A 142793-nucleotide genomic window follows, 5' to 3' on the forward strand; every position below is an offset into this window, starting at 1 on the left:
CTTGCAATTTGCTTGCCCCAGAACAGTACAATTCTAGTGTAAAGCTTCAGTCACACACGGAGGTACGTCAAGGACAGGATTCTCTCCCTTCTGCACCTCTCTGCCCCTATATAATGTTTCTGAGGAGCTGAGGGCTGCCCAAGAGGAGGAGTTGTAGAGGTGGAAATGATCCCAAGGGTAATCCAGTCCAACCCCTGGCAATGCAGGAATCTCAATGCGTGGTCCCCCCTCCAATTTGAAACCCTACCAGACCCTGCTTAGCTTTGCAAACTTGCCGGCAGTTTTATTGCTGCCTCACTAGGTAGTTGTTCCCCCTTAGAGCGGAAGTGGGGCTCATTTTTTCCAGCCAGGGCACCACATTCCATTGTAAGTATACTTCCAAGGTCTGTATGCTGGGAGTCGGAGGCAAACATGGGAGCATGAAGTGAATAAGAAGAGATGTGACTCTTAACATCTGTACAGCGAGCTACCTTTTAGCCGTGCAAAAGTCGAGAGGTGTCTAGTAAGAACACAAGAGCTTTTTGGATCAGGCCGATGATTCATCTGGTCCAGGATCCTGCTGTCAGAGTGGCCAACTAGATACCTATGGAAAGCCTGCAAGCAAGACCCAAGCACACTAACACTCCTCACATGGTTTGTTTCTGAGTACGTTTCCGAGCACAATTCAAAGTGTTGGCACTGACCTTTAAAGCCCTAAATGGCCTCAGTCCAGTATATCTGAAGGAGCGTCTCCACCCCCATTGTTCTACCCGGACACTGAGGTCCAGTGCCAAGGGCCTTCTGGCGGTTCCCTCACTGCAAGAAGCCAAGTTACAGGGAACCAGGCAGAGGGCCTTCTTGGTAGTGGCGCCCGCCCTGTGGAACGCCCTCCCACCAGATGTCCAAGAGAACAACAACAACCAGACTTTTAGAAGACATCTGAAGGTAGCCCTGTTTAGGGAAGCTTTTAATGTTTGATGTATTACTGTATTTTAATATTTTGTTGGAGGCCGCCCAGAGTGGCTGGGGAGGCCCAGCCAGATGGGCGGGGTATAAATAATAAATTATTATTATTATTTGCAGCAACTGAATTTCAGGAAGAGACTGCCTCACATAGGCATCATGGCTAGTGGCCACTGAAAGCCGTATCCTCCATTAGTTTCTCCAATGTGTGTGTGCTGAAACCAGGGCCGGCCCACCCATGAGGTGGTCTGGGGCATTCGCCTCAGGCAGAAGAATCCTCAGGGACAGTGCCCCTGTAAGCACTCCACCAACCTGTCAGAGAAGCAAGGAGAAGCCGAGGGGGTGGCCATTTCCAGCGAGATCTCACTGAGCTCTTGTGAGCTCTTTCTGCTGCTTCTCCTCACATCTCTGGAGTCAATCCAGGTAAATAAGGCTTGGGATGTGGAGAGGCAGCGCCATTTTGCCTGGTGGGGTCTATGGCTTGCAGAAGCCCTTTGTACTTCTGGCCAGAGAGAGAGAAGCTTGAAGGACTATCTGTGGGTCCCAGGCCTGAGCCTTTCCTCCTTTGCCCTGGAGAAACTGCCTTAGGAATCCGTAAGGTCCTTCCTTGGGAATTTCCCCTGGAACCGGTTTCAAAAGTAGTTGCCTTTCTTTGTAAAAGAAAATTTTTGGAGCTCTTGTCAAGCGGTATGATGTCATCTCCACCCAATCATAACCTGCTTTGTGTGAGCAGAAGGTTGACTCTCTAGGGGAAGTACCCCGTGAATGACAGTAGCATCCCATGCTGCAGTTGCTAGGCAACTGAGCCAGCTTTCGGCAAGACCTAATTTTAAAGGGTTTAACTCTAGAAGAGCCAGGATTCATCGTACCTAGAGTGGTTTCTGGGCTGTTTCTGGATATGTTGTTGTTGTTGTTTAAGAAATGGTTTCAGGGAGGGTTAGAACATTTGCTCTGTATTTAAATAACATACACTAGAGAAATATTTACCCTTACATTGGGAGGGCTGGGAAGTCAGGCTGAAATCACTGTTGCACAGATGCCCTGGCAAATTCAGTATGGAGACACATTTCCGCCTTCTACAATGTCCTTGTCAGTGAAAACTTGGAAGAGGCCAGATCTGCTCCCCAAAGGGGAGTGATATACTTTTCTGAATAAGAGATAAAGGCAGCCATTAACAGACCCTCCAAGTGCCTCTATTTTCCAGGGACAGTCCTGGATTCATAGAAACCGTCCTGGAATGTCCGGCTTTTCCTTATGACATCCCTGTTTTCATCGGAGAAATGTTGGAGGGCAATGAATTATCCGACCCCTGAGCCGTCTGAAGGCAGCACTGCATAGGGAAGTTTTTTTAAATGTTTAATGCTTTGTTATGTATTTATATATGCTGGAAGCTGCCCAGGCTGGATGGAGCAAGCCAGTTAGATGGGTGGGGTATAAATAGTACAACAAGAAGAACAACAACAACTATTGTTATTATTGTTATTATTTGTTGTTGTTGTTTGTTGTTGAATAGGACTTCCCTATTTTCACTGGAGAAATGTTGGAGCGTATGCTTTGCTTATATGCAAGCAAGCAAATGGTTGTGCTTGCAGATCCCATTGGAATAGTGGCTACAAAAAGTCCTGCTGGTGGAGACCAGAGTGTGTCAAGCAAGATGCAGCTTTTGCTAGGCCTGATTTTAATATGTGGTACTAGCGAACAGCAACTGGGGCACCAGCACTGGCAGAGCCTATCCCTGATGTCAACTAAGGCGCCCATAAAGTTTTGAGATTATCCAATCAGTGCCAGGCCCAGGTACTGATTGCCACTTTTAAGTGACCCACAATGCCCTGGACTGAACCTACTTCAGGGCATAGTGAGAAATGAAACGTAGACTCCCAGCTACTTGGCCTGTATCAGGAATAAAGGGAGATGCCTTAAACCAAGTTATTACAGGATCTGAAAACCATACACATGTACAATAAACTGGAGTGTTGTCAAATGCCTCTCCCTCTCTATTTTAAAATGATGCAATGTGGTTTATTTGGCCCCAGTATCATATTAGTAAAGTACTTTTTGCAAGTATGGAGGATTAAGCTTAGGATAGAAGTGCAGAACAGAGGGTTATATTTGCCTTACATGGGATCTTGCTGTGGCAACATCAGCAGCCCATAATGCTTCGCTAGCATCACAATATTTTATGGATTTTAAGTGTAACCAAGCACACACCTGTCTGTACATTCTGCTCTCCCCCTCATGCCTGGTTTTCTAAGTACAGTAAAGAATAACTGGGTTTGGAGAGATTTAAAAGGCACTGCCTGTACAAGAGAGATTTGTCAAGACTGTCATGGGAAAGCATGTACATTTTGCTGCTCAGCCTTACTGTTGCTATGATAACAGAAACAAAACAGCCGTTTGGAGCATTGCAGCATCGGTTTCTGTGGGGCTGGGTTCAGCTGGAGCTGCTGGCTTTGGATGACTCACAATGGCCGTTTCCCAACAATTTCTGGTTCTCTCCCCACACCCTCCCCAGTTCACAGAAAACTGTAGTGAAATTCTCAGAACCCGTAAACAAACATGACTGGGCAGAAGGAAGAACTTTACTACATGGTGCATTAACTTGTGATGTTTGCGGTGATAAAATTTGGTGATGGACCCAAGCTAGGATGGGTTAAAGTAAATAAATAAGGATAGGCTATAATAAACCTTGAAACTTCACTTTACACATTCGAGGTAGCACTGAGTACTAGATGCTGGATATACCGTATTTTTCGCCCTATAGGACGCACCGTCCCATAAGGTGCACCTAGTTTTTTGGGGGGAAATAAAGGGGGAAAAAATTATTTCGCCCCCAGGCGCAGGGCTGGGGTGGGGGAGGCCTGAGCTTCCCCTGACCCCAGCCCCCAAACAGGCAGCTCTCTGCAAGCCGTGGGAGCCCAGCGCTGGCTCCCGCTGCTTGCTGAGAGGTCCGCGAAGCCTGGACGCGCTGATCTCAGCGCGCGCAGGCTTCGCATGCTGGCAACTCTCCGCAAGCAGCGGGAGCGCTCCCGCTGCTTGCGGAGAGGTCCGCGAAGCCTGGAGAGCGAGAGGGGTCGGTGCCCACCGACCCCTCTCGCTCTCCAGGCTTCAGCGAAAGCCTGCATTCGCCCCATAGGACGCACACACATTTCCCCTTCATTTTTGGAGGGGAAAAAGTGCGTCCTATAGGGCGAAAAATACGGTAACCTACAGTCATACCTTGGTTTTCGAACAGCCCAGTTCTCGAATGTTTTGGCTCCCGAACGCCGCAAAGCTGGAAGTGACTGTTTCAGTTTGGGAACTATTTTTGGAAGCCGAACATTCCTGCAGCCAATCAGAAGCCACTCTTTGGTTTTCAAACATTTTGGAAGTTGAATGGACTTCCGGAATGGATTCCATTTGACTTCCAAGGTACAACTGTACAGGCTATGACCATAAGCTTCAACCCCTTCTTGTGAGTTTCCAGAGATATTTGGGAATTTTTGTTTTGGTTATTGTTTCATTTATGAACAGCTTCCTGCCAATTTTGGACTATGTATCAATACATCACTCAGCCCTGGGTGATACACAATGTACGGGGAATTGACCCTTGCTCTGATCCAGAAAGAACTCTGTAAGCTGCTCTGTGAACCTTTTTCAGATGACAAGGGGTGCCTGGAAATACTTCAAGTAAATAATAAAAGTTTCCCTCCTTGCAAAGTGGGGCCTGGGTCCAAACTGAGACCACATCGGGGAACCATCTTCCCTTTCCCCACTTGGGGCCCATCCAGACACAGACCACTCATCACACCTGCTATTTACTTTTTAAAAGCCCTTCACACAATTGCTAATTGTATGAGTGGTGACTTGTCTAGTTTCGGCCATAGTCACATAACCAACTTTAGTTGAATTGGGAGCTTCTGTTATATTTCTGAAAGTACTGTATAGAAAAGCGGCGCTTACGTTCCAATCATAGACAAAAAGCTCCCCCTAGTGAACTTCAGGATAAAGAGCAAATTGGGTTATTCACAGGGAATGTGTAAAACGTTAATTGGGTTTTGGTATCCAGAGAAGTGATTTAAATCTTCAAAAAAATTTGTAGGCACAGCTCAAAATTAAACAGGCATCTCTGGAATCTCTGTCAAAGTTTAAGCCTTTAAACTTAAACAGCTGTAACAACAGCTACAAATTCCCATCATGACCTGGACTTAGTTGATGCATGCATTTTCTCATGGTATTTTTCTGTGCTATCTGGGTTTTAAAAACCTTGTATACTTTTTTTGAGGGACGCGGGTGGCGCTGTGGGTAAAACCTCAGCGCCAAGGACTTGCCGATCCCATGGTTGGCCGTTCGAATCCCCGTGGCGGGGTGCGCTCCCGTTGCTCGGTCCCAGCGCCTGCCAACTTAGCAGTTCGAAAGCACCCCCGGGTGCAAGCAGATAAATAGGGACTGCTTACCAGCGGGAAGGTAAACGGGGTTTCCGTGTGCTGCGCTGGCTCGCCAGATGCAGCTTGTCACGCTGGCCATGTGACCCGGAAGTGTCTGCGGACAGCGCTGGCTCCCGGCCTCTAGAGTGAGATGAGCGCACAACCCTAGTCTGTCAAGACTGGCCCACACGGGCAGGGGTACCTTTACCTTTACCTTATACTTTGGTTTACACCACTGTTGCTCCTACAGCATACTCTGTCTCCATACCATTGTTGTACTGTACTTGGCATTCTGCTGGAGTAGTGAGGGTTTTAAGTTAGGCAATAAAATAGTAGTGTAGCGCAGATGTCAGCACTGAAATTATATTCAAATGAAACAACCACCATGAAACAGGATTAAAAGTCCCAAGCAACTGAAAAGATTTTCACCTGGTGCCAAAAAGGCATCAAGTGCAACGCCAGGCAAGCCTTCCTGGGGGAATCATTAGGAACTTGGGGTGCCACATCCAAAAATGACTGTCCCAGGGCACCACCCACCTCACTTCCAATGACAGGTAACTGCACGGCAGGTATTAGCACCTGGTACCCTTGGGCAGGTCATTGGGCCCTGGCAGTCCCCACTAATCCTGGGCCTGTTTGCCACAGCCTTTCGTTGTCTGCCAATCGCAGGGTGGTCAATGGGAGACCACCCATATAAGAAGAGCCCTCCTGGTCCTGGATCCAGCCAAAGGACTACCTGGTCCTGGTTTTCTCACAGTGGCCAAGCGGATAACCACTGTGGGAAGCCTGAAAGCAGAGCCAGTGTGCTGTAATGGTTAGAGCAGTGGTGCACCACACTGTTGTGCAAGAGAGGATGGCCAGTGTGGTAGGAAGATTCAAAGACAATCAAAGAAATATTTAAACATTTAAGTGTAGTGTAGTATTTATTATTATTTGCAGAATATATTTTCTGAAAAAAGGAGAAGTCAAAAAAGGAGAAGGGGACGACAGAGAATGAGATGGTTGGACAGTGTTCTCGAAGCTACCAGCATGAGTTTGACCATACTGCAGGAGGCAGTGGAAGACAGGAGTGCCTGGCGTGCTCTGGTCCATGGGGTCACGAAGAGTCGGACACAACTAAACGACTAAACAACAACAACACTTAAATGAGGCTGCATTTTAAGCCGTATTTTAATTAACTTTTTTTTTCTATTACGTTTTATTGTAATTTATATTTGGTGTTTGCCCTGAGCCCGGCCCTGGCTGGGGAGGGCAGGGTATAAATAAAAAATTATTATTATTATTATTATTATTACCTTAGGCCAGCCACCAACGCTACCTACCTCACAAGGTTGTTGGAAGGGACTCCAAGGGTCATCACCTTGTACACCACCTTGAGCTTTTTTTGGAAGAAATGGTAGTATGTAAATGTTTTAAATAAGAATAGCAGCCCTGCCGTTCTCAGCAACTAGCATTCAGAGGTACGCTGCTGCCTCAAACATAGCAGGGAGAATAGCGGGTAGGTACTGGTGACCTTCACCTCACTGCATTTGCCTCATCTGCCCAAAATGTTGGCCATCACTTTGGCCAGGGCCACCTAAACCACTTTGTCCTCAATAATGCTGTGTTCAGGAGTGAAGACTCCTAAAGTGCCTGGATAGCTCAGTCGGTTAGAGCCTGGTGCTGATAATGACCAAGGATGCAGGTTCAATTCCCATATGGGGCAGCTGCCTATGCCAGCAATGCAGGGGGTTGGGCTAGATGACCCTCAGGGGTCCCTTCCATAGGATTCTATGGTTTGTGTCCTCTCAAGATGCCCACAGTGCAACCCTATGGAGAGGCTACTTGGTGCCACAGGTTTTCCTTCCCAAGTCAGCTCAGTAGTGCGATTCTGACCCTCCCTGCTGGGAAGCAAGGCCCGCCAAATTCAAGGGTCGCTCGCAGCCTAAGCCCGTGGAGAAAAGGGCCTCCCCTCCAGGCACCAACCCAGCCAGCGAAGCCCCAGCTCCGGCCTTTTGTGTTCCCAGCCCTGGGAAAAAGATCTACGGCTGCCATGGCAACGCCGCCCCGCTGCATTCTGGGAGGCGTCGTCCATAGCCGCGGCCCGTGGGGGAGACCCCGTAGCCACTGAGCCGAACCGCCATAGGAGACGCCCCGCGCACGGCGACCAGGGCGCCGGTTACCATGACGACGGTAGCGGCGCGCGCGCGCAGAGGGCGCCCCCAATCACATGTTCCGCCCCGACTTCCGTTGGCCGCCCGCCGTCCACGAGAAAACGGGCAGCGGCCTTTTATGGCTCAAGCCCCGCTCCCCTCACCCAGCAATGCCTACTGCGGCAGTGGCACTTTCACGTCACCTGCTTCCCCCCTCCCGCCCCACTCCCTTTCCCCCCTTTTCAACCGCCGCTGGTCGGGTAGGGGATCCAAGATGGCGGGCCGGCGGTCGCCGGGCCGATGCTGCGCGGTGACGTCAGCGCGCCAGCTCCTCCCGAACCCGGAAGTGCGTCTCCCGCTGTGGGCTGAGCGGCGGCGGGGCGGCTCTCCGGATAGCGGGTCTCCCCGTCCCTCAGCCGCGCCTGCGGTGAGCGGCCATGGCGGCGGCTGCCGAGCTGCAAGGGAAGTACCAGAAGCTGGCTCAGGAGTATTCCAAGGTATTGGGCCGCGCCGCCGCCCCCTCGACGCGGAGGCCTCCTCGCGGGGCTGCCTCGTAGCGACGCCCCCGCCCGAGGTCCCTGCATAGTGAGGGGACCCTCGCAAGGGTACGGGAGCCCCGCAGGGTCATTTTTCGCGGACCCCGCTCGCCTCCGCCGTGGCTCAGCCAGGACTGAGGCAGGGTCCGCCGCTTCCTCCTCCCTGCCCCAGTCCTGTTGCAGCCCGGCAGAGACGGGCGCGGAATGACAGGTCTCTCCTCCCGTGGGAAGTGCTGGGCTACCTCAGGCAAGCAGAGATGACTTGTGTCATTGTTTATTTGGGGGTGAAGGACCAAGGCTCAGTTGCAGCGCACATGCTTGGCGTGCAGAAGGCTTTAACCCTTCGCAGTTCCAGGTGGTTGTTTTAATTAATGGGAGCTGCTGGTATTTGAGAGCTCCTGCACATTGTAGCAGACGGTACTGGGCTAGATGGCTAAATAGTATGGCAGGGTATTATTATTATTACTGAAGTTATATATCGCCCTATACCCGGAGTTATCAGGGCAGTTCACAGAGCAAAATCAAAATATAAAACCACAAAATATATAATCACAATAAAAACAACCCAGTAACCCCCCCAAACCCCCCCCCCCCATTTTAAAAGGGCTGAAGAGGTTCCTGAGTGTGTACCTGCAAATCGACATGGTTCGGGGAGCCAGGGGTCAGCAGTTAAAGGTTCCTGGATCAAATCCAGCCTGTTGGTACTTGCCCATCCCAGTGTCTAACCCAGGGCAGAAGGGAGAGTGTAGGGGGGATGGCAGATACACATACCTCCCCCCCTTTTTTTCAGAGATGAGGATATGGCTGTCAATAGCCACTAGCCAGAAAAGCTTACATTTTGTCTTCACTGTTGGAGGCGAGTATGTTTCTCAAAAGCAGGTGCTGAAAATCGCGACTGAGCAAAGCACTGTTGCACTCAGGTCCTGCCTGTGGATTTTCCATAAGCTTCTGGTAGGCCACTGTGAGAATAGGATGCTGAATTAGATGGGCTCCTAAGATCTTTGCATTCCTTGCAGGGGGACAGCTAGATGCTGAATAAAGAGTATACTTTCTGCACAGCTGCTTTCTTGCATTCACTGTGATGGTGGCTGTTGTTTTCTGTTTTGTGTACTTAGGGAATATTAATGCAGGAGCTGTCCATACCAGCCCTTAGTGCTGATACAGTGCTGGGGCTGTTGCCTTTTACAAAGCAGTTGCTTGTCCTGCAAAAAAACAACAAAGTGATTACTGTATCCTTAGGCACTTTCATATGCATGGGTGTGCTCAGCTAGCCCTTGTATATTAAAAATATCAATAAAAAGCATGTTAAAAGCTTAGTAGCATCTTAAAATCTAACTAGCTTTTATGATGTAAATTTTCATTGACTGAAGTGTTAAAAAGTCTTATTTGTGATACTAACACTTCTTACAGGGTTGATGCTGAAGCTCTTCGATGTGACAATCTCCCTCTTATAATATGACCAATGACTTCTAATTCTGACACCAACATTTGTATGTTAATTCCACAGCAGCAAGTCTACACTATCGGTACACTACATGCTTTCATAGTTCAGTTTCTCAGGAGATGCACACATACACATATGAATATTTGTTTTGAGATACTTCCTGCTACCAGTCTCTCTTGGTAGTGATACAGATTCTCTGTCATGAGGAAGTATATATACCGTATTTTTTGCTCCATAAGACTCACTTTTCTCCTCCTAAAAAGTAAGGGGAAATGTGTGTGCGTCTTATGGAGCGAATGCAGGCTGCGCAGCTATCCCAGAAGCCAGAACAGCAAGAGGGATTGCTGCTTTCACTGCGCAGCGATCCCTCTTGCTGTTCCGGTTTCTGAGATTCAGAATATTTTTTTTCTTGTTTTCCTCCTCCAAAAACTAGGTGCGTCTTGTGGTCTGGTGCGTCTTATAGAGCAAAAAGTACGGTACTTCCTTAGTGCTAGTTTTGAAGTGCCATCTGTTTTTCCTGTCTTTTCAACATCTTCTGCTATTAATATTGAGACAGAGTGTCCCCTGCACACAGGGCTAACTTGAAGTTGCGTCTTTGCACTTAAGAATAATAGTCTCTTATTAGTATAGTGATGCCCTCCTTGGTAGTGAGAGTTACCAGCTATAGATTACGTGGATCTCTTGATTCTCCTGTCCAGATACAACTTTTTCTTTTTTCTTTTTAACATTGCTGCTGATTTATTGCTATCCTTCATATTTTTTGTCTTTAGTGTTGGTGAGATGTTCAGTCAGACTTCCCTTTTTCTCCCTACTTCCCTAGCACATCTGATTCATTCCTTAAGGCAGAGCTCTCCAAACTTTTCATGTTGGTGACACTTTTTAGACATGCATCATTTCACGATGCAGTAATTCAGTTTTGCTAGCAAACCGGAGGTTAAACTAACCCCTTCTTTCCAACCCCAGGAGGAGCGCAAGGAATGTTCACATTACACACCTACATATCGACACAGTTTGGAAAGCTCTGCCTTAAGGCTTCCATCTACAACAGCTGAGAGGAAGAGATAATGGCAGTGATTCTAACAGTGCCTAATGAAAAAAGACAGAGCTCAGGTTTGCCTGAATCAAGACCCCCTATCCTGAGTACTGTACCTAACTACTAGGTACATGAGACTACTATGGCCATTCAGTGATAGATAACGTGGGTTAGAAGAGTTTGCTTTCACCCCCAAAGGCATGGTCTCCCAAGATGGATGCCAACAGAAGAGATGAACCTGTTTGGAGCAAAACATACCTGGTAATCCTATAGATCAGGTTCGTTCAACTTCCAAGAGACTGCGATCTACTCCCAGTATAAAAAAAACTGGCTATGATCTACCCATTGTCATAGTCAGGAATAATTGTTGAGCTTTTAAGGGGAGGACTGACCTAACTTGTTGAGCTTTTTTTTGGGATCAGTAAGGACCGCACAGGCTCAATTGACCAGGGACACGCACGCGGTAGACCAGTAGATTGCGATCGACCTGTTGGACATGCCTGCTATACATAAAGAAGCACCACTATGTGTTGTGGTGTGGAAATATGAAACAAAACAGTTAATGGCTTAAAAATGTGTATTTTGCATGCCACGTCAATTGGGAAAGTAACTTGTCGTTTAAATGCCTTGTTCACCAGTGTCATTAACATTTTATCAAAATAAGCACTAAAATTCATTTTCCTAGTTGTGTAAATATGCACACAAAGGAACACCGCCCAGTCGGCTATTAAATGCACTCCCATTCTGAAAAGCGTGAAGTGGAATTTGGACTCTTTCAGCCACCATCCCCCAAAGAGAAAATGTTAGATTTTTTGGAAGAGCAAGGACAGTCTGTTTTAATGTTTGGTATGATTTTTAAAACTGTAATTTAAATGAAACATTGCAAGTGTCACATACTGCTGCTGTTGAATGTTTCCTACATCAGCTTTGTTAACGAGTAACTCCTGAATGTCTGCTGAGGAACGCTGTGTGTTGATGGGGATTCTAGGGACATTTTCTAGTTTTTGGGTCAGCGCCATGTGTGTCAATGCTCAGGCCTGCTGCGTTTTGTGATAGTTGCATGTGAACTTAGAACACAGCCCACACAACATTCCCCTGCACCTTCATATTGAAGAGAAAGACCAGTTGCAGCAGGCAATATATTTTTCAGGGAGCCATACTTATTACTATCCATCTAATTGGGGATTTGGAACCATAGATAGGCAACTGAAGCGACCGATTCCAAGTCAGATTACCAGTCAGTCCAGCTCAGTTTTGTCTACTGTCACTGCTAAAGGCTCTTCATGGTTTCAGGCAGAGAAACTTGCCCAGCCCCACCTGGGGATGTCAGGGGTTGAATTTAGGACCTTCTGCAGCAGAGGATGTGTTCTGCTACTGAGATGGAGACCTTCCCTGGTAAATAGTTTGCAGATCATTCTGTGGTGGTGTCACTTCTGAGTCCAATAGACCCGCAAAGCTCCTGATTCTTCTACTTCAAAAATCACTGGGCTGCTGAAACACACTGTGAACCAATGCCATCAAATTCTCCATGGAGCCAATATCTCCAGACCTTTTGTAGCTAAAAGTACTTTAGCAACCACAATCAGATTTGCACTGGAAGTTCTCTGTTTTTAGCTTGGCAATGCCCTTCGCATCTTGAAAAAATTAGGTGGCTAAATTGACTTGCCCAAGTCTAAAATTGAATTTAGCTTCTATATTATGAGCTTACAAATGACGTTTATGCTTTTTCTGTGGCCCTCTGAGTGTGCTGCTTATTTTCCTAGAGAAAGGCAAGATTTTGCAGGTGGCTAATGATCAGCTCGATGCAACCTCATTGCTTCATCATTGAGTTAATGATTTCTCATTGTCTCTCTTTTGCAGCTCCGAGCTCAGAACCATGTGCTGAAAAAGGGTGTGGTGGATGAGCAAGCAAATTCAGCATCACTGAAGGTATGCTTTTAAAATAATGAAGTGAAAATGAGCTTGATTCTGACATTTACTGCTTGCTTACATACACAGTTCTGTGCAGATCTGCCTTGTTTTACAGGGTTGGCACTAGCTCCATGTCACGCATACATTCAAGGGCCAGGCTGTTTTTTGTTGACATATAAGGTGTCAAACATCTCTTGGATATTTGAAGAACACACACCACAGCATGTATTGATAGAATCTTACAGAGATCTGTTGCTGCTGCTTCTGCAGAAGACGCCTCTGCTGGCAAGTGAGGGTGAGGCCAATGAAAGCCAGGCTTCTGTTTTCCACCACTGCTGCTGCTGGAGAGAGGACCACTAGCTGTCAGCAGCAGAGGGAGGGGCAGAATCCCACATTCTGCTTTCCAGGACTGTTATCAACATAACTCTTAACTGACAGCACCCAAGGGAGTTGCCAAATTCTGTTCTCCAAGTTTACTTCAAGAATCATCATACAATTTCTTTTGTCTGGGTGGTACTCACTGAAGTAGTTCCATTAGTGCAAGGACTTTTGGCTGTGCAACAGAAATTCCTGTCTCTCCTCTTTATCTGTGCCCTAAATCTGTTCTGGGGGTCTCCCCAACCCTGCACAACAGATTTGGGGAGATCGTGCCAGGAGTGGAAGTTGTGCAAACAGAAGCCCTTGCACTAATGGAATTGCATTGTTGGAGATCGCTCTTTGTTATGATTTTCTACCAAATTACTGTAACTGGCTTATGCAATGGTAATGTTTTTAGCTTCCTTGAAAGTGCCGTTGGAAAGGCCGATATCAATCCAATAAGTATATGAATAAGGAACGAAATGGATTCAATCCTCGTAGTTAGGTATATGATATTTCTTCCTTTCTCTTGCTGCTATAAGGGTGGATAAATAATTCGCCACCTGGTTTTCGTAAAGTGGCTTACGTTCCTCCCTCTCTGAAGCTGTGCAAGAAAGCTGCACAGAGGGGCTGGAAAAAAAATGACATCTGCCTAACTCTCCTGCAGTACTGCCAGCCTGGTTGAATGTGCATATTTTGGTACAGCCAGAATCAACATGCTTATCCAAAAGATTGCTTTTATTCTGAATAGCAGATTAACAGGGTTGGGAAAATCTCAAGAGCAAGCATAGGAACTTAGAAACATAGGAATTTCCTTTATACTTCGTCAGGCCATTAGTTCATCTATCTCAATATTTTCTACACGGACTGGCAGTGGCTTTCCAGAGTTTCAGATGGGAGCTTTCCCCAGCTTTACATGAGAACACTGAGAATTTGAACCTTGGACCTTCTGCAAAGCAGATGCCCTACCTCTGAGTTGCTTAAAATAGCAATAGCAATGAATTTGCTGAGCTAATTGTTAAAAAGGGATACAAAAAAGGGAGGTGTGAGGAAGTCAGGAAAATAAGTTAATCAAAGATGAATAATTAGAAAAGAGTGATTTGTGTTTGCCTTATTTTATTTGTTATGTGTTGATTGTTTTTTCTTTTTTTTTGTGAAAGATTGTATTGTTGTGTCTTATATTTTTTGTGTGTTTTTATTGTATTGTATTGTTTGGTTGTATCTTTTTATTGTTAAACCTAATAAAATATTATTATAAAAAAAAATTAAAATAGCAATAGCAAAATACCTAAGGTTGCTTAAAATAGATGCTACTAGTTAAGAATTCAAATTCCTTTATTTCCCTTTTAAACTAGTCTTATGCTGGGTTTTCATTTCAGAATTTCAGTCTTTTATTCCAGTATTGCTAAGGAAGATAGCATCTGCTATGCCTCTCCCAACCCATAACACAGTGTGTAATCTCTTCCCTGTATACGGTCTACAGATTTATATGGAAAGAGTAAATAAGAATTTGCTTTTACTGTTGTTAGTGCAGTAGGGTAGTTAAAGTGCAGAAAGGAATTGATTAGCATTTAAAGATCTCATAGATCCCCTTCTAGTTTTTCCTGGTGGGTGGAGAAAGTGCACTGTGAGTTGGATGCTCTGTAAAGATGGAAAGTGTCCTTTCTTAAAAAAATTAGGACAGCTTCCTGCTTTGTAAAAAAGAAAGAAAAAGAAAATCTGGTCGGAATCTATTGTGATAAAACTGCTTCTCCCAAATGTAGGAACAACTGAAAATGAAGGACCAGTCGCTCAGAAAGCTGCAGCAGGAAATGGACAGTCTGACCTTTCGAAACCAACAGCTGGCAAAGAGGGTAGAGCTGCTTCAGGATGAACTTGTCCTAAGTGAATCTAAAGGCAAGAAGAACAAGGTGGGTACCTAGCTGAATCAACCTGTGCAAGTATTTTTGTGAAGCAGCATTTTCCCAGCCTTCTGTTGGTTGAGATATAACCTCCTGAAGTATTAGGCTTTGCTCTTGGATCCGAAAATTAAGTTTCTTCATAAGCTGTTGTTTGCGTCAAGGAGCACGGCAGGCTCTGTGACATGGCAGAATTACCCACCTCCAGCAGTTGGAGGGCTAGTTTGAAGGAGGGCAAGGCAGAGAAATGACTCATGCAGAGGGGCAGTGGGGAACCTCTTCTGTGAATGTGTTCCGTTGGCTCATAGAAGTCTGTATTTATTGAGGCTAGAGTAAGCACCATTGCACAAACTGTAAATATGGGTAGGATTGCTTTGTGAATATATCAGTTTCTTTTGGTGCACCAGGCTGAAGTGGCTGGTCCAAGGTCACCTAGGAAGTGTTTCTTGAAAGCAGGCTTTCCCAGGCAAAGAGCTGACAAGTAATCAGGTGGCAACAGCTGATGCTCCTCATTACCACCACCCTTTTCTCCCTTATCCTCTTGAGGCCAGAAGGAGAAGGAGGATAAGCAAGTGAGCTGCCATGGTCAGATTCAAGGGACTCTGAACATTGGGCTCCCTGCTGAAATTTAGGCCTCAGCAGGTGCCTCTGGCGTCTGCCCTGTTTGGCATTCCCGGTTACTGCTTGGTCTTCTCTGCTCTTCCTGTTAGATACTGATAATGCAATCTTAATGCATATTTACTCTGAAGGTAGCCCCACTATGCTCTTTGGGTATTGCTCCAAGGTAATTGTGCATTGGGTTGCTGTCTAAGAGGTTTCTTTCCAGCTGTATTATCTGCCCCCCCCGTCACTATTTTAGTATTTGATGTGTCCTAAAATGGACTTTGTCCATGGAGTTTTCTTGGCAGGGATACTGGAGTGGCCTGCCAGTTCCTGCTCCAAGTGGATCACGTTTAGTCAAAACTCTCCACCGTGACCTGTCCATCTTGGGTGGCCCTGCACGGCACAGCTCATAGCTTCTCTGAGTTATTTAAGCCCCTTCGCCATACAAGGCAGAGATCCATGAAGGAGTGTCTTGTGGAAGACAGGCGTGCCTGGCATGTTCTAGTCCATGGGGTCACAAAGAGTTGGACACAACTCAACGACTAAACAACAACAACAAAAATGCACTGGTTATTTATTACAATTATACCATGCCCTTCCACTGAGGAACCCTGAGTACCACATTATGCTTGATTCCCAGGCACTTATCTGGGCAGTGCCCAAGACTAGACCCCCTTAGCTTGAGCAACTAAACTGCATAATGTGCCTTCTTGCCATTTGATGCAATCTCTGAAAGCAGATGTTGCCAGATTAGTTGAAGCCAGTTCGTCGCTCGTTTCCTGCTTCTCATTAAATCGTTATGACTAGCACATTTTATAGAACCCGTGGTGCAGGATCTTCAATAAAAGCAAGAGGAGGAAGTAAGCCAAGAATTGCCCACATTCTCTCCGTTGTACAATTGAGGAAGTGAGAAATTGCACAAAATTATGGCCTTCTGGCCAGACAGCAAAATAGATAAAGGGAGAGTTAGGCAAGTGGGGTGCCCTCAAAGGTTGATGTGCTGCCATAGAGAACTTGAACTGGGAGCTCTGGGTTCAAGAGTCCATGTTGCTTGCTGCTTCCATGAAACTGTGGCCCTCCAGATGTTGTTGAACTACAACTCCCAATTTTGGCCATGTTTGGTGGGGCTGCTGGGAGCTGTAGTCCAGCAACATCTGGAGGGCCAACAGTTCTCCATACCTGGCCTAACCTATTCAGGGAAGAGCTAGTGTTGTGACTGAGGAGCTGAGCTACAGATCAGGAAGTCCCAAGTTGAAAATTCACTCTCTAGTCCATTCTGTAGTAACTCTAATGAAATCCCATGTATGAAAACCGTAAGCAGTTCTGCTATTTTGCGGTACTAACTATCCACAGGAGCTATGATTATGGAGTAGTCTTTAAGTACATTCAGTAAGCAGGAATGCTTTTGCTTTCTCTTAGAAGACCGGTGAACCCGCATCCCAGTTAAGCCAAGAACAGAAAAACGTATTTGATGAAGACCTTCAGAAGAAAATAGAAGAGAACGAGCGGCTGCATATTCAGGTGTGTAATTTGGTAGTACACAATATATTCGATGGCTATTTAAATTCCATGGCAACTTATACAGGAGGGGGTGCCATTGTGATGCCCATGTGCCCACAGAGGCCTTCTCTGGCACTCACAGGAGTCCTTCCTCTGCCCCCTCCCTAAAATTAGGCATGAAAGAAACGTATTGTAGCAAATAAAAAAGGTTGCATTGTGGACTTGGTTATGGTGTTTGTGTAAGTGTGTGTGTTGCCCACAATAGTTTATTCAGTTTGGAAAAGGTGTTCACCAAAAAAGATTAGCAACCCTGGTGGGTAAGACTTTTAGGAGAAATCATCAAAGGCTGTCTTTTAGGTAAGATTGGCCAATTTGTTCAGTGACTCTGCTGTGTTTTGAAATACTTCGGTTTGTGCCCATGAACTCTGGTAGTCCACAAGCAGAAGTGCTGTCTAGAAATGTATAACTTCTAAGAAACATTAAACAACAGAATGACCCATCTGCCTTGTGCCAGTTCTGCATTTTGGAACTTTGTTTCTCACAGCGTCCTGACTTGACTGTTTCAAGATGCCCGGCTTTCTTTGAATCAAAAAAATTGCCAAATTTGTACTAAGTGAATGCAAGACACTTGGTACATCATAGAATCAGAACAAAGCCAGTATTCTCCAATGTAGGGGTGAGAAATCTGAGGCCCAGGAGCTACGTGTGGATCTCTAAACCTCTCTGTCTGGCCCCCTGGACACCCCAGGCCACCCTCCTCCCTGACTCTGCTTTACACCCACCTCCAGCAGTTTTACATGCTCTTGAACTCTGACAGTGACTCTTGCTTGCCTGGGTGGAGAACAGAGAGAAGCATGTGCAGAAACTAGCCTACTGTTCCAAGGTGAAAATTTACATTCGTTGCTCTGCCCACTTTTGCCTGAGGTCCTGCTCAGAAGAGAATGTGACCCTCTGGCTGAAAAAGATTCCACACTTCTGATCTAGTTCAAGCCCATTGTGCTTCACCTGGGGGGAGACACCTTCCCCGTCATCAACTCTCTCTCTCCTCTGGAGTCATAAAACATTTCTCTGTTGCTTTGGAGGGTAGGGAAGAGATGCAGGAAAGACTGTGGGGCTATTTTGCCGTTTTAATTCACTAACAAAAATTATACACTGCTTTATTGTAAAAACAAAAAGCAAAAATCTCTAAGCATTTTACAAGCATATGTTTTGTCCCCATTTCTCTTTCCCTCTCGCCTTTTCCCAAGTAGTTTCTCGACTCAGAGACCAGAGGGAGCAGAGACAAAAGGTGCACATATGGAATAGTCTCTTCGTCTTTTTGTGTCTTTTTTGAGCAAAAGCAGCTCAAGTGAGGAGAGGGAAGCAGTAGCTGAATCCTCTGTTCCTCCTTCCCAGGGAAAAGCTTGAGATGAGTGCCAGAGTCTGCTGTTTGCTGCTGGCTATTCCTTGTAGAGACGAAATGTTGGCTTGAGGGCAGGGAGGCTCACTGGTAAAACTAGTTGCCAACAAGTGGCATGTATAATATGTGGCTTTCACTGCATTACTGAAGTCGTTTGCCCTAAATGCATCTGTTGGTGTCTCTGCTGTTTGGATAATGCATAGATTGATCTGTGGCTGGCTGGTCTCCTGTCTTCTAGAAAGATGCTTGGGCTACATCATCTTTCAGTTTTTCTTCACTGACCAGCCTTTGCTGTACACATAGCTTAATGGTAGAGCACCTGCTTTGAATGCAAAAGGTCCCGGGTTAAATCCTCGGCGTCTCCAGGTAGGGCTGGGAAAAACTCATGCCTGAAACCCTGGAGAGCCCCTGCCAGTCACAAAACACAATTCTAAGCTAGGTGGATCAATAGTCTGACTCTGTAAGGCAGCTTCCGTTCCTATGTAATCTGCAATGGCCATGACCCCTTCACCTGGCATAGGTCCCTGTCTTCCTGACTAGACACATTTACTAGCCATACTACCTTTCCTTTCTCATAAATGCTCTAGTGATAACCAAAATACCTCCAAATGTAATGCTCAGAAAGCTATACATATTTAAGCTTACTCCATTCACACACCAGCTTCTTTCATTCTTTCTCATTTCCAGACTCTGGTCAAATTGTTTCTGCAGGTTTTTTTTTCTTAGTTGCTCCTTTTTCAGCTTAAAGCTAAATTCTCCCCTGCAGATTAGCACCTGTGGTCTCAGTGGAGCCAGATAACTCTTCTCTTGCTGCTGTGCATAAAGTTATTTTTGTGTAAATGTGTATTTGCACTTAAATGCATTAGGAAGTAAAAAAAAAAAATGGGCATGGCTGTTGCTCCCTCCATCTCAGTACCTCATTGTTTAAGTTTACTGAATGTCCATTTTTGAGGGGTATATCCCCATTTTTTCTTTATAACAACCCTGTGCTGTAAGGCTCTGAGGTAGTGACTGGCCCAGAAAGCTTTATGGTTGAACCAAATTTGAATCTGGCTCTCCCCGTTATATGCCCAATACCATGTGGACACTCGCTTTACATTAAACATTTCTTAATTTTAATTTTTTGCTGAATGTGATTAGTTTCTCCTCTTTAGCACTGGTTCTAATAATTGCTGGTATTTCAAACTTCTTCATTAAAAATATAATTTTTAAAAATCTACTTTACCTGTCTGCAGGAGAGCTAATTCAGAAGCAGAGCTTCCCCATGTTTTCAGTGTATGTGCCTGTCCAGCTTCCAAAGACAGACAAGGCTAGAGATTTTGGTAGTTGTGGAGGAAGTGCTCAAATGTTATACTTGTTGGGGGGTGGGGGGTGGAACGGTAAAATAATAATAATGATAAAGGTTTAAAAAAACAAAAAACCAAGAAGGTGAGAAACCAGATATTAAAGTGTGAATTTTCAGCATCTGTGATTGAAGGATGCAGTATTGGGTCATGTCAGCATTAGATAATCTGTGATTAGGAGCTCCTGTGATTTTTACAAAAGTGGGTATATGCAGCAGGGGTGTAGTGGAATACGTATGTTTATATATCTTCAGAGGGATTATTAATGCCTTGATCCTTATCTGTTTTCTCTCTCCCCACCCCCACCCCCCAGCCAGGGTCACTTATATTAACTTAATAAAAAACAAAACCACAGGAGAATCTGAGCACGAATGCCCTGCATCACATCTACTTTGGCCCTCTCTTGTTTTTTCCCCAGTTCAAGAGCCAAAATACCAGTATAGTAGAAGTGTACCACTTTGGCAAAGTAAGAGTTTTCAGCCTATGACGTTCCTGGAAACAATGGTGCCAGAAATTACTTATGAGCTGCAGCCCTAGGGGCACGTGCTTGTTCCAGTGTAGCCTTGGATCTGAGCTGCCAGCCCTCCCCTGGGTGATGCTCTGTGACGTCAGACTCTCCCTTCTTGTTTCAGTTCTTTGAAGCCAATGAGAAACACAATCTTTTGGAAACTGAGCTGAGGAGCAAGCTGGAGGTCTTGGAGATGGAGGCAGCGCAGCACCAAGCCGTGGTGGATGGCCTCACTCGGAAGTACATGGACACAATAGAGAAATTGCAAAGCGATAAAGCCAAGTTAGAAGTAAGTATCAAAGCTGTGTGTCCCCCTGTCCTAGATCTCAGACCACCAAGGCCTATCCATCTCATATGTTGTTGGCCTCTTTGGGACTGGGAAAATTCTTCCTTTTTCTTTTTCTTTTAATTTTTTTTAAAAATAATTTTTATTCATTTTCCAAACAAATTTTATACAATCAACAAATTATTTTGCACTCATTCTTCAATTTTTGACTTCCCTCAGTTTCTCTGTCAATCTTTCGTAAAATTTCTATTTATTGACACATTTCTAAACATGATATTGCCTTTCCCAACTCCTTTTCCTCTTACTCTCTTTTTTGCAATATTTCTTACTATCTCACAGAGTCTCTTCAAAACCAACAAGCGTTGTCTGTACATCACATATATTTTTCAGATATTCTGTAAATTTCCCCCAGTCCTCGATAAACTTTTGGTCTTTCAAATTCTTCCTTTTTCAATCAATGTTTTATTTGCATGTTGAGTGACTGTTTTAATTATAATTTTGTTTTACCTGGTGCTGAGGTAACTACTCATTTTTTGTTTGATTGTTCTTGTCATTCAGCAGTGATTTCTGTGCTCTTTGGGGCAGAACTGTGGTTCATAAACTGTGGTTCATTAAAGTTATAAGACATACTCAAAATCTCTGTGTGGAGTTGGTTGTGCAGATAGCTACTGACAGCTCTGTTCTCCCTACTTACCTTTAGATCAAATCTCAAACGCTAGAGAGAGAGGCCAAGGACTGCAGGGTTCGAACAGAAGAATGGTAATGCTCTTGACTTTTAAAAAAAATAAAGACGTGATTAGGAGTTCCATTTTATTGAGGCATATAGTGTTGTAAAACAATTATTGCTCCGTTGCCATCTTAGCATAGGCATGGGCATAAAGAGCAACCTTATACGGGAAGCAGGTGGCGCTGTGGTCTAAACCACTGAGCCTCTTGGGATTGCCGATCGGAAGGTCAGCGGTTCGCATCTCCGCGATGGGGTGAGCTCCCGTTGCTGGGTCCCTGCTCCTGCCCACCTAGCAGTTCGAAAGCATGTCAAAGTGCAAGTAGATAAATAGGTACCGTTGTGGCGGGAAGGTAAACAGCGTTTCTGTGCGCTGCTCTGGTTTCGCCAGAAGCGGCTTAGTTATTCTGGCCACATGACCCGGAAAAACTGCAGATAAACGTCGGCTCCCTTGGCCAGTAAAGCGAGATGAGCGCCGCAGCCCCAGAGTCATCTGCGACTGGACTTTACTGTCAGGGGTGTTTTACCTTTTTTTATATATATAGGTCCAAGGTGGGGAAATATTTGCCTACCACGGGGTCCAGTTTGGCCCATCAGGATTTTTCCCATACTCACCTGCCCATCATCAGCTGACATAACTGGTGAAACGTCATGGGAAATGTATGCATTTGGTTTTTTCAGCTTCAATTAAGCACCCCAAAACCCAATAGTTAATGTTGTTGTCTTATTTTTTTATTACCCAGCCAGCAGCAGTTAAAGCACCTTCATGAGGACTTGAGCAGCAGATTGGGGGAGTCCTTGAACATCATCAGTGAAAAAGTTCCTTTCAATGATACCAGTAGGTACTGCATGGATTACCGTTGTTGTGTGCTAAAAAGAAACTATAGAAAACTGAAAAGCTGAGATTTCCCCATCCCAATTCATCAAAAATAATTGAACTTAGTTTTGCCCAGTCAGCAACCAGACTGTGGCTGGAATTATGCTTGATAAGGCACACAGGCTGCCGCTGAAAATGGCAGTGCTGTGTTAAATTTCCATCTCCGTTTCTGTAGTGTGTATTACAACTCAACCAATGTATGGATGCAATTACACAAATTTTCTGCCTATGCCAACAAATCTGGAACAGGGGTAGTGAAACATATGCAGTAATTGCACCAAGACAGGTACAGGTACCTGTTAAGTGATAGGCAGGGCAAGGCGACAGATAAGCTGCCCTTTTTTGGCAGCTGCCCTGTGTTCCTAGTAACAGATTGTCTCTCTCATGCATAGTCTTCTGGGAATGCCATAACATTCTACATACAATCACATGAGGGATGATGCAGTGGAAATTGATGTTAGGGCAGGGTGGCTGGGGGTAATCAAACAATTGCTGGCCACAGAATGAGCCACTGAATGGGGCTTGTCTCTCTTCTTTATTATTCCTTCATTAACATTAAAAGTAAAGGCTTGTTCCTGTCCCCCTCCCATGCCAAGAGATGCAGATCCAGGTGGCACATCAGAGAAAAGTCCTGAGCCACTTGTTTATCCTCTGCGGCTTGCTTGAATAGCTGAAACCATCCATTGCAGGGGCATTTGGAACCTAAGACTCATCCACTTTCTACATGCCCTCTAAAGACACAGGCCGGCAACCCATGGTCTTCCCTGTACTTCCCAGCTTTGTGTTAGCCACTGCTTTGTTGTATTCCTGTTTATGACAGCATATAAATGAATGGGAGAGGCTGGAGACATCCCAGAGAGAGGTAGACTCTCTGCGCGGTTGGTGGGGGTGGGAAGGGATGAAAGAGAGAGGGATGAATGTGTATGAATGAGAGGGGAGAAAAAGGGGTGTTCCTGCCAACATTGGCTTTTGCAGGCCCCAATCACTTTTCTCAAGGGAATGCAGTCTCCGTTCCCATAATAGTTGCCTGCCCTTGCCCTTGTGGTCAGAAATGCTCTTGTAAACTGGCTATTGTGCTCTAAGTTCAGATTGTTAATGGCACCTAGATAGGTATTTACTGTAGATGCTCCTAAGCTTTGGTGGTTGATTTTTTTTAAGGCTAGCTTGTTGGGAATTAAGCCAGGTGTGGGTTTAGGTTTAATTGTCTTTTATTTCCCCAATTATCTTTGACGTGGCTGGGCGTTTTATAAGTTGTCTTGAATTTATTGTTACAACCTGAGCATCCAGAAACTTAAATTAGCTTACGGTGACAAGCTGTGTGGCAAATGTTGCAAGTCTGCCAAGCGGAACTACTGAAATAGATGCTTGTCTTATGGATTAATGCCTACCATTAATTTAGGTGTCTCATTTGCATTGCTTACTAAGAAATCCATGTGCCCAATATAAATGGATTTGTGCACTGTATTTGCTAAAAAAACTGAGCTGTAAATTAGGAAGTTCTCAATTCAAATTTCAGTTCTTTGTAGCCTTAAGGTGGCCTTCCATTTATTTATATGGATATTCCTGACCTACCTGGTATTTGAGACAGAAAGGTGGGATATAGTTTTAACAATATCATGCTACTATATTGTTGAAAAAGAACTTTAGAAATCCTAAGGTGATCGGGATTGAAGTGTGTTATTCCGTAATGACACATGCACCTGCCAATATCCTATTCATTTATTTGAATTTTTAGCCTTTACTAGCTCTAGAAGTCAGGCGTTCACCTTGTAAAAGATGATTCTCTGTTCTTGAATGGCTTAACAGTCTAAGGCAATGCAGGAGGATTGGAGAGAGAAAATAATTGCTGTAATACTTCTTTTCGTAGGGTCTAGCCAGTTTAATGCTTTGAATGTGCCGTTACACAGTAGAAGGCGACAGGTGAGTAATAAATCTAAATTATTAACCTAAAAAGTTTGCACCATCTTTGGCTTAAGGCTTTGGGACGGTGCAGAGCAAATAATAGAACCATAGAACTGTAAAGCTGGGATGCTGGTTCTCTCTTAGCTATGGGTGGAAAAAAGTAAGAAGCAAAGCGGGAGTAGGAACATTTTAATATCCAATGCATTTCAGACTTCTCAGGCACCTCATCAGGGACTGAAGTTTAGTCTTTTGTTATACTGTCTTCAATTTCCTCATACTGTGGAAGATCATACAAGAGATTCAACTTCTGTATTTGAAATTTATACTGTATTTGAAGTTTACACTGTATTTGAACCTGAGAGATCTGAAACATGTTGGATATTAAGCATTTTTTCCCAAAGTCCTTTGCTTCTTGCCCACCCTTTATCACCATTTGCCTGGGATTTCCCATCTTGCCAGATCTTGGTTAATGCCTCCCAAGTATTCATGACTGCAGAAGGGGGTATTTACGTATAAGCTGTTGGTAGCAATTTGACATAAGAGTCAAAAGAGCAGCCACCTGTTTTCAGAGGTAGAACGGGCTCTCCCAGAATTCTGCTCCTTGGAGATGGCAAAAAGTCATTTGTCTCAGCCCCACCCACCAAGAGTGAAAAAGAGCTTGGCATTAGTGCTGTAGATGCGGGACAGAAGTACAGCACTGCTCCAACTCTCTAGGTTGAGATTTTAATACGGTAAAACTTGCTGCTGTCCAAGTCTTTGCACATGGTCTTCTAAACAATTAAGATGATAGAAGGATGCCTAGTATATTGGCTTTCATTCCCACCACAAAATGCATTCTGGTTTTGTTGCTGAAAAATGAATGAGAAGCACCAAGATCTTTTTGGCCGTGGCCCCGGCCTGGTGGAACACTCTCTCACAAGAAACTAGGGCCCTGTGGGATTTGACATCTTTCCTCAGGGCCTGCAAGACAGAGCTGTTCTGCCAGGCCTTTGGTCAGGGTTCAGTCTGATTCTTTTCTTTCTGTATAAGAACAAGCATTAAAGAGGCCTCCTAGCCTGCTCACAGGTCCTTTATAAGACCAGTGGTAACAGTTGGCTCTGAAGAATATTAACCGCTCTCAATTTTACCCGTGGACTGCCATCTGTCCAGATTTAAATTTGCTCTGAACTAATTTTAAGATGTATTTTAACTAATTGATTGCCTGTTCTTATGTTCTTAGTATACTGTCTTAGTTTCATGATGTTAGCCCCCCCCGAGGCTGGCTCCGGCTGGGGAGGGCAGGGTACAAATAAAAATTTATTATTATTATCATCAAGATTTTGCCCTGATACAATCAGATCACTGTGCTCTTAATCTGCTTCTTCAGCCGAAGAACCTTTGCAGCAGGGAGGAGGTCTGTCATATTTGAATCTTCTGTTTGTTCAGTTAGGAGCAGTTCTGGGAAAGGCCTTTTGTAAAAGAGATTGCTCTCCATCAAAATAAGAGTGAGCTGCATCACTGCTCTTTGTACCTTGCAGTTGAAGCTGCGTGACCTTGCTGGCCAAGCGCTGGCCTTTGTTCAAGACCTGGTGACGGCCCTTCTGAATTTCCATACCTACACAGAACAGCGAGTCCAGATTTTCCCTGTTGATTCCGCCACAGATACAATATCGCCATTAAATCAGAAGGTAAGCTGGCTTGGGGTGAGCTTTACGTAAAGAGATTAAAGTGGACATACGATAAGCACGCTATGTGCCAGCTTGCTGCATTTTTCTACAGCGGATGCAATGTAGCTGTTAAAACAATCTCCTTTTTTATTTGTGCAAAATTGTACAGAATGGGGTGAAAGTTTCTCACCACACATTTCTGCCAAGGTAACATTACGGCTGTTTTGTATGCAAAGGATTCCAGGTTCAATCCCTGGCACCTCCAGCTGAAAGAACAGTTATCTCTCTGTCCAAGATGCTGGAAAGCCAGTGGAAAAATAAAAATAAAAATAAAAATTCCCAGATTCTTCTTTTTTTTAAAAAAAAAACTTTGTTATGTGATGTTGGGCAGTAATGTTCTGAGCTTTTGCTGCTGCATTGCTTTTATATGTATTCTGTTTTGAAAATATTTAACAGTAAGGTGCCTTAGGGAACTCTGTAGTGATGAAGCTGTGGGTTATAATTACCGTATTTTTCGCTCTATAGGACACACTTTTTCCTCTCCAAAAATTAAGGGGAAATGTGTGCGCGTCCTGTGGAGCGAATGCAGGCTCCTTGGCTTCGGTGATAGCAACGCGAAGCCTCCAAAGTGCAGAGGGAGTGCTGAAGCCTGGAGAGCGAGAGGGGTCGGTGCGCACTGACCCCTCTCGCTCTCCAGGCTTCAGGGATAGCCGCCTGAAGCCTCTGGAGCGCAGCAGGAGGTCCCACTTCGCTCCGAAGGCTTTGGGTTCCTTTTGCTGAAGCCAGGAGAGCAAGACTCTCCTGGCTTCAGCAGAGCGGGAGAGCTGCGCAGCGCCCCTTCAGCGAAGCGGGAGGAGAAATGGAAGGGGCTCCGTTTCTCCTGCCGCTTCGCTGAAGGGGCGCTGAGCAGAGAGGGGGAGAATATTTTTTTTCTTGTTCTCCCCCTCTAAAACAAGGTGCGTCCTACGGTCGGGTGCGTCCTATAGAGCGAAAAATACGGTAAATAGTCACAGGATATGGTTTTGTAAATAAAATAAAATACATCTTAACTTCCCTTGGCCAAAATGCCTGCACAGAGTTCTGCTTCAGGGTTTCTGGATGTTCCCTTTCTCTAACTTCCTCCCTCTCCCAGCCCCCATAGTCCAAAATAATCTGTCCACCGCACCCCTGGCATACAGCAGTTCAAAAGCAGTGCTGGTAATCTGTTTTAATGCCAAACAGTTCCCTGACTTCGCAAGCAGTGCCTGCTGGAACCACTGACAGGCCTCTCTTGGTTTAGTTTTCGCAGTACCTTCATGAAAATGCATCCTATATTCGCCCCCTGGAAGAAGGAATGCTGCACTTGTTTGAGAGCATCACTGAGGACACTGTCACAGTTCTGGTAATATGGTTGTCTTTATTGTCACATTCCGTGTCTGAGACAGGTTGCTACTAAATACCTGAGAGACATTTTCTTCTTTTCTCTTCAAAGGAGACAACTGTGAAATTGAAATCCTTTTCTGATTACTTAGCATCTTATGTCTGCTTTCTCAGGAAGATTCTTCCTTATCAATTGAAAAGGTACTTTCCTCCTTTTTGATCTGCACAATGGGAACTATAATTCAGTGTGCTGTTCATAAATTATGTTAAGAGTCTGAGAGCAGCATGGTAACATACCTCTGGTTCTTGAGAATGTTCATAATGATGTTTGACAATGAATATTTCAAAGGTGTCGGTGGGAGGTGGGGAGTTACTTTATTTTATCATAGCAACTGTCATTATCTGTCTGAGAGGGCATTGCTTCCAGTGTTAGATTGCTTAATGTGACTCAGGATCTCTTGTGCAGTGTGTTATCGAATGGTCATACATTGATTACAATGGATCTACTAATGTGATTAACAATGAATATCACCCAGAGTTTTAGCAGCTTTCGTATAAATGTCATTCTCGCCCATGCATCTTGTTAGAGAGCCATCTTCATATTTATTTGTGTATATATATTTGGGCATTTTTACCTCACTCTTTAACCCAAAAAAGTTGCAAGACTGACGTACAGAGATCAATAAGAAGACAGCCCCTATCCTCAGACTTACTATCAAAAATACATAGCACAAGAGGAAAATATTTTGGAAGGGAGAAGGAAAAAACCCTCAAGCACTAGTTCTTAGTTGCAGAGTTCTTAAAATAATCAACTGCAGCAGAAAGTTTTTCAAGGAGAGACAGAAACAGAAGTTGTTGGTCTCTCAGCTGAGCCAGCGGAATGGCCTGGTTTCTTCTCTTCCTCCCTGACCTATAGCCTGCTGTAATGGATGCCGCCAGGTGAAAGTGATGAAGGCGCCTGACAAAGTTAAAAGCAGAACTGTTTGCGAGTTTAGTAATTTTAACTGATTCTTTGTCTGCCTTTTAAATTTTATTTATAAACATACAACTCACCTTTCCAACACAAAGCGTCAAAGGCAATGTACAATGCTAAGAAGTCACCTAAAACTAATAAAATAGTAAAGAGAAAGGAACGCAAACAGCAGCATTTCAACCAGTTGCTTAAATTTATGTATCATTGAAGCATTGATATGGGTTCCTTTTTGACATTTTGAACAAACCCTCAATAGCCACTTGTTCAGAAAAGTGCCCCACAATGTTTATCTCATCTTTTCTGAATATCATGTATTTTTTTAAAAAACAACCACTACCACCATAATACTCACTTTTAAAAACATAAATTCATATGTTCCTAGTTTGGAAGAAGAGTGTGAATCTTCTCTTTGCACAGCTGCGTTAAGAGCCAGGAACATGGAGCTGCAGAGAGACATGAAGAAGCTGACTGCAGTCTTTGAGAAGTTGCACACCTACATTAATCTTCTTGCCTTACCTAGTAAGTAGCAGCAGCAGACCAGGGCAGCTGAAATACCATATTGCAGGATCTAAAATTTCAAAATTCAGTGCGATAAGTATTGAATCTGGTGGGTGGGTGCTTCTGTTTTTGCCAGACCAACATCAATTTACATGCATGTCATTGCCTCCGTTTATTGTATGAAAGGATCTGGGGTATCTAGGGATTTGTAGGCCATGGAGAGCAGTTGCCTTTTTGTCACTAGTATGACTCTGATATAAATATTTAAGAATTATGCTCCAGTGATCAATCCCCTGGTTGTGTACCTTTCCTGGGCTTTTCCAGATACAACAATGCTAGTATATCTATATTTCTTTTGAACGAAACTTCCTTAAACTGTAGGTACAGTGTTTTTATATGTGTACTGAGATTGGAATCAACACTGAATAAGAGCGAGACTTGTATTTTACAGAAAGTGGACAAGAAACGAATCAAGGGATTTTGTTGGAATACTCCATAATTTGATTATGGGTAGTAGTATTTATAGGATTCCCTCCCCAGCCTCATCCAAATTCTCCACTTGATCAGGAATCTGAACTTCTCGTGAACTTCAAAAATTTAAGGGACTCGGATTTCTTCCCTGCTTTGGACTGAGGAAGCCGGATAATCGCTGGTTGCATATTGCTCTTTTATGGCAGCCTTTGCCAACCTAGTGCCCTGCAGTTGGTTGTTCTGGCTAGGGGTGATGAGCGTTGCAGCTCAGAACATCCAGAGGGCACCAAGTTTGTGAAGGCTGCAATCCTTCATAGAATTGTCTAGTTAGAAGGGAACCCAGGGGTCATCTAGTCCAACCGACTGCAATTCAAAAATGCCCCCATCCTTTTAACAAAACCAGGCCTCTTATAAACTGTTTTGCTAGCGGGAACTATTCTATATGGCAAATGCCCTTTTTCTCCTTGACACTCGTCATTACATTTGGATTTTCTGCTCTTTGTACAACTTCCAGGCACAAATCCAGACCGTCTGCTTCGTACAAACTTCAGCTCTCTGCTCACATACATTGCTTCGACCCTTAATGGATTTCATGATGTCATGAAAGGTGAGACTGGCTGAAGGATATACAGCTTTTTTTTTATTAAAAAAATGACACGTTAGCGCTCTGGTCAGTTAACACTTTATGGGTGGTGGGTGGATGTTATAAAGATTTAATGGCCTTTGCATGGTCGGCCTACCTAGTATGTGCTTCAACAAAAGGGAGAAACAAATCATACTCAAATACAGTGTTGTTGTTTTTTACTGACACAAGTTTTCAACCATATGCAAAAATAACAATAAATACTGGTAATGTACAGTGGTGCCCCGCAAGACAAATGCCTCGCAAGACGGAAAACTCGCTAGACGAAAGAGTTTTCCGTTTTGGAGGTGCTTCGCAAAACGAATTTCCTATGGGCTTGCTTTGCAAGACGAAAACGTCTTGCGAGTTCCTGCGGGTTTTTTTTCCTCCCCCCCCCTTTTCTAAGCCGCTAAGCCGCTTAGCCGATAAGCCGCTAAAAGCCGCTAATAGCGCTAATCCGCTAATCCGTCAATGGGCTTGCTTCGCAAGACGAAAAAACCGCTAGACGAAGAGACTCGCAGAACGGATTCTTTTCGTCTTGCGAGGCACCACTGTATCTTTGTAATAACCCTGTGAAATGGGTCAGAGGTGGCCTACATTGACTTTTACCATGGAGTGGGAATTTGAACCCGTATCCCTCCACTACTCAGTACTGGCTCTCCACTGAAATCAGGGGAAAGTGTTGCAAGAAAATATCCACAGGATTGGACTGTTAAGGCTTGAAGCACAAGGTTTATAGTGAAATTAAGTATTTCTAGCGTAATGTAAAGGGTTCTGCCTAACTACACTGAAACAGAAGGTGTGCAGTCCATTTTCATTAAGGGCAATACTCAATAATGAAACGGTTCTAGCTACTTCCTACTATATTCTTCTTTCCTGCTGTCTAGGTGTGCCAGGCAATTGGGATTTGCTCAAAATACAGCTAGCTCAGTGGTAGAGCACATGGTTTGCATGCGGAAAGTTTAATCTCTGTAGGATTGTCTCCACAGATAGTCGTATCTATCTTTTGAAAGTGCTTTCCTAGGTAGAAAAAAGTGACATTTAGGAAGAAATGGGATTTTCTGACTGGATCTGAATGAGAGGTTCGGAGGGCGATGTACACACCTGATGCAAGTTCATTCTTTCTGGTTTTAGATATTTATAAGCATTATAGTCAAAAAGCTGCTTTGGAGCAAGAGCTCCCCACAGCCACGCAGAAGCTCATCACCACCAACGACTGCATCTTATCATCTGTGGTAGCATTAACAAATGGAGCCGGCAAGGTAACTTCTTTTCTTACACAAAGTGCCCGTCACAGCAGCCAAAATCAGCATTGTGAAACTAACACGAGCTTGCAGCCTCTCTGTGATGTATCTGTATCTAAATTCATGCAAAAGTTCTCTTTTATGGTCACAAATTGGGAATCTTTATAAAGGAGAAAGTTGTTGTTCTTGTGATGCATTCCTTGAGGGTAAAGCTTAGGGGGTATAAAATTGTGCAGCTAGAAAGTATGTTCATAAGGACGCAATGACATAAGCGCCCCACAGGATCAGGCCAGTGACCCATCTAGTCCAGCATCCTGTTCTCACAGTGGCCAACCAGATGCCTGTGGGAAGCCCCAAAGCAGGGCATGAGTGCAGAAGCACTTAGTCGTGACTCCCAGCAACTGGTATTCAGAGACACACTGCCTCCAATATTTGAAGGAGGAGAACAACAACAACAACAACAACAACAACAACAACAGGAACAATTTATTTATACCCCGCCCATCTGGCTGGGTTTCCCCAGCCACTCTGGGCGGCTTCCAACAAAATATTAAAATACAATACAGTGGTGCCCCGCAAGACGAATGCCTCGCTAAACGAAAAACCCGCAAGACGAAAGGGTTTTCCGATTTTTTAGCGGCTTCGCAAGACGAATTTCCCTATGGGCTTGCTTCGCAAGACGAAAGCCCATAGGGAAATCTCCGGGGACAGCGGGGAAGCGCAGCACGCCTTCTCCTCTGTTCCCGGACCTGTCCTGAAGGCTTGCGGTGGGAGGTCCGGGAACAGAGGAGAAGGCGCGCAGCGCTTCTCCTCTGTTCCCGGGGCTTGCGGTGGGAGGAGGGTTTTTCCTCCCCACCGCCAACATTCAGAACAGCATTCTGAATGTTGGCGGTGGGGAGGAAAGCCCTCCTCCCACCGCAAGCCTTCAGGACAGGTCCGGGAACAGAGGGGAAGGCGCGCAGCGCTTCTCCTCTGTTCCCGGACCTGTCTTGAAGACTTGCGGTGGGAGGAAGGTTTTCCTCCCCACCGCCAACATTCAGAAGGCTGTTCTGAAGGCTGGCGGTGGGGAGAAAAGTCCTTCTCCCCCCGCCAGCCTTCAGAAGAGGTCCGGGGACAGACTGTCCCCGGACCTGGTCTGAAGGCGGTCTCCATAGGAACGCATTAATTGATTTTAATGCATTCCTATGGGAAACCGTGCTTCGCAAGAAGAAAAAACTTGCGGAACGAATTAATTTCGTCTTGCAAGGCACCACTGTAGTGTGCCAAACATTAAAAGCTTCCCTAAACAGGGCTGCCTTCAGATGTCTTCTAAAAATCTAGTACAGTAGTACCTCGGGTTACAGACGCTTCAGGTTACACACTCCGCTAACCCAGAAATAGTACCTTGGATTAAGAACTTTGCTTCAGGATGAGAACAGAAATCGCGCGGCGGCAGTGGGAGGCCCCATTAGCTAATGTGGTACCTCAGGTTAAGAACAGTTTCAAGTTAAGAATGGACCTCCAGAACGAATTAAGTTCTTAACTCGAGGTACCACTGTAGTGGTTTTTCTCTTTGACATCTGGTGTGAGGGCGTTCCACAGGGTGTGTGCCACTACTGAGAAGGCCCTCTGCCTGGTTCCCTGTAACTTGGCTTCTCGCAAGTAACCATCACTGCTTTGAAATATTTCCCCCCCACCCAGAATCAAGCAATATATAGTTTTAAAGAAATAAATGAATAGAAGTCATTGATGGCTTTATCATTAATGGATTTGTCTTATCCTCTTTTTAAACCAGCGAAGCTAGTTGCTGTCACATCACCCTGGAGCAAAATCCATGGTATAAAATGTGGGCTGTATGAAGAAATACTTCGTTTTCACTGTCCTGAATCTCACACAGCTCAGATGGGCCTGGTTTTCTAGTATTATATGAGGAGGAAACCTTCACTGCAGGCATGCCTTGCACACCTCTTTCATGTCCCCACAGCTCACCTTTAAAAAACCCAAAAACAAACCTAAAAAACCACAAATGCTGCAACACGCTTTTAATCTAAAATGTAAGCAAATGGTTCCAAGTTCCTTGTGGTTTTGCTGAAGTAGGATGAAGGGGAACACATAAGCTCAGGACTCTCTCTGCATCTCATTCTTCTAGCTCTAAACTATCCAAACTTGCCCAGTATTTTAAATCTCTGCATTTGTATGTTTAGGTTGCTTCATTCTTCAGCAATAACTTAGACTGCTTCACTGCATCGCTGAGCTATGGGCCTAAGGGAGGAATGGAGTTTATCAACCCCCTCTCGGCGGAGTGCATGCTTCAGTACAAGAAGAAAGCAGCTGCTTACATGAGATTGCTGAAGAAGGTTTGTGCCTGTTCAAGAACAATAGCTGTAGTGCAGTGACTTGGATCCCTTGGACACGCTCTAAAAATCCTTTTGATGTGGGATTGGATTCTCTCCACCCATGAAGAAGTGGTTCTTTGTTGCTGATGAAATCATTTTTTGTTCCCGAGCTGTATACTTGCTTGGGGCAGAGCTGTAGGAAAGATTGTGGAGCGTGATCATAGAATCATAGAGTCGGAAGATGATTGTTGTGAAGTGATGATTGTTGGATATATACGAGACCAATATACACCAGCCTTTGCGCTCTCTGTTTATGGAAATATGGCTGGGTGGGGCAGGCTGTATGGATGGAATGTCATTATTAGTCTGCGTGGAAAAATCTGGGCAGGGTGGTCTCACAGCTTAGTAGTTGAATAGAGATGATGGACATTTGTTAGCAGAACAGGATCAATATGTTTGCATAGGCCAAGGTTTGTTTGGGGATGGAGCAAATTAGGAGTTTAGTGTAACTAGAGCTGTTGAAAAGTTTGATGAGGCCACTGCAGGCTTATTGTCTTCCTTGTCTCACTGGTACCATAGACTGGGAGGGACATGAGTGCATCTTTTATTATGCCACAAATTTCGATCTTGGGCTACTTTGGGACTTTGGAGTTTCTGTAGTTTTCTAAGCCACAGACTTGCATTGTAGGACTAGAACCCTTCTCCTTGCACAGAACCCCGCCACATCCCATCATGTCACACTTTAAACAAAATAAGGAGGAGCACTCAAACACTATATAAAGTTCACTCCACCTCTTGTCTGAAGTGGTGCGGTTCAGTGGCAAATAAATCACATGAATCTGCTGAGTTGTGTTTTTTCAGTCCCAGACTAGTCTAATGAAATGTGAAATATTAAAAACTCAAGCTGCTGTAAGTTAGTTGATTGCCTGTGGGCGTGGGTGGGTTGGGTTTTTGCTTATAGCTGGAAGAAAAGTGACAGTGGAGGCAGCTCCCAAATTTTAGTTAGTTGAATGGGATTCTTGGTCATTAGCTAGGAGCTGCTTTAAGGACAGACCTGTTGCATGCTGACTCCCATAGCATCCCATTAGACCCCTTGTCACCCTGTTTCAGCCTCTCTTTTACTATTTTCACACCATCCTAATCCCACCCCCTTCTTTCTGCCTGCTGCCAGCATCTCCCACAACTCTTTTGTTACCTTCATGCTTATATGACAGAACTTCCGATGGTGTTTCCAGCTGAAAAACCTGCCGTCCGAATGACATACAGCTGTTTTCATTCATTGTTTGAGATCCGGTCCACGCATGGAATCCACAGTGGCTTTCCTCTGTTGCTTTCTGCCCAAGGAACTTCAGAGCAATGCTGCAGCTGTGTGTTTTCTCTTTGTTCTTTGCCTCCCCCCCTCCAAAAGTGTAATATACCAGGCGCAGATCTCTGCCACCAAGGGCCTGGAAAGCATCAACAAATACTTTTGCTAGCGAGGGAGGGAGGGAGGGCAAGCGGGCGGGGGAACTTAACGCTTCCCATATGTAACCCAACTCACTGAAGTCATGTATATCTTTTGGCTCTAGCCATGTTGCGATTCAGTGCCTTATGAAGAGGCCTTGGCCAACCGCAGAGTTCTTCTGAGTTCCACGGAGAGCAGAGAAGGCCTTGCACAGCAGGTATTCAGTCGTCCGACACGTAGCTGTTCCTAAGCTTAGTGCGCTCACTGAAACTGTATTAAATTTGATAGTCTCACTCTCCTAACGTCATTTAATGCTCATGGCAATGCATCTCTAAATAGGGAATTGATGGGTGAGTGTTTGCAGACTGTGCCAATTTTGCATTTGTTCTTTTGTAAGCCTGATCCACACATTATTATTATTATTGTTGTTGTTATTATTATTATTATTATTATTATTATTATTATTATTATTATTATACTTCACCAGCCACTCTGGGTGGCTTCCAATACATAGAAAAATATTATTTTGTATTTACATACATACTTTTAATGGATTTTTTCCCACAAAACGTGCACCTATAAACAAAATATTAGTAAAAAAAATTACCATATATTTTGCTCTATAAGATGCACCTAGTTTTTAGAGGAAAAGCCAGCAAGAGCCGCAGACACGCTCGCTCGGCGCGGCTCTTTAAAGATAGAGCGGCTCTTGCTGGCTTTTCCGGGAGGTGGGAGAATGGAGTGACGGGCTGCCCTCTGTCCCTTCTCCCACCTCCCTGAAAAGCCAGAGAAAGCTGCACAGCTATCACTGAAGCCAGCAGAGCAAGAGCGATAGCTGCTCTTGCTCTGCTGGCTTCCTAGTGAAGAGGGATGAGGGACGGAAGGGGCTTTGTAAGGGCTCCCTTCTGTCCCTCTTCCTGCTTCGCTGGAAAGCCAGCAGAACAAGAGGCGCTGCGCAGCTCTCGCTCTTGCCCTGCTGGCTTCAGCGATAGCTGCGCAGCCTGCATTCACTCCATAAGACGCACACATATTTCCCCTTACTTTTTAGGAGGAAAAAAGTGCGTCTTATGGAGCGAAAAATACGGTAGTTTCTAAATGCATTTTATTTTAAAATACTTTAAAAACAAATTTGAATAAGTTATTGAGTCAAAAAATGCATCGCAAAATTTGGAGGATAATGATGTTAGTTTGCAAAGTGTGTATTGGGTTCAGTTTGCATTAAAATTTGCAAAGACTGAATATCTCAAGCATCCCTTGTCTAACTAGTGAAAGGATTACGCTTGGCTCTAGACTTCTGCATGCAATCCAGGCTTGGGATGCAGAACAAGGGGACTAGAGCAGGCAGGCATCTTGGCAGTATGACTCTGAAAAGGTGAGTCTGCCATAAAGCTCAGTAGCACTGTCTGATATGGTTATTCTCTACATGTGATGGTTTGGATCAAATCTCTGATTACCTGCTGTCCTACTTTGCTTCCATCTTTCTTTGGCCTCAGGCTTATTGTAAAAAAGAAAAAGAAAAAAGGAAGGTCAAATGTGTATGAAATTGGACATTCCCCCCACCAGAACTCAGCAGACAGAAAAGGCGAATGGACACAAAGCTTTTTTAAATTGGCATGCATTCTCTGTTTATTTTGTGTCATCTTATTGCTGGTGGGGTGAATGAAGAGAACCTCTAACACAAATGGTGCTGTTGTCAGGTCTATTTGCTGCCAAACATGTTGTCCAGCTTGGAAATTTGGCTTCAGGAACCAGGTTTCCAGCTAGATTGCCAGTTGACCTAGTGGCTAAAAGCCCAAAGTTGATCTCTGAGTGGTCCTCTTGCAGTTCGTAATTCTCTCCAATTAATGTTGTGCTAGAATTTAATTCAAGCTGTTCTATAAAATGGCTAGTAAATAGATAGGAATGCATAATGTGAAGCCCCAAATATATTTCTTCCTCTGGCTTTTGGAGAATAATGTAAAACCACAACACTTATCCAGGGCAAATATTCTGTTTAGCCAAACTTATCATAGTTGCATGGAAGCCAGTCTAATGGGCTATGCTCTTCTTGGGTGTTTAAAAATAAACCATTATCTCCTTAGTTTGTAAAACTTTATCTGGTCTGTCACCGCAGGCATCCGTTTCCTCTGTTCTGCAGATGAATTTGTTTGGTTCATATATTCAGCTGTGCATCTTGCACATTACGCTATCTTAAGTTTACATTCTTAAGTGAAGGAAACATTATTTGTTTAAAGATTCATAAAAATGTGAGCTGCCTGTCACATCCTGAGTTTCATATGGGTTCCTTGCTCTCTTCCATTTTTCTATTCCCTCCTGTGTTTTTTCTGTTTTTAAATAGCCAGAAATGCAGCGCTCAGATGGAAGCCTTCCTTGCAGTTTTTGGCATTATGGATGGCAGAAACTTTTCAGTGCAAGCTGTGAGCCTGCAGGGCGCACATTTAAGCATGTCAAAGCTATAGGTTGTTGCTTTTGTTGCCTCTTCTCTGCTCCAGATACAACCTGCTCGAGCAATGATTCAACTTGCTATGCACACTCTTTTAGATACCCTTTAACTTCCCATTTGTTCACTTCATGGTGCTAATTCTTGCTGTTCTCTAGGTCCAGCAGAGCTTAGAGAAGATTACGAAACTGGAGCAGGAGAAAGAGCATTGGATGCTGGAGGCCCAGCTGGCCAAAATTAGGTTGGAGAAAGAAAACAAAAGAGTAAGCGATAAGCTCAGAAACTCTGTGGGCAACCAGAGGATTGAGGCAACCCAGGAAAGCCTCTTCACACTGAATGCAGATGAACAGGAGAAGGAGGATGCAGCAGAGAAGGCTTTGAGGGAACCAGTTCAAACTGCAAGTCTCGTAAGTGCACCTTACTCCCAGTGATGTGGGTTGGAAATTGGGCAACTGGAAAGACTACAATACTAGCTAAATCTAAAATTAACATTGTAATTAACATTTTTCAGGTGAGTGACCCTAGAAACCACATATATTCATCACAGCTCTCATGGCCTTCATTCTCCTCAAAAAAGTCACCCCAAACCCTGAATAATGTAATGGGAGTGAATATAATTGAATTCTCATGTCCTAAAGTGTTTACAAGTAGCCCAATATAAATGAGGAACTCCAGTTCAATGTAGGTTAGCATCTCTATGCTGAATGTGGTGCATGGAAGGCAGGGGTGGGAGGGAAGCAAGTGGCCACAAGGTTCATCCATGATGCCTTGAACAAAACGCCCAAATGTGGCCAACATGTCTTGATTTTATCTCACATCTGTTTTCTCCTTTTCCACTGAAAAGCTCAGCACAACATGAATGGAGTAACACCATTTTATTCTAGATTGAGAAATATCCACTTGCCCAAGGTCACCAAGTGAGCTTCATGGCAGGGATTCAGATCCCAGATGTCCCTTTGTGATACCACACTGGCTCTGTTACTTTGGATGGTGTTCAAAATGGGTTTTTTTCTGTCCAGAGTTTGATGTTTCCAGCCAGGACTTCATTAGGGTAAATTCCATCCCGGTCCCCTATCTCGCAAACCTTCATTTCACCTGGGTACAGCTTTCATGCAGCAGCAGAGCTAAACTTTTTGGTGCTAAGGCGTGGGATTTGTGATCTTGCCCATATCAATCAATCAATCAATCAATCAATTAATCAATCAATCAGTCAATGTTTATTATGGCAAACAGCCAGCTTACCCATGTCAAATACCTGGTAATCTGATATATTAAACCTAAGTAATGTTACATAGGCCTTAGAGTTGGAAATTATGCATGTTGACATTTCCGAGTGTCTTTTAGGATTCAGTGTTTGTTTGGAACTGACACACTTGCAAGCTGATCCCACTGAATAGGTTTTCATTTTTATTGGGGGGAAACACCATGGGCAAAGTTTAAGTTGCCCATGTTGAAGCCCCATTGATTCCAGTGAGGAAAGGGGGAGCATATACTTATCTTTCATAGTAAGATTAGTAGTAATTACCTTTTTCAAACTTTGGAGCAAAAGCCAGTTAAACTTACTTTGGAGCCATTGAAACCAACTTCATTTAAATGAACTTTAGAATTAGAAAATGAATGTACTACTTTGAGCTGATTCTGTCATCCTAATATTTTTCTAGGTCGGGATGTTGATAACCACTGAAAATGAAGAGGTATGTTTTTTAATATGACAGAGTCATGCTGGCATAATTTTTAAGCTAAACTGTATGGAGTTGTGCTAAAGTGACCCTCCAGATCTGGGACTTCCAACTCTTGTCAGGTTTAGCCATCATTGTCAATGAATAGCAAGTGATGGGAGTTGTAGTCCAACAAGAGCCAAAGATTCCCTGTCCCTGATGTAGCTGTTGTTCAGTTTACTTTGTCAGATGAACTGTATCCTTTCCCACCATTTCTTTGGTCTTAATCTTCCTTGCTTCTTGACATTTTAGTGCAGAATTCCACTTCTTGGCTGTTTATCTGGTGCAGTGGCAATTACATTACTGCAATTTACACTGGTCCTTTCCCTGCACCCCATCCTTCATGTTGAGCTCACTTAGGCACAAAGTGAAAACCTTGTTGTTTACCCAAGTCTTTGAAATGTAATCAGCATTCTTTCTGGCGCTGCTACTTCATATATGATGTTGTTAATGTCCTCTTGTTGTGCTGCCATTGGGAGAAAAGGCAGGATATATGTACGAGGAAATGAATAAATACATTTTATGACATTTCCTATTCTGCCAGGAGCTTATCTTACTGTGATTATGGAAACGTGATACTCCAGGAAATGGTGGAGTGCAGTTTGACAGCAATGTTGTTGACTGTCCCAGTTATCAATAGGAGAACTTGCCCCATCTCTCCCACCACCATGGCCAACTGCTGATGGATTAGTGCAGTGTCCATCTAATCTGGTATCCATGTTATAACAGTGGCCAGACAGATATCACTGGCAAAGCATGCAGATAATGACCTTCTTGTGTTTGCTTCCTGCATCTAGTACTAAGATGTGTGCTGCCTCTGCACATGAGTCGTAATAGCTACTAACTATTCTTATGTTATCCTTTGTAGGCCCCAGAAGCCGACACCCGGGAAGACTTGATAAAGAACCATTACATGGCAAGAATAGTGGAGCTTACATCTCAGTTGCAGCTGGCTGACAGCAAGTCTGTACATTTCCACGCAGAGGTGAGTGTGCGAGTGCTTTCCTACTTCAAAAATGCAAACTTCATATTACAGTGAAGGTTCCCTTTTGCACTGGAGGATATGATAAGTGACTTCATTCCACCATCTGCGGCTGCTGGGCTTTTTGAAGCTTCAGCTTTTACAAGCAGGCAATCCCCTCTTAGTTTTGGAAATACAGTGGTACCTTGGGTTAAGTACTTAATTCGTTCCAGAGGTCTGTTCTTAACCTGAAACTGTTCTTAACCTGAAGCACCACTTTAGCTAATGGGGCCTCCTGCTGCTGCCGCACCGCTGGAGCATGATTTCTGTTCTCATGCTGAAGCAAAGTTCTTAACCTGAGGTAATATTTCTGGGTTAGCGGAGTCTGTAACCTGAAGCGTATGTCACCTAAAGCGTATACAACCCGAGGTACCACTGTACTACAGTGAATGAAGATACAGTGGACGCTCGGGTTGCGAACGTGATCCGTGCAGGATGCACGTTCGCAACCTGCAGCGTTCGCAACCTGCAGCGTTCGCAACCTGCAGCGGTGCGTCTGTGCATGCGTGGGTTGTGATTCGGCACTTCTGCACATGTGCAAAGCGCGATTTAGCGCTTCTGCGCATGCATGACCGCCGAAACCTGGAAGTAACCCGTTCTGGTACTTCCGGGTTTCAGCTGTCCATAACCTGAAAAAACACAACCTGAAGCTTCTGTAACCCGAGGTATGACTGTATTGCGGCTCAGTCAATAATGTGATCTGTAATCTTACTGAGAAACGGCTGCAGCCTAGTCATAGAGCTCACTTGCTTTGCGTGCAGAAGGTCCCAAGTTCAGTCCATCCAGCAGCTCCAGCTAGAGCTGGGAGAAGACCCTGCTTGAAATCCTGAAGAGCCACTGGGCTAGATGGACCAGGTGTTTGGAGAAAACAGTTCAGACATAAATTTGCCATGTGGCCTTGAGGAGGGCTGAGTCCCATATGTAAAATGGGGGAAACAACCTACCTCACCGGGCTGATGTGATGAATGAGTGAAGGGCAGTAAAGCCCCCACTGTATGAGTGAAGGTGCTATTGATTTTTAAATAATAATTGTCCACATAAAAGACGGCCTAAATAAACTAACATGGCTTATTTGTGTGTGTTGGCAGTGCCGGGCACTTGCAAAGCGACTCGCTTTGACTGAGAAATCTAAAGAATCCTCACTGGAAGAGGTGAGACAAGCTAGACAGAGCATCACCAGGTTGCAGGTAAGTTTGTTTAACCACATGGCTCTGTCTGTGCATTAGAGTTGTGCACGGCCACCTTGATCTGGGGCCTGAACCAACCTGGAACAACCTAGGACTCACCAGATCTGGGCCTTGAACTGAATCCCTGGAGATTTCACAGTGTTTTATTAGACTTTTAAGACCCTGACTAAATATACGGGAGGATGGGGTGAGAAGGAGACACAGGCACTCTGCCTATGCATCTCCTTCTCCTTCTCATTCTCCTCCCCCTTACTCTCTGCTTGAATGAAATCCTTTTGACAGTCCTGGATCACTCTGGGTGGACCTGATCCAGTTTGCGCCTGCCTCAACCCACTCCAGCAGAATTGTGGGTTAACCCAAAGCTGCCTGGTTCAGAATCCAGGATTCGGCCAAAGCGGTTAGCCCTAGTGTGTACAGCAATACCTTGGTTTTCAGACTTAATCCGTTCCGGAAGTCTGTTCCAAAGCGTTCCAGAACCGAGGCACCCTTTCCCATAGAAAGCACTGCAAAATGGATTAATCCGTTCTAGACTTTAAAAAACAACCCCTAAAACAGCAATTCAACACAAATTTTACTAACGAGACCATTGATCCATAAAATGAAAGCAATAAACAATGTACTACAGTCACACAAGCAATTAATCAGTAGCTGAACTGGGTTCCACACCGTCACAAAAACAAAACAAAAAAAAGCCTCAAAAACAAAAACACAAAATAAATAGCAAAAACAGACAGACCATCGCAACACTCAAAACAGAAGAGTGGCAATCAAATCGGAAGTATAACACTCAAAACGGAGCACATTCGGCTTCCAAAAAGGGTTCGCAAACTGGAAGTTCCAAGTTGTTTGAGAACCAAGGCATTTGAGAACCAAGGCACCACTGTATATATTATGAGAACCTGTGAGCAAATTTACGTGGACCCCGCCCGCCACACCCACACCAAAATGTTGCGGAGTAGTTATTTTCTATGCCCACTAGAATGGTTCCAAGCATTAAAAGAACCAACTCAGTTAAAGGTCAAGGTGTCCTTTTGGATATAGCAAAAAGATATCTCTGATGACCTACATTCTGCAGTATACTTCATCAGAGTTCTCCTTGGAAGAAACTTCCTAACTAGGTCTGAGTAAACCGGAGAAAACCTCATGCTATTAACTTTTATTTTGCACTGTTATTGTATTTATACTTGTTTATTTACAAATGTATTTGTGGAAGTTGTAGGATATAAATAAACCGATGATGTCTATGACCTTTCAGGATGAATTGACGACGACCAAGAGAAGTTATGAGGATCAGTTAAGCATGATGAGCGACCACTTCTGCAGTATGAACGAAACCTTATCCAAACAACGGGAGGAAATAGATACACTAAAGCTGGCTAGTAAGGTAAGTAATCTTGTTGCATGGGCTGCAGGCCAGGTTTCCTGCAAGTTGCTAGTATTTCCTATCCTTTCTTGGTCACTTAGGATAGGACACTTATACGCACACACACATATTCCTGGAGTGTGTGCAGGGGCCATGCCAATCTTGTTTTTCCATTTTTTTGAATAATGTAAATGATGATATTTTTCCTCCTAATCTATTCTTTTCTTGCACTATGCTGCCTCTTTTTCCCCTCATAGGCCATTTTTCTTTTCTTTTCCTTTCCTCACTCCTTGTTTTCTTTTTTCCTGACAAGCAAACGGTCTTGGCTATAAAGTATAATAATATATTTTTAAAAATAATTACTGGGTGTGTCGGGTGTTGGCCTATGTCATCTGAAGGATTGCTTCAGTTTCCAAAAGCAACAAATGTGAGATTATATCAGATGGGTTTCTGAATCAATGGAGCCATATATAACAAATGTCTTCTTCTTCTTTTTTTTTTTTAGTTTGAGTTCATAGCTTCTTTCAAGGATGCTTGTCAATTTCTGGTATAATATCACACTAAGAGCTACATGCTGTCTAATTAACTAAATCCCTCTTTAGATAATATTTTATTAGGTTTAACAATAAAAAGATACAACCAAACATAATACAATAAAGACACACAAAAAATATAAGACACAACAATACAGTTTTTCACAAAAACAAACAAACAATCAACACTCAACAAATAAAATAAGGCAAACACAAATCACTCTTTTCTAGTTATTCATCTTTGATTGACTTATTTTCCTGACTTCCTCACACCTCCCTTTTTTGTATCCCTATTTAGCAATTAGCTCAGCAAATTCATATCGTACTACTTTGTCCTTAAATATTTTATCTCCCAAATTTATAGTTTCAAATTTTTATCTCTTGTTACTAGAACCTCTTCATTTTATTTCAAAGTCATCCACATTCATACATTTTACAATACTTCTGTAAATAAATTTTAAATTTCCTCCAATCTTCTTCCACCAACTCTTCTCCCTGGTCTCGGATTCTGCCAGTCATCTCAGCCATTTCCATATCTAAATCCCTCTTTAGAGAAGGGCTGAGGAGAGCAGAGCAAAGTGTGAGCTCTTCGTTGGTGGACTAAGAAAAATACTCCTCCTGATTCTCTGTCCATCTCTGCTGTTGCTTAATATCTAGCTGTGTCCGAAGTGGTGTACAGAACATTGAAGGTCCCCTACTCAGAAGCCATACGGTTTTTATTAGAAGACAAGGCAGTGATTGTATGGGACAGGTTAAGAAATGATATCTAGGATAAAGAATAAAAAGAGGATGGATGGTAAAGAAGTTGCTGGACCCTGAGAATTCACATAAGTACCAAGAGGGAAGTAGCTTGGCAAATAGGGGAGGCTGATCAAACCATGTAGTATAGGAGATGGAGAAGTTGAGAACTGGAGCTGGCAGTGGAAGAGGGCTGAATGAGGAATGCATAGATAAAGGGCCTTGATTGAGTATTGCAGTTGTGAGTCACAGCATTTGGGCAGAGGCCACAGTTAGGCAGACTGTACAAGGGCAAATAGGCCAGTGGTCTGGCCTGGTATGGCAGCTTTATATGTTCATGTGGATTTACAGTGGGACACAAATAGGGAAATGTTCACACAATCCAGTTAGTGGGAATGCGAATTGTCCTGCCCGCTTTTTGTCTTTCCCCCTCCTTCATTTAGATTCTGACAACCAGTTTTCCTACCATGTAGTGACTTTTTGCAGCAAGATATACAAACAACTGGAACTAAGTGCAGAATGAGATGCCACAGCCCAATATGGATTTTGCTGGTTTTGAGTTTACCCTTCTGCAGGCAGAGTGCCATAGGGACATAGGAAGCTGCCTTATATTGAGTCAGGCCTTTGGTCCATCTCGCTCTGACTTGGCAGAGGTTCTCCAGGATTTCAGGCAGCGTTCTCTCCTGGCCCTACCTGGGGGTGCTGGGCATTGGACTTGGGGCCTTCTGCTTGCCCAGCAGATGCTCTGCTGCTGAGCTATGGCCCTTCCTATGGCCTTTTGATATAGAAGTCACATGTTGATACTTCGCAGCACAGCCTTGGGGCATGTGCACTTTCCTCACCCAGCCTATGTGCCATATTAGGAAGGAGCAGTTTAGTATTAGTAGTAGTTTGTACAGGCTATGTAAAGTATAGTGTTTTTGCACATGCATGCACTAACAGTATTTCTGCTTGATGCTTCTGTTTAGTATCAGCACTGTTCTGGATGCCACTTAGAATGCAGCAGTGATATGCTAGTGGAGGAGACTTAGTCAGAGACTCCCCTCTCAGTCCCCAAAGGTGAATGGAAAGGATGAGAGTTTGGTTTTGGGGTTGTTGTTTTTAATGTTTTAAAAACACATTTATAGGCTGCTCTTTTCCAAGTACTTGATACAGTATTGCCAGACGTTATGGCAATAGGATGGGAACTGATGCTAGAGGGTATGGAACAGGTCAGGAGAAGCTTTCCAGATGAAGTAAATCTGGAAGAAGCAAGAGAAATGGCTTAATGGGCGGGAGGCTGTTCTAGCCCACACAAGCTCTGACTCCTCCTGAAATGCTGAAGCCTTGTTGATGACGGGCAGGAAGCTTGTTGTGTAGAGCAATCAATTCATGAGTCATGGGTTTTTACATGGAGTGGAGGGGGAGAGAGACAGACTGTTGTTAAAAGACCTTGCCCTTGGCTAGCACACCCAGTTGGAGAGCACTCAGAAACAAACTGCAAGCTGATCAGTGGGAAATCAGAATCCTGGGGGAAGAAGCAATGGGTGAGCCTATGCAGGAAAAGTTTGAGCCCCATACATAGAAACAAGATGCAGGAGCATGCCTTAATATTGCCTACACAGACTGGCAGCAGCTATCCAGGGTTTTAGGCAGGAGTCTCTCTCAGGCCTAGCTAGAGATACTGGGGATTGAACCTGGGACCTTCTGTAAGCAAAACAGATGCTGTGCTACTGAGCTACAGCCCTTCCCTTGGGGAACACCAACAGAGGTCCCCTCCCCACAAATCTCAGTGATTGGGCTGGGATATAAGGGATCCCCTGGACCCAAGTAGTGAAGCACCTTGTAAATGAATACAAAAATCTTGGACCTGGCCTGATAACAAATGGCCAGCGAGTGCCTATTTTTATTTATGCATTACCTACATGGTAGAATGGGATGCGGGTGGCGCTGAGGTCTAAACCACAGAGCCTAGGGCTTGCCGATCGGAAGGTCAGTGGTTCAAATCCCCACGATGGGGTAAGCTCCCATTGCTCGGTCCCTGCTCCTGCCAACCTAGCAGTTCGGAAGCACGTCAAAGTGCAAGTAGATAAATAGGTACCGCTCCGGCGGGAAGATAAACGGCATTTCCGTGCACTGCTCTGGTTTCGCCAGAAGCGGCTTAGTCATGCTGGCCACATGACCTGGAAGCTGTACGCTGGCTCCCTCAGCCAGTGAAGCAAGATGAGTGCCTCAACCCCAGAGTCGTCCGCGACTGGACCTAATGGTTAAGGGATATCTTTACCTTTTTACATGGTAGAATAATCACTTTCCAGCTTCAATCCCCTCCTCAAACATCGCCTCTGTTCCATGAAATCTTTGTCTTTACCCCTGTAATGCCCCCACCCCAAAACTGAAATGCAGCCAAAGTACTGTAAACTAAGGGCAGACAGAAAGTAGAGCAGAGAATCAACTGGTGATCTCTGGGCATTTGCAGTAGATCGGAAAGAGTTTCTTGACTACAAGAAAGCTTTCTATATTAGTTTCCCTTCTCGGATCTGTAGCAACTCACATTTGCTTATGCATGTGTTTGTTATCATCCCGGTTTATGGCTCATGGGATACAGGACGTGATTGGCTTTGCCCCCTGAACCAACATATTTTACCTTACTGCAACCCCTATGTTTACCATTTTTCACTTGACTACTATTGAAGGACCCTGGGGTTGTATTAAGTGTAGTGTTAAAACAGATCGTTCCATCAGTGCAGGTACCCTTGATTGTCTTATCCTGCATGAGGCTTGGTTAGAAGCCTTTTCTTCTTGTTAAACCTGACATTTTCCCCCCATAAAGAGATAAGATTCTGTTTTACTAGAATTTCACCAATGTGTGTACAAAGCACAATGTACAATGTGTACAATGTACAAAGCAGGAGTCCATACTAAGGGTCTCTAAAATACTAATGTCCAACTTATCTGTGATGCATGATCCTTTTTGTAAACCACTTTGATATTTTTAAAAATCAAATGGTATATTAAATAGACGTATGAATGAATGAATGCACTGCATGCAGGTGCTGTTCGATCAGGCCAGGGAATTATTTGCAGGAACCCCAGTGACCCACAAGCATTAGGCAGTCTCCTAGAAACAAGTATTTTGAAATTCTTGGAAAATATAATAAATGGAATGGCCCCTTCTCTTCTACATTCCAGCAGAGGATTCTGGTTGGTGGAAAGGTATGTGTGACAGTTTGTAATATTCTCCCCCCCACCCCCGCAGTTCCCAATCCCTTTGTAGTACCTCCTTTGACAGTTTCAGAGCGTTCCCCAACTTTTGGGTGGAGCAGCACAAGGAGTTTCAGGGGAAGAGTAAAATTCTGCTGCTCACAGGATGCTCCCTTCATTGGAAGAGAACTCAGGATCTAAGTCTCTAGTGTGGGGCATTGGCATTTTAGTTGTTACTTTGAGGGACATATTTACGGTAATGTGATCCACCTTCAGTCCTAGGGATAGCTGTTGCTTTTTACAGATTAAGTAATAGAAGAATGGGAAAGATGTCTGCTTGAAGAGCTGCTGTCAGTAAGACTACTAGGCAGAAGTGTGCCAGATGGACAAATTGCCTGACCGCAACAGGCAGCATCCTACGTTCTGCTGATCTCCTGTGTTCTCTTTTTGATCTAGGGAAATTCCAAGAAGAACAAAAGTCGATAGTATTGGTCATCCAACTGACCTTTGGATGTTGCTGATGCACAGAAACACAGATGCCGAAACTGATGTTCAGCTGGCAAAATGCCTCTTGGACTGGACATGGCTGCAGTGGTGGGATTACCAGTGTTTGATTTGGTGTTGCATTTGGATTTGAGACAGCACCAGATTTGGTTGCCAGTGTAATGCAAACTGGACTTGGCGTGTTCAGTAGAGCAGATGGGGAAAAATAGGTACTCCATGGATAACTTGCATAGGAATGAACCATAACTTTTTACCATACCACTTTGTAACTGCTTTTAGTTTCCTTGTACAAACTTCCAAGATTTTGTATATTTGAGTGCATATTGAGATGAACAAATCTGACACCAGTGTGGTACTTGTCTCTTTCTGCCTAAGAGGTTGTCATTCCTACCCGTCCATTCCTTTCTGTGAATTAAAAAAAAAAAAGCCCAGAGCTATCAGTGTTTTTCAGTGATGTCCACCTGTGCAGTTATTGTAAAAAAAAACATACTACTGATTCCGGTCTTCTCTTGTAGACTAGCTTAGATTGCCTTAGAGAGGCAGTCTCAGTACATTTATATTGAAGCATTCAATGCAGCTGTGACTATTCATATTAACTGTAATGAACTATTAAAAGTGTACAGTAGTGGTCCTTTTTTTCTTTTAAATCAAGTGCAGAAAGTGGGCCAAAGAAGGTGTTCTTGAATCGTGCTGAAGGGTGATATTTTGTCTGTTTCTGTTTGTTACTTTTCTCATAAGCCGGTGATAGAGAAATGACTCCCCACATCTGGAGGAAGATGTGAGAATAACAAACAGTGCTGGTAAGTGGCTTCTTGCAAAGACCTTTCATTTCAATAGGAGTGGGACAGTACGCATGATGGGCCATCACTATTTCTGTTTCAAACGCAGCTTGTTGCATTGAAGCAGGCTAAGAAATCACTGAATCAGCAAAGCTGTGCAGAGAAGAGCTGGTTCAAATACCGATGTAAACCTTCACATGGGTCTGTGGTGCTGTTCTTTCGGAGCCTGCCTGCCTTCCCCATCTGCAACTACATAGTAACTTGCCCGTTTTTAAAACTTCCTTTTTCCTCTTGAGGGGTGGGGTGGAGATTCTTTGGCACGCTCACCCGAGTTTCACATTACAACTTCCATGTTGCAATGTAGGCTCTTAATTCCTGAAATGCAGCAATGCTTTGCTGCTTGAAGCTTACCTTGGCACTTTCAAAGTCTGAGCCAGTCCCTTGCTGAAGATTGTTCTGTGGCATTTTGGAATCGCCCAAATGACGTCTTGGTGTTCTAAAAATTTATTCCCGTTCCAAGTTTTCTTCCTTGGGAAGATTTTTGACACTAACCTGAGGTCTTTTCAACACAGTATTCCTTGGGAGTTCCTCGCCATTCACAAGAAACTCCACTACTGAATATTTCACAATGAACTACTTCTGTAGCCCCGTAAGAAATAGTAGCTGTCCTATGTTCAAGGGTTACTTCATTGTATCAACCATGTCAATGTGTATTACGAGCATAGAATAAATATACTGCCATGTTAAAACTTTCGCTGTCAGACTTTTATGTTTGTGTGCTCCTGTGTTAGATGTGGTTTTGAGCAAAACTGCCTTTGGACATGTCTGTGTGTCCTGACTTCTAATGGTTTTTAAGATTTATAGCTGCAGTGTTTAAGATAATACTGTATGACTAAGCACTGGTTAGTGGGAGGATGGAAGATTGAATGTTGAAAGGCAGTGTGCTTTGAAAAAGATTACTGCACTCAATGGTTAATTTTAAACCACTGCTTTTAAAGGCAGAATCCAGTCTGAAACCACGCAAAAGCATAAAGGTGTTGCATGTAAGAAAATTAATTAGATTTATTTGATTTCAAAAGTGATTGAAAATACAAGCTACTGTAAGGTAATGATAGTTTTACAACTGACACTCCAATTTGTGTAACTGTTCATATTACATTTCTAATTCCTCATCATCTCATCTCTGCTCAGAGATCAAGATCGGACAGAGCTAAAAGAAAACATTTGTAGAGAATTCATGAAGAGTGCATTATGTATGGATTTATTTAGTTTTGGATATATGCTGATCTACGTTAGAAAAGGAAGTGGTAGGCTCTCTGTAGAATTGGAATATTTCCAGGGTCAGCTGGTGGTTTTTGAAGGGGGACAGACCAGATGTCACCAGCAGCTTCATCTCTGGCAGGTCCTCCACCTCTCCTTGTCCATCGCAGAATCTGCAATGTTGGGACCTCTTTCATTTCCTGTCACATACCTGTTTTCCCCAATTTCCAGTTCAGCTTTTTTTCTGAGTTATGGTGTCCAAACCCTGGAACACAGCTCTTTATATAGCAAAGTGCTGCAGTTGGCTGCAAAAATTTGCAAAATTCCATGCAGGTATAGGTTTCTTTTTTCCCTTTTTTTTAGAGGCACACACTTACAGGGCGCCGCCTCCTGTCCCTGCCTTGGCTGACAAGTGATATACAAATGCACTGGATAAGTAAGGAGTGCTAGGTTATTTTTTGCTGTATTTCTTCTATGTCTAACCAGAGCTATCAAGTTGATAAGGAATGAATAAAGTCATGCAATCTTAACAAACAGCAGCAATGAAGCAACAGTTCTAATAAGAGCCCACTCATGTTTGCAGCACACAAGCAAGCCGTTCCACATCTTCTGCTGCTGTATGTCCCTGTTTACACACACACATTCTCTAACATGGGCACACCAAAAGCTCTTGCATATATTTGTGTTTATGCAAATAGATGCACGGTGGGCAGTAGCGTAAAGGAGACCTGCGTGAAATGAGGCTGAAGGTTTCAGGTCACTGGCCCCTGTTGGTGAAAGGACTAAAGGCCTTTAAAGTGAAAGGAAGATTCAAGGAAAGGGGTATTCCCTCTTGTTGTCGATCCTGCAGCCTCCGTCTTACAACTTCCTTATGCCAGGTTGTGGGGGTTTTTTTCCAGCCTGAGAGCTGCATTCCTTTCAAGGGAAAATGTGCAGGGGCCAAACGCCAGTAGTCAATGTGGCCAGAAGCAAAAGTAGCCACTAAGAAGTGCTAGGTGGAAGAAAATAGGGGTAAAGGGGACCCCTGACCATTAGGTCCAGTCGTGACTGACTCTGGGGTTGCAGCGCTCATCTCGCTTTATTGGCCGAGGGAGCCGGTGTACAGCTTCCAGGTCATGTGGCCAGCATGACTAAGCTGCTTCTGGCGAACCAGAGCAGCACACGGAAACGCCATTATCTTCCCTCCGGAGCGGTACCTATTTATCTACTTGCACTTGATGTGCTTTTGAACTGCTAGGAGCAGGGACTGAGCAACGGGAGCTCACCCCGTCGCGGAGATTCAAACCACCGACTTTCTGATCGGCAAGTCCTAGGCTCTGTGGTTTAACCCACAGCGCCACCTACATCCCAAAATAGGGGTGGGTGGGTGTAAAAGAAGGTCTTGGTGCTCATTGGTCGTTGGCTCAAGCTCCACCATAGAGTTAGGAGAGACCCCTGACTGGAGAATGCTGCCAGTCAGTGCAGATAATACTGAGCTAGATGGACCAGTTGCCTGACTTGAGATGTCCCTTGTTTAGTTTCTAACTTTTTAAAGCTGCAACATACGTGAATACACACTTTTCTTGCTTATTCATTATTGAAAGCGCTTTGTGATTCTTGAGATTAACTGATCAGAAACAGATTGTGCTTGAACTTTAGCTTGAGGTCATGATAAATACTGCGTGCGAAATATGGAAATTAGGATGGAATTGTACAGAGGGCAATTAACTGGCCTTGAGCCTTGTCAGTGTCCAAATTTTCTACCATTCTGTCACACACATGTATTGATGTATACTGACCATTGTTGGTACAATCCAATATGTCTGATGTTGGTTAGCAATTCTGGAATTATTTAAGCCACCACACATGGATTTTAAACAACTTTAATGCTACTTAGATTAAAGACCTAGGCTTGCTGGAATGACCCCCTTTCCCCTTCATGTACTCCTCTTGTGTACTGGGAGAAAATCTAAGCCCTAAATTGTTTCCTAATCCATTTACTTTAGCATTAGTGTTTCTTCTTACCCTGTTGTGAAACTGCTGTTGTCAAATTGGCTGCCCTGCAACTGCTCAGAACTGTTTGTGCTCCTCTTATCTGGGCCAGTAGAGGCAAAGTGGCCGAGAATTCTTCAGCTGTGTGCTTGGAATGTTATTAGAAATCTGCTGTTTGTCTAGAAAATAGCTTGGAATTGGGAAGTAAGAAATGGGTGCTTGCAGAATGGTTTGTGCTTGCTGATTTTATTGTGAAATGATTATGGCCAGGTGAGAGAAATTAGGTCTGCAAGTCTTAAGGGTAGATTAATCAACAAAACCATCAGATGATGAATCATTAAGATGTACACTAAATGATGAAAACCTAAAGACATAATTCAGGACTGGCTCCACTATTGGGCAGGCGGCCACCTCAGGTGACAAAGCTGAGGATAGAGGGCAGGGCAGGCAGGGAGTAGCAGCCACACAGCCTACCCTGTGTCCCCTTAAGTTAGCCAGCTGCCCTCCTGTACAGTGGAGGAAGATGTCTCATTGCAACTATTGATACAAGATTCAACTGCCAGTCTCATCAGTTTCTGTATTTTGAACTGGGTGGGGTGTGGAGGCATCTTCTCTCTCACCTCAGATAGGAAAAAATCTTTGTCTACGCCCAAGTACATAAGAACATTTTATCTTCTCAAAGGGGCAATAATATAGACCTCTCTTATGTATTCTTTATTTTAATATGATTTATTAAGAATTTAAAGAATGTGTGTGTGTGTGTGTGTGTGTGAGAGAGAGAGAGAGAGAGAGAGAGAGAGAGAGAGAGAGAAAATATAAGAGTCCTACTGAATCAGGCCAGTGGCCCATCATAGTTCAGGATCCTGTTTTCACAGTGACCAACCAGATTCCCATGAGAAGAAGCCTGCAAGCAGGTCCTGAGTGGAACAGCCCTTGTGCTTACAATCAAGTTTCTGTTGTGCCCACTATGTCTCTGCACAAAGGCCAAGCACTCCAGCTTCCCCAGCTTGGCTCAGATGCATCTACCACAGGGGTCAGCAAACATTTTCAGCAGGGGGCCGGTCCACTGTCCCTCAGACCTTGTGGGGGGCCGGATTATATTTTGAAAAGAAAAGAAAAATGAATTCCCATGCCCAACAAATAACCCAGAGATTTGTTTTAAGTAAAAGGACACATTCTACTCATGTAAAAACACACTGATTCCCAGTTCCTATATCTGACAGAAAAGAGCTCATGAAGAGGAACCTGCAGGAGCACTCTGGGTATAAAAGTGATGAAAAGGATCCTTTACGTCAGTACATTAGTACCAATATCTTGAACATAGACCAAGGTCTAAGTAATCAATCAGTTAATGGTTTTAATGGATCTAATTGTTCAAGTTATTGATCTTAGATCCATTAACTGATTTATTATTTGCATAAATCGGTATAATTTACCTAATTGTTCATCTTATGGTGAACTTGTAGACTCCTGGGCTTTCACTTGTAGAGCCAGCATCCTTGGATTCAAACACCTACATTACATTGTGTTTGTGTGCGTGTGTGTGTGTGTGTGTGTGTGTGTGTGTGTCAGTCAGTGTCCTTGGGCTTTCTTCTGTTTTGTGTTGTCCACTCAATCTTTGTCTGTCTCTCAGGACTCAGAAATTGTGGGATATCACGTGGCTTAACTTTTGTTCTCAAGATAATCCAGGCAGTTTTGTAGAGACCACAAAGGCATTTTCAGCATAGTGAAGCAGCATTCCATATCTGTGTGTGTGGGAAGCGCACATTCTTGAATCTTGAAGCATTTTGTGCAGAGTTGAGGATTTGTGTCTAAATGTCATTGCAATTCCTGCTCTTGTGAAAGCAGGGCCCGTTGTGTGTGTGGGGGGGTGATATATGTATACTGCACAATTCTCTGAGGCATAAGAAGCTTCATGTGAAAACTCAAATTAGAAAAATGCAGCCTCAGTATTATCTTTTCCCAGCAGGGTTTATTGACCCTATGTACAGTCCATTCACTTTGCTGGTTTAGAAGAGAAGCTTGTTCAGCAGTCACTAGGTTCCCGAAGCCCACAAATACTTTGACTACCAGACATATTGACAGTACACTCAGCTCAGCTGGAACTCTGTATATGCTCTGGAACTCTGTGTTTGTTTTGGCTTGGCTTGGCTCTGACCAAAAGAGCATGGTGTCACTGCAGTGGAATTGGAGGAAACAGCTCTGCTTTGACTGGAATCTCCTGCAGCAGTTGCCCACAATGGAGGTGCAAGCCTCATTAGTCCCTGGAACCAGTACCATATTGAATGCATACATATACCTCCATTCAGCTATTAATTAACTTTGAGAAAGAAAAGTCTCTACCAATAATTGGATTAAGTCTAGATTTGCATTGCTTAAGTCAGGCATGGCCAAACTTGGCCCTCCAGCTGTTTTGGGACTACAACTACTACCATCCTAGCTAACAGGACCGGTGGTCAGGGATGATGGGAACTGTAGTCCCAAGACAGCTGGAGGGCCAAGTTTGACCATGGCTGGCTTAAGTAATATCTTCCCTTTTCCACAGAAGGGTTACCTCAGTCACCTGGTTGTGAGCTTTTATTGATTAGAGATCCCTTGTAACCTCCCTGATACATCACAGCAAGAAAGTTGCACTGCAATGCCTGGTGACAGCTCACTACCTGTGTCTTTTGTATTATTAATAATAATTTGATGTATTACCCAGCTTTCACCATAAGATCCCAGGGTGTGGGACATAGCAATTTAAAACATGTTAACATCAGTGTAACACAAATAGTTGTCACTTCTGTCTACTTCTATCTTTAATGAGCTCACCCTTTTTGTTAGAGCTAACACTAGTGCTCTGGCCTATCTAGATCTCTTAAGCCTGCCTCCTCTCTCTGCCTCTCAACCATATATGCTGTTTTCTTTGCATTACTCAGGATCCTTGTGGGAATAACAAGCCAGTGGTATCTCAGCATGAAAGCTTTTTCTGTTTTCTTAACTTTATTATGAGGTTTTGAAGGAACCCAGTAGGCAGGTTGGACAGCCATGACGGCCGACAAACTGACCTCATCTGTATCTGTTGAGGGCATCCTTTCAGGGAGCAGAGAAAATTTCATGCTTATTTTATCTAATTAAGACTTTCCCTACTATTCCCATCATCCCTGACCACTGGTCCTGCTAGCTAGGGATGATGGGAATTGTAGCCCCAAAACAGCTGGAGACCCAAGTTTGGGAAACCCTGATCTAGTTGTTAAACTGCTGCAATTTGCAGTTTAAATTGCTGTCAGAAACTCTGAATTCAGTCACAACTGTGCACTCACAAATCATGGTAAAACTCAGGAGAGTACTACTCTTTATTATCTCTTTCAAGGAGGGTAATTATTTGCATATCACGTCTCCTTCATATTTCTCTCTTTCCCATTTCTGTAGTATAATTGTCCCTAAATTCTTGTGTATGTACAGTATAGACACATTGGTAGTGTTAGCATACACACATGAAGTTGTCTTACTTCTGAGATCACAGTAGTCAAGTTATTTATGCTGACATCAATGGCGTGAGCATCAGTTTCTCTATTAGCCTCTGAAAGAATGTAATGTTGAACCAGATGCTGTAAGTGTCTCATAGAAGCTTTAGGGTGAGTAAATTAAATAACCCCTCCCTCAGTGCTGCTTCCCGTATAAAATCAAATAGAACTTATTTGCAGGTGGTAAAGTTAGGAGGTGGTGGGATTCACTGAATATTCTTTGGAGAGGGCATTGGTGGGGTTGGAATTCTCCAACATTTTTGAGATAGTCAAAATAGAAAAGAAAATTTATATGAAACTTCTTTTATGATAAATCTTGGTTCAGTTAATACTGAATGGAACTGTTAGATCATATTGGTGGCGGGAGGAAGCAGCAGGCGAAGAGGAGGGAGATTGGAAGGAGCAGGAGTCAAGTCTATTGCTTTCTTCAGCAAGATTAAAGTAATATTAAACAATCTGCACCAATTTACTCAGTGGCAGATATAGACTCCCCCCCCCTCCAAATATTCTCTGAGCCAGTGTGTAGGCGGTAAAAAGCTATGTGTGTGACCTCTGTTGCTGTTTACTCTGGGGAAATAAGTGGGGAAAAGAGACCTTTGTACATACTTTGACTCCTGCAGCAGGGAATCAGTGGCAGGATCTTCCAGTAGTTTTCCAGTTCAAAATACGTTGATTCAAAATGCTGATCAGTGTGTCCCTATCAAGAAAGGGTACAGCTTAGTTATCCTTTATGGTACAGCCACTGTCACATTTGCCCTCCTTAAGCATAGATAGCTTGAAAAACAGTGTGAGCATTTGTATGTGGGAGGGTGGTAGTGGAACACTGGAGAGGGGAAAAAAGAGTTGCATTCAGGGGCTTAATAAGAACAGAACTGCACTTTTGCCCCAAAGACATGCATAAATCTGCAAAGCCGTAAGTGATTTGATGCTTCAGCGCTTTAATGTAAACTGGAGAAAGGACAGGAAATGAAACAAGATTACGTTGTAATGGCAGATTAATGGCCCTGCAGGTTTTAAATTCAGCAGCCCCATTCTCTGCTTGTTTTAAGTTTCAGAACAAGGAGTAATTGTTTGAAAGAATCTCTGCAATGGGTGAGGGTGGGAGGTGGCACATAAGAGAACTCCATTATTATCTTGTACCTATGAAAGACTTGACCTTTGAGGGCAATGCTAAACAGCAGTGGGAGGAAAAAATAGATTCGTTGCACAAACCCTCTCTGCTTTCTGCTTTATATGTGCTATCAAACCTTGCTTGCATTTTGCATTTTGCTGCCTGAGGTGAAGGACAAGAGGGAGTCCCCTCCCAATTGCATGTACTGAAAGCAGCCAGACTGACCTTACTTCAACAATGGCAACAGGACTGTATCCTCCACATCTGAGGGCAGCAGGTTAGCTTAGCGGGTGCAGGGCAAGCTATGCATGGTACACACAGCCCTGTCCTCCCAACAATGTGCCGTCACTCCCCTGCCTCCATTTCGATCCCTGTATGGGACAGCTGCATATTCTTGCATTGCAGGGGGTTGGACTAGATGATCCACAGGATTCTAAGATCTGCTGCCTGAGACAGCCATCTCACCCTACCTAACAGTAGGGCCAGTCCTGCAGCATCAGTGGTCAAAGAGCTTTGCAAGCATGGAGCTGTTTCTTTATGGCTCCTTGCAGTAACACTTGTTCATTTCTTGTTAAGCAACATACCGGTAATTCAGCTGGTCAGATACGATTTAAAGTTGCTAATACAGCAGAATAAAGTAGTTGTAAATCTGTTCAGTTTTAATAAATGAAAACCTGGGCTGCAATCCTGTGCCTACTTACAAGGGAATGTGGCCCACTGAACTTGATAGTGCTCATTGCTAACCAAACCTGTGCATGCCTGCAAAAGGATTTGAATCTTGAAGGGAATGGAAAGGGAGCCAGTATAAAGATGCATTTTTTTGCTTAGGAAATAGTCCAGCTGATTGTGTGTGTGACATGCCAGATGAGGAAGACTAATCCAGCTGAGGAAGTGGAACTGGGTCACTGAATTTTGCTCATAGGCTCCCTGGCCCTCTTGTGTAATTTGGGTTCCCTCTGACCCCGCTGTTTACAACCTGCCCCCAACGGACTGTAACCTATGCAGACTCATGTCATGATAGATTTGTTAAACCTTTAAGGCAGGGGTCAGCAACCTTTTTCAGCCATGGGCCAGTCCACTGTCCCTCAGACCATGTGGTGGGCCGGACTATATGTTGGGGGGGGGGGAATGAACAAATTCCTATGCCCCACAAATAACCCAGAGATGCATTTTAAATAAAAGGACACATTCTACTCATGTAAAAACATGCTGATTCCCGGACTGTCCACGGGCTGGACTGAGAAGGCAATTAGGCCGCATCCGGCCCACGGGCCTTAGGTTGCCTTCCCCTGCTTTAAGGCACCACAGAAGTTTCCCTTCTTCAGCATTTGAATTGCAATGCCTGGGAATAACCCCATTGACAGGCAGGTATTCAATTGATCAGGAACTTCACAAGGAGGGAGGAAAGCAGCAAGTCTTCACAGGAACACAGGAAGCTGCTTTGCACCGATCGATCCATTGGCCCATCTAGTCTGGTATGGTCTACACTGAACGGCAGCAGCTGTCCAGAGTTTCATGCAGGGGCCTCTCCCAGCCCTACCTGCAGTTGCCAGGGGTTGAAACTGGGACCTTCTGCATAGATGGGTATACATGTGGCATGCCACATCTGAATGTTTCTCCCACATCAAATGACAAAGGAACAAAGTGCGGATCAGAAGTGCCAATCAGAAGGTCGGCGGTTCGAATCCCCACGATGCAGTGAGCTCCCGTTGCTCGGTCCCTGCTCCTGCCAACCTAGCAGTTTGAAAGCACGTCAAAGTGCAAGTAGATAAATAGGTACCGCTCCGGCGGGAAGGTAAACGGCGTTTCTGTGCGCTGCTCTGGTTCGCCAGAAGCGGCTTAGTCATGCTGGCCACATGACCCGCAAGCTGTATGCTGGAGTCCCTCGGTCAATAAAGCGAGATGAGCGCCGCAACCCCAGAGTCGGCCATGACTGGACCTAATGGTCAGGGGTCCCTTTAGCTTTAACATGGGGATTAGCAGCTAATAAAAGTTTGGGGGCTCTTTTGTTCGGGGCTTCCATCTTGTTCCAGCTTATGGCAGGTGGGAGTCCTGTCCCGACAGTCTTCGATAAAAACCAAGCCTACTGGCTGCTGTTTTGCTCTGGTATTCCTGGCTGGTGTCCTTCTTTTTTGTCCAAGGGAGCCCTCAGATTTCTCCGTTAACAAGGTCCACATGGGGGCTCTGCCGTCCCTGTGGATCTTGCCGCCTGACGCCCCCAACCTCACGTAGCCTTGCCTCATGGTGGCCAGGCCCTGCTTGAGAAGCCCCAACTTCCTATCCGCCTCCCCCCCAGCATAGAGGTGCTTTTCGCCTCAGACCCCCAAAAGGCGCCAAAATCCCTACCACTCCCATCAAACAAAAACAAATCCTAGGAAGTGACTGCGCCTGCGCACAGATGGCTCGAGCCGGCCAGACGAGGAGGCGGAGCTTCGTCCCTGCTTACCCATCCTTCCCCCGCTCCCGCCTCACTCCGGTTCGGTAGATGCTCCTCGTCAGGGAGCTGAAAAGCTCTCGCTCTCTGGACGTTGGACGCGCACGCGCATTCCCCTTCTCGTCGCGCGCTGGTGGCTTTTGACAGTTAAAAAAGGAGCGCGAGGGCCGGGCGGGAGTTGGGGGGGGGGAGGAGGAGGGGGCGGGGCCTCCCGTCCCGAAGTTTTGAGGAGAGAAGGAGGGAGCGGGCGGCGACTCTCCTCGGCTCCGCGCCAGGCGAGGCTGGGGTTTGGGTCCCGGCCAGCCTTCCTCCGGGCAGAGTCTGCCGTCTCCCTTCTCTCCCTGCTGCGTCCCCTCAGTGCGCTCGTCGGAGCTCTGAGAGGCGCCCGCGCCGGTAAGGATGGCGGGTGGGCGCTTCTCCCTTCGGAAAGAGGGGTTTCTGAGGGGACGGGTGTGAGGGAGGGGAGGGTGAGGCAACTGGTGCAGCCCCTGTCTGCGGGTGGGGTGGGGTGGGGGGCCTATAATGGTGCGATTAGCTCTGGGCTTAAAAGGTCTCACAGGAACCTCCCCCCCCCCAATTTATATAGCAAATGTGCATTGCTGCTCGGACTTCCAATGGGGTCGGGGGGTGGGGGGCTCCTCCTGAAGTTTCTGCTGCTTGGGGGGTGGGGGTTGTGGACAGTGTGGACGTCTGCTTCAAATCCCTACCCCGAGGGTAACTATTGGGGGAAATTCGTGGAAGACCCCCCAAGGGGTCTCTCTCCAAGGGGAGAAGGAGGGGGGGGGGGAACACGACTTCGTTTATTGCCATTGCCAGCAAGGCAGATGCCTCACACGCGTTTTACTCAAATTGCCGCAGAAGAACATTTTGCATTTCACCTCAGTGTTTACATTTTTTTCCCCCTGCAGAAAAGGATAACGGCAACAACACTTCGCGCATCTGATTCGGCCCGCGAAAATCTTTATGCCACGTTTAGTGCTTTTAAGGCGCCCCCCCCCCCCGCGAGACGCTCTTTTTGATTCTGTTGTAATTCTCGGTTCGCTTATCTGGGAGAGCGAGCCATTTATGGGACATTGTGAAATTTACTTCCAAGTAAAAGTGCACAGGACTTCGGTTGTTCCCTTCCGATTTTAGGGAAGCAGCTCTGCTATTGCAAGAGTAGTTCGGCTTCTATGCTGATGGTTTTACCGCATCTCCGTCGTTTCAAAGCGTGCTTGTTAAATTTAAAGTTGCCCCTCGTTTCAGAGTTTGTGTTTGTGCAAGCACACACTTGAGCTGGATATACCACATACAATACATACCTTTTCTTGGGGGGGGGGCGAAAAAAACCAAACCACTATTCTTCCCATTAATACTTAATCTCTGTCGCTCCAAAGGGCAAGACCAGAACCAAGGTGTGGAAAGTTCAAGAAAGCAGATTGTGGCTAAACATTAGAAGAAACATCCTAACAATAAGAGCTATTCAACACTGGAAAAGACTGCCTTCCTTCACTAGATGTATTTGAACGCACCCATCTGTCAGGGATGCTATTTCTGCATACTGCGCTGCAGTTCCTATACTAAGCAACAGGTTGGATTAGATGACCTCCACAGTCCTTTCTAACTCAATTAATTCCATTTTCTCCATAGCTGTTGGATGCTGCTTTTATTTCAAGCCTTTCTTTGCTGTTTGACATTACAAGTCACCCCATCCTCTGCCCCCCTCACTAACTGGACTGGAAAACTACCATCGCTTTTTCCTGTTCTTGCAGTGGCTAGAAGCTATTTATATCCTTATCTTTACCCACCAGAGGTGTGGACAAAGCTGGTTAGTACAGTGGTACCACGGGTTAAGTACTTAATTCGTTCCGAAGGTCCGTTCTTAACCTGAAACTGTTCTTAACCTGAAGCACCACTTTAGCTAATGGGGACTCCTGCTGCTGCTGCGCCGCTGGAGCACGATTTCTCTTCTCATCCTGAAGCAAAGTTCTTAACCTGAAGCACTATTTCTGGGTTAGCGGAGTCTGTAACCTGAAGCGTATGTAACCCAAGGTACCACTGTATAAGTTATTTTACCTAGTGTTGTCTTGACAACTAAATGGTTTAAAGAATGTCAAAATGATGGCTCCCCACTCCAGTGCTTTGATCCAGAGGTGAATAGGAGGCTATAATCTGTGTTTGTGATTGTGAGTATTTATTTATCTGCTATAAGCATGCTTTGCAAGCAAGGAAAAAATTAGCCCTGCGCTCTTCCAGGTGCCTGATTAGGGTGAATTGGCAGTGGCTAAAATGTGTTGGATGACCTTGAGAGTGATATGGTGGGGATGCACTTCATTTGGAGAGTTATGGTTATTTAAAGGAGTAATGATATAGAAAGTTTGTCCTTTTTCTACACAGTAGAAATACTTGCATTCCAAACACTGCAGCTCTGCAGTGAGTGCTTTTTACCTTTAATAACTTATTTGGGAAAGGTTTGTAAATAGCAATCTTCAAGTATTAAATCTGAGGGGTCACTTTCTTTCTCAAAATCCAAAGATTCAGCCTGTCTTCTCCTTCAGAGCCAAACACTGACTTTCTTTTAGGCTTCCTTTCTCTATTATAGGCAACTGTAGTTACTTTGTGTGCTGAATCTGCTACTTTGAAAAGGGTAAAATGTTTGCAGTTGCCATGTGAATACATTGATACAAAAGTACCAGAATTACTTGTCCCTAAAGATTTGTAGCCATGTTAGCTGGTTGCAGCACAGCTGAAAATTTTAAGGTGCCACAAGACTTTGTTTTCCTCCCTGATGGTTGGCTAATGATTTGAGAATGGTGCAAGTTCTTTATCTTGTATTTTCTCCTTTGTTTTCCTTTAACTAGGTGAAGCAAGTGAGCAGATGTATTTTGTTTTGGTAGTGATGGATTATTATTTTTCTCTCAGGGTGGGGTGTGGGGAGTGGGAACAAATAGGGGTGGAAAGTGGGATGAAATATATTGGGAAATTAATATTGGAAACAAATGGTCTTTTGGGAGAATCAAACGGTGAAATGTTTTGGGAGAAGGCTAATTGGCAAAGAAATTGTTTTGGGAACCTGGCTTGTGCTTCGTATTCCAACTTTGCTCTGCTCATAGTGTGTTGTCTTGGGCAAGCCACTTGATTTTATCTGGTTCTGTACTCCAGTTTCCAGTACTGGCTCATCAGATATCTCTGGGAAACTTACAAACATGACATGAGGGCAGCATCCACAACTGGTATTCAGAGGTATACGATGTACATGGAAAATTGGGGTGGAGCAGAATTAAGGGAAAGCATTGTGGAAGTGGCTTTCCAGCATATATGGGACATATAACAGTCCCAATTTTGGAGGTAATAGCTACCCCTGGTTGTGGGATAACACTGTGTTCTTTGACTTTTTGCTAGGTGCTAGCTCAGGAAAATGTGTTTTCTCTGTTTCAGTATTTTTAAAAGTGAAGCAGTGCACCTGAGTGTTTGTGTGTGTGTTGGCATGCTTCTGTTTGAGTTATTATATATATTAAACTTTGTACAGTAATAACATCTAATACGTATAGCAATCCATAAACACCTTTTATAGGATGGAAGACATGTTAAGTATATGTAGATCAATTCTCCACCCAAGTTGGGATCAACCATATACAAACTTGTCTACATGTTAGCCAATATATTATAGGTTGCCCACAACTGGCGCAAGATTTAAGTTTCTTTAACTAGGGGTATGCCTGATAAAACAGAGGTTCAGGTAGGGCAGCTAGTTGCCGTTAGCTAACCTGCTTTAAAATGATTAGCACAATCTTTCATCAAAAGAGGCAGAAGGGAGGTTAGAGGTAATGTTCCAAAAGTGCAGGGATGTTTGATGCCACCATAGCTAGTAACAAATAAATAATTTTATCTTGTTTTACAGACAAGACTCAGGCCAAGAAACTTGCCTAATTGGAGTTTGGCAGGTGTTTGGACCCTGTGCTCCAAATCCAGATTTGTTCACCACTAGTCTGTGTTGAGTTTATTACATCCTATGCTTACAGTCACCATTTAGGTTTGTTATATATTGTTGTACAGAAGCTATAAAATGACGTTAGCTTCATGAAAACTTTGCAAAACAGTGCCAATATGGTCAACCTCAGAGCAAACAACTTTGTGGTAACATTAGTTTCTGATTGCCAAGCTACAAATCTTGGGTTTAAATTTTCAGCTGGCACAGAGCCCCAGAGCTTGTTGTGGTCAACGGGAGTGGAAAACTTTGTCTGAAAAGCCTTCACAGTGGCAGGAGGGAGCATTTGGCTGTACAAAATGCTAAGAAATGGAGAGGTTTTGGAACATCAGCTTTCCACTAACACACTTGAGGGTAGTGGATCACGTGGCTAGGTTTTTTAAATACTTGTTCCTTAATTACAAAATTATTAATTTCTGTTCTGCTGCTTTAGAAAGGATAGGTTTTACGGGAGGCTTACTTGTGTTAGTGGCTGTGCTTGAAGTTGTCAGCATTTTCTGTTGCCAACCAGTATTCATGGTGGTTAAAATACAGTCATAAGGGCTGGGAAGAATGACTGTACTAAATTGCTTGCTGACCAGCATTCCTACTTAGTTGCAAGTTAGCTGTTTTTCAAAGCTAGCTTTAGTACTGGGCTTATACAAACTACTAGTTGTTATCCTTATTCCCCTTTGTTTTCATTGTTGGTAGGAGCCTTGCCTTCAGCCTATCTGTGGTGAATAAAAGGTCTTGCCAACCCACCATATATTGGAAGTATACTAACCAATACTTTGTGTGCAAGGCTGCATGAAGGAGCCAAGAAGTGTTCAGACATTAACTCTTCCAGTTTCTACCAATATGATTTGCACAAACGTAGAATTTCCTCATATCAAGCCGGTCTTCACTGACACTACATTGTTATCAACTGAAAGCCATCTCAGCTACTCTGATTTAAACTCACTTTAGATTTCAGACAAGCTGACAGCCAAGTTCCTTTATTGTGAAAGGCAGTTGCATTCCAATCATTCTTATTTTTTTGGTCCTATTAGCCAGGGTTGTCTGAACTTTGTACTAAATAAATCAATCAAAAGTCTATACAAAGGTAACCTGAACTGTGCACCAAGAAAAATGGAATTATGTTACACTGTTACACAAATCAAGCTGATGTGCCTATATATTTTAACTTTTGTATACTATGTTCTGCTTCTGAGAATTGTGGGAAGGGGTTGGAAAGCCTTTGGCAAAACTAGTTGCGAATTCCAGTTCCTATTCCAATAGGAAAAGCCTACTTTAAATTGTGCCCCGCCTCCAGTTGTTTGTTCTTTGTGGGAAAGCATAATTATTTTCAGTTTATTTTACAAATTCATAAACTGCTTCACAGCCTGAGGCCATCAAAGTCATGTACAACAGGATATTCAGTATTCTACCTACACAACAAATAACAGCTTCAAGGAGGATGCTTTCTGTATGTGTGAGCAATGATTAATCTACCCACCCTGGCCCCTTTCTGAATTGGTGGTTTCTATGGCTGCAACTTTTTTAAAAAGTGGGAGATCTAACTTGCCTGCATTGCATCTTGTTTTTTTTTTAAATGATATTTATTCAAAGTTTCAAAAATACGTAAGTATAGAAAAAGAACAGAAAAATACAACAAAAGATAAAAAGAAAAAGAAAAAGAAAAAACAAAAAAGAAAAATACTAATCCCATATTGCATCTTTTCATTTGCTTGTTTCATAGACCTCCTCACACCTCCCTTTTTGTATTCTAGCTTAATTTGTTATTTCAGCAAATTCTTCCCATATTTCTCAATTTTTGTTAAAAAATTTATCTTAACAGTCTATCTTATTTAATTAACTCAACATATCCTTTGCGTCTTTTACATAATCTATTATTCAATTTACCTTTAATTTCTTTAACTTTGTCTTACCTTAAAAAACCTTAAAATTCAAAATTTAAACCATATTTCTACATAATTCCTTAAATCCTTTCTACTAAAGCTAATTAGTTCCTTTCCAGCATGATCCCTAATATTTCATTAGTGTTACACTAATTCCCAAAATAAAAAGAAGTTTTTCTTTTTATAAACTTTTCCTCTTCTCTAGTTTTTATCCAACGTCCCTTCTTCCTGGTCTCGGGTTATGCCAGTCCTTTCTGACCATTACATCCAGTCCATCAATCTGGTGATCTTATGTCCGAGGCCCTTAAGTCTCTTCTATGCCCCTTCTGCAGATTTTCTTGTTCTTGTTTGTGTTTACGCTCTTCTTTATCCTTTGTTGGTTTCTTTCGTAGTTTCTTTCCTTTCTCCTTGAGGAGTGGGTCTCCAGGGAACTCCAACTGGTAATATTCTCCATTTTCCTTCATCAAACTAGCCCATTCCCCTGAGTCCCACTCCCCATCATCGTCATTGTAATCCAAATAGTAGTTTTCCAAAAAGTAATTGTCAACCTGTTTCATAGTCCCACCAGAATTGAGAGCTTCCTTAACTCCAGCCACTTCCAAACACACTCCAAGTTCAATCTTCCAATGCAGCAGCTTTTGCTCTTGCAGGACTTTAGGTCTCACCATTTGTTTTTGTATTACTTGGGATGCAGTTGCAACCTCTTCCATCTTCGTCTGCCCTTGGACTTGCCCTATCAAACCAGTTTCCTGTATAATTTCTTTATCCTTGTTTCCTGTTAATTCATATTCACTGGCTACAGCAGTCATCAAGTCCAACTTTTCATTCATCAAGTTCATTTTCTCATGCAACTGCTCCAGCAAAGCATTTGTTTTGCCCAGGGCAGACACCAAAACTTTCTCTCAACACATTTCTATTCAAGGTCGAACGACTGGTCCCACGATCTCAATCTCGCAGCTGTGAAGTCTCCAAGTAAACTGTAACAACCAACTGACAGGCTCCCTCTAGGGGACATAATTTCCATTTGTATCCATCTTTAGAAAACGTATCCAACAAAGGAAGATTACTTTCGATTTTCAAATACTTTGTTTCTTTAAAATGCAAAAATGCAGAAAGCAGCGTTGAAGTTAATTTGTTTCTCTTTTTTTTATCTATCTGTCAAAGTGCTCCACTTTTAATCAATGGACGTCTCCAACAATTTCTGTCCTGACACCCCGTTCCCAGGTTTGGGACGATGGAAACTTATATTCCTTTACTCTCTCTCCTGCAGGCTTAAACAGTCAGATTCCCCCCCCCCCTTTTCTCCTGCTTCCAAGGGGGTTTTGTTGGTTATAGATGCAGGAAGTTTCAATCTTTGAAATAACTTTCCAGGCTATTAGGTTGCAGGGTTTTTGCTTCAGTCTGTTTACAAAAAGCGGAAGGCGGACTTCCTGTTTACACCTTTCCGCTTCAGTGCCAAATTAGTACTTTTTCCCTTATTCCCCGATCTTTAAACTTGACCTACTCACGGGTAGTTGTTTGATAGCCGAATTGTCACAGGAAAAAGGTCAGCGCTCTCCGGCAACAGCTGTGCGGCTTCACTCCACAGAAGAAGCAATTGACTCTCAGCACCGCGCCAAACACCCCGTTTCGCTCCGGAGCTCGTTACCGGGCTCCTTTGCAGATTGGGGGGGGGGCGCTGAAGGAGCCCGCCGAGTCCCACAGTCACAGGCTTCACCCGCCTGTGGTTTCAGAAGGGTCCCCGCTTCGCCGTAGCGGCAAGACCCGATTTCCGCGGAGCTAAATCCCTCAGAACTAGAGGGAATCCGCCATTGCCGGTGGCGCCACCTCCGGAAGAGTGCATTGCATCTTGTTTGGTGTCTGTGATGCTGAATCCTGTTCCCATTTTTAATAATAATAATAATAATACACACCTGACTGTGCTGCCCCAGCCACTTTATGTAGTATGCACAAAGAGACATAAGTTTCCATTGATTCTGTATACTTGTGGATTTTCCCTTATACTCAAATGAAACACTCCTTTATCTGAAAAATCATGATGCTGTTATTTTTTTTTTAAAGCTGCCTAAACTAGAAGGCATACAGTAGTTGTGAATCTTGAAATGTTTATAACTTGAGGGGTACAAAGTGTGTGAGATGTTCGGCCATGATTTTTATTTCACAAAACTTCTAGAAGTGTTTTTCTGCTTTATATGTTTTGATGGAAAAGAGGGTATTACTCTTTGGTATAAATAGTTGTGGTTAGGGAAGAGGATAAAAATAGCTCATCAGCCATGGTGAGGCATAGCCAGAAGTTGAACTTAAGCAATATTTGGAATGTAAATCAAACTAGCAGGAAATTCCAAGTCAAGACTGGCATTTTGTCCTTACTTAACACACACATATGAACTTCCTGACTTTTCTCGGTTAATAACTCGAGACAGTTGCATTGCTTTCAGGTTTTTAAGCAGTTCAAACCTAGCAGATTGGTTTTTAAGGGATGATAGCACTTTTGCATGTAGAAGGAACAGGGTTCAGTCCTAAGGATCATCCAATTTGGATCTTTGTCAGAAACCCTGAAGGAACAGTGTGGGGAGGAATATTAAAGTGTTGTACACCAGAAATTGTAGGATTGTTGTCTTGACACTCTGTCCTGCTTGAAAAGTAATGAAGTGATATACTCTTCCCTCTAACTGTTCAGATTGGGAACATGATGCAAATTGCTGAGTGAACACACCATGCAAACACCTGATAAATTTAGCTTTGTGTGTTTTTGGATTATAATCTGCATGCATATTAGTGCTTTACACATACATGGAAGGGTCAGTGATATCTTTCTGCTGCATTTACATAGGTAAACACTTTCGAGAAACTTCGGATTTATGCATGCATCTTTTCCTTTCCAAGTAACATTTTAGCTGTCATGTTCAGTGCTTACTATTCAAAGGATATAATCTTAAAATCTGCATAGGGAAGAGCTGCTTGAATTCAAACTTTATGTTCACTCAAGCTGCCTGTGTGCATGCAGATGTCTCCTCCCCGCTGCATTTTACCCAGGTGTACCAGGTCTTGTTTCAGTGCTTTATGCTCTGAATTATAAAGGTAAAGGACCCCTGACAGTTAAGTCCAGTTGTGGACGACTCTGGGGTTGCGGTGCTCATCTCTCTTTACTGGCTGAGGGAGCCGGCATTTGTCTGCAGACAGCTTCCAGGTCATGGGGCCAGCATGACTAAGCTGCTTCTGGCGAACCAGAGCAGCGCATGGAAACGCCATTTACCTTCCCGCCGGAGCGGTACTTCATTATCTACTTGTACTTTGATGTGCTTTCGAACTGCTAGGTTGGCAGGAGCAGGGACTGAGCAACGGGAGCTCACCCCGTTGCGGGGATTCGAACCACTGACCTTCTGATTGGCAAGCCCTAGGCTCTGTGGTTTAGACCACAGCGCCACCAGCGTCCCTTGCTCTGAATCATATTGGTGATTAAAGATGAGCTTGAGCCCACATGCCTAGCAGCTAGCTCTGAGACCAGACCAGACCAGACCAGATTCGATTTGATTTATTATATTTCTATGCCACTTTTCATTCAAATGAATTGAAAAGTGGCTTAGTAACAATAACATAAGAGAACATCCCAAATGCAACATAAATAATATAAAATAATGAAATCGTCTATAAAACACCATTAACAAAACAACTAAAAAAAAAGATAAACAGCACAATTACAATAAAAGTCATAGAATTCATAAAGTGCTACAGCATTCATAATTTATAAAACAATATTAACAACATTAACAAAATAGCAGCCAAAAAGTAAATTAAGCACAGTTGAATTCATATACACACACTCCCCATCCCCATGACTCATAATCTTCTATTTTATTCAGTTCATTAAAATACACATACACATAATGCCCATGGCAGCAGCTCCATTCTGAAGGTTCCTAGGGCTGGAGGGTGAGACAAGGCAGATGGGAAAAGCTATTGCCTGATGGCCAGTAGGGCTGAACAATACAGTATACCCATACATTGTTCAATACCGGTTTCTAGACCACATCATGATAACCATTTAAAAATAATTGACCTGGCAGTACATCATGATTCACACCATGTGTGTGTGTGCAACATGCCTTTGCCTGGAAGCAGCTGGCAGAAAGCACAGTTTCATGAAGCCACTGCCGATGCTGAATCGCTGACTTCCCTCCCAGATGCCACAAAGTAAAAATAAGACCCATCACATTGCCCTGTGTCATTCAGCCTCTTTCCTCCCTTGCTCTCTTCTGTGTGTGTGTGTGTGCGTGCCTGACTTACCGCATGTCCAATCTCCATGCTCCTTTGCCCAGCCACAAGCCCAATCTTCATGTTACCCACCTGCCTGATCTCCATGTTTCTTTGCCCACGGACATGCCTCATCTCCATGCTTCTTTGCACACTGGCACACCTGATCTCCATGCTCCTTTGTCCAGCTGCAAATTGTGCTTTAATACTTAATTATTCTGTGGCAGGCTTGTTTGTGATAAAGAGCTCAGGAACTGGAAGAATTAGAAGCTGCAGCTGTGCTTGTGTTTCTTTAAGACTGGCTCCATTTTTCTCTAGAGCTGTTAACTTCATGGTGAAGCAGAATGCCATTCTAATGCAGCAAGTGAAGAGAAAGGTGTTCATGACTCTTGTGGAACTTAACATTTTCCATGAAATCAGAAGGAACAAAAACTGATATATTTAATTAATATGACAGAGCACGTGTGCAAAACCTTAACATCAGAAATTTAATGCAGGGTTCTGCTTTGATCTGTATTAGTACATCTGCTGTCCATAATACCTAAACTGCAAACATGTGCAAGATTCTTTTCCAGAAGGGCAACAGGAAATGGCTTTTGTAAAACAGGGGGGAATATCACACATATATTAACAGACAAATAATAGAGGTGGTTTTTTTGGAGTGGGGCGGGTTAGGCTGTATGCCTGGCCCACTTCTAATTCTTGGAATACCAAGCTAACTTCCAGATGAGGTGATGGGCTGTTAAGAGGAATAAAGGTCCATTTCACCCTCTGTCCCAAACTGCAAATCAGAGTCCTGCCACAAGTTTTTATCTGGGGACACTTTCTTCAGGATCAGCTGGCCCAGTCTCCTTAGGTTGGTGGTCAAGAATTCCCCTCTCTGCTTACTTCCAACATCTCTCAAATGCTTCATGGACCCAAACAAAGGCAGTTAAGCCTCCCAGTGGCTCTTGCCCCCCCCCCCAATCCCACAGCACCCTGGGTGATGCTGGCAAAGTAATAAGTGATAACTGTAATTCTGTTGACAGGCATAGGAATAGACACCACAGAGAAGAATTTCATCTGGAAAAAGTCTATCTTATTGTGTTTATTGGCTGGAGCATTAAGTACTTGGCAACTTGCAAAAACTAGAATTCCAAAAAGGAATTCAAACCATTTGTTCTTGAGCATTACACTAAAATAATTGGGACTACACTATATTGTATATAATCCTTAACCCTTTACTAAACAAATATTTTATATTATCTCCATGCTTCTTTAGTATATTGAATTTTGTAAAAAAAAAGTTTTGGGAATAATTGCCTTTATAACCCTGATGAAGAGGGACCAAATTAAGTGTTGTCTCAAAACTGCATTAGCAGAGGAAACAGAATTGTAATTACGAACGAGTTCCTGATTGAAGCATATGATTAAGAAATTAAGGCTTCTTGGGCTTTTCATATAATATCAGTGTGGGTGTATGCACACACTTACCAGTAAATTCAGGTTGTACAATGAAAGTTGATTTGGCTGTCTTGCAAAACAAATCTATTCCCCTGCCATGGCCTTTTTGTGATAAGGAAAATGCACTTAAAAGTGTGTGATAAAGATTTCTTGACTCAGCATCATCTAACCTACCCACAAATAAATTGGAATGAATGCTCAGTGAATAGCTGTCATTGTCTAAGCTCTCTGCAAACTTTATGCAAACAATACAATAACGAATCCTCTACTGTATAAGCAAGCTGTTTGGAAGTGCCCGCAGACACTAGGATACAAATATCGAACACAAATATATTTTCTTTGTGTGCCTATCAAAATAAGCTCTTGTCTTGCATCCTTTGCTTTTTGTAGCCACTGACAAGCTTGTCAGTATCGGCAATCCAGGGTAGAGAAAATGCCTTTCTTTTTTTGTCCCTACCCTGCATTATTGTAAATTACTGCAAATAAAGTAGAAATATATTGCATGTCCATATTTGTATAAGGTGAGTCCCCACAATTTTTTTGGCTATTCAGAATTGGTCTCTCCCTTTTGGATTTGTCATCTTTGCCATTTGTTAAGAACCACTAGGCTCCAGGGTATAAGATATCTAGGGCTGATGAAAATATCTATTATGCTCATTTAAAATCAGTTTCACTATTCTAGCCATAAAACCCTGGGAGTTACAATTCTGGGAGAGTGCTGTGGTTTGGAGGTTCTCCAGTTCATTCACAATCACAATTTCAAGGATTCCTTGAAGGCTTGAAACTGGTCTAAGTTTGTCATGGGGATATGCTCTTAGAAAGATAGTACACATTTTCTTACACATTCCATTTTCTCTTTTTAAATAGATGATTTGCAAGTGAGACTTCAGCTGTGTATCTCCAACTTGTTCCAACAAGATGTTTACAACGAATCCTGCAAATTGGGTTACATTTGAAGATGAACCCCTATTCCATTCTCAGAAAGCAGGGGGAAGTCATAGTGCCTGCAAAGCAAATGGGCTTAAACTCCATCTTCCTAAAATGCCTGATTCCTTGAGCCAATCTCCATCTTCCAGCAATACTCCTCTCTCCTCTCCTGTAGTTGACTATTACTTTAGCCCTGGACCTCCTAGCAATTCTCCACTATGTACACCCACTAAAGATTATTCTGTCAGCCCTTTATTTTCAAAATCTGGAATTCAGCACCTTTATCCTATTCCAGAGCTGTCATCCAACATTAATATTCTGCCAGTGGGGGGGACATCTTCTCAAAAACTGACTGGTACCTCTCAGGCTCAGCATCACTCAGAATGTTCAGTCTCAGAGCCATTAGATGGTGCAAATGCCGCTCAACAGGAAAGCGCAAAGAAATCAGAAGATTCCCTGGAATCACAAACATTCTTCCAATACATTCAGAATGACTGTGCTTTTGCTAGTCCATTTTGGTCAGAAGATTCACCAGATAAATCCATCAGTGTGCACAAAAAGGATGCAAACCTTGAAAAGGATAGTGGCTCTTCCAGTGAAAAGGACAGGTTCCCTGATCAGAAAAGTCTCAATCAGGGATCATTCCACTATATTTGTGAGAGGCTTGAGCACTTGCAAACTGATACTTCAGATAATGAAAGGACTCTGACAGCCATGCCATACATGTATACAGGAGATGGTTTTTCTTCGTTTCTTCCACACAGCCTCTTCAGCAGCCAAAGAAAAGATGGCTGGCCTTTCATGTTGAGGATTCCCGAAAAGAAGAATATGATGTCATCAAGGCAGTGGGGGCCTATATACCTTAAGGTCTTACCTGGAGGAATCCTACAAATGTATTATGAAAAGGGCCTTGAGAAACCTTTCAAAGAATTTCAGCTGCAGCCATTTTGTAAACTTTCAGAACCCAAGCTAGAGAACTGCAATATCTCTGGGAAAATCCATACTGTGAAAATTGAGCATGTGTCTTATGTGGAAAGAAAGAAGTATCATCCCAAAGCTGAAGTGGTTCATGAACCAGAGATAGAACAGATGCTAAAGCTGGGAACGACTGATTACAATGACTTCACTGACTTCCTGGTGATAGTGGAGGAAGAGTTAATGAAGCTTCCTGTTATTTCAAAACAAAAAAAACACTATGAAGAACAGGAAATGATCCTGGAGATAGTGGACAACTTTACAGGGAGGATCACTAAAGCAGAAGGGAAGCTAGTTGAAAGTGCTGTCATCACCCATATTTATTGCTTGAGTTTTGTGAATGGAAACTCTGAGTGCTTTTTGACGCTGAATGATCTGGAGCTTCAGAGGAAAGATGAGCACTACTTTGAAAAGGATGCGAAAAAATGGATTGAAATCATTGACTATCACTTCCATCAATGTGTGAAAAAACAAGAATTTGAGCAGTCAAGGATAATTAAATTTACACCTACAGAAGGCTGTAGGTTAGAACTGATGCGTTTCAGGACATGGTATAATGGAGCTGATCTTCCATTTTCTGTCAAGGCCATGGTGGTAGTACAAGGAGCTTATGTTGAACTGCAAGCTTTCATAAACATGTCCTCTTCTGCTCTGACTTCAGTGCATTCAAATTCCATGAAACCCTGTGAAAGTATTATGGTACACTTTCCTATTCCCTCACAGTGGATTAAAACTCTTTGGACCATGAACCTCCAAAGACAGAAGTCTCTGAAAGCAAAAATGAACAGAAGAACATGCCTTGGCTCTTTAACTGAGATTGAATCTGATCCTGTAATACAGGTCTCAATTGGAACAGCCAAATATGAAAGTGCCTATAGAGCTATTGTGTGGAAGATTGACAGACTTCCCGATAAAAACTCAAGTAAATATTTGTTTTATATAAAGATTTTTTCTAAAAATGGTATAAAGCTGTGCTGAAAGGGAATTGCATTTTCTCATAGTGGGTTAACAATATGACGACTCCAGAGATTTTACTGGCCAATTGATTAAAATGTATGGTATGAAGGCTGCAGATGGTGAATTGTGTGTGCTATTGAGCTGGGAAAAAGAAAGACACTCTTGATATAGCACACATTCCTGTGCTTTAGAACTCTGAATATTTTAACCACACCAACCTAACAAAGCAGCTTTGATAGATGCTTGATTCAAGCCAAGTGATAATTAGGCCTGCTTTTCACATTCCGTTTAAGAAGTCTTGGCACCTTCATATTTGAAAGTGTTTATTTTGTTTCATTCATATTCTGGGGTTTTTCTTTATTAGAGCCAGGAATCAAACTCCCTCTCCCTAGGTGGCTACAATTAACTTCTGTAAATTCACTGCGTGTACTACAATGTATATTGATATTGGAAAAGGAAGTGTGTAGGGGTAAGAATTTCTAAATTGTTCTGGAACTGGTGTCTTTCCATCTTGGACATCCATATAAATTTGGTATCACCTTTCCAGGTATGAAGTGCATCTCTGCATCTTCAAAAGTATGCAAAAAGTAAAAAAAAAAAAGAATTTCATGTTAGATTGCAGGAAGAAATTCTGTTGTCCTTGGAAATTGCAATGCATAGAAGCCAGTCTACGACTGATCTTTTGCATTACTTTGAAGGTGATATAAGAATATAATTTACTTATGGTTCACAGACAACAAATATAAAAAGTTACAGAATGTAAAATATGTATGATCATTAAAAGCGAAAATGAGAAAGTAATAATAGCTTGTCTAATTGCTGTTTTTAGAAATATTGTAACTTACTGAGAAATTTAAAAATAGAGACCTCCATAAAATGATAAGAAGGAGGTACACATGGAAACATACAACAGCCTTTTTTACTTTCATGTTGCATACTCATTTGTGTGTACCGCACACTAAAAATAGCATATGTTTTTTTAAAAAGTATTCTGTGAGCTGTTGCATTATGTTTGCTAAGTAAAAGCATAATCATGCAGCATAGTTATCAGAAAGAGCCAAAGTTCAACACATGGCAGTGAAACCCCACACCTCATTTTGTAGTATGAATTCTTCCAGTACAGTGGTACCTTGGTTGTCAAACTTAATCTGTTCCAGGAGTCCATTCGACTCCCGGAACCGTTCAAAAACCAAGGCACGGCTTCTGATTGGCTGCAGGAGCTTCCTGCACTCAATCGGAAGCTGCGCAAGCCGCATCGGACGTTCGGCTTCTGAAAAATGTTTGCAAACCGGAACACTCATTTCTGGGTTTGCGGTGTTCGGGAGCTGATTTGTTCAGAAGCCAAGCCGTTTGACAACCAAGGTACCACTGTAAATGAATTGGAATAATTAGTTCTGTTGGCATCTCTTATTCTTCCATGTTGTTCCTTTAGAAAGCTCAAACCAGAGACAAACATTGCTTAAGTATGCCTAATCAATGTTTGTCTCTGGTCTGAGCTTTCTAAAGGAACTACATGGTAGAATAAGAGATATATTTATGCAAAATAGAACTTTTGTGGTATTCCTGGTTCTGAATTTTGGAAATATGTGGTCTGGAGTGCACATTGTAAAGAATATCGTCCTTTTTCTCTCTATCTACTGACATAGCCTCTATCAACCAAAAGAGAGCAGTATTGTAACAGTTAGATGGCTGTACTGCCAGCCTTTTCTTGAGATTCTGGAGTTCTGTTAAGTCCATTGCAGCTGACATACTAGATCTACTTTGGAAAGAAATATCCTCTAGTGCTATGCTGGTGGACTAGCTAATGCATTCAGTCTATGATAGTGCTGGAATATCCACAGTGACAAGAGACGGCCTCCAGTTACACTTCTGTTCTACTAATATTTCATTATATAAAAATCTAGTGTAGCACAAGCACTCAAGCTTTTTATCATGGCCAAGTATGCTATAACCTTTCCCCCAGTGATAGGGGAAGTGATCTAATATAATGCAGGATATAATCCTGTATATGCCTGCTCAGCAGTAATTTCTGTATTTCAGTCTTAGTTGAAATTGAAGGTGTGGAGCAGTTTGAGATTATATATGGTCCTGTTGGTTTGTGTTTTCAACATACAAAAACAACTTTTAAAATGATGTAGCTTTAGTAATAATTTAAAATACTCTTCTATAATTATGATTTAAAAAATACTGCTTTGAAGGCCTGTTCATATGATAGCCAGGTCCTTGGCTATGGGAAAAGCCTGCATAGAATGGCTCCATTTGGTTGCCAGCCAGTCATTGAGAGTCATTGGGGAGTTGGCTGTCACATTCTTCAGTAACGTAATAATAGAGTGCAGCCCTATATGTTGTATATTGCAGTAGGCAAGCCTTTCAGGGTATAAAGGCATAAATAATAGTACTGTAACTTGAGTTTGCATCAAAATAAAGGAACTGAAACTGTCAGGTGAAAAGTACATTGGCCATTGTAACAATCTGATATCAGAAATACACCGGGGTATATGATTTAAACCCACTTTGTATGTGGTGGCGCACACATACATACATACTTGCTAGCTCTCTGGAGGAAAGAAACATTATGCATGAAGTATCAGACACTTACTGTCCTTTGGTGATTAGGATGATTCATCTCTCCCAGGAATGTATGTAGGTATATTTGTGCTGGGGATGAGACAGATGAAAATATCATAACTTTAAAACAACTCTTTAACTAATACAAGGACTAAGTTCCCTTTGTCACTGTAGTGGGGTAGATTTTAAAATTGCATAAGAGCAAAGTTAAGTGAAAGTGTTACTTGGAAGAGTTGCTAGCGATAGAGAAATAATGGATTTCCCCTGCATTGAAAAAGATTTTAAATTTGAAACAATTGTAATCAATTATGAAAGTGAAGTCTGCTTATTGTTTAATCTAAAGGTCAAACATAATGCCCAATGAGGGAAATAAGAAAAGGCCTAGCTCATATGCATGTTTCCAGACTACAGCATAGATATCAAGACATTTGCAGTTTTTGAGAGGCCACAGCCAACATTGCTATGCTGTTGTCATGTCATGGCCCTCTTCAAATGTTTAGCTTACACAATTAATGTATGTGTTTATGGAGGCATGGAGTCTTTTAGCATCTTCCTATGTGACACATTTTCCCCAATTTGACAAAAGGAAAATTGAGTCTGCAAGCAAGGTCTTCATGTCAGTGGCGTAGCGCGGGTTGTCAGCACCCGGGGCAAGGCAAGTAATTTGCGCCCCCTAACCCGTGGATTTGCGCCCCCTAACCCTAACCCCCAGATGTTGCACCAGGTGCGGCCGGCCCCCCTGCACCCCCCACGCTACGCCACTGCTTCATGTCCCTGGGTTCAGTCTGGAATCTATAGTAATGAAAATGAGTGAGATCCAATGTTGTGTGAATGCGTGTTCATCCAGAATGCATAAAGTTTCCAATTTCAAAACAAATACAGCTTTGCCTGAGGAAAAGAATGACAGCTTGCTAATCTTATTGTTGATAGGATGTAAATATGGCAGAAATGTGACTTTAACTCAAAACTATGGGAGAAATGTGACTTCAGATCCAAATTGAAACAATGATCCCTTAACCACAATCTTTCTTAATCATTTTTAAATGAAATCACATGGGGTCTAGTTCCTAGATTATTTTCACATTGGATTTTCCAATAACTGCTGGTAATATATCTGCCTTGTTCCAGGAAATGCTTTCTTGGCAGCATGGCCTCATTGTTCTTCTTTTCAAGTTTATAGTAAATTGTTAAAGGATTTGATACAATGGAGAACATAAGCAAAAAAAATTAAGAGTAAAAATCCCACCCCTGGTCTAATACGTGCTGTGAGTGGTCAATGTGGAATGCCAAATTGAGCTCTTGAGTGTTTATTTTATGGGATTTCCAGTTGGTTGGTCTCCATATCAGTTATGATTATTAGGTAACAATCCATGGAACTCCAATGGTTGCCTGAACAGTTGGACACACTGCTTACATAACATTACCTGGCATTTATAGGGACAATTTCCTAAATGTTATTCCCCTATATCCCCCTCCTTCTTACGGTGCATTTCCCTCCTATTGCAAATGAAAAGATCTGAGGCTGGGAGAGTGTCTTTGAAGTGGGAACAGTGAACTACTGTATAAAGTAGTAATAAGAGATTGTGAAGTGTTATGTACATAAAAAATAGGACTGTTGCCTCCTTAAAATTTTAGTTGATTGACTCTATGCATTACAGTACTAGAATAATTAAATATGCATACATTAGCATTTTGAGTAAGAAACATTTTTCTGCATACTTTTTGTTTTTTTAGATGGCATATGTATGAATTTCAACATTTTAAGTCAGTCCCTACTGTGTAAGGGAGGAGAGGGAATACTACTTCTAAGTTGGCGCCTGCCTCCTGCTGTTTTTGTATTAGAAATCTTTCCTTTTCTGCCTGATTAGAAAAGATGCCCTGATTACTTGGCTAAATGTACATTCCTAATCAAGTGCTGGATAAATATAAATAGTGTTTAAAAATTGGGTGAAACATTGTATGCAGATGCCTCCATTAAAACCTCCTTGGGTGATGTTTGTGGGAGAGGATGCAGAGACAGGAAGAGAGAGGCTAACTCCTCCCCACACTTGCCATAAGACTCTTATGCTAGATTGCTTCTACTTTGAAGCTGCTTTTTATTTCAAAAAGGATCAGTTTAGGTTGAAGTACACATGTTTATGTGTACTATATCCTTCACTGAAGATAAAATTCCCAGTTTACTTCCTCTTTCTGATACCCAAGACATACTTCACTGCATATTTTAACATACCCATTTTGGAATTTTAATGATTATCCAGATACTTAAGATGCATTCTAAAGTAAATTCCATCAGATTCAGTTGAATCATGAGCATCTCCACTGAATCTCTGCTAGAGGCTTATTGTAGAAGCACTTGTTGTTTGATGATGTCAAATCCTGTATCATTAATTTTAAGCCTCAGATCTTCAGGCCTCCTGGCCAACATTTTCATACACTGGCAAAGCTTTGTGATGAGTAAAACCTCTTGGTGGTTTAAACAGCTCTCAGTGAAGTTTTTGGGTTGCTCTTAGTTGAACAAAGTTTGCACATTAATGGAGTACAATAAGCCTGCAGCTTATGCACATTTAACTTGCGCAAATTAAGATTTACGCACTTGGCAGAGAAAAAAAAGTGGAAAGAGGACAGGTGTCCAGGGAAAAAAGATTTTGGCAATCCCACCCACCATTGAACCCAATATGTTTTGACGTGATTTTGGCTTTAGGCATGATTTCCGGAAGATAACCCCCGCATAAGTTGCGGACTTAGTGTAATTGCCTTAATTCTTTTCTTGCAGGGAGCTTTTTGCTATAGAGGCATTCACAAAATAAATAGAAACTGTGTGATTTAAAAACTGTAGTTTTCTAAATAGTTGCCACTGAGAAAGGTGATGCCTTAAGGTTGTAGTCATACTCAGAGTAGACCCATTCAAATTAATGTCCTTGGCTAAATTACCTCCCTTAATTTAAATGGGTCTATGCAACCTATAAAGTATAACTGTTCTGTGCCTGAACCTGAACTTCTGTTTCTTTATCAACCATATTGACAAGGCATATTGACAACCATATTGTCAAACCATATTGGTACATTGGTATACAAGTGACTACGCTCTGACAGTAACTTGCAGATGGGAAAATTAAGGGGCAAAAGCCGATCTGGACTATGTGTTCGAATGAAGATGTTTGGTGGGGATTACTGCTGATGGAGTATACTTGAAATGGTGAATAATTTCATGTAATATTGAGCTGTTTGTGATGGTGAATTATAAAAGTGTTTCTAGCCTTCCGAGATACAAAGAGCAGCTTTGAATGGGAGCAAATGCTCCTTTTTTTTAAAACCAGGCATTGGTGGTGCTTGTGACCTGCTGAGCTACTTTCCTCTTTCATTGGGTTGCTCTACTTAATCACAGCTTAGCAAAAACCTCCAGTAACTTGATTGTTCTCTCAGCTACTTGTCTTGGCTAAATTCCTGTGACATTCCCTCCATCCTTTTCTCAAGGTCCAGATCATCCGCACAGTTTGTCTTACAAGCTAGAACTTGGATCGGATCAGGAAATCCCCTCTGATTGGTATCCCTTTGCCACAGTGCAGTTTGTTGTGCCTGATGCATGCGCTTCCGGAACTGAAGTTAAATCATTGGGCATCGAGAGTGACATCCAACCCCAGAAACATGTGATACGTAAAGCATGTTACAACTGCCAGGTAATCTTCTTGTCCTCTTGTTTTGTTCTTTAGCCTGTTGGAGCCTCAAGGCAACAAAGCAAGTCGGGCAGCTATGCAAGGAAAACCTTGGTATCACGCAGTTATTTATTAAAGCATCAGCTAAAATGGTCATGAAGGCACAATAAAGGCATTCTGGGCCACGAGCTAACTGTCAGTAGGGTGTATCTTGTAAAAACCTATAGCTCAAGAACTGAATCCTAGAGATACTAAGCCTGTAGGAACTTAAGTTTTCAGTTCTACTGTAGCATGGCAGCTTTGAGGGACTGCAGTAAAATGCAAAGATAAACCTATTTTGGGACAGGGGGGTAAGGAAACTGAAATATAGTTTCACACCGTACAGACTTAGCTAGTGAAAAAGCAGTTTAAAACTGAAACGTGTAGGGTTAGCTTTCAACTCAAACCCAGAGTAGGATTCTGTTTACTGAAGATTGATACCTGCACTGCAGAAAATTGATATATGTTTTACTTACTATGTTGTTAGTTTTTAAATTTCTGCTTCAGTATTGATTGTTTTATATTTATAGCATTGTAACCTGGGGTCCTAGGACAAAGGGTAGGATGTAAGTTTAATCTATAATTTTATAATAGTATTTACTTTTCCTCTTTTTCTTATATTTTGTTTTCTATTTGGGGTATGTATCTGATGAGGTAGATTTTGATAAACCTCATGCACTCTGCAACTTTTAATTTGCAGCAAAGTGCTGCAGGATTTCTTGTGTTCTTATGCTATAAACAAACATGGGTTCTACACTAGCAGGTGATTGCTGGTTACACAAGTCCTGGTTCATTATTGTCATCTAATTTTTAATAGGATTAGAATGCTAGCTATTGGCTCACTGGGTATAGTGTCAAGAGCTTCAGTAATGTTACTGCTTTGTAAAAAGAATACAACCTTTTTGCTTTTATATTACAGGTTGAAATTGAGAAGAAATGGATAAGGCTTGATGGCGAAGATTCCAATAAATGTGGCAGTTGTCAAATGCAGTAGTGAGGAATCGAACTGAAGAGTCTGGTGTGCTGCTAGGACTGTGGGGGAAAGTGCTTTATATATTGCCTCCAAATGAGTTCGCAAGGCAGTGGATTACAGCATATTCTCTGCAGTTTGTCATGTTGAAAGACCAGATACGATTGGAAGTTTGTGCTCCTAACTTTTAGCTTACTGACCAATGTTATCCTTTAAAAAGCTAAAGCACACAAAGTCAATTCACAGTATCTTGAAAATTAGTGGCACTTGATATGAACTCTTGTAAGGCAGTTGCCTATGAAGCATTTAGACTTAACATCAAATATATATTTTGCCATGGTCCAGAAAGGTAAATTATAAATTTCAAATTAAGTTATGTATTACAGTAAGCCTGCAATTTATGTGGGGATTATATTCCGGGGATTGCACCTAAAGCCAAAATTGTGTACAGTCCAAACACATGGGGTTCAGTGTGGGGTGGGATTGCCAAAGTCATTTTTTATAGAATCATAGAGTTGGAAAGGACCCCAAGGATCATCTAGTCCAACCTCCTGCAGTGCAGGAATAAGCAGCTGTCCCATACAGGGATCAAACCTGCAACATTGGCGTTATCAGCACCATGCTCTAACCAACTTAGCTGTCCAGGCTGATTCCTGGAACCCCACCTTTCCACTCCCTTTTTATTTATTTTTTGTCATGAACACATAGCTGAATGCAAACAAGTTAAATGTGCATAAGTTGTGGACATACTGTATATATATTTTTGTAGGTACTTTGTGAATGTAATCATATGTCTTGCTCTTCCCAGTATTGGTAAATAATGCAAGCCTAAAGTATATTGAAAAGGGGTGTCATTTGGCAGAGCAGATAAAAGTTTCAGTGGCTCATAAATGGGATCTTTTTGGATTATTCCACTATATTATTCCTGTACAGAGGAATATGTGTATGAAAAATGTTACTTTTGAATTGCAAATCTACACTGGCTTTCAGAATAGTTAATGTCAGGAATTTAATTCATTGCTTTCAGTATTTCTTTGAAATCTATTGCATACATTCTTCCACACAGGAAGGCATACCATGTTTCAAATAGCTAATAAGTGCTGCTCTTTTGGCCTCTCCTGTTTGAATCTGTAAATGGAAGTTTTTTTCCTTTCATTCTTTGGAAGGGGACTCTGCCTGGGCTCATGGGGGGGGGAGGCATTGTGGGTAATAAAAATTCTTGACCTGAAAGGATGAGGCAAAGTTTTCATTTCAGGATCTTGGACAGAACAGAGTTATTTTTAACACATTGCCAACTATTATGAATTATTTTGGATCTCCAACAGGAACAGATGTTAGATCTGGAACAAAAGCATGTCCTGAATTGCTAGTCAAAGAAGCTATAAGATCCAGGAGACTCCAGAAGAACGTGGAAAGCGATGTTCCTTTGCGTTGCCAGCTGAGCTAGAGTTTGCTTAAGGGGTGTGCCACAGAAGATTTCTAAGTCTAAAGGAAATATGAAACTGTAAATGCTTTGACAATCACCTTAACCTTTTAGATGCTGACTTTTAAGCTTGTAGGACAGTTCTATTTGTTCCCTTGTGGGAGACATCATCTTTGTCATTTGCTTTTTGAGGCCTTTCTTGTATACTCTAGAAGCCAGAGAAGTGTCTGTCTCTGTTTTAATCTGTATTGATGGATTTCTGCTTTATTGCGATTGCTCTAGATGACATATTTGCTGTGTGTAAGTCTTTTTGGAATAAAGCTGTAATAGCATACTTCATCTCACTTTAATATTTTGTCCCTGCTGCAGATATTAAATATGGACCTTAACACTTCAGCTAATTCGCCCCAAAGGGAAAATGATTTAGAATAAATTGAGTTTTATTAATCTGGGAAAACATAGTTTATATTATAATTCCAGTTCAATGGAAGTGGATATTAAGTTACAGTCTCAATTCTCTATGTAGCTTTGTCCCAACAGTTAATTTTGAAGATACAACAGCTTCTCTAATCTCATTTTACTAGTAAATTGTCTTGAAATGTCAAAAGAGCCTTTAGGTGATAATAGCTCTGGTATATGCTGTTTGTTAGATAGATGGATGGTGTGTTTTTTTGGGTTTCAGAGGAGGAAAAATGTTGGTTCTTGCTTTAGGTCATATTGAGGCTCAAATACTAGCCAATTTGCCTTTCACATTTAGGCTGTCATTTTCAAGCTCATATGATAGCTCAAACCCCATTTATTCCAAAAGGATTCTGTTGTACTCTGGTATAGAAAAACATAACCCTTTCCAGATTTTTAAGGGTGGCAAATGCATTTTGGAAAAGGGAAATGGATCTTGTCTCCAGCGCAGCATTCCAGAGGTCTAACTCTTCATTTTAAATCATTGGCTGAAGAGAACTGTGCACACCGTCACTTGTGAAGTGTGGTGCAGCTGTGTTGCTTTGCATACTTGTTGGTTGGTGAGGCTGTGCGTACCTCCGTGTACCTGCCCACAGACTGTCTTGCCAGAGTGGTGCATGCTCTAGTTATCTCCCATTTGGACTACTGCAATGCGCTCTATGTGCGGCTACCTTTGAAGGTGAACTGGAAACTGCAACTCATCCAGAATGCGGCAGCTAGACTGGTGACTGGGAATGGCCGCCGAGACCATATAACACCGGTCTTGAAAGACCTACATTGGCTCCCAGTACGTTTCCGAGCACAATTTCAAGTGTTGGTGCCGACCTTTAAAGCCCTAAACGGCCTCGGCCCAGTATACCTGAAGGAGTGTCTCTACCCCCATCTCTCACTGAGGTCCAACTCCGAGGGCCTTCTGGCGGTTCCCTCACTGTGAGAAGTGACGTTACAGGGAACCAGGTAGAGGCCTTCTCAGTAGTGGCACCCACCTTGTGGATTGCCCTCCCATCAGATGTCAAGGAAATAAACAACTATCCGACTTTTAGAAGACATCTGAAGGCAGCCGTCTTTAGAGAAGTTTTTAATGTTTGAAACTTTATTCTGTTTTTAATGTTCTGTTGAAAACCACCCATAGTGGCTGGGGAAGAAATAATTTATTATTATTATTATTGTTATTATTATAATCATCATCATCATCATCATCACCACCACCACCATCATCTAGGCTCCAATCAGGCAAACAACAGCCATTCTTTGAATTCATGACACATTCCAGTTTCGTCAAACACTTGAGGATGCAAAGCATTGACAGTGAGGTGATGCCTGGGGAGAGGCAGATGGAGGGCCAGATGGCGAGGTCTGGAGGCCACATTTAGCCCCAGACCTGAAGTTCCCTACCTCTGCCCTAGAAACGTGAGAACTATTACTTTTTTAGATGAAAGTGGAGATTTCCTTTCCTTTCCTTTCCATTTCATTTATTAAGCTTGCCAGTCTCGTCGCCCAAAGGTCTCCAAGTGACTTACAGTAAGTGTGTACACACACACACACACACACACACACACACACTACCATAAAGGGGAAAATGGGGGGATCATAATGCATTAATATATCATCTAACATAATGCATATGAAAAATAAAAATCAGCAGACCTGTCATATAAATAATAAGAAACAACATTAGGATTCTTAGAATGCAGAGTCTTATGCCTCACATAAAACCATGTTTAGGGAAGCTTTTAATGTTTGATGTATTACAGTATTTTAATATTTTTTTGGAAGCTGCCCAGAGTGGCTGGGGAAGCCCAGCCAGATGGGTGGGGTATAAATAATAATAATAATAATAATAATAATAATAATAATAATAATAATTTTTAGGAATTGTTCTGATAAATGTGTGTGAAAAGGCATTGTGCTGCAGTGACACAAAGGGAAGAATGAGCAAGGCCTTTGGGTAATGCAACTCGGGTACTGGGGCTGTTGCACAGCCTTGGATTCCAGCAGAAATCGAGCATGGCTCTCTCAGCTGCCCCACCTACAACCTGCTTCTAGCTTCTAGCTCACACATCTGACCCTTGTCCTTCTCACCAATAGCCAGGTGAGGGAAGAGGAGCACCCATTTTTTCCCTGTTGCAGAGCCACTTCCTTTGTTACCTTAATGACCCATACTTGGGGGCCATTACTGCCCTTGCTGGATCCAGGAAGGGACTCAAACATACAGCCTGAGATAGGAGCTAAAGGAAGCAACACCCCTCCTGTATCTGCACCTCTGGAGCAAGAACGAACGAGAAACTATCTTCAGCCTCATCTGAAATTCAGACTCCACATTTGAGCTTCCAGAAGCAGACTTTCCAGCAATCTGGGTTTATCAAAATCTAATTCACCGCTATTTGTTGATGCAATGATTGCTAAACACTTGCTGTCTGCTGATTGACAAAGCTGGCACAATGAACGCCTGCCATTGACATCTGCAATTGCATGATTGCATGTTTTCATTCAGCCCTAGATATATAAAGACTATAATCTTTCTGTTCCGGTTTATTGTTGCACTGCATACAGTATGACACTGACAAGCTTCAGTATGTAAACTCAGGACTGCAGAAAGGAAAAAAAGAAAGATATGCAGACTGAAATAAATAAGAAATTAACTAAAGCTATAGTTGTGTGGATGCTGGCCGTGCTGGATACGTGCAACTGATATTTGAACATCCTTATGGATATAATAGTATCTATCTGCTCCAAATGCTGAGCTGCAGTCAATGTGAGGGAGTTTAATGTGGCAGTCATAGTTCTCTGCATTTTATCCTCACAACAACCCTGTGAGGTAGGTGAGACTGAGAGTGGGTGCTTGGCCCAAGGTCACCCAGCAAGGCTCAGTGGTTTGGACTCATTTAATCATTGGCAGTGGGCACAAATGAAAGAGACTGGCAGACACATTTAAATGCCAGAAGAGGGGGGTGGAGTTTCTTTTCTCTCCTCTGCTCCTACATCCTTAGCCCTGGCATTACTGTTGGCAAAGGTACATTGTGGGTGCTCACACAAGTGTCACTAATCCCACCTCACAGTCTTGTGACCATGCCACCCTGCTGTCTTGAGACTATGACACTCTATTCGTTCCAACAGAAATGCTGCCAGAGGCAGTGGCTTCCGGGGAGGCATCGTAGCAGGTCAGCCGCATCTGTTGGGACGCTGTCGACAGATGTAATTAAGTGGTGATTATAAATAGACTATCAAATTATCTTTGAAGAACAGAGGTAACATTGGGAAAAACTTCCAAATGCTCTGGAAGGGTTGCACTCTGCTGTGGGATCGAGAAATCCTCAAGGAGGGGTGAGTGACAGCGAGTGGGAGAAATTGCACTTTCGTCCAAGCACCACTTAAGAGCTCTGGAGATTCTTTCAGCATGAAAACATACATAATTGCAACGTAACAAAAATCATTAAAAATACACAACCAAATTGAACAATTTCCACATACAAAAAAATATCAGTAACAGCAACAGCACCCCTGAGCAATACCCCAGCCCAAGAGTCTGCTGAGCAGCCTAATCTTCTGCAGCGCAAGTCAGTCAGGGTCCTGCCCTTTCAGGTCAGGTGGAAAAGGCAAGGCAGTGAGGAGGTCATACTAGCATACACTAAAACTTTATTCCCTTAATCATCCTCCTTGCCAGCTGTTTGCTTTCTGGAACTAGGTTTTTTCTGCAGTCATCCCTGGTTTCACACCGTACTGCCTAAGAAAAACATTCAGAAAATTTAGTTGCTTTATAACAGAGCTGCAAGACTATTCAGTGGTCAAGACCTTTTGCTTTGATACTGTGCAACCTTCATTTGTTGCCAATTTGTGCCCAGGCTCAGCTGAAATGGCTGATTTTAACTGTTAAGGCCCTAAAAATTATGGGCCTGGGCTGAGATATCTTAAGGACCATCTCCACCCATGTATACTTTAATGAGTTTTACTATCATATTTCTCCAGAAAGGATTATCACTCTGGTCTGTCTTACCTGGATAGAGTTTTGGACTTGAAGAAACGAGTGTTAATAGCATTGGGATGCTGCGATGATGTGTTTCCATGGGAACTAATGGTTGAACTATCTTCATTAAATCAGCTGAATAGGGCAAAAACAGACCTCTCAGCACACCTCGAGATTTGTTTTATTTATAATTGCAATTTATATCCTGTCCTTCTTCCCAGAGCCATCCACAACAGAGGAATAACCCATTAATAATGCTATGGGTTAGTGGGGGGAGAGGGATGCCACAGATTCCTGGGTGTCAGATTTCCCCCTCTAGATTCTTGGGTGCTGGGGGTTAATCACAGCTGACAGCCTGAGCTTGGATTTTTTTGCCAGACAAAAGGGCAGAGGGAGATGGTGGTCTTGCAAAAGCCATCTGCAAGACAAAATCCCCTACTGGACATGGTGTTGCACAGGGAAAAAAACCCCTGTCCTTTTACACAGAGATTTTTTTTTGCAAGGTGTTTTGGATTTAGATAAATTTATTGTCATTGTCCGTATATACACAGTATACACAACAACGAAAATCAAACACCCCCCCAAAGACCGGGTTCACATACACATTTACACGTATCTCCAACACTCTCATCCTATTCAGACATAATCTATAAAACATAACATAATCCAGAATATAACATAACCTATTTAAAGGCATAACATAACCTAAAACCTATCTCATTCCTTCCTACTCCCTGCTTGCTATTTCTTGCAACTGGCCCTGAGATCATTATTTAGTGCAATCAGAGCTCTTGGATAGAAACTATTCAGAAGGCGTGTGGTTCGTGTTTTCATTGAGAACAAGGAGGATGTGCAGCAGGACTCTATGCATACTGGCTGGGAGAGGCTATGCCAAGAGGCAAAACTGGCTGCTGCTGCTGGACCCAAGCTTGTTGAAGCTATGAGAGGAGTCCTGGTGAACTATGGCACCCCGTGCAAGGGATTTCTACAGGTGAGGTGCCACCACTGAGAAGACCCTGCCTCAGGTGACCATGTCGTGAGCTTGCTTCAATGGCAGGACCACAACAAGAGTCTCTGCTATCAATTTTAATACACAGGCAGACTGATGGAGCAGGATGCACACTTTCAGATATTTGGGTTCCAAGTTGTTTGGAACTTCATACGGTAAAGTCAGGGCCTTGAATTTTGCCCACTCAATTATAGATAACCAATGGAACCCCTTTAACTGTGATCTTATGTGATTACGTCTCACTGGTGCATTCAGGGTTCTGGTAGACACATTTTGCAACCTTCAAAGGAAGCCCCAAGAAGAGGACATTTCTAGCTTGGAAGTTGCCAGACCATGGGTAACTGCGGCCTTGGTAATATGGCACCCTGTGCGAGGCCAAAATTTGATGCCTCCGAACCTAATAATAATAATAATAATAATAATAATAATGATAAAATAATTTATTTATACCCCGCCCTCCCCAGCCAAGAAGGGTCTCAGGGCGGCTAACACCAAATATAAAAACAATTGATTGAAATACAGCTTAAAAAACAAGATTAAAATACAACATTAAAACATTAAAATGCAGTGAAACTCAATCAAAAACTTTTTTTGGGATAAAAACGTCAAGTCTTCACCAAGGCTAACTATCCAGACTGGTCCAACATGGGCCAGAAAAAAGCCAGGGAAGTCCCCAAATAGGAGTTCCAACACAGAAGGAGAAAGAAAAAAGGAAAAATCCCTCCTGTCTCCTCAGTGGCGTAGCGTGGGTTGTCAGCACCCGGGGCAAGGCAAGTAATTTGCGCCCCCTAACCCGTGGATTTGCGCCCCCTAACCCATGGATTTGCCCTAACCCCCAGATGTTGCGCCTGGTGCGGCCGGCCCCCCCTGCACCCCCCATGCTACGCCACTGTGTCTCCTTCCCAGAGCGGGGCATGCGCTAACTAGGCTTTGGGAAGGAGGCCGGAAGATGCCCTCTCGGCTCGGCACCCTGAGCAGGGGAACCAGTCGTGTTGCCTTAAATCTGCCTCTGAAAGCATCTTGGCTGTTGTATTCCAGAAACAGTCACAGCTGATGAGTCAGCCATAACTGTTTTTAGAAACTCTTTATGTTTTAAAATATTTTTTACTTTAAAAAAAAATTATTTATTTTATTACATTTCATACCTGCCCTTCCCCACAAGGTCTCAGGGTGGGTTACAACAATAAGTAAGACCACTGAAACAGTTGCAACCATAAAACGGAAAATGTTTAAATTGCATTGTTTTGCTGCTTATATTTTTGCTGTCCTGGGCTCCCTAGGGAGGCAGGCTGGGGTGGGAAACAAGCAGTTAAATACCAGCTGAAAAGGGCACTCCTTGTCAAAGACACTACCTAGGCAATGCTGTGTCACAAAGATGTGTGCGTTTATTCTGAGGCTCTCTTTGTTTGCTGTGCTGTTGGACAGAGCAATCTGCTGGAGGTTGGGCCAGGAAGGGGATTGTCTATGGTGAAGGAGCCAACATTTCCCCAGCCCTGACAGGCCTAGTGTGGTGGCTCTCTGTTCCCCTTTTGATTCCCCATTTTTCTGTTTAGAATTCCCCTCCTTTTCTTTCCAATCAGGACCGGCCCTACTATTAGGCAAAGGGATCAGACGGCAGATTCTGAGAGGTGGGAGCGGACAGAGCTGTGTGCACCACTACCTCCTCTGCCCTGAGTTCCCTGAGCTAGTCTGTGGTCCCCAAGCACAGCGGAGGACACACTGTCCCATTGCCAAGCAAGATTCAACCACCATTCTGGTGGACTTTTGTACATGGATTCAGGGAGTGGTCATCGTGTCCTTTGCTTCGGGTTTGGGCGAGTTCTGCTGCCAACCATAGGAGAAATACCACTGTGCCTGTCTGGGAAAGGAATAATAATAATAATAATAATAATTTATTTATACCCCGCCCATCTGGCTGGGCTTCCCCAGCCACTCTGGTTGGCTTCCAACAAAATACAATAATGCATCAAACATTAAAAGCTTCCCTAAACAGGGCTGCCTTCAGATGTCTTCTAAAAGTCTGGTAGTTGTTCTCTTTGACATCTGGTGGGAGGGAGTTCCACAGGGTGGGCACCACTGCTGAGAAGGCCCTCTGCCTGGTTCCCTGTAACTTGGCTTCTTGCAGTGAGGGAACCGCCAGAAGGCCCTTGGTGCTGGACCTCAGTGTCCAGGTAGAATGATGGGGGTGGAGATTCTCCTTCAGCTATACTGGACCGAGGCCATTTAGGGCTTTAAAGATGTACTGGGAGCTATAGATTCGGAATCACCCCATATCTCTCCCCCCCCTTTTAGCTCTTGCACTTCTGGTGGGGCATCTGTAGCTAGGGGCTTTCCTATCACCAACAAGGGGAGAACCTTCACAATGGAGGTCAAAGAATCATAGAGTTGGAAGGTACCATGTGGGTCATCTCATTCCAGCTCCTGCAATGCAGGAATCTTCCTTCCCATGTGGCACTTGAACCCATGACTCTGAGACTCTGAGATTAAGAATCTCATGTCCTACCAACTGAACTATCTCAGAAAAAGGCCTGTAGTACCACACAGCCCTTGGGATGTCCTTCCCAGGGACCACTGGTCTGCACTCTTTTATGTGCTTAATCTGTTATAACATGCCTGGGGTTTATTGTATTAGAGAAACAGCAAATTAGTGAATGTATGTGAAAGAATGAATGAATGAATCAATTTATTTCGGTCATTGACCAGAGTATGAATTAATCTGCTCGGAAATGGCAAGCAGCATTTTTGTTTAGACTTTGGGCACAGGGAAGCAATCTTTTGGCAAAAAACTGAATAAGGATGAGACTGTGGATGTTGCTTGCCACATCTCTTTTGCAAAGTGGTAGAAAGTCAGGAAACAGTGTCTGGGCGGAAATCGCCAAAATGTCTGGGGAAATCCGAATGTATGGCAACCCTTGTTGACAGTGCTGTTTTTGGCAATTTCCCTTAAAAATAGCTCAAAAATGTCTTTTTTTTTTGAGATTTTGTTGAAAAAACTTGACAGCTTTGGCCAAAAAAACACCGTCTTTGTGTCCGGGTTTTCACTTTTTGAAATATGGCAACCCTACATTTGCAAAGAGATTGGGGTAGGATTACATGCCTTTCCTCTGCTGATTTACTCCATGCAGTTTATATGGGCCTGAGGATCCAGACTTGAAGATTTGCTGGGGAAAACGTTGGGCAAGGAAGCCCCTTGACCCCATCTACCTTTCTCACTCTCCAAATTTTGTTCGCTTTCCAGCACAGAGCTAGTATCCAGGGCCCCCAGACTGGTGCGTGATTTGCCGAAATGTAGCTCACCCCTTGGAATATATAGGCCAGGCTCCCTGTAAGGATTAAATGAAAAACGATGTTAATAAAAAAACAATGTGCTTTTTGAGCAATACTTGCTTAAAACAGAAGAGGGCATTAGTTAGCTATCATGAATGGATCTTTTATTAAAAGCCAAGAAAAAAACCCCAGATCACAGCTCTCAGAAGCAGTTAAATCTTTTTTAGAAAAATCTGGTGTTAAATATAAATCATCATTAGCTATCAAGCCGAGTGAAAAGTATAAATAATTAAAAGTGAGCAGTTCTTGTAGATCGTAAATGTCGAAAGCATGCCCCTTCCATTTTAAGTTCATTCTCATGGTTACGTAAAGGACAATTTAAAAATCGCTTATGATGAAATGAGTTAGCACAAACCGCTGCCTGATTGCTGGCTTTGCCATGCTCTTACTAGTCACCTTCACATCATAACAGTTGTTGGCGTCTATCTGTCTCGGGAGACAATGGAGGACTGAGCCTTTGCGGGTGATGTCAAACTGTTGGAGAGTTACAGCACCTGCTGTGGCTGTAGAGACCGATACAGGAGAGACATGTTTTGTTGCAGCCGGAGCAGATGAAGGCATCCATCTGGTTATGCTGCTGCAGATGCACCATGGCGTTTAGAAGAAGAAGAAGAAGAGTTTGGATTTGATATCCCGCTTTCTCACTACCCTAAGTGGCTAACAATCTCCTTTTCCCTTCCTCCCCCACAACAAACACTCTGTGAGGTGAGTGGGGCTGAGAGACTTCAAAGAAGTGTGACTGGCCCAAGGTCACCCAGCAGCTGCATGTGGAGGAGCGGAGATGCAAACCCGGTTCACCAGATTACGAGTCCACCACTCTTAACCACTGCACAACACTGGCTCTCCAGTTTATTCTATCTGCGCTCTTCCCAGCAGTTATTCCTTCTCTGGTCACTGCTATGGATGTACAACCTATCTATCTCCAGGCACCAGGTTTGCAGACATATTTGCAATGCACATCCTTGGGGTTCTTGCTATCTTCCATTCTGTGGACGCGACAAAGCCAGTGTAGATGTCATTGAGAAAGCAGTGTGAACATGCTGGGAATGTGGGTTTGGGAGAGCACACCTTTGAGACTGTCCTGATGCCCCAAATCTCCCTGATACAGCACATGTAGAAGGCATTGAGGGGTTGCTCCTGGTGGTTGTAAGTTGCCAGTGACTCATTTCAATAAAGCAGCATGCTCAAGATGCAAGCCTGGTAGACCTTCATCTTTGGGATTAGTCCTTAGCATCACAGTTGGCCACTGCGGTAGCTGCCTTGCCAATATGCTTGTCCAGCTCACCGTTGATGGGGAGATTGCTGGTTATGGTGGGACCCACTTCAGCCATGTAGTCAGCAATGCTGATGCATGGAGTGCTGGATACGTCCTGACCAAGGATGCTGGGTCTTCATCAGGTAAGGCAGAAATTCCTGCAAGACTGGGCAAAATGGTTGACTTGTTTATTGGCAGCTCTGTTGCAGACGGAAGGGAATTCCTCCCTGCGAATCTCATGCCATGAATACGTGGTTCTCCTAGATGCCCTCCTTGCTGGAAAAAGGTGTGGTTCTTCTCTCTGAGGCAGTCATTTGAAGTGAGCCTGGTCCCTTGTAGAGTTAATGCTCCTGTACAGTTAGTGCACAGTTAATACACATGCAAAGAACATCACTTCCGCCAAAGAACCCTGGGAACCCAGGCAGAGGAATGGGGGGGCGCAGCGCCCCCATCACCATCAGGGAGGGGGGTACCATCATGGCCACCCCCGGACATGTGCTGTGCACCCCCACTGCACCGGGCACCACGCCCCCGCGGGCACTGCTACATGCCCCCGGGATGCATGCCACGCCCCCGTGGGCGATGTGCCACACCCCCGGGGCACACACCAGCCATGCCCCCACCCCACCTGCTCTCTGCCCCCTGTGCCGGAGCATGCAGCTTCACCACTGGTTAAGCATGCTGGCAACTGCAGCTCTGTAAACTGCAGTTCCCAGATTGTTTGGTAGATGCCCTGTGCTTTATATATATGGTGTGGGTTATTTGAAGGAAGATCAGGACCACATCAGGATCGATGCTCAATAAACGGGTCATCCGGAAGCAGCCATGTCCTCATTCCAGCCCAGAAGGATACCAAGTACAGTGGTACCTCTGGTTATGTACTTAATTCGTTCCAGAGGTCCGTTCTTAACCTGAAACTGTTCTTAACCTGAAGCACCCCTTTAGATAATGGGGCCTCCTGCTGCTGCCGCGCCACCAGAGCACGATTTCTGTTCTCATCCTGAAGCAAAGTTCTTAACCCGAGGTACTATTTCTGGGTTAGCGGAGTCTGTAACCTGAAGGGTATGTAACCTGAAGCGTATGTAACCCGATGTACGCTACAACAGCAGCAAGAATACTTATTGCAAAGTATTGGAAGACACAAGATTTACCCACTTTGGAAGAATGGCAGATGAAGATGATGGAATATATGGGACTGGCAGAAATGACTGGCAGAATCCGGGACCAGGGAGAAGAGGCGGTGGAAGAAGATTGGAAGAAATTTAAAGATTATTTACAGAAATATTGCAAAATTAATGAATGTTAGAATGATGTTGGATAGAAACTGAGGGGTTTCCAGCTGTAATGCTTTAAGAATATGGAAGAAGGGTTGGATTGGAAATAAGTGGTATTGGCAACAAAGTTAATAAGAATATGCAAAAATGGATCGATAATGTATGAAAATACTGAGTTATAAAATGTCAAGTAATAGAGATAAGATAAATGAAAGAGGGTAAGGATTTGCTGATTTGATTATTTAAATGGGAATACAAGAAGGGGAGGTGTGAGGAAGTCAAAGAAACAAGCAAATGAGTTTTATGTTATGAAAAACAATTGTTCTTAATTTTTCTTGTTGTTCATGTATGTTTTATTTATCTTTTTATTTTTTTTTCTTTTGTTATTATGTGTTTTTGTATGTTTGTTTTTGTGAAATCTTAATAAATATTTCTTTTAAAAAAATGAAGCGTATGTAACCCGAGGTACCACTGTATTGAAAGCCACTGAGATCTGGAAGAATCCTCAGAGCTCCACCCAGGGGTGCTGCTAGGCTCCTAAAGGATGCAGCGACCAGGGCCCTGACCCTCGGACATTTTTAGAAGATTCTGACAGTTTCACAGAACGCTTAATTGCACTCTTCCCTAAGCAACGTACATAACTGAATACAATAAAAACACCAGCATCACCCAGAAGCGCCTGGAACTGTACTGCTATTGCATATTTGACTCCCTAGCTCCCCAAGGTGCACTGGAGACTGTAGGCTTCTGTGAGCTTGTAAAAGCAAGCCAGTCGTTTCCTCGGCACGCTTTCTGCCAAAACACCGTTTGCGGCATTTGGGGGGCTTTGTCGGATCCCAGAGGCTGGGGTTCCTCGCAATTGCATTGCGTTTTCATAGGGCACGAGGTGCTCATTTGGAGGAGAAGCGCATCCTGGTGGCCGCGTGCGCCTTCCCCGATGGCTCCCGGAGAGAGCCTTCTAACGATCCCCCGAGCTCTTCAATTGGGTTTCAATAGCTCTGCGTGCAAACTGCCTGGCGCTGATGGGGGAAGGACGTGCACGGCTGAACGAGCCGGCGCCATCGAACCCGGAGTGTTGACAGTGCCATTAAGCATATTTGGTTGGGATGCAGAACTGCTTTAGGAGAAAATTGCCTTTGCTCTTTGTCTCATTTGAGAGGCTCCGGTTTACCATATTATTATGGAAGCTGCTGCCTTTCTGGTACGTGGAGGTGTTAGCCCGGCTCTGTAATTATGGGACTGTCAGAGTTTTCATTAAAATCCCTTCTTTTTAAAAGGATGCGTAACTCAGCTTAAATCAACAACTCAACACGGGCTTTGGGGCTTTGCGCAGAAGATGCGCGCTGCCCACTGTAGCAGGCAGATGGCGCCGTCGCACCTACGGTTGCAAGAAGGAGCTGGATCGATTCGCACTCGTGCTATTGGGATATGCCATGTGAAGAGCCAAACATCTTTCTATTATTATTTTTAACTTGATTGCTTCTCGGTAATGAGCCCTGAAAGCACGCGAGCTTTGCGCAAATATATTTCACTCCCTACTGCGAATGCACCAAGAGCCCCACTGAATCAGACAAAAGGGCTATTTACTCCAGCATCCTGTTTTCCACATTGACCTGTCCAGATAATAATGAGAATTCATTTTGTTTTGGTGACACCCTTCCTCCGAGTCAGGAGCCCGGAGCCGGCCCACCCATGAGGCAAGGTGAGGTGACCGCCTCAGGCGGCAAGATCCACACAAGCAGCAGAACCCAATGTAGATCTTTATTCCTCCCATCGTCCCTGATGTTCCTGAATTTCACACACCCCTTCTTCGCTGGCAGGGAGGGTGGTGCCATTTTGCGGTTCTCCTCAGGGGCCAAAATGTCTTAGGAAGGTCCCGGTGCTGCACAACACCATTACAATACAGTTAGACCGAAACATTACATTAAAATCTACCTACATGCAACAGAGCCTAACTTCAAAACTGACATCACCCTCTTACAATGGCTGGGTGAACAACTATATGTTTAGAATTGATTGTGAAATGCCGCCAGTGAGGGGAACAATGTACTTCCTCAAGGAGGGAATTCCACAAATGAGGTGCCAGTGCCGAGAAGGCCCCGCCTCAGATGTCTCTGAGAAGCTCAGATTGTGTCTTTTATAGGCAAAGCCCATCAAAACATGACTTTCCAAACAATATTTGCCATAGAGGCAGCCCAATTGCTGCTGGCATTATTTTCACAGGCATTGCGGACATTTGTTTCAAACATACACACAACCTCTCAGCCAACTTTACCTCTTCTAGGTGATCGGAGATGAATGAGAACTTGGAACTGGTGCAGAGGTAGTTGGAGAAGAACCGAACTGTCTGCTGGCTGACCTGTGTGCCCTTCCTCATTTTTTTGTTCAGAATTCCATGTATGTTTCCCCCCTCAAATCTGCACACAACCCAGTTCTGACAGTGAGCTATTTGTCTACAAGCAGGGCCCGAAAAATGAACATCATCACTGTCCTTAGGTGATTCAGCCCTCCCCACCTTGTTCATAATCCTCTTTAACAGCCTGGATTCAGAACTGGCTGAAGCTGGCATTGCCAACTTTATGAAACAGCCCATGTAGCAACAGGCAGTCTGGCCTGCAGTAATTAACAGGCGATCTTTTCTTCGCAGCCTGGCAAGAACTTTAATTCTCCTGTGCCTTTAAGATCTTTCAAGACTTCTGCAATTTCCTAGACCTTTTAAACTCACCGTGTGAGTTTTTAGCTCTGTCTTATTTATTATTGAGTGACTTGGTTTTATCTGCCTGTTGTTGGCTGCTTTTTATTGACTATATTGTTTTTATATGGCTTGCTAAGCCAGACCGAGAGCATTTTATGCGGAAGGTGCAGGAAACACATTTGGGGAAGGGGTGTCACTCTGGGGGCAGAGTGCTTTGCATGCAGATGTTCAAACCCTGGCATTTCCAGGAAGGAGAGACCCCTTTCTTAAATCCTGGAGAGCTGTTGCCAATTATTGTAGGCAGTTCTGAGCTATATTTCTCCCTCCCAATAAAGCTTTCCTGGAGCTTGACTCTAACATTCGTCTGCATTAGTGCTGTGTGTTGCATCCCTGGGCAAGGGATGTCCAAGGAGGCATGTTCCATGCCTTCTCCAGGCCACGTGGCAGAGGGGTTGCCAAAGATACCAGCTCACAAATGATCTGTACATTAGATGTTATTCCAGAACAGCTGCCTCACAATATCCACTTTCACCTCAGGCCCAGATTCCTCCCAATATCAGGTCCTTCAACAAACTTCTCCTTCCTGGGGGGTGCTTCAGCACAGCTCTTTCTTCCCAGGGTGCAAGCGTCCTATTTCCAGTCTGGTCTCCTCCGGAGTAAGTCCCAGGGATGGTCAGTTCCTCCCACAGTTGCCTCAGATTTCCTCTCCTGCCACGCCCAGACCATCCAGCCTGTTCCCTGTCTCAGTGGGGCCTCATTCCTGCTCTCTTTGACTTCTTATTTCCTCCTCGTCTTCAAGGACCGCCTCTTTCCATATGAACCTACCCAGACCCTGAAATCATCTTATGAGGCCCTTCTTCGTGTACCTCCTCCATGAGAGGCCTGGAGGATAGCAAGAGGAGACCAGGCCTTCTCTGCAGTGGCTCCCCATTTGTGGAATGCTCTCCCTAGGGAGGCTTGCCTGCTGCCTTCATTATACACCTTTAGGCGCCAGGCGAAAACGTTCCTCTTTAACCAGGCCTTGGGTTGATTGACATTCAATGCCCTGTTAAAAAGTGTGTGTGTGTATGGGGGAAGGGTTGTTGGGTTGTTTTTGTTTTATTTTGATTGTATGTTTTGTGTTTGTATATTGTGATTTTATCCTGTGAACCGCCCGGAGACCTGCGGGGATAGGGAAGTATACAAATTTAATAAATAATAATAACAATTCTGCCTTGGCAGCTGGGCTGCTTCTTTGCCACCAGGCCACCAGGGGAGAGCCTCCTGGATTTTTTGTCCCCCAGTTGGAGTCCCCAGACAATGCCCAAATGCGGTCTTCTCAGGAGTCATTGCCTGGTTGGTGCCTGGTGGTATGGCTAGTGGCTAAGGAAGTTTTTAATGTTTGATCTTTTATCACTTTATTATTATTATTATTATTCTGTTGGGAGCTGCCCAGAGAGGCTGGGGAACCCCAGCCAGACGGGTGGGGTATAAATAATAAATTATTATTATTATTACTGTTATTATTATTAAAGGCTGTCACAGAATCATAGAACTGTAGAGCTGGAAGTGACCCCTGGGTCATCTAGTCCAACCCCCTGCAGGAATCTTTTGTTCAACGTGGGACTTGAACCCACAACCCTGAGATGAAGAGTCTCAGGCTCTACTGACCCAGCTAGGTCAGGCGCCACCAAAGGACGCCGGCGAGCCCTGGCAGCCCCATACGTGCTCTCAAAGTCCCACAGCTGAGGATGGGACATTGAACAAGAAAGTTCTGCCATGGATGCTTTCGTTGAGATTTCACAATTGGGGTTCCCTTCCAACTCTATGCGGGACGCGGGTGGCGCTGTGGGTTAAACCACAGAGCCTAGGGCTTGCCGATCAGAAGGTTGGCGGTTCGAATCCCCACGACTGGGTGAGCTCCCGTTGCTCAGTCCCAGCTCCTGCCAACCTAGCAGTTCGAAAGCACGTCAAAGTGCAAGTAGATAAATAGGTACCGCTCTGGCGGGAAGGTAAATGGCGTTTCCGTGCGCTACTCTGGTTCGCCAGAAGCGGCTTAGTCATGCTGGCCACATGAACTGGAAGCTGTACACCGGCTCTCTTGGCCAATAAAGTGAGATGAGCGCCGCAACCCCAGAGTCGGTCACGACTGGACCTAATGGTCAGGGGTCCCTTTCCCTTTCCCTTTCCAACTCTATGCACAGAGGTATGAGGAGAATGCACCGGTGTTAAAGGTATTCCAGAGATGAATGCAAATTTTAATCACATGCCTTTGGTTATTTCCCTTTAATTTTCCCTTTCAAAAACCCTGCCCCCCCCAAAAAACCCCATTTTTTTTAAAATGCCACGAACACATGTTTTGTGGTCATGTGCATGCAAATCTCAACAAATATTTTATTTTATATGTATATAAAAATAGAAAGTTTCTAGGTCCAGCCCTCTCCCACCCCACCGACCGTTCATCTCCAGCGAAACTTCCCCTCTGATTGACACCTCCCTCCCAGAGCGCCGGCAGCCAGCGGAGGGGCGAAAGGGGCCGGCTGCTCGGCAGTTGGCTCGGGAACCGACAGGGGGCGCGCGCGGTCGGGCGTTAGGCGGTGGCCGCCGAGCTGCGAGAGGGCGAGGAGAGATGGCTCATGGCAACCCCGTGGTGAGGGCGAAAAGCTGGGGTGGGGGGCGGGGAATAGGGGGGAGAAGCTCAGCTTGGCTCAGGGAAGCGCCCAGGCACCTTTAGAACCTGGGCTTAGCCGGCTTACAAACATCCCCCCATCCCTCTTAGGATGCTAATGTGCCTGGCTGTGTTTGGGTGTGTGTGTGTCCTTTTGCAGAGGGGGGTCCCCAGATTCCTTCCCTAGAGCAGACCCATTAAGAGGCTCTGGGTAGTACTTAAAAGTATGGCTCGATTGGGGGAGTAGAAAAAGTACATTTTTCTTTTAAAGACGCCCCCCAGTCCTCCTGGCATTTAACTGAACCGAACCCCAAGAGATTGGCATCAAAGCACCCCGTGTTAGAGAGCTGGTATATATCACCTTTCTGTTGTGTTATGTTAGTATAAAGGTAAAGGGACCCCTGACCATTAGGTCCGTCCGTGACCGACTCTGGGGTTGTGGCGCTCATCTCGCTTTATTGGCTGAGGGAGCCGGTGTACAGCTTCCCGGTCATGTGGCCAGCATGACTAAGCCGCTTCTGGCGAACCAGAGCAGTGCACGGAAACGCCATTTACCTTCCCGCCGGAGAGGTACCTATTTATCTACTTGCACTTTGATGTGCTTTTGGACTGCTAGGTTGGCAGGAGCAGGAACCGAGCAACAGGAGCTCACATCGTCGCAAGGATTCGAACCGCCAACCTTCTGATCAGCAAGCCCTAGGCTCTGTGGTTTAACCCACAGCGCCACCCGCGTCCCATTATGTTAGTATAGGGCACGGTTAGTTGTATGCAGTTGCGGGTGAAACACCACCACCGCCTTGATTTACATCGCTTTGAAAGGGATGGCTAGGAAGAACTAGTCAGGCTAATAATGGTCTCTTGGTGCACTTTGAAGCTAGGCTACTGCAATGAAGCTTCCAAGTTTAGAGGCAGTCTACCTTTAAACCTCCATATGCACCAGTGGTGGGGAGTGGGAAAGGCAGCCAGGGCAGGGCTGTTGTTTTCAGGTCCTGCTTCAGTGATTCCCAAAAGCATTTTGGGAAACAGGAATGCTGGATTGGCTGGATGTTTTGGCCAACCCAGCAGGGTTACTCTTTTGGTCTGTATTTTACATTGTGGGGCTAATCTCTCGCCCTGCCCCAAATGTTGCTAATGGAGGTAGCCTGCAGCTACCTCTTCTTCCAAAGCCCTGGAACGTTTTTGTTGTTGTTGTTGTTTAATCGTTTAGTCGTGTCCGACTCTTTGTGACCCCATGGACCAGAGCATGCCAGGCACTCCTGTCTTCCACTGCCTCCCGCAGTTTGGTCAAACTCATGCTGGTAGCTTCGAGAACACTATTCAACCATCTCATCATCTGTCGTCCCCTTCTCCTTGTGCCCTCCATCTTTCCCAACATCAGGGTCTTTTCCAGGGAGTCTTCTCTTCTCATGAGGTGGCCAAAATATTGGAGCCTCAGCTTCAGGATCTGTCCTTCCAGTGAGCACTCAGGGCTGATTTCCTTCAGAATGGATAGGTTTGATCTTCTTGCAGTCCATGGGACTCTCAAGAGTCTCCTCCAGCACCATAATTCAAAAGCATCAATTCTTTGGCAATCAGCCTTCTTTATGGTCCAGCTTTTACTTCCATACATCACTACTGGGAAAACCATAGCTTTTACCATACGGACCTTTGTTGGCAAGGAACGTTTTTAGGTTAGAGAAAATGAGAGCAAGAGGCGACATGATAAAAGTTAGTGAAATTATGCACGGCACAGAGAAATTGGACAAGACATAGATAAACTTTATTCTCCTTAGCCAATGGCCATAGCAACATAAAACAAGCAATATATACAATTAAACAGACAACAGTGGGTAAAAAGGACAATCAGATGACCAAGATTATCGTTCAGATAGTGGCCCTTAATCTCATTGCACCCTCTATAAACCTAGCAACCTTTGCTGTTGTCTGATCATTTTGATCTGATAAAAGAAAGAACAATGTGGCCGCAGATGGGCGGCCTGGGATGGTAAGTAAGAGCGGGGTGATGATCTCATTCCTCAGATCTTTATAAAGGGGACAGGACAGGAGAACATGAGCCACTGTTTCCGGATAAAGTGGACAAGAGAAAAGGTGTCTCCCCCTCTCATAACACTAAAACTCACGGGCATCAAACGAAGCTGAGCGTTGGAAGATTCAGGGCTGATAAAAGGAAAAGTTTTCCTCCCCACAGAGGACATAGTTAAACTTTGGAACTCACTTCTACAAGAGGCAGTGATGGCTGCCAGCTTGAAAGAGGATTCGGCAAATTCATGGAGGAGAGGCTGTGCTCTGCGGAAGCAGTAATGCTTTTGTGCAATGGGTCAGTGGTTGGTGGTCCGAGCCCACTCAGGGTTGGCTGTGAGCAGAATCCCTGCATTGCAGGGGGCTGGACTAGATGACCCCTGGAGGTACCTCCCAACTCTACAATTTTTTATTCTACTAGTTGCTGGGAACTGCAGCAGGGGAGAATGCTCTTGTGCTTGGCTTCTGGCAGGTTTCCCAGAATCACCTGACTGGTCACTGTGAGGACAGGATGCTAGACTAGATGGGCCACTGGCCTAATCTAGCAGGCCGTTCTAGGGACCTCAAGGGTCATCTAGTCCAACCCCTCGCAGTGCAGAATTCAGAATTGCCAAGAAGGGAGGTAGCACATTCCACTGTCTGTTGAGCAGTCCAGCCTCCATTCATGGCTGCCATGATGTCCTGAGCTACTCCAGAGCATGGATATTTTAGAAGAGCAAACTTATAAACCTGCTGTTTGAACAAAATACACATGGAACATTTAATTCGAGGGGCTGTCACGCTTCAGACATTTATTTATTTTTGGTGTTAACTTTGTGCCTGGTTTTAAATTTGTCGATGCTGCCCAAATTGTTAACGTGCTTATCTTAAAACTCAAGATCGGAAGATTACTCGCAAAGCTTCTGTTATTAGAATAAATGTTTTGTGGGCGTGTGCCTAACAGCACTAAACTAAGCCTGTGCTGAAATTAATGTAATGTATTTTCGGGGTAAATCTGACCTAGTTTGAAAGTCTTGAAATTTTAGAAATGACGATAACACAAGTTTGCATGTATTCTGGGGAAGGTTCTCAAGCTTTACATTTAAAGCACTTTAAAAAAAAAAGAAGATGTGAGGAAAACAAGCTTAATGTTGCAAAGACATTTATTTGCTGGGAAATGTGGCAAAATGTGAAATTAATAGCCTGCTTTGCACGTCACACCAAGCCACACCATGACTTACTGTGAATGCATGGGGGCCTGGAGAGAAACTTATGTCCCCTTCACTCCCTCCTGGGTTGTGTTGCTTCTGTGCTGAACAGGTGTGGGGTTATGGCATTTGTATGGCTTGAGAGACAGTGGAATGTGCCTCTGGGGGGTTAAGTCAAACTGTTCCATTAGCAGCACCAAAGTGACCTCCCTGGGGTGCAAGCCTGGGCGGTATGTATATCATATTAATAATAATATTTTATTTATATCCCGCCCTCCCCAGCAGAAGCCAGGCTCAGAGTGACTAACAACAATAAAATAATACAGCATTCTAAAATCAATTCATTATAAAATCAGTTCAAACCAAATTAATGGCAACCATTGGGCTAGAGTTCTGTGCGGATTACCAAAGGAGGGGGTCAGACTGTGCATTGGCCAAAGGCCTGGTGGAACAGCTCTGTCTTGCAGGCCCTGCGGAAAGATGTCAAGTCCCGCAGGGCCCTAGTCTCTTGTGACAGAGCGTTGCACCACATCGGGGCCACAGCCGAAAAAGCCCTGGCTCTGGTTAAGGCCAGCCTAACCTCCCTGTGGCCCGGGATCTCCAAGATGTTTTTGTTTGAAGACCGTAAGGTCCTCCGTGGGACATACCAAGAGAGGTATGGAAGTCCTGGGCTTCCCAGACAACAAGACCCTCCTCTTGGCCTCACCGATGTGGTCCAAAGGAAAGCAGAGCGAGACGTGTTGCACCAGCTTGGCTGCAGGAGTTGCCAGGAGGACAAGTACAAAGCACTATCCAGCCATCTTAGGGACTCCAGATTTGTGTAGGGTTCACTGCTTAGCCTCTTCTTCTCCCTCAAGATGTCATGCAGGGCAGAGGGTACAGCTTGTTCCTTGAGGTTTACTCCTGAAGCCTTTCTCATGAATGGGTATAGCCACAAGGCAGCGGAAGTTTAGGACCAGAGATTTCCTTCTCCTGGATGGTCTACCTTGCCAGGCTGACGAGCCTCATTGGCCCCTCATTTCCTTTGACAGCACATGCAAAAACCACCTTCTTGACCATTGGATCCACTTCCGGTCTTGTTCGCTCAATCCTCTGGAGCCTGTCTTCACATGCAGGGAAAGTCCCTAACTTGCTGAGGGTTTGAGACGAATAATAATACAGTGGTACCTGGGATGCGGGTGGCGCTGTGGGTTAAACCACAGAACCTAGGACTTGCCAGTCAGAAGGTTGGCAGTTCAAATCCTCGCAATGGGGTGAGCTCCTGTTGTTCGGTCCCTGCTCCTGCCAACCTAGCAGTTCGAAAGCACGAAGTGCAAGTAGATAAATAGGTACCACTTTGGCGGGAAGGTAAACAGAGTTTTCATGCGCTGCTCTGGTTTGCCAGAAGCAGCTTAGTCCTGCTGGCCACATGACCCGGAAGCTGTATGCCGGCTCCCTTGGCCAATAAAGCGAGATGAGCGCCGTAACCCCAGAGTCGGCCACAAATGGATCTAATGGTCAGGGGTCCCTTTACCTTTACCGCGGGTTACAGATGCTTCAGGTTACAGACACTTACAGGTTACAGATGCTTCAGGTTACAGACTCTGCTAACCCAGAAATAGTATCTCGGGTTAAGAACTTTGCTTCAGGATGAGAACAGAAATCGCGTGACACTGGCACGGCGGCAGCGGCAGGCCCCATTAGCTAAAGTGGTACCTCAGGTTAAGAACAGTTTCAGGTAAAGAATGGACGTCCAGAATGAATTAAGTTCTTACCCCGAGGTACCACTGTAGTAGTAGTAGTAGTAGTAGTAGTATTAATAATAATAATAATAATAATAATAATAATAATAATAATAATAATAATAATTTTATTATTTGTATCCTGCCAATCTGACTGGGTTGCCCAAGCCACTCTGGGCAGCTTCTAGCATATACAAAAACATAATCAAACATTAAACATTGAAAATTTCCCATCGGCTACCCTCACCTGGTTTAGCAGGGCAGTCAAAGCCGTTCCTGAGATAAGGCTGCTGTCGCATGCTGACAGCTCCTAGGAGCTGCAGGTGAGAGCTGAGTGCAGGGTGGGGACCAAAGGTGGACAAACTACCCCAGAAGGAGCATGATGTACCCTCCACCAGAGGTCGTCCCGCTCCCCTCACACCCAATACACCCCATACCCCAGGTGTGGGGTGACTTTAACGTAACTGGGCATTTTGCATGGCCAAAGGAAAAGAACTGTGTTTACCTGTGCCAACTGCTTTGGAACGGACAGGGCAGAAATTGAATTGAGGTTGCAGTCCCGTGTACACTTATCTGGAAAGTGAAACACTATTGGGCACAGTGGGCCATGCATGCATAGAAGTGGGGAGGGCTCCTTTAAGAACAAAGGAAGACCTTGCTGGATCACTATGTCCAGCCAGATTCCCTGGGGGGAAATTGGCAAGCAGGACCCGGGTGCAAGACCACTCCCCCCCTCCTTTAGCACCCTGAGCGCTGCTGATCTTATTGAGAGATACCTAGGACTCCTGAGACTTCACCAGCCATTGCCCATCCATGTTTAAACCCTGCTTTGCAGCCACGATGGCCAGACCTGTGAATGTTTTGAAAGGGAAAATGGGAGATTCCTCAGTTCTGGACCCAATGCAACTTCTTTAGTATCACAGAAGGGGCGAAGCTCAGTGGCGGAACACCTGGTTCGTATGCAGTAGGGCTCAATTTCATTCCCCTGCATCTCCAGGCAGGTTTGGGAGCACCCCATCTGCTGCTGCCAGCTAGTGTAGACATCATTGAGTTAGATATATGTCAGTGGTTTGACATGGTGCAAGGCAGCATCTTCCTATGTTCTCTCATGGAACTGCAACACACAGAGACAGGGAGCCTCCTTTTAACTCTTCCCCCCTCTGTGATTCATGTGCCACACAGCCTAAATTCTACAAATCGGTTATCGACGATGTGATTGAAGTTGTCCAGGATGTCTTTGCGGAAGAAGGGGTCGATGAGCAGGTCCTGAAAGAGCTGAAGCGGGTGAGTTGAATGGCTCTGGTTTGCAGTTTCCCCTCTCTCTCTTTCTCCCATTCCTAGTCTGGTCTGAGTAGCCTGTATTCCTGTTTTCTGCAGAAAAGCCCAGACACTTTCCTTTGACATCAGTGGTGCAGTGGAGGGTGGGGCAGGGACAAAGCCCCGCCACTTATTTCACAGCAGGGACGATAATAAGATCTCCTGGACCGCTATATGTCAATAGTGCCAAATAAATAAAAGAGAAATTCACCAGATAAGGCCAAATTAGTGAGCAAGCTGTTGAGATCCCCCAAACTCTTCAGCTCCTCATTACTATTCTACCACTGCTTGCCACTGATTACCAGTTTAGTTCATATTTAGAGTTGACAGCATCTGTCTGTGTCACAGGGGTGAAAGGGAGTCATATCTATCTTCATTTTTTAGTTAATGATGGGATATGGAACTACCCCTAAAAATCAAAATTCTGGTTATTGGGTTCTGAAGTACACTCTGAGCTGAGTGTATGTTCTTGTGCTCTGTCTTGCAATTTCCTCACAAAGATCATGCTTCTGGTTCTTGCATACTTCCAAACGGGGACGGTCAGGTTTTTTTTTTTCCCAGCCGAAACTTGCCAGAACTCAGTTTCAGCACCTCTCAGGTGAGCACCATTGCCTTTCTAAGAGAACAAGGGAGGTGTGTTCATGGTGAGTTCTGTCACCTCTTTTTCTAGAAAAATAGCACCGAGGATGCTTATTATAATCTTAGATGCTCCCCGCTTTCTTGAATAGAGTCCAGGGATAGTGCAATGATGTTTAGTTTCCTGCAGATGTGAGAGGGAGCATGCGCACCGGAATCTCTCTGTATTTCTATAATATTGGTTTGTTCACAAATATACCAGCAGAGTATAATGGAAGCAAAAACGCCCCCCAAAGCAGGTAACTTAATCACCGATCCTGCACCAGATCCCCTAAAAGCAGCTAATACAAAGTCTTAAGGCTGTACCCCAGTTATCCAGATGGATGACTTCCATGGAAAACTTAGCTCTTTGCTTCAGAGGGCTGTTCCTGAGTTTCACCCTGCAATTATTCATTAATGAACAATTAATGGGTCCTTTATCGTGCACCAGGTAATTATTTTAGCATAGCCCTAGTGATAGGCCCACCCGCAGTGACAGAGGAGGCCAAACTCAACAATATATAAAGCCAACGGGTTAGGTTAGATCCTGACGGGGAGTGGAAAAATCAGCTGGCTTAAATGAGATCTTTTCACCTTTATGTGTGTGTGTGTTTTCAAACCACCTTTTCTTGCAGCGCTGGGAAACGAAAGTGATGCAGTCTAAAGCGACGGAAAGCTTCTTCCGCCACAGCCACCTTCCTCCCCAGTTCACCTTGCACCTGCCTCCCAACTTCCACCAAGCCCTGCAGACGACGACAGGTTGATGAACGGTCTCTTTCTGCAGATACTGCACGGTGGTGGCCATGGGTAGCTCACTGGGGAAGCGTACATCTGGCCTGCAGAAAACCCCTTGTTCAATTCTTGTATGTGATGGCAGAGAAGGGCTGCCCCTCAGTAGACAAGGCTGGGTTAGACCAGGCAGAGCCAACATGGTGACTTCCATATTTGGCTTGATTCCAGCTCCCATCAGCCCCAGCGTGGCTGTTGGTCAGGTATGAAAGGAGCTGCAGTTTCCAGTTTTAGTAATGGATATCTGCTAGGCAATAATACATTGCCAGGCACAGGCCACAGTCCTACACCACTGAGTCTGAACACTGAGCCTCTTGGACTTGCCGATCGGAAAGTCGGTGGTTCGAATCCCCATGACGGAGTGAGCTCCCATTGCTTTGTCCCAGCTCCTGCCAATCTAGCAGTTCGAAAGCATCTCAGTGCAAGTAGATAAATATATTCCGGTGCGCTGGGAAGGTAAACAGTGTTTCCATGTGCCCTGGTTTCCGTCATGGTGTTCCGTTGTGCCAGAAGCAGCTTAGTCCTGCTGGCCACATGACCCGGAAAGCTGTCTGTGAGCAAACACCGACTCCCTTGGCCTGAACGCGAGGTGAGCCCCGCACCCCATAGTCACCTTTGACTGGACTTTGCTGTCCGGGGGTCCTTTGCTTTTCCCCCTGGAAGTAAGCCCCTTTGAAGAGAGTGGGATTTACATACAAACTGAGAGGCGTAGGAGCGCTCTGAATGAATTGCAGTCACAAGTCAAAGTGTGGTGCTGGCTTGATGACGGGTTAAACAAAGAGAAGACTTGTGGCCTTACTGTAACACCAAGGGTGCTTCACGACTGTTGCTATTTTCGGGTGGGATTCAATCACGTACCAGCCAGTTTTCCAGTTGGGCAAATGTTGTGGATTGGGAGGTCTTGCGTAACAAGCTCACTTCTCGAAAAGGTTGGACTTTTTGCAAGAAGGAAAGTGAGGGGGGGGGGAATGTGCTTGGGGTGATAATCTGCTTTGGTGCAATGTCAGATCACCTCTCTGCAGACAAATCAGAAGGAATGCTCATTAAATAGCCAGCATTGCCTAATCTCCCTGCAAACAAATTGTGATGGATGCTTAATAAAGCAATTGTCTGGGAACGCCCCCTGACGCCAGCCTCTCGCCTCTGCTGATTTTTTGTCAGCGCTTAATGGTGATGCATATGCAGTGGGAGGAATCACCATGCAGGAGAATTCAAAACTTTACATGAAGCCCTTGTGACATTTGTTATTTAAACGATATTCCTTTAGGTGCTGCTGCCGGCAGAGGAATTCAACAGTTTGCTACATCAGCGGCAGCGGCGGCCGAACTTGTATGTAGACTTAGCATTGCCTTATGATTTTTCTTATCTCCCTCAAAGGCAAAAACCTTAAATTCTGTTTCCCAGTTTAACAATCTTTGGTGATAATAAATAGCCTTGCAAAATGCCAATTGTAATCAAGCAATCAACATTCATATTGCAAACACCGGTAATTATAAAGATGCCCAGTCCGTTTTTAAAGAGTTTTGTATCGATTAGGGATGGGGACGACGACCATTACGCTACTTTTGTCTGCCATCCTAAACCCAATTGTAGACGTGGCCTTCTCTTGGTACATTTGAGATTGGTTTCCCTTATTTCATTTATTGTATTAATTTAATAGCTTGTCTCCTAAAAGCATTTGAAAGCAACTTGCCATTTATGTATTGAATTGATGCTTTTGCTAGGCTTGTCTGTACGATGGATTGGGTCCAGGCTTGCACATCACAGACTCCTGGCGGTGCTAGAGGAAGACAGAAGGCAGTGATTTTCATCTGTTTTGTCTCTCCCTGAAGCCCCTTGGAAAAACTGTCCCATAGGATTGGGGGGGGACGGGACTGCATGGGAGGTGGTGCTTGTTGCTGCAAAGCAAAGAGGAGTTAGGAGAAACCAGAGCACCGCTTCTAGATCCTGTCTCTCCATGTTAATGGATGGAGCCTTCCAGTCACAGATGTGCAAGTCTGGATACAATATGCCCTCTAATAACGTACTCAGGAGAATAATTTGCAATAGCAGAGTGGGAAACTTTCCCAAGGCCAAACACTGTGCCCCTGAAGGATCAGGTGCACAGCCTGGGAGTCATTTTGGATTCACAGCTGTCCATGGAGGCGCAGGTCCAGGGCAGCTGTCTACCAGCTCCATCTGGTACGCAGGTTGAGACCCTACCTGCCCACGGACTGTCTTGCCAGAGTGGTGCATGCTCTGGTTATCTCCCACTTGGACTACTGCTATTCACTCTATGTGGGGCTGCCTTTGAAGGTGACCCAGAAACTACAACTAATCCAGAATGCGGCAGCTAGACTGGTGACTGGGAGTGGCTTCTAGGACCCTATAACATTGGTCCTGAAAGACCTACATTGTTTCCCGGTGCATTTTCAAGCACAATTCAAAGTGCTGGCCCTGACCTTTACAGCCCTAAATGGCCTCGGCCCAGTATACCTGAAGGAGCGTCTCCACCCCCATTGCTCAGGCTGGACACTGAGGTCCTCCTCCAAGGATCTTCTGGCAGTTCCCTGAGGTTACAGGGAGCGAGGCAGAGGGTCTTCTCAGCAGTGGTGCCCTCCCTTGTGGAATGTCCTCCCATTAGATGTCAAGGGGACATACTACTTTTAGAAGACATCTGAAGGCAGCCCTATATGGGGAGGTTTTTAATGTTTGATGTTTTATTATGCATTTATATGTGTTGGTTGCTGTCCAGGGTATCTGGGGCAACCCATCCAGATGGGCGGAGTATAAATAATAAAATAATAAAAACTACTGCTACTGCTACTACTATTTAGCAAAGCACTTGGGAGGTGCTCCAAGCCTCCAAGCCCTGTCTAGACTTGTTCTGCATCTGCTGTAGCTTCAAGGGGGAACTGGGGAAGTGTTTCAGGGCTACAGAAACACAACTGACTGTTGCGAGACGAAAACCAGGCAACAAGTGATGAGCTGGCAGATTGAACAAATTGAAAATCTTGGCTGCTGTGAACTTCAGGAGGAGGGTTGGCCAAGGCTGCAAGATCTGGAGGGCACTGGGATGGAAAAGGCTGACGCAAGGACATGTCCTTCAAAGGACCCTGGGATTATTATATACTAATGCAGAGCTTTATTTTTCAAAGTGACCAAGATTAGAGTGCCCAGATAACAATGTGACATTCCACAAATTCTCCAGTATGAAGCACTAAACAGCTAGTTGCTACAGTATTGTGGAGCACTTTGCAATTGCTACGGCAGGCAGGAAAATCCCTGAGTGGTCCATCAAGACCCTCAGCCATGTTCCAAGTGATCCATTACGGGGAGGTGGGGATATTTTAGAGATACTGGAACAGAACGTGGGCTGCGATCTACAAAATCTAACTGAATTTTCCTGATGGGCTTCCTTTCTCTTCAGGGCACCTCCAGGTCTGCTGGTACAATCTTCACCCTGCCTTCAGGCTTTGCCTATCCCATCCAAATACCTGCTGGCGTGACTCTGCAGACAGCTTCTGGTAAGCAGAGCAGGTGCAGGCTTGGAACATGGTTGATACAGTTGGCAGGGTTTGAGGAAGTGTGCGAGGAAGACTGTGAGGATTTTGCAATGTGGAAGTTGGCTGTTGATAAGCTTTAAGGGTAAAGACTGCACCACAAACTAGTTTAATAAAAAAGGAACAAAAAAACTGTTGCACGGTGTTTCCAGGCTGCTGCTGCTTTTGGGTGGGATTCAGTTGCACCCCAAGAAATTCAGGTTTGCACAATGAAAGCTGATCATAGAATTATGGAATCGTAGATCATAGAATTGTAGAGTTGGAAGGCAGGAATCTCAACTAAATCATCCACGACAGATGGCCATCCAACTTCTGTTTAAGAACTTCTAAGGAAGGAGAGTCCTCCACCTTCCAAGGGAGTGTTCCACTGTCAAACAGCTCTTACTGTCAGAAAGTTCTTCCTGAGGTTTGGTTGGAATCCCTTTTCTTATAACTTGAATCCGTTGGTTCAGGTTCTTCCTTCTGGAGCAGGAGGAAACAAGCTTGCTCCACCCTCCTTTCCTCCTCCTCCTCCTCCTCCTCTTCTTCTTCTTCATCTTCGGTGATCACTCTTGGTCGAGTAAGATTGTCTTCCATAAACACGGTCTTAAAAGTGAGTCCATAAGTGTCAGGGAACTGTCATCGGAAGAACAGGTGGTGGAGGGGCTCCCAGAGGTTGAGAGAGACTTGTCAGCGGAGGAGGGAACCAGCAGGGGGCGAGAAAGAGCTCCAAGGGAAGGCGAGTCAGAAGATTGGCTCAGAGACAATTCCAGCGAGAACAGCGAGGAGGTTTCAGGACCTCCATTAGGGACACCCACTCCTCGCTGGAAATTGTCACGTAGAGAGTCCAGAAGACGTGTTTCCGTTAAGGAGCTGTTATGCTGGAAGAAATTCCGTAAACGCCCACTGTCGGATCCTGCCAGCGACTGACGGAGCCATGCTTATGGCGCTCCGTTACAGACAGTGGTTTGTGGACTTAGCCAAACACTGAGGGATTAGGAACTTTACGCACAAGCAGCTCAACATCCCATCACAGCAATCCGACAGTCCCTGAAAGCAGCTTGTGCAGAGAAGGCATCATGAGCAACCCAGCCGGAACCGGAGAAGCAGGAGGAGCTGGAGCCGGTCCAAGCCTCGAAGAAAGGTACCGGGTGTTGGAGGTCCAGCTAGCGCTGCAAACGGCGAGGCTCGATGAGAGGAGGGCTCAGGATGCAGAAAAGGCAAAGGCCCCCCCACAAGCAAGAAAGATGCCAGGATTGGTGCAGAAGTTTGGGGGGGATCCCAGGAACTATCAAGCCTTTAGGACAGAGATGCAGTATGCTCTTAATCTGCAGTTTGATGACTTTCCCGATGAGGAATCGCGAGTGGCGTTTGTGATTAGCCATCTCGAAGGAGGGGCGAGAGACTGGGTTAGACCCCTGATGGCAGGGCATAATGAAGTCTTGAAAGACGCACGGAAGTTTTTTCGCGCCATGGACCTGATGTTTTCCAGCGACATTGAACAGGGAGTGGTGCGCAGACAGTTGATGGCTTGTAAACAGGGGAGCCGATCTGTCCGTGAGTACTGGACTGAGTTTACTATGTTGATACACAAATTGGGGTGGGATCTGTCAGCGGAACCCATTCAAATGCTTTTCGAAGAGGGACTTTCCTCGGCTGTGAAAGATGAACTTTCCCGGGCGCCCAGGGCGGAGTCTATGGACCAGCTGACCAAATCAGCGCTGACCATTGGAGCACGCCAGGAGGCCAGAGCCTTGGAGAAGCGGGAAGGGAAAGGGGAGCGTTGGAGAGATTTCCGCATTCCAGAGATTCCGGAGCCAGCTTTCTCGCCCGCAGAGCCGATGGAAGTTGGAACAGCGCGCGCGCGGGCAGTTTCAAATCCCAGTGAAGGGCGGAAGAAGGAGGGGAAGAGCCCCAAGAAATGTTATCTCTGCCAGCAGCCAGGTCATTTTGCCAGAGTCTGTCCACAAAGAAAGGAATGGCAAGGGATGGCAGGAGCTGTTGGGGGGAAGGAGGAGGAAGGACAGGACCAAGTAAAAGCCAGCGCCTGACTGCCACCATCAGGGCACAGCAGTCAGGCCAAGGAGCAGTAAAAGTGCCCACGCCAGAACCTCCGAGACCAGCCCTAGTGATAGAGGTGTTGCTAGAGCTGCCAAACGGACATCCCTTAAAGATAAGGGCGCTATTGGACTCAGGCAGCTCCTGTAATTTTATGAGCAAGGAGTTTGCAGCAGAACACCAGATACAGACTATCCCTTTAAGCAACCCCTTGCAGGTGACCACGATCGATGGGAGAGAGCTGTTGGGAGGAGGAGTCAGCTTACAGACCGTCCCAATGGTAATGAGGGTAGCCAGGCACACCGAAAGAATAGCGTTCCATGTGGCCACCTTGGGAGGGGCTCCCATTATTTTGGGGATGAGCTGGCTAGCGTTGCATGATCCGCTAGTGGGTTGGCATCAGAGAGTGGTCTCCTTTGGGTCAGCACATTGCCTAGAACATTGCAAAGAGGGCAAGGCTCCAGAAGGGGCAAAGGCCTTTCTAGCAGGAACAGAAGTAACGGACAAAGGAAAGGTGCCCAAACAATACGCTGACCTGAGCAACGTCTTCAGCGAAAGGGAAGCAGACAAACTACCACCGCATAGACCCTTTGACTGCCAGATCAATCTAGTCCCTGGAGCCCAGCTCCCTGTGGGAAAGCTGTATGCCATGTCAGACAGGGAAATGCAGGAGTTGAGGGAGTTTATTGACAAAAACCTGAAGAGAAGTTTCATCAGAGAGTCCAGAGCGGTGGGGGGGCAGCCCAGTGTTTTTTGTGGACAAAAAAACACACGAATAAACCTAGACTTGTAGTGGACTTCCGGAGCATAAATGCAGTGTCGGAACCAGTGGCCTTTCCCATGCCCAGGATTGATGACATTTTGACCCGGGTGAGGAAGGGAAAAATTTTCACTAAACTGGACTTAAGGGGGGCATACAACCTGATACGGATAAGGGAGGGGGATGAATGGAAGACAACGATGTTCACCCCCCTAGGGGCTTTCGAATATCTCGTTATGCCCTTTGGATTACAAGCAGGCTCAGCATGTTTTCAATCGTTCATGAACCACGTGCTGGGGCCTCTGCTCTACAAGAATTGTGTGGCCTTCCTAGATGACGTATTAGTCTATTCAGAGAATGAGGAGCAGCATGTAAAGGACGTCAGAGAAGTGTTGAGCCGACTGCAAGCAAACCAACTGTGGGTGAAATTAGAGAAGTGTCAGTTTCACACCAAGGAGGTGGAATTCCTGGGGTACCGCTTGTCAGACAAGGGGTTAGCCATGGATCCAGGCAAGGTCCAGGCGGTACTGGAATGGAAGAGACCGAAAACGAAAAAGGATGTGCAAAGATTCTTCGGGTTTGGGAACTTTTATCGGAAGTTCATCAAGAACTTTGCCCATTTAACGGCTCCCATCACGGACTGTCTCAGCAGCAAGAAGAAATTTGTTTGGACGGCAGAAGCGGAGCAAGCATTCGAAGAATTGAAAAAGGCCTTCGCTTCGGAAGAACAGCTCCTGCATGTGGATTTACAAAAACCCATGAGAGTGGAAACTGACGCATCAGACCGGGCGGTGGGGGCGGTGCTTCTTCAGCCGGGGAAGGATAAGTCGGAGTGGAGACCGTGTGCCTTCTTCTCGCGGAAGTTGAACAAATCCGAGAAGAACTACACGGTATATGACCGAGAACTACTCGCCATTCACGAAGCGTTCCGGAAATGGAGACACTTACTAATTGGTGCACAACACAAGGTGCAAGTATGCACGGACCACAAGAATTTAGAGTACTGGAGAACGGCACGAGTGCTCAACCAACGGCAAGTGAGATGGGCACAGGAGTTCTCCAAATTTTATTTTGAAATTTGCTATGTGCCAGGCCCGGAAAACGTCAGGGCGGACGCTCTCTCACGCAAACCAGAGTATTTGGAGGGGGAGGGAGCATCTGAAGAGAGACATATCATCCCAGAGGACCACTGGGTGTGTGGGGCGGCGTTGGTGGGGCAAAGGGAACTGGTAGAGGAGACGCAGAATGATGAATACGCCCAGAATAAGCTCCAAGGTCTAAGGAGGGAGGGAGAAAACTCCGGAGGTTTTGAAGAAAGAAACGGGGCATTGTATTACAAAGGGGCACTATATATACCCGAAGGGGAATTGAGAGAGAGAGTACTCAAACAGATGCACGACAGCCCTACAGCAGGGCATTTTGGGCAACACAAAACCATGTGGTTGGTTACCAGGGAATTTTGGTGGCCCAGAGTGAGGGAAGATGTAAGGGAGTATGTAAGAGGGTGTGACCAATGCCAGCGAGCCAAGGGAGAAAGGCGGGCACCGGCGGGGTTGTTAGAACCGTTGCCCACACCAGAGAGGCCATGGGAGGCGGTATCGATAGATTTTATGACTGATCTGCCGAAATCCAAGGGGAAAACCGCCATACTGGTAGTAGTAGACCTGTTAACTAAGATGGGCCACTTTGTAGCTTGCTCACATGCAGTCACGGCGGAAGAGACAGCTAAATTGTTTGTAGAACATATTTTTAGACTGCATGGCGCCCCCTTGAGGGTGGTCTCAGACCGGGGCAAACAATTCACGTCCAGGTTCTGGAGGAAGCTCATGAGCTTACTGCACGTGGAGGTCAATTTTTCGACTGCCCGGCACCCAGAAACCAACGGGCAGGCGGAAAGAGCAAACGGTATCCTCCAACAATATCTGAGGTGTTATGTCAATGACAGAGAGAACGATTGGGTGGAAAAGTTGGCGCTGGCGGAATTTGCCTACAATAATGCGGAGAATGTGTCCACCGGGATGAGCCCCTTTTTGGCTAATTATGGGTGCCACCCCAGGGCATTTCCAGGGGGAGGAGGGGAGAGATGGAGCGTCCCAGCCGCAGAACTTTTTGTAGAAGAAATGGAAGCGATCCATCGTCAACTCCAACTCAACTTAGAAAGGGCCAAAGAACAATATAAGAAGCAGGCAGACAAGAACAGAAGGGAAGGTGAAACCATAAGGGTGGGGGATCAGGTGTGGCTGTCCACCCAAGGACTGCCGTTCAAGGGGGGTTGCAAGAAATTAAGACCCAAAAGATTGGGACCATTTGAGGTCATTCAACAGGTTAACCCCGTAGCTTTCAGACTCCGGTTACCGAACCACATGAAACTGCATCCAGTGTTCCACAGGTCATTACTGTCACCGTATAGGGGGGGAAAAGAAGGGGTTTTCCCACAGGGACCTGTCTTAGAAGAGAGGGAAAGCAGCAACCATGTGGCGGAAATCCTCGACTCCAGGTGGAAGGGTAATCAGGTGGAGTATTTGGTAGCGTGGGAAGGGGAACCGGAGTCAGAAAACACCTGGGTGACGGCAGAGGAAGTCAATGACGAGGTCTTGATCGAAGCGTTCCATCAAAGGTTCCCCAGGAAACCTCAGTCAGTAGCGAGGTTCCGGAGAGAGTACTTTGGCACCACCGACGAGGAGGAGGAATTGGAAGGATTCACGGGGTCAGAGTGGGAAGAAGGAATAGATTCCGAGGAGGATGAGTACTTAGAAACCCAAAACAGCAACCGGTGGAGGAAAATGTTCGAGACTTCGGAAGATGAGGGAAGTTCTTTCAGGGGTTTTGCTCCCTCGCCTCCAGCAGAGGAAGGGAGGGGAGGGGGTGGAGGGGGCCCTGGAGGGGAGGTGGATGTCAGGGAACTGTCATCGGAAGAACAGGTGGTGGAGGGGCTCCCAGAGGTTGAGAGAGACTTGTCAGCGGAGGAGGGAATCAGCAGGGGGCGAGAAAGAGCTCCAAGGGAAGGCGAGTCAGAAGATTGGCTCAGAGACAATTCCAGCGAGAACAGCGAGGAGGTTTCAGGACCTCCATTAGGGACACCCACTCCTCGCCGGAAATTGTCACGTGGAGAGTCCAGAAGACGTGTTTCCGTTAAGGAGCTGTTATGCTGGAAGAAATTCCGTAAACGCCCACTGTCGGATCCTGCCAGCGACTGACGGAGCCATGCTTATGGCGCTCCGTTACAGACAGTGGTTTGTGGACTTAGCCAAACACTGAGGGATTAGGAACTTTACGCACAAGCAGCTCAACATCCCATCACAATAAGTGACTGTGGAGGCCAATTCAAGATTCATACATCCTTCCACAGTGGGGACATAGGTTTCCCGGTGGGAGTTGATCACGGTGAGGGTTTGCCAAGCATTCCTTCCTCTTAGCATGTTTCTCCCTTTTGTCCTGAGTTTGAGCATCTTTCTTCAAAGCCCATGATTCCTTTGGTAAAGGCTCTTCTCCAATTGGATCGCTCACAGGCCAGCGTTTCCCAGTTGTCAGTGTTTATACTACATTTTTAAAGATTTGCCTTGAGAGAGCCTTTAAACCTCATTTGTTGACCACCAGCATTACGCTTCCCATTTTTAAGTTCAAAATAGAGTAGTTGCTTTCGAAGATGATAATCAGGTATCTGCACAACATGACCAGTCCAACGAAGTTGATGTTGAAGAATCATTCCTTCAACACTGGTGATCTTTGCTTCTTCCAGTACACTGGCATTAGTTTGCCCTCCATCATCCATGTGACAGCTCTCATCTACCTGGCTCTTCTAGATCAACCCCAGATTATGGCTTGAAGGCACATGAAGCCACTATCTGGCTGAAGCTAAGCAGGTCTGGTTGGTTAGTGCCTGGATGGAGTGCTATCTGGGAACTGCATGTATGTTCCATGATGGAAGAAAGTGAGGATATAAACGTAAGGTTTTGGTTTGTTTGTTTTTAATGGAAGAAAAGAAAAAAGATCTGGAGGGCCCCAGGTGGACCATGTATGTGTTTACGTGTGTTTAACCCTCTGCTAACTGCAACGTTGAGCTGACTGTTGATGGATGAAACTTTGTGGGAGGGAAAAAGCTGAATGGCAGTAGAGCTGGCAAACCAAGGAATTTGGCTCACCTCTGGCTCTCTTCCCAAGCAGTTCTGATTGGTCATTGAGGGAGACAGGCCTACTCACAATATTCAGTTTCTCTTTCTTAGGGCAGCTGTATAAAGTCAACATGCCAGTGGTGGTCACCCAGGCCCCGGGAGGTGCAACTGTCCTCCAGAATCCAGTCCAGCAAATATTCCAACAGCTCGGGCGGCAGCCCTCAGGAGCTCAGCCTGCCACCGCTGGTGCCGTGCCAGTGAACGCCTCTTCTCATCAGGCACCCAGTGAAAACCTGCAGGCCCTGAATCCTGCTGTATCTCAGCAAGTAGGAATGGAAGAGAAGACCTTGCCTGCTGCTGCTGCTGCTGTCATGCAGGAGGCTATTGGGAGTCATGGGAAAGCTGCAGTGGGAGCTCTGGTAAGAGAGCAACCAACCAGCTCCCTGGAGACCCATCCAAATGCAGTTATTCTTGACTTGAAATTATCTGAAGCACACTGCCCTACAGCGGCCACAGAAGCGACGGCAGGAAGCTCTCCCAATGGGTCAGAATTGCCAGTCAATCTTGAGCAGCCACTGGATCCCAACGATATAATTGAGCTGATAATTATGGGCAACGAGTTGGATGACAGCACTCTCCTGTCTGATGAAGCCAACCTCTCCTTTTCTGAAGAGGTAATTCTTTCATTTTAAAGCAGGGACAGAGTCCAACAACATTTGCTGGGCCACAGGTTCCCTACTTTCTTTTGAAGGATTTCTTTCCCTCTTTCTTCTGTTCAAAACTGCTTGCAAATGTGATTTTTAAAATGTAGCAGAACGTAGGATGTGTGCAGAATTGTGAAATAAGCATGCTCTTGGGTATTTACCATATTCTTCCCATTTAAAATTGAGAATGAGGTACTTAAAGGAGCTGGCGTGTACCCATAAGGGGGATTAAATTAGCTGTTCCTACCAGTGGAAGCTGAATAAAGACTAAACAAGTGCAGTAAGTATTCCCCACTCCTCCCATGCCCCCAAATTGTATATGTGGGGGTCAGGAGAACCTCTGGAACAGCAGGGGTGGGGCAGAGAAGGGAGATTCTTCCACCACATATGCAGAAATGCTTGTGCTGATGGAATGATCTGCTTAGCACTACCCTGAATTATTCCCATTGGTTTTTATTTTTATTATTATTATTAAGGACTACTTTCTGAAGGCTTTTTTAAAAATGAGTGTATGCTTGTGGAATAGTTTCATTTCATCTCGATTTATCTTTGTAAATTTTCAATGATTGAAAGCTGGGAGGAGGATCTTAGATTCCTCCTAAGCCCCGCTCCTAGGTTTGACCCTGGGAAGTTGACATGGATAATAGTTGTCATGCATCTTTTCTGTGAGCATGCTGATGTCTGAATTGATCTTGTGAGCCTCTCCCATAGACAGAAGGGCAAAGCTTCAGAAGTAGTGTGGTGGGCATTTGTTTGTGAGGAAATGCTCCCATGTCTTCAGTGTAGTGCACATCTTCCTTCCAGCTAGAGACTAGCGTGCAGATGGAAGCTGATCTGCAGACCCAGAAGGATATTGCCAATAATATTGAAGAGATAATTCAGCTGGATGGAACGGGTGATGTTTCTCCCAAGGCAGAAATAGAAAGCCCAAGAGATGGGGAAGATGAGGAACTTGTGGGCATCATTGATGCTGAAGATCTGAAGGTCCTGGATGAGGAAGAGGAAGAAGACGGTGAAAACAGTACCTCAGACAATCAATCTCTTAGCAGCAGTAGTGATGTGGATGAACCCTCGGTTGACATAATTGAGGAGGTAAAGCTTTCGATTCACTTGAAAATGACTTTCTTTTCACATTTGTGGGTGAGGCTGAAACTACACACAGTGCAAACTGCTTTCAGTTTTCTTTTTCTTCTGACAGTCAAGCAGTGTATTAGTTTTATGAAATAGATAAATGGCAGGAATCAGAGAGCAATTTCAAGGACCAAAATGGGGAAGATATTACATCTTTATTCTTGTTTTGTTACTTGTGAACTTTGATGCCAATCCAGATTTGGGCACTTTGAGTCTTTGATGCTCACCTGCATGCCATCCAGTTACATGATCTGCACTGCAGACACGATCAATTGTGATGCACCTGTTGGGGCGATGGCACTGATGAAAAACATCTCTCCCCCTTTCATTCTTTTCCTGCATGAAAAGGCATGCTCTGCCCTGTAGATTGCCCTACCTGTTTTGCACATGCAGAAACTGAGATGGAGACATCCTCTGTGTTACAACAAACACGTCCTATGGCAGTATTTTGTGCTGGTTCCTCATAACACTTCCTCAAAATTCCACATATACTTGCACATCCCAGAGTGGCCACTATATCAACCCTTTGTGTTCTTGGAAGGCTGCTACATAACAGAGTTGACCAGTTCTTCTTGTTGTTATTTAAGTAGCATAGTTCAATGTCAATCAGGAAAAAAAAACTTTCCATTTTTTAGGATCCTTTAAATTCTGGGGACGATGTCAGTGAGCAGGAGACACCAGATGTATTTGACACCGATAACATAATTGTATGCCAGTATGACAAGGTACAGTGAAGAATGCTTGCTAGTTAAATGGGCCTTTACAATTTAAGTCTTCCCAGCCCTGTTAAATGTTTGGGGAAAATGTAACTGCCTCCCTCGTTCACATCTAACACAGACCTGGGTTTGCCATGCAGTGAGTTTTTCCACAGGCAGCCGCACCAATCATGTTTCCCTGATGAAAGTTCCCGTATGATGCATTTACACTTTGTGTCTTAAGTAAAACAACTGAAACCAAATAATGTGGGAAGTGGACCTAGGAATAAATTAAGACTGTTTTATTTGCTTTTTTGGGGGGGTATGGACTGCAAATCCCATCAGTCCTTTCCATTGGCCATGTTGGCTGGAGCTGATGGGAGCTGCATATGGGAGTTGCCTGGTGGGTGGGAAGGAATGGAGTTTCCCCGGAAAAAGGTTGTCTGGAATCCTGAACAGCTCCCTGCCTTGCAAGGTTGCTTGTTCCACATGTAAGCTACTTTTTAAGTTTGCAGTGTAGATATTTCTGAGTGCTTCTGCTTTTAGTACATGAATTGTTTTTAATTGTTCAATATTTCCCATTGCTTACCAAGGAAAGCAACTGTTATTTTAGTGGGATTTAAAGGCCCCAGTATACTGCTTTTTGTTTTTTACCAGGTTCAGCGGAGTAAGAACAGATGGAAGTTCTACTTGAAAGACGGTGTGATGTGCTTTGGAGGAAAGGACTACGTTTTTTCCAAAGCCATTGGAGATGCAGAATGGTGAAATGTACAAAAATATCCAGAGTGTTTTTGATTTTTTTGTGCAACGTTCGGTAAGAATATACTGAAATGCTTGCCTTCTGAAATGTGAAATACTGCAATGTGAAAAGAGACTTCACATAAAAACACATGTAAAAAATGAATAAATCCTACGTTAACAGTGATTGTGCATGGACCAGCTTTGCCTTTTGTGCACACACACAAATGTGGGTTATGCAGCTCACTTAGCACATCTATTTGTGGCATCTCTGTTCTTTGATGCTAACCAAATCTCCAAGCCAGCTTGAGTTATGGAAGGCACTGTAACTTGGGGGCCTTGAGTCTCCCAGCAGTTAAAGCTTGTTGTTGTTGTTTAGTCGTTTAGTCGTGTCCGACTCTTCGTGACCTCATGTACCAGAGCACGCCAGGCACTCCTGTCTTCCACTGCCTCCCACAGCTTGGTCAAACTCATGCCGGTAGTTTCGAGAACACTGTTCAACCATCGCGTCCTCTATCGTCCCCTTCTCCTTGTGCCCTCCATCTTTCCCAACATCAGGGTCTCTTCCAGGAAGTCTTCTCTTCTTATGAGGTGGCCAAAGTATTGGAGCCTCAGCTTCAGGATCTGTCCTTCAAGTGAGCACTCGGGACTGCTTTCCTTAAGAATGGAGAGGTTTGATCTTCTTGCAGTCCATGGGACTCTCAAGAGTCTCCTCCAACACCATAATTCAAAAGCATCAATTCTTCGGCAATCAGCCTTCTTTATGGTCCATCTCTCACTTCCATACATCACTACTGGGAAAACCATAGCTTTAACCATACAGACCTTTGTTGGCAAGGTGATGTCTCTGCAGTCAAAGCTACTAGAAGTCAATGATACAGTGATTCTGCAGGGGAACTTGCACCCTTGGGGATCTCTGATTTGTTTGACTCTGTACACCACTTTCAGTTGCGCAGTGCTATGCTTACCTAGTATGCCCTTCCCCAAGCAGAAATGGGGAACCTGTGGCCCTCCCTATTGGGCCCCAGCTGCCGTCAGTTCCAGCCAGCATCGCCAGTGGTCCAGAATGATAGGTATTGTAGTCCAGCAACATCTGAAATATCTCAGGTTCCTTATCCCTGATTCCGATGAAGATGGTGGAGGGTTCTCCAGCTCTGCTGCACTCATGATCTGTTTGCCAGATGCTGGCAAGCAGCTGTGTGCAAAAGCCAAAGGCAAACCCTTCTAAGTGGAGGTTTCACATGAGGGAGCAAGACACAGTGATTTTTTGAAAACTAGCTGGCAAGCAACACTTCCAAAATAGCCAACCAAACATTGCTTACTAGGACATTGATAAACCAGACCAGGAGGCAGAGAAATTATGGGAGGTGTTCAGCTACGTTTTACCCAGAGCAGACCTGTTGAAATCAGTGTTCTGAACTTAGGTCATGATCCTTAATTTCAGTAGGTATACTCTGAGTAAAATCTAGCTGCATACCACATGGTGTCTCCACATGGCTTTACTGCATTAGGTTCCAGCATGTATTTAATCACTTGATTAGTAGAGTCAAGTCTTAGGCTACACCTTCTGAGTACTGAACTCATTGGGTAGTATTCAGTTATGTTGTACTCAGAGTAGACCCATGGAAATGAATGAATCATAGAATTGTAGAGTTGGAAGGGACCCCAAGGGCCAGCCTGCTAAGAAGGAATCCTGCCCAAAGCTATCCCTGGGTGGGCTTGAACCAGCAACCTTCTGGTTAACAGCCAGACTCACTGACCAATTGTGCCACGGAAACATGGCTAACTTGGGTCCATTAATTTTAATGGATCTACTCTGAAGCTGAATGCTACTGTTATGTATTCAGTGGTCTGCGTTTGCTTGAGCTTGAGTCTGGACCAGGGGTCAGCAAACTTTTTCAACAGGGGACTAGTCCACTGTCCCTCAGACCTTATGGGGGGCCGGACTATATTTTGAAAAAATAAATAAATGAACAAATTCCTATGCTCCACAAATAACCCAAATAAAAGGACACATTCTACTCATGTAAAAACACGCTGATTCCTGGGCTGTCTGCGGGCTGGATTTAGAAGGCGATTGGGCCAGATCCGGTCCCTGGGCCTTAGTTTGCCTACCCATGATCTGGATTAAGGATTCTGAGCTCCTGTGTTCTGATTCGATACATGTTGTCGAATCACAGAACATTTCAGAATTTTGGCCTCTGTCATTGGCCGTTGAATTCTGAGTCAAGATTCACAGTTTGGAAGTGTAGACAACCAATCACGTTGGGAGTGGGAGTGGCCCAGGCTTTCATGTAGTCGCTTTGCCTCTGTTTCCCCGTTATGTAGTTCAGGAAAGGTTCTTGCTGTTATCACTGTGTCTTGCCTCGTGGGAACCCACCTACACTTCAGCTACCTAAATGAGACTCACTTCTGAGTAGGATTGCACTGTTAAATATAAGAAATGCACCAGAGGAGTGAGACTGGTTGCATTTAAAATGCAGATGCAGATTTAGGAGAAATGCACCGAGCAAGCCACATCCACTTCACTTTAATTAATGCCTTGTTGAAATGTATACTCACAAATTGAGCCCGTTCGGTCCGTCTGAGCGTATGACTGTGAATATCTTCTGATCTTTACACAGTTTACTAAGGAACATGATGGATGGGAAGGGAAACAACCCATTTCATCTTATTACAATGCAGATCTCTTATTTCCAAGGCCAGATTCACTGCAACAATTAAGAACATGCTTGAGCATTAATGGATGTGTCTTTTGTGTTTTTTGGTGTTTGGGGTATAATTGTTTTTGAAGTGCAGCACAATTTAAACCTGACCCGGTTTACTCTAATTATATTTATGTTTTGCTCCATTTAGAGTATAAATTAGAAGTTCAATTTAGAATTGTCAACTAGGAAAGAAGAAATTATCTTCTTTCCTAGTTGACAATGAAATGCTTTGGGAAACTTGAATTCTTCTTTAAAATAAAAATAAAAATCAGGATTGTTCTGTTGAGAGCTGAAATGCGAAAAGTTTAATTAGCTTATTAAGACAGTCATACCATCCAGTTTAATCAGCTTATGAGAACTGACCTATTCTGGCTTCAAGGTTGCCAACCTGATGCCAGAATGGGAACAAGCTTGTTTTCTCCTGCTCTGGAGCGTAGGACTCGAACCAGTGGCTTCAAGTTACAAGAACGGAGATTCTGACTAAACATCAGGAACAATTTTCTGATAGTAACGGCTGTTCGGCAGTGGAATAGTCTCTCTTGGGAGGCTGTAGACTCTTCTTCCTTGGGGGGTTTTAAGCAGAGGCTGGATGGCCACCTGCCATGGATGCTTAAGCTGAGATTCCTGCATTGCAGGGGGTTGGACTAGATGACCCTCGAGGTCCCAATTCTAAAATGCTATGCAGTGGCAGAGAGCAGGCGGGGGCAGGGCTGGTGCATGTCCCGAGGGCGGTGTGCGCCATCCAAAGGGGCATGTTGTGCGTTCTGGGGGCATGGCACACTGCCTGTAGGGGTGGGGCACCCAGTGTGGGCGGCGTGGGGGGGGGCAGCCACAATGGAACCCCACTGGGATTGTGTTGCCGGGGGCAGTGTGCTCCCTCTGCTCCCCGTCTTCCTCCGCCAGTGATCCTATGTTTCTATGTTTCTGGGAAGCAGGACATGAACACAGTAACACTCTCTCACTTGTTATCCCCGGCAGCTAGCGGTCAGTAACAGTACAGTGGTACCTCACTTCAGGTACATACGCTTCAGGTTACATATGCTTCAGGTAACAGACTCTGCTAACCCAGAAATAGTGCTTCAGGTTAAGAACTTTGCTTCAGGATGAGAACAGAAATCTTGCTCCGGCGGCGCGGCAGCAGCAGCAGGAGGCCCCATTAGCTAAAGTGGTGCCTGAGGTACCTCTGTAATCGGATTACTGAGCATTTATCTGGATTTATCTGGATTTGCTTGTACAGTGGTACCTCGGGTTAAGTACTTAATTCGTTCCGGAGGTCTGTTCTTAACCTGAAACTGTTCTTAACCTGAGGTACCACTTTAGCTAATGGGGCCTCCTTCTGCCGCCGCACCACTGCTTTGTGATTTCTGTTCTCATCCTGAAGCAAAGTTCTTAACCCGAGGTACTATTTCTGGGTTAGTGGAGTCTGTAACCTGAAGCGTCTGTAACCTGAAGCATCTGTAACCCGAGGTACCACTGTATAAAGTTTAGACAGAAGGTTGGACCATGGGCCTGTTCTGTTTAATGTGGATTGTGAACACCTTGAGCCTCTTTTAATTAATGTTGGTCTTCTGCATTTAAAGGGGAGAAAGTTGTAGTTGGAGGCAGACGCCACATGGATGAGGGGTAGTTAAAGGAGGCTTTAGGGGTTCACAAGCTGCTAATTTGACCCAACAAACCCTCCACACATACAAACAAGCCGCACTGCATCCAACTAAATGCAACCAACTAACTTTGGTCCTCCGATCTCTCACAATGCCAATAAAAATAAGTAAATATATAAACAAAGGACCTACCCGTGTGATGCTGAAACAAAAGCCCGGCACAATCCCTATGCAATAGATTACTAGAATGAAAGATCATTATCCCCAAACTCCCTCCCTCCCTCCCTCTTTCCCTGCAACAGCACAATATCTATGACAAATAAGTCTCATACCGAATGTAAACGAACTGTGAAAAAGACTCGTACGTTTTGAAAGTGGGGATCCTATATATGCTTTTCCTTGTTTGTTTGGTAACACAAGAAAATCTTTAATAAAAGCTAATTAAGAAAGCAAAGCAAAGCAAAACAAAACATGGCACATCAAACCAAGGTATGGATGGGCTCACTAAATACCTTTAGTGAGTATTTGTGTTGCTTCGTTTGGATCTGGGAGACCTGAGTTCTAGTCCTCCCCCAGTCAGGAAGCGCATTGGGTGATCACCCTCTCTCAACCTAACCTTCCTCATAGACTTGTAAAATATAAATGTAATGAATGAAATTAATATTCTGAGTGGGGAATTCCCACACCCCTCACTCCAGAATTTTATTAGACTGAAAGCACAAGCAAGATGGAGTTCTGTATATTCCGCAGCTGCAAAACACTCAAAATGGATCATTATTCTGTTGTTGCGGCAGGTTATCAGAAACAGGAGACAGATCTTATCGGCAGTTTCTTAACGGTGGCATTAAAACTTTTAAAGTTCCCGGTTGAGAAATCGATGGAGGCATAATTAACTCTGATTTACGTTCCGAAGGCATTTGTATTCCTGCATTAAGGACATGTTCCATTATGTTATCTACAGAAGTGTCGATTCATTCTCCGGCGAGCCCATGCAAAGTGTCTCGCTAATTTCCTCCTTTTCTATAGTCATAAACTGGGAGCGTTTCAGCGCCATGCATCATCTTGGATTGGAAAGAAATGGCTTGCTAATTTCTTCCGCGAGCGGGGCTGCAAGCTTCCAGGCTGATTTAACCAGAAAATAATAATCAAAACTGAAAGTGTAATAACATTGTAATGAGATTATAGGTGTGTTTTGCAAATAAAGGCTCGAGGCTTGGCAATGAGGAGGGGAGGAAATGTGTAAGAACCAAAGGCCGCATTTGGTTTTTATGACAGAATGAAATCTATATTTTCATTAAGGTAGCTATGATAAGTGAAATTGATACCCCCTCTCACACACTCCCCTACTGGAGAAAAATCAGGGCAGTGTTACCATATTTCATATTCTTTGGATGGGAGAGTACTGGAGACTTATTTACAGAGCATTTAGGATCCACTAGTAGTGTGTTCTGCAACAAAATGTTGCAGTGTGGTGTGCTCCTTGTTCACGCTTTCATCCATTCCCCCTACAGTCTGAATTCCATGGTTACTGAGCATGTTTACTGAGCTGTTTTGAGGCTTCTCCCTCCCTTGAGCAGAGTGGGATGGGTTTGTACTTAAAAAAAGAAAAAGAAAATATCTTTTGTTGGAAGATTTTTGTTGACATTTGAGAATTCTCAGAAGCTTCTGGTGGAGAGAAATGCCACTTAGAGGAAATAAAGGAGATGGAGACAAAAATTGCTTGTTGTAATGAGCAGGGTGATTATCTGAGCCTTAAATTCCAAGGCAAGTTAAATTAAGGAAATACATTTCACTGTTGTTTACCAAACTGATGGAAAAGTAAGAGATTTCGAGTCAAGGCAGACACCCTGGAGTTGCAGCCGTCTCTGTCTGTCTCCTGTGGATGAACCACCTAAGAAGCTCAGAAGAGTCAGGTTGGGTCAGATCAAAGACCTGCCCAGTTCAGCATTCTGTTTCTACAGTGGCCAACCAGATCCCCTGCACGTGATCCCCAGCATCTCCTGGACATCCCATGAAGCTGAAAGCGGGAAGATTCAGGACTTCATCCTGTTGCACATCATTAAACTACAGAACTGCTAAACCACAGGAGGAAGTGATGGTCACCAATTTGAATGGCTTTAAAAGATTGGTCATGGAGAAGGCTGCCAGTGGCACTGATAGCTATGTCTTGCCTCCATATTTGAAGGCAGCAATGCTTCTGAATCCTACTGGCTGGGAATCGCAGGTGGGCAGAATGCCGACACGCTAATGGTGTCCTTGATGGTTTCCCAGGCGCACCTGGTTGGCTACCGTGGGAACAGGATGCTGGACTAGTTGGGCCACTGGTCTGATCCTGCAGGTTCTTGTGTTCTTATGGCATTCACATGGCCTCTGAGATTGGAGGTAATGTAGTCCTCATGACTAGTGTGGCGTTCGTACAGAGCCCCTGGTCGTCTCATGGACTATTGACTCGTACACCACTCATCCGCCGCCACCAACCAGGTTCTCCCCAGTAAATCACTTAGTCTCAGTCAGGTTCTCAAGTTAACAAAGAAGAGTGTAGTTTACTGCAATCACAAATAAACTTTAAATGCATTTGAAACACTGTTACCTTTTGCCCTCTTAGTCTTATTTTATCCTGTCTCTAACTCTTCTACCTCCCTCACACAAGAACCAACTGCACTAACTGTCTCTCTATTTCCAACTGTCCGCCAACTGCTTTCCCAACTGCCTTTCCCAACCAACCAACCAACCAACCAACCAACCAACCAACTAAAACCAACCAACCCAAACCTTGGGCTAAGCCCTTTTATAAACAGGTAGGCTCCGCCTCTGGCTTTTCTATTGGTCTACCTATTAACTCCTTCTCTCCCCCTGTACAGATATTTCCAAAAGAACGGGCAAACGCCACAACTAGTAGCTACTGATAGACTTAACCTCCATGTGCTTGTCTCATCCTCCTTTAAGGCCGTCACTACATACTATGGCAAATCCCTTAGTTTAGGGATCCCGTGAGATGAAGTGCTTCCATTTGTCTGTCCTGAATCTATCTTCAGATGTAGATGGACCATAAACCCCACAATTCCTGACCACAGGCTGGGACCACGCTGGCTGGGAACATAGGAACAGCACAGGAACCTGCCATATACTGGATCAGACAATTGGTCCATCCAGTTCGGCACACCCTGCGGTGATTAGAAACAGCTCTCCTGCATTTCAGGCAGGGGACATTCCCAACCCTATTTGAAAAGGCCAGGAATTGAACCAAAGACCAGTCCGGCAGCTCCTTCTGCCATATAAAAGCGCAGGCTTACCTGGAAGCCAAATACATAATCCAGACCAGCCTCCCCATAGTGCTATAACAGCAGCCTTTAAGCCACTGTGGGGAAAAGAGGATGGGATGCGGGTGGCGCTGTGGGTTAAACCACAGAGCCTAGGGCTTGCTGATCAGAAGGTCGGCAGTTCGAATCCCCGCAATGGAGTGAGCTCCCGTTGCTCGGTGCCTGCTCCTGCCAACCTAGCAGTTCGAAAGCACGTCAAAGTCCAAGTAGATAAATAGGTACCGCTCCGGCGGGAAGGTAAATGGTGTTTCCGTGCACTGCTCTGGTTCGCCAGAAGGGCTTAGTCATGCTGGCCACATGACCCGGAAGCTGTACGCCAGCTCCCTTGGCCAGTAAAGCAAGATGAGCACCACCACCCCAGAGTCGGCCACGACTGGACCTAATGGTCAGGGGGAAAAGAGGTGGGTTGTCAGGCTTCGGGGAATCGGCTCTCCCACCCCTCTTGCTTCATTTAGCCTTTCCAAATGCTCCACTGTATATTTCCTTTTAGTCTGTGGAGAACGAAAATGATTACATGTTTAATCAGCGCATGGCACCCCACAACGTGATTAGATTTCCCTTTGCTAATTTTTCAGCGGAGGCTTAATAGCCGCTTGTGATAACGAGAGCTCCTATTAACAGCATTTTCGTGGGTTCCTATATAATAAGCCACAGTACTGAAATTAAAACCCAGCTACACTTACAATTATTGCAGGAGATGCATTTTTTTTCCTTTTTAAAGATAAATCAATCAATCAATCCAAGGACATTTTCACAATGATGCTAAGAATATTTTTAAAAATCTGGAATGTGTCACTCGTATATCCATATATAATGTATGAAAACTACGCTGGGGACAAAGCTGGGTTCCAGTAAGTGTGACATTCTTATAATCTGGCAGACCTGGTTTCAGGCAGTTGGATTTCAGCAATTCTAGTCCAGCCAAGACAGAACTGAATGAGGTCATAAGAACACAAGAAGGGCTCAGACCAATGGCCCACCTAATCCAGCATCCTCTTCTCACAGTGGCCAACCAGTTGCCTGGTTCCTCAGGAAGAGGAATTGGCTGTTAAAGCCCTAAATGGCCTCGGCCCAGTATACCTGACGGAGAGCCTCCACTCCCATCATTCAGGCCGGACACTGAGGTCCAGCTCCGAGGGCCTTCTGGTGGTTCCCTCACTGTGAGAAGTGAGGTTACAGGGAACCAGGCAGAGGGCCTTCTCGGTAGTGGCACCCGCCCTGTGGAACGCCGTCCCATCAGATGTCAAAGAGATAAACAACTATCCGACTTTTAGAAGACATCTGAAGGTGGCCCTGTTTAGGGAAGTTTTTAATGTTTGATCTTTTATTGTGTTTTTAGTATTCTGTTGGGAGTCGCCCAGAGTGGCTCAGGAAACACAGCCAGATGGGTGGGGTATGTATGTATGTATGTATGTATGTATAAATAAATAAATTTAAGCCACTCTGGGAATTGTAGCCCTGTTAGGTGAATAGGGGTCTCCTAACAACTCTTGGCAGAGACATCTCCTTGCCGACAAAGGTCTGTATAGTTAAAGTCATGGTTTTCCCAGTAGTGATGTATGGAAGTGAGAGCTGGACCATAAAGAAGGCTGATCGCTGAAGAATTGATGCTTTTGAATTATGGTGCTGGAGGAGACTCTTGAGAGTCCCATGGACTGCAAGAAGATCAAACCTATCCATTCTGAAGGAAATCAGCCCTGAGTGCTCACTGGAAGGACAGATCCTGAAGCTGAGGCTCCAATACTTTGGCCACCTCATGAGAAGAGAAGACTCCCTGGAAAAGACCCTGATGTTGGGAAAGATGGAGGGCACAAGGAGAAGGGGACGACAGAGGACGAGATGGTTGGACAGTGTTCTCGAAGCTACCAGCATGAGTTTGACCAAACCGCGGGAGGCAATGGAAGACAGGAGTGCCTGGCGTGCTCTGGTCTATGGGGTCACGAAGATTTGGACACGACTAAACAACTGAACAACAACAAACAACTCTTGGCACCCATAACAAGCTGCACTTCCCAGGATTCTATGGGATTTACTTAAAGTGGGATGATACTGCTTTAAATATACGATGCAGATGGAGCCGCAGTGTTGAGGGGACTCTTAGTGATGGCCTTAATACTGGACTTAATGGTATAAAGCCCTCTGCCTTTTCATAAAGTGCATTTCTTCACATCAAAGTGTGGTGAGCTATCCCTGTTGGGTTTGTAGGCTCTCCCGCTCAGCCTAACCTAAGGGCACCACTGCCTATAGGTATAATATGGGGAAATGTTTGGGGTCCAGCCCTTGGGAGAGAGTAGGAACAAAACATAGCTGAAACAAAGACGGCCTGGTCACATCGATTCCAGACGCTCCAAGTGTCCCTATTTTCCAGGGACAGTCCTGGATTTACAGAAACCGTCCCAGTTTCTGATTTGATCCTGGAATGTCCTGCTTTTCCTTAAGACGTCCTTATTTTCACTGGAGAAATGTTGGAGGGTGTTAAGTTATGTGACCCCTGAGCCAAGGATATATGTTACTCTACAACCTTTAGAAGAGGCAGTTCTGCCCGGAAGGTGAGGTCCAGCGCCGAGGGCCTTCTGGCAGTTTCCTCACTGCGAGAAGCAAAGCTACAGGGAACCAGGCAGAGGGCCTTCTCGGTAGTGGCACCCGCTCTGTGGAACGCCGTCCCATCAGATGTCAAAGAGATAAACAACTACCTGACATTTAGAAGACATCTGAAGGCAGCTCTGTTCAGGGAATTTTTTAATGTGTGACATTTTAATGTATTTTTAATCTTTGTTGGAAGCTGCCCAGAGTGGCTGGGGAGACCCAGCCAGATGGGCGGGGTACAAATAATAAATTATTATTATTATTTAATGTTTAATGTTTTATTACATTTTTATATATGCTGGAAGCTGCCCAGAGTGGCTGGGGTAACCCAGTCAGATGGGCAGGGTATAAAACAAACAAACAAACAAACAAACAAACAAACAAACAAACAAACTAGGATGTCCCTATTTTCATTGGATAAATGTTGGAGAGTACGTGATTCGGACCTCAGATCACCAGAGTGGCACAATTTTGGCACATGTGTGCATTTGATATGGTAATACACCCTCCACTCTCAATGCCTAAAAATCTGCTTTATTCACTGTTGCCAAACACAATCCAGAGCTCTGGCAAAAACAGAGTTTTCTAAACTGCTTGTGCAACACCTAAATTAAAAAAGAAAAAAACAAGAACCTAAGAGTGGGATGTGGGTGGGGGTGGGGGGCTTGATCAGTTCAGGCAGGTATAAAAATGCCCCATTCTTCACGCGGCTGAAGTCTCATCATTATTAAAGCTCTCCCAGCAATAACAGAACATGATAAGGGCAACTCAGGTAAATAAAAATCACAGGAATTTCCCCAGGGGAAAGACATCAGCTGCGACAAGCTCTCAAGAAGCTGCTTTTGTAATTCTTGCAGCATTTTTTGAGTTTGCAAGGTGCCAGGCATTGTTTCCTTTTATTTGAAAAAATAAAATACTGTCAGTACATAGGAAGTTGCCGCCAGGTTGCCAATTGCCCAGAAAAAAAACAGCCTCTACTCCTTTTCCTCTAATGGAAGTTTGATATGTAGAAGTCAGCAAGTGATGCTTTTCATGGCATGGGTGGTTTCTTGTTGTAGGTGTCGTTTTGCTTCCTCCTTTCTTGTTTTTCTTTCTTTCTTTTGTTTCAAGACATCTGCTGGGCCAAATCAGACAAATGATTGCTATAGCTCAGTACTATCTCCAGTCAGGGATGTAAGGAGGCAGCGGTTTCTTTTTCTAACCTGTATTCCTCACATTCAGCTCACTATCTGCTAATGAATGTATGTTACGATGCAAATGAAACATCAGAACAATGTAAAAATTTTATTAAGTGCGTAGTCTTTGCAGACTTAAAAATGACAACAATGTCAACAAATACTTCTTGTATTTGCTTGACTGATTTCCATTCCTGATCACAGATGAACATGCAAACTGCAGCAATGGAAACTTCCTTTTCCATTTCATTGGAATCCTCAGACATCCCTATCTACAGTACAGGTGGTCAATCTGCGGCCCCCACTCTCATTTTATGTGGCCCCTGATGCCTCCAGAAGCTGCTTGCCCCATTCTTCCGTTCCTTCAGAGTTCCTTCCTTCCTGTTCCCCCACTTATTTTGCCTGCCTTTTGAAATTGGTTTCTGTAGTCTTATAAGCAACGAGAAAGCGCAGCGTTGTTCGTTCTCCTCGGATCCAGAGCAATCAAAATCTAGGGTTAAACAGAGAATAAAAGACATGGATGTGCAAGAGAGACACGCATCAGCTTACGAGGAATGTAAAAAGAAAAAGAAAAAGGTAAAGGACCCCTGGATGGTTAAGTCCAGTGAAAGGCGACTCTGGGGTTGTGGCGCTCATGTCACTTTCAGGCCAAGGGAGCCGGTATTTGTCCACAGACAGCTTTCCAGGTCATGTGGCCAGCATGACTAAGCCGCTTCTGGCGAACCAGAGCAGCGCACGGAAACACCGTTTACCTTCCCACTGGAGCGGTACCTATTTATCTACTTGCACTGGTGTGCTTTCGAACTGCTAGGTTGGCAGGAGCTGGGACAGAGCAACTGGAGCTCACCCCGTCGTGGGGCTTTGAACCTCTGACTTTCCAATTGGCAAGCCCAAGAGGCTCAGTGGTTTAGACCGCAGTGCCACCCCATGGTCACCAGGCCTGGCTTGGTATGCCTCCAACAAATGAGGGGGCTGAGGAAGCAGAGCACAGCACTGTTCAATGGCTGGCTCCTCCTGAGTACACGAGAGGAAGCTGCTCCCTGCTCAGCCTCCTCCTGATAATGCAACGTCGTGCTCATGACGTCATGTGTGGGCCATATGCTCGCCTTTGGTCTACACTGACTGGCAGAAGCTCTCCGGGTTTCAAGCAGAAGTCCTTCCCAGTCCTACTCAGAGACGCTGAGGAAGGAACCTAGGATTTTTCAGCTTTCAGATTCCAAAAATGAGGGGTGCTAAAAAGTTGTAACGTGATTTGGGAATTCAAAAGATATTTTGGTTCAATTAATATAATTTAGTTTTGCTTGGTAAGTGAAATGTGTGTAAAACTGCTTAGAAATTATTAACAACAATTGCCAAGTGCTTGCTGTTGAGTATTCTTGTTGTTGTTGTTGTTGAGCAATTGACTGGCCATTTTCTTTTCTTTTTCCCCTCTGTTTTTAAATACATTTTTATTAATTTTAACATACAAATTATAAAGCGTACCACACAAATTATTACAAATACACTTTTTTTGGGACTTTCATCAGCACCTCCGATGATCTTCCGTCTTAACCTCTTTTTATGCATTACTTAATTTTATATTGTCTTTACCTCTCTTAACTTATCATCACCCCTTTTCCATTTTTACAATATTTCAAACAATACTCCTCACAGAACGTCTTGCAAACCTGCAAACGTCATCTGATCATCACAAATACTTTTCATATATTTCGTAAATTTACTCCAGTCTTCGGTAAATTTCTGGTCCCGCCGGTTTCGGATCCTTCCTGTTAATTTGTCTAATTCTGCGTAGTCCATCAACTTCATCCTCCATTCTTCAATCGTTGGCAATTCTTCTTGCTTCCATTTCTGGGCTAATAGTATTCTAGCTGCTGTTACTGCATATAAAAAAAGCTTACATTCTTTTCTATTTATATAATTGACTGGCAATTTTCAGAAGGTAAATAATAATAATAATAATAATAATAATAATAATAATAATAATAAAAAATTTCCAAAAGCAGTTTATGTGCTTCTTCATCAAACTTAGCCTTCCCAAGCTAAATGTTGTCCAATCACAAAAATAATAGCAGATTTGAATTCCTCCCACCCAGAAGCATATTTTTAAGACCCCTCACTGAAGAAATGTACAAAAAAAATATGTGTTACCCCCTAAAATGACACACCCTACTTCTGCATGCAAAGTGGATCCCCCACAACCGAGCTGCAGCTCTTCTGCTCTTCCCTCTCATTACAATTTCCTTTTCTGTATAAGTTGCTCAGGGCTGCCAAGGGCTAGACAAAATTGTTGTAGTGATTGTATATAGTCCTTGGTCGGCTGGTTGGTGTGCCCTGATTTAAATTATGCCTTGCAGTCTTAAGCAGAAGTTTTATAACCCACTCCCTGTCCAAATAAATCCTTTCACCGCTGCTTCACCCAAGCAGTTTTGAAAATGTCAGGAAAGTTGAGAAATAGCAATGCATTCTAGTTACTAGTTATGCCAAGCAGAATTAAGCGTTTCAGGGTTATCTGCCATGAAACACAACTGTATGCTGACCTAACCAAGATAAATGAGACCCCCAAACCTCATATTGAAACTCTTAATATTCTGCCCTGGAGTGTTTCAATAAGGTCTTTGCTGATGAGACATTTAAATAAACGCTGAACATGCTTCTCAAGAAAAATAATAACAATGATAGCTTAAATTCTATTATGGGAGAAAGGAGATTAACCAGAATTTCTTGCCATCTTCACGTATTTGGACTTGCAAGCTTAAAAGACCCAGGCAAGCAAGGGCAAAGAGTCAGCCTCAGTGCTGAATGCATCCTGTCCACAACCTCATGCAGTGGTACTTCTGGTTACATACTTAATTCGTTCTGGAGGTCCGTTCTTAACTTGAAACTGTTCTTAACCTGAAGCACCACTTTAGCTAATGGGGCCTCCTGCTGCCGCCGCGCCGCTGGAGCACGATTTCTGTTCTCATCCTGAAGCAAAGTTTTTAACCCGAGGTACTATTTCTGGGTTAGCGGAGTCTGTAACCTGAAGTGTATGTAACCCGAGGTACCATTGTACTCCCAAACTATGAACCTCCTTCCCTCAGCCACACACCTAATTCCTGAACGCAGAAAACACCCATCCACAGCACTGCCATCTTATCAGGATTCAGCCTCAGGTTCCAAGTCCTCATCCAGCCCTTCACTGACCACAATAAATCACACAGAATAAAAGAAGTTAACTCTTTATTAGAGGAAACAAGGTCTGCTCAGGAGTGGCAGGGCTCATGAGCGTAGCAGCTCTTCTCAGTAGGTCTGCCCCCTATGTAGCTGTTGTGGAGACTGAAGGTCCCAGCCTTCCCACAGCTGCCTGACTCCTCCTTCCCCAGGTCCTTCCCAAGCAATCTGAGACTATGCCAGCACATCTGCCTTTGCTCTTCCCACTTCATACCTCTCCTGGTTCTGGGAGACCAGCAGGGAGGGGAGCTTGTAGCAGCAGGAGTGGGAGACAACCCTGGCTTCTTCACTAGCCTGACTCATCTTTGCTTCTTGGGCTCCCTCCTTTCAGCTTCCAACACCTCCTTCCTGCAGGCTTCTCTCTCTTCTCCTTCTGACTACTCATTGTCACCCCACTACCATCCCCCAGGCTCTGAACCTTCTTCCCTTGGGGGTTCCCCAGCCCATGAGAACTGCCTTCAGTCCCTGGTCCAACACCTTCACAGCGTCTCCTGATTTAGAAGGAATGGACAAAATAGAACCATGTGTCATCAGCATACTGGTTGCACCATGCTCCAAAACCCTGAATGATGGCTCCTAGTGGTTTCATATATATGTTAAATAGCGAAGGAGACAAAATGGACCCTTGTGGGACCCCCACAGCCCCAAAGCCATGCAGGTGAGCAACCAACTCCTTGAACTACTTTCTGGTAGCAACCCTGTGGACAGGAGAAGAACCACTGTCATACTTGTGGTGGCTACATGAGAATGGGCCTTTTCTGTAGTGGCTCCCTGTTTGTGGAATGCTCTCCCTAGGGAAGTTCATCTGGTGCCTTCATTATATATCTTTAGCCATCAGGTGAAAACGTTCCTTTTCAACCAGGCCTTTGACTGATTTATGTCTTGTTAAATGTGTTTGTGTCTGTGCTTGTGTGTAATTATTTGTTGTTTTTGTTTTCCTTATGTACTTTGTGGTTTTGTTCTATATTTTTATGTTGTGGACTGCCCTGAGAACTTCAAATGAAGGCCAATATAGAAATGATAATGATAATGATAATGATAATGATAATAATAATACAGTGGATGCTTGGGTTGCGAATGTGATCTGTGAGGGAAGCACGTTCACAACCCGCAACGCCGTGTCTTGTATTGTATTTTGTTATGAGCTGCCATAGGCTGCTATGGTAGAAAGGGCAGTACAATGGTACCTCGGGTTACATACACTTCAGGTTACATACGCTTCAAGTTACAGACTCCGCTAACTCAGAAATAGTACTTTGGGTTAAGAACTTTGCTTCAGGATGAGAACAGAAATCATGCTCCGATGGCGCAGCGGCAGCAGGAGGCCCCATTAGCTAAAGTGGTGCTTCAGGTTAAAAACAGTTTCAGGTTAAGAACAGACCTCTGGAATGAATTAAGTACATAACCAGAGGTACCACTGTATAGAATAGAATACAGTGGTACCTCGGGTTATATACGCTGCAGGTTACATACGCTTCAGGTTACCGACTCCGCTAACTCAGAAATAGTACTTCGGGTTAAGAACTTTGCTTCAGGATGAGAACAAAAATTGTGCTCCGACAGCGCAGCGGCAGCAGTAGGCCTCATTAGCTAAAGTGGTGCTTCAGGTTAAAAACAGTTTCAGGTTAAGTACGGACCTCCGGAACGAATTAAGTACTTAACACGAGGTACCACTGTAGAATAGAATAGAATAGAACAGAACAGAATAGAATAGAATAGAAAAATATTTCCCCAGCACACACTGGTTGGATGAAGACAAGGGTACCCCTGAACATGTTAAAAGGGCTTTCTCCCGCCCCCCAACCATGGATTCCCCCACAGCCAGCTACATTACATCTGGAGCCAATGGGCAGGCTCAGCATTTTCTCCTCATAAATCAGATCTGCACAACTTGCAGCCTGCCAGGCTGAACGCAGTCCAAGCAGCAGCTCAGCAGGCAGTTCCATAAACCTCCTATGGGCGAGGTTTGGTCCAGTGGGTCACAGATTGTGTAGGGCTGTCATAAACGAAGCAGCAGCTCAGAAAGACCACATTATAGCAAACCTTTATGCTATTCCTGAGTTCCCCCCATCTCCCTCTCTCTTTTGAATCACCTATTCTGTTTTAATAAGTAGCGAAATTAATTTATATTCTGACCTTGCAATGGTTGTGATCTGCAATATTTTCACTTTGTTCTGTTCTGCTTGGCGTGCTGCTACCCTCCGTCCCCCATTACTGCTGAGCTAATCTGATGGATGTGCTGCATAATTCCATTTAGCATGTCCTTTCGGTCTCGATTCTCTTTTCCCTTTGAAATCCTAGACATTTCAGTGAATATGAAAGCGTAGCTATATGTAGGGCAAACGGTGCCCTTTCAAGCCTTCCTTTGCTAGGAGCACAGGGCTTCCTCTCAAAAGCAGATGGCTTTGCAGAGAGACAGAGGCGTAGATCACCCGATGTTGTTGGATTGGGGGTGGGGTGGGGGAGCTGCTATTCAGCAATTAACATTTGTTTAAATATTTTGAATTGAGCAAAAGCTGAAGGACCAGAAGCATGAATTTCCCTCGCTACTTCGTCAATCAATCAATGCATCCCATCTTCCACAGTAGAAGGCTGTGCACACGCTATGCCTTTAAAACACACTCCTCCCCTCAAAGCATTCTGGGCACTGTAGTTTCTTAAGTGTTGCTGGGAATTATAACTCTGGGAGGGGTTGTGACGTTAACATATGAGAGTGCTGGAGGTGAAATAGTTAAACAGGTTACCCAATCAGAACCCAGGGGGTGGAGTCAGAGGGACTATAAAACCAGCTCTGGGAGGGGCAAAGGGAGGAGTTTGTTGGGTGGTTGGTTGGAGTGGGAGTGAATTGGGATAGAGTTTGTGGGTAGGTTGAGTTAGTGTAACGAAATAAGCTGAGTCAGGAACAGTTAGGGGCTAGGAAGACAAGTACAATGGTACCTCGGGTTACATACGCTTCAGGTTACATACGCTTCAGGTTACCCCAGGCTAACCCAGAAATAGTACATCGGGTTAAGAACTTTGCTTCAGGATGAGAACAGAAATCGTGCTCTGGCGGCGTGGCAGCATCAGGAGGCCCCTTTAGCTAAAGTGGTGCTTCAGGTTAAGAACAGTTTCAGGTTAAGAACGGACCCCCGGAACGAATTAAGTACTTAACCCGAGGTACCATGTAAATATCTGAGAGGTGGTTTAGTGAGTGAGAGCAGGTAGCAGAAGTTATAGGTCTGGATAGGCACCCCATGATTGTAATTGACCGATACCGTTTATGAAACCACACGCTTGTTAAACTGCAATAAATAAGCAGAAGTTTATGTTCCAATTTAACCCTGACTGGACTCAGTATATACCAGAAAGGGCCTGGGTGGTGGCAGCGAGAAATAAAGTGGTGGCACAGGGATCAGTAGACTGTGAAACGTCCGGGGACCCTGTGTGATCGCCACAGGGGTAAACTGCAGTGCCCAGAAGTCTGTGAGGCAAAGAACATGCAAGTGTGCTAGTGTGGCGTACATGAACGACATCTTGAGCTTCTTGGAGAAAAAGCTGGGATAGAAATGCAGCAAATTAATAAATACGCCCCCCCCCACTCAACCAAGTCCTGGATCCACCCCCTCATGGGCCCAATGTGGCTCATGTCTCTGGCCTTTGCCGGATCCCGCACACAGCCCTAAATTCTGCTGCTCTCCTCTGTATACTAAATTCAGAAGCCAATTTGACTGAAGTCAGTGGGGTTTGCTTCCAAATGTTCCAAATGAATCCCATTGGTGGGGAAAGATGAATTATTCCAGCCACTCAAGAACTGGGACAAGCCCCTTGAAACACGGCGTCTGGTGCCACTAGGAGATGTAAGCTTATTCCCCCACCCTTCCTAAAATTCACTTCCCTAAGCCCTCGCTATTCCTGCTTGTTGTAAGCATTCGTTTTATTCATAATTCAAGCAAAGTGTGTGGGTGGGGGGGGGACGACGACACCCCTCCAAGAGTCTTTTCTGGATGCATTCCATTTATTATGCATTTGAGGAGTTTGCTTAAGATGCTGAACACACAAAAGACTGATAAATGAGAACACGTTGGGCTCGCTAAGAAATGTAGCTAATAGGGAGCAGATTAGATAAGCCATTTCTCTCTGCGGCAGGGCAGCAACTCCTGCAACAGATCCAGCTCTTCCATCATTTACTTCCAAGTAAGTCCCATAAAAATCAGTGAGACTTACTTCTGAGTAAAGAAACTTAGTCCTTTGAAATTTTTTTTGTGTGTGTACACACACACACACACACACACACACACACACACACTGCTTAGGGATGTTAGATAATTTTGATGGAAACTGGAGCAAAAATTGTCAACATTTGCTTATTTGCCCCAGGTCCAGCATGGAAATCCATCTTCCATTCGCTGTTTTTTTCTTTTCCAGTCTGCAGACAATATGTAATTGATGAGTCCCCCCCCCCCAATTTGCACTGTGTTTCCTTTCCATTGAAAGGAATAGGGTGGAATAATGTGGTAATGTTACAGCAAATGATGTGAAATTCTGCCACAGGCAAGGCTAATAACATAGTTTTTGCCAGAAGCCGAACTGCAGCAGAATGGAAACAGGGAGGAAGAAAGTAGGAATGGAAATGGATGCCTATTTACATTTGTAATAATACTGATTATTTTAGCCACTGATTTATTTTAACCATCAGCCATTGTATCCTTCTGGGTCACCCTTTTCAGAATAAAGCTTGGAGGCTCCAGTCCTTTCATAGAATCATAGAACTGTAGAATTTGGAAGGGACACTGAGCGTCATTTCATCCAACCCCCTGCTATCCAGGAATTCTGCTCATAGCCATCCTTGGGTGGACTCAAACCACCAAACATCTGGTTAACAGCCAGACACACTGACCCATTGCTGCACTGGGCATTCCCAGAAGGCAGTGCTGGGGAGTCACTTTTCCCACCCTGCAGTTTTGGGCTTAGTCGAATCACACCTATTTGTGTTCTTCAGATTTCTAATTGACCGCAGGGGCTAGGCACCTTCCAGACTGTCACTGTTTTCAAGTGGGGTTCAGTCACATACCAACCAATTTGGGTTGTGCAATTACAGTTGTTTGGGGACATTGCCATGAAGTGAAAAGTTTTCTACTGTCTGTGTGGTTTGAGCATATTACATAGATCCTGCTTCAATTGCACTGACTGCCAATTAGTTTTGGGGTGTGCTGGTTTGGACCTATAAAGCCTTAACCGGCCCAGAACCGCAATACCTCAAGGACTGCCTCTCCCCATACGAACCGACCCAGACCCTGAGATCTGTGGGATGTGGAACACAAGAGCAGTCAAGTACAACATTCCTAGAGTGAACATGTTTACACATGGGGAGGAATGTTTGCCCAGACAGCAGGTAAACTTCCTGTTTCCTTCTGGGCTGGGACAGACTTCCTCTGCATGTGACTAGAGGTGGGTGTGGCCTCACCTGTGCAGGTAACAACAAAAGTACAGGGCAGGGCAGCCATCTCTCTCTCTTTGACTACATTCATCAAAGAAGCAACATCTGCTTAGCCAAAGATGCTCTCTTGGCTTCCAGCCAAGAGAGGACAAAGGGACTGTCTCCTTATGAGATACTTTCCAGGTGTATGTTACTTTTCTAAGCTAAGTCTGCCTTCTGGGATCCGATTGTGAACAGAATGTGAGTAAACTCTTTTTATACTTTTATAGAAGACTGTATTGTGTCTTATCTTTTATGAGGGAGTAAGCGGAAAATACCAGAACAGTTGTTATAGAGGCTTTAGCAAGCCTGAGCAAACGCATCCGCTGTGAGTTTAAAAAAGGGAATGTTACTCTGCTAAATTGTGAACTTGTTAACACAAGTTGTAAAGTCTATACTCAAACAATATATCCTCTCCTGCATCCCAGAACATTCCCACAAGATCATCTTCTGAGGCCCTTCTTTGTGTGCCTCCTCCATGAGATGTCTGGAACATGGCAACACAAGTGTGAGCCTTCTCTGCAGTGGCGCCTTCATTATATACTTTTAGGTGCCAGGTGAAAATGTTCCTCTTCAACCCGGCCTTTGGCTGATTAATATTCTACAGCCTTTTAAATGTGCCTGTGGGAAGGGAGTTATCGTCTTGCTGTTTCGTGTTGCTCATTTACCTGTTTTTATCCTGCATTTTATTCTGTGAACTGACCTGAGATCTTCTGATGAGGGGCGGTATAGAAATCTAATAAATAAATCAATAATAAATAAATCAAACCGTAAGGGTAGGCCACAGAGCTCTGCAAGAGCCACTGATATCTGCAAGCCTGGTTTTGGCATCATGAGGCGTCTTTACCTGATGCACACCTGATGACAGGTGTAGGGTGAGTGGGTGTGGCTTGGGAAATGCGGCTTCTTGGGCCAAATCACGAACCCTGCCAGGCCAAAGAGGCCACAGGCAGAGGTTCTCCACCAAAGCCTTAAATCAAGGATGGGGAATCTGTGGGCCTTCAGGTATTGCTGGACTCCAGTTCCCATCAGCCCCAGCCAGCATGCCCACTGATGAGCAATGATGGGGGTTGTAGTCCAACAATAACTGGAGAACTAGAGGTTCCTCATTGCTGGCTTAGCTGGATACTGCCCTGTCCCTTTTAAAATATGTTTCCCCTCTCTCTAACTTTACAACAACTGCTTTAACACACAGTAATTTCTCGATCCTTCTGTCCCCCTCCCTCGCTTCCACCCTTCTATACATTTTTTGGTTGGCTCGGATCACACTGACCTAATTCTATCCATCAACTCCTTGCCTCCTCCCGAGTTTTGCAAACTCTGTACCTTGCGATCCTATCTTTTCAGCGTGACTGGCAAGATCCACTGACAGCCACCAAGTTGGAGGGGGCCACAAGCGCTCGCGCTAAATTTAATTCCGCATGCTCGCTGTGATGCACTGCCAGTCACTGGAATATCTTGGAGCTGGGACCCCTTCCAGGCTTAGGATAACATCGCCGTTTACCCACAATTCTGCTCATTTCCATACAGACTGTAAGCCAGGCCGCATAACCAATTGCTTGTCTGGATATGACAGTAATTGTATGCAATTCAGCCTTCAAAGTTTCTTCTAACAATCTCACAGATCCCTTTCCTATCACTTTGACATGTCTCCACTTGGTGCATTATTCTCCAGCGATGACAATGTTATCTCTCTAGCAGATGTTAATACCCACATGGAAAGCTCCTGGAATGTCCTATTATTTGCTGTAATTTTCTTCCTCTATTTCCTGTGTGTGTGTGAGAGAGAATGGTTTAGAAGTAAATTAGAAAAAGAAGAATCCTTTTCAGTACACAATGAAAGAAACAGGGGCGAAAGGAGAACGAATTGGGTACAGTGGATTGAATTTGGATCAAGGGCAGATGAACTCAAATCACTGGGGAATGGACCAATGGGTTGTCAGTTGGTAGCCTTTACAAGGCCACAGAAGCCTTACCTACAACATAGAGTTGTTGAGAGATGCAAAAGTTATTTGTTTAGCAGTTAGTTTCCATCCTACTTTCCAAACATCCCACGACTAGTGGAATCTTTAAGGAATTGTTGGGGCCCTGTTGGCATGGCAGTGCCATCGCTGACCCCACTCCTGCCTTGCGTCTCTGAGAAGAGGGAGAACTAAATGGAGCAGGTCCTTTGGCAGAGGCGATGGAGCGGCCCTGCTGATCTTCACCTCCACAGCAGCCAGATGGAATAGCTGCTGTTAGATGTCAGCCGAAGGAGGGAGGAGTGCAGTGGAGCTTCTGTCTTCCTTTCAGCATAGGTTGAGGGTGTTCTGCTGAGGAGCAGAGCCTGTGCATCAATTGTCTCAGTGTTGTGAAATGAACTTTCTCCTGGAACTGCAATTTACTGCTCTTCCAGAGGGAGGCAACATTTTTATTTATTTATTGCAACATTTATTTATTGTTACATCCCATCTTTCCTCCAAGGAGCTAAAGGGAGTGTAAATTTATCTTCACAACAAACCTGTGAGGTAGGTTAGGCTGAGAGACAGTGACTGGCCCAAGGGCACCCAATGAGCTTTATGGCTGAGAAGGGATCCGAACCCTGGTCTCCTAGGTTCTAGTCCAACACTGGGCAGCATAAAGATGTATGGCAAGGGGGGTGTAATACACATACACACACAATTTAAAAACAACTTTGTCCAGATTTTCAATATGGCAACTCTATATTTGGCCTTTGGTTCAGCTAGATTCCCTTGTTTGTTGATATTGGTGTTGCATTCCATTTTTGTTGACCATTGAGTTTTTATTTACATTGTACACTGTACTGTTTAAAACCTTGAATGCTGGAAGCCTACCTGTGATAGTGAGTTTCTCCGAATTGGTGAGCTCCCCCAGGGTTTTTGGTTGAGGAATACTCTCGATCAGTGAAAACTGTGGACAGGAATAGCAAAAGCCAATTGGATTGGATCTTCTGCAGCATCAGATTTAGGGCAATGCAGGCTGTTCCCCTGCACAGGGAGCTGAGGTGAGGGGACACAAAACTGAGAAGGTCCAGCACTTTTTTTCCAGCCAGAACTCGATGGAACTGAGTTCTGGCACCTCTCAGGTGGGTGCCATTGCAATGATAAGAGAACAAGTTCATGGTGAGTTCTGGTACCTCTTTTTCTAGCAAAATAGCACTGAGAAGATCCATAACTGAGAATAGCCATTTGGTGGGGCCAAATGTTGGCCTTGCTCAGGGTGCCATATTACCAAAGATTACCAAAGTCCACCCCTGATCTTCTGAGACTTCCATCACGTTATATAGACATTCAAAAGTGATGAAAATGGGTTATCTTTCGCTGGAGCTCCCTGCTTTCCCCTTATGTTCGCACCTGCTTCCACATAAGAACATAAGAAAAGCCCTGGTGGATCAGGCCCTATCTGTGTGGGGCAGAGGTGCTACTCTGGCTTCCCAGCAGGTAGGTCGCTGCTGCTTACTGGGATGAGTTAACAGGGAGCCAGGAGCAGTGCAAATGTACTGTCAGAGCCAATCTGGGAAGCAAAAATGACCTCCTCTAACAGGGAAGTTTTGTTGCTATTCTGCCC

General features: G+C 44.5%; 3 protein-coding genes and 4 long non-coding RNA genes across 11 annotated transcripts; 3 read left to right on the plus strand and 4 right to left on the minus strand.

Annotated features, from left to right (window-relative positions):
* Positions 1–7474: 7474 nt before the first annotated feature.
* Positions 7475–48582, plus strand: PPP1R21 (protein phosphatase 1 regulatory subunit 21). Of its 2 annotated transcripts, none has more exons than XM_083605102.1 (22): positions 7475–7974; positions 12351–12419; positions 14522–14668; positions 16682–16780; positions 20134–20298; positions 20996–21054; positions 21763–21857; positions 23764–23816; positions 25316–25465; positions 26724–26825; positions 26916–27004; positions 28159–28295; positions 29260–29352; positions 30502–30629; positions 32795–32947; positions 34495–34587; positions 36969–37217; positions 38472–38504; positions 39397–39513; positions 40638–40736; positions 41992–42120; positions 47007–48582. In XM_083605102.1, the coding sequence occupies exons 1-22, from the start codon at positions 7915–7917 to the stop codon at positions 47034–47036; spliced, it is 2349 nt and encodes a 782-aa protein (XP_083461228.1). In that variant the 5' UTR covers positions 7475–7914; the 3' UTR covers positions 47037–48582. The 2 variants fall into 2 exon arrangements, with proteins under 2 accessions (XP_083461228.1, XP_083461227.1); XM_083605101.1 differs by having other exon boundaries at positions 7519–7974; positions 16679–16780.
* On the minus strand, positions 27011–28220 carry LOC310758907. Its single transcript, XR_014546082.1, has 3 exons — positions 28129–28220; positions 27857–27904; positions 27011–27761 (listed from the first exon to the last, which is right to left on the minus strand). It is a non-coding gene; the product is annotated as an uncharacterized lncRNA (long non-coding RNA).
* On the minus strand, positions 35317–56090 carry LOC310758840. The gene is made up of 3 exons (XR_014545991.1): positions 55910–56090; positions 55168–55270; positions 35317–35858 (listed from the first exon to the last, which is right to left on the minus strand). It is a non-coding gene; the product is annotated as an uncharacterized lncRNA (long non-coding RNA).
* Positions 53017–55159, minus strand: LOC310758837. Its single transcript, XR_014545987.1, has 2 exons — positions 54559–55159; positions 53017–53240 (listed from the first exon to the last, which is right to left on the minus strand). It is a non-coding gene; the product is annotated as an uncharacterized lncRNA (long non-coding RNA).
* A 2081-nt stretch (positions 56091–58171) lies between the features above and the next one.
* Positions 58172–81505, plus strand: LOC310758627 (stonin-1-like). 4 transcript variants are annotated; one of them, XR_014545849.1, is made up of 6 exons: positions 58325–58511; positions 59495–60283; positions 70527–72483; positions 78561–78763; positions 79698–80097; positions 81074–81505. XR_014545849.1 is itself a non-coding variant. In XM_083605400.1 (5 exons), the coding sequence occupies exons 3-5, from the start codon at positions 70578–70580 to the stop codon at positions 79770–79772; spliced, it is 2184 nt and encodes a 727-aa protein (XP_083461526.1). In that variant the 5' UTR covers positions 58172–58511; positions 59495–60283; positions 70527–70577; the 3' UTR covers positions 79773–81505. The 4 variants fall into 4 exon arrangements, 2 of the variants coding, with proteins under 2 accessions (XP_083461526.1, XP_083461525.1); XR_014545848.1 differs by lacking the exon at positions 59495–60283 and having other exon boundaries at positions 58172–58511; XM_083605400.1 differs by having other exon boundaries at positions 58172–58511; positions 79698–81505.
* Positions 81506–85271: 3766 nt separating this feature from the next.
* LOC310758225 lies at positions 85272–87884 on the minus strand. The gene is made up of 3 exons (XR_014545652.1): positions 87749–87884; positions 85625–85729; positions 85272–85354 (listed from the first exon to the last, which is right to left on the minus strand). It is a non-coding gene; the product is annotated as an uncharacterized lncRNA (long non-coding RNA).
* A 9769-nt stretch (positions 87885–97653) lies between these two features.
* GTF2A1L (general transcription factor IIA subunit 1 like) lies at positions 97654–119355 on the plus strand. Its single transcript, XM_083605346.1, has 9 exons — positions 97654–97783; positions 103911–104012; positions 105296–105419; positions 106717–106778; positions 108859–108955; positions 116012–116574; positions 117409–117696; positions 118371–118460; positions 119088–119355. The coding sequence occupies exons 1-9, from the start codon at positions 97763–97765 to the stop codon at positions 119193–119195; spliced, it is 1455 nt and encodes a 484-aa protein (XP_083461472.1). The 5' UTR covers positions 97654–97762; the 3' UTR covers positions 119196–119355.
* Positions 119356–142793: the final 23438 nt, after the last annotated feature.

Source organism: Podarcis filfolensis, assembly GCF_964270895.1.
Source record: "Podarcis filfolensis genome assembly, chromosome: 3".
Classification (NCBI taxonomy): Eukaryota; Metazoa; Chordata; class Lepidosauria; order Squamata; family Lacertidae; genus Podarcis; species Podarcis filfolensis.

Bases quoted from the DNA above. Each gene is read 5' to 3' on its own strand.
- GTF2A1L (XM_083605346.1), top strand. From the start codon at position 97,763: ATGGCTCATGGCAACCCCGTG. The intron at 97,784-103,910 runs GTGAGGGCGAAA...TGTGCCACACAG, and splicing joins TGGCTCATGGCAACCCCGTG to CCTAAATTCTACAAATCGGT. The intron at 118,461-119,087 runs GTACAGTGAAGA...GTTTTTTACCAG, and splicing joins TTGTATGCCAGTATGACAAG to GTTCAGCGGAGTAAGAACAG.
- LOC310758627 (XM_083605400.1), top strand. From the start codon at position 70,578: ATGTTTACAACGAATCCTGCAAATTGGGTTACATTTGAAGATGAACCC. The intron at 72,484-78,560 runs GTAAATATTTGT...CCTTTTCTCAAG, and splicing joins ACTTCCCGATAAAAACTCAA to GTCCAGATCATCCGCACAGT. The intron at 78,764-79,697 runs GTAATCTTCTTG...TTTATATTACAG, and splicing joins AAGCATGTTACAACTGCCAG to GTTGAAATTGAGAAGAAATG.
- PPP1R21 (XM_083605101.1), top strand. From the start codon at position 7,915: ATGGCGGCGGCTGCCGAGCTGCAAGGGAAGTACCAGAAGCTGGCTCAG. The intron at 27,005-28,158 runs GTACTTTCCTCC...ATATGTTCCTAG, and splicing joins CTTCCTTATCAATTGAAAAG to TTTGGAAGAAGAGTGTGAAT. The intron at 28,296-29,259 runs GTAAGTAGCAGC...TACAACTTCCAG, and splicing joins TAATCTTCTTGCCTTACCTA to GCACAAATCCAGACCGTCTG.